The 144,179-nt window shown below is 33.2% G+C and overlaps 6 protein-coding genes across 17 annotated transcripts; 2 read left to right on the forward strand and 4 right to left on the reverse strand.

Annotated features, from left to right (window-relative positions):
* Positions 1–4,739: 4,739 nt before the first annotated feature.
* On the forward strand, positions 4,740–71,656 carry LOC126926345 (glucose dehydrogenase [FAD, quinone]-like). Its single transcript, XM_050742649.1, has 4 exons — positions 4,740–4,923; positions 5,256–5,465; positions 5,855–7,531; positions 71,045–71,656. Exons 1-3 carry the CDS (start codon positions 4,740–4,742, stop codon positions 7,348–7,350), a joined length of 1,890 nt encoding a protein of 629 aa, XP_050598606.1. The 3' UTR covers positions 7,351–7,531; positions 71,045–71,656.
* LOC126926033 (glucose dehydrogenase [FAD, quinone]-like) lies at positions 19,318–84,141 on the reverse strand. 6 transcript variants are annotated; one of them, XM_050742141.1, is made up of 8 exons: positions 25,828–25,916; positions 24,386–24,507; positions 24,239–24,308; positions 23,863–24,161; positions 23,586–23,761; positions 22,075–22,287; positions 21,398–21,568; positions 19,318–20,993 (listed from the first exon to the last, which is right to left on the reverse strand). In XM_050742141.1, exons 6-8 carry the CDS (start codon positions 22,256–22,258, stop codon positions 19,492–19,494), a joined length of 1,857 nt encoding a protein of 618 aa, XP_050598098.1. In that variant the 5' UTR covers positions 22,259–22,287; positions 23,586–23,761; positions 23,863–24,161; positions 24,239–24,308; positions 24,386–24,507; positions 25,828–25,916; the 3' UTR covers positions 19,318–19,491. The 6 variants fall into 6 exon arrangements, with proteins under 6 accessions (XP_050598098.1, XP_050598099.1, XP_050598097.1 ...); XM_050742140.1 differs by lacking the exons at positions 24,239–24,308; positions 24,386–24,507; positions 25,828–25,916 and adding exons at positions 35,305–35,374; positions 35,452–35,503 and having other exon boundaries at positions 19,344–20,993; XM_050742138.1 differs by lacking the exons at positions 24,239–24,308; positions 24,386–24,507; positions 25,828–25,916 and adding an exon at positions 84,072–84,141 and having other exon boundaries at positions 19,344–20,993.
* LOC126926032 (glucose dehydrogenase [FAD, quinone]-like) lies at positions 30,211–82,064 on the reverse strand. 3 transcript variants are annotated; one of them, XM_050742133.1, is made up of 4 exons: positions 34,651–34,797; positions 32,945–33,157; positions 32,272–32,442; positions 30,296–31,867 (listed from the first exon to the last, which is right to left on the reverse strand). In XM_050742133.1, the coding sequence occupies exons 2-4, from the start codon at positions 33,126–33,128 to the stop codon at positions 30,366–30,368; spliced, it is 1,857 nt and encodes a 618-aa protein (XP_050598090.1). In that variant the 5' UTR covers positions 33,129–33,157; positions 34,651–34,797; the 3' UTR covers positions 30,296–30,365. The 3 variants fall into 3 exon arrangements, with proteins under 3 accessions (XP_050598092.1, XP_050598090.1, XP_050598091.1); XM_050742134.1 differs by lacking the exons at positions 32,945–33,157; positions 34,651–34,797 and adding exons at positions 81,339–81,401; positions 82,038–82,064 and having other exon boundaries at positions 30,299–31,867; positions 32,272–32,379; XM_050742135.1 differs by lacking the exons at positions 32,272–32,442; positions 32,945–33,157; positions 34,651–34,797 and adding an exon at positions 81,231–81,267 and having other exon boundaries at positions 30,211–31,867.
* On the forward strand, positions 53,592–71,051 carry LOC126926034 (glucose dehydrogenase [FAD, quinone]-like). 5 transcript variants are annotated; one of them, XM_050742146.1, is made up of 5 exons: positions 53,592–53,715; positions 53,789–53,907; positions 56,042–56,212; positions 56,617–57,905; positions 70,651–71,051. In XM_050742146.1, the coding sequence occupies exons 2-5, from the start codon at positions 53,826–53,828 to the stop codon at positions 70,861–70,863; spliced, it is 1,755 nt and encodes a 584-aa protein (XP_050598103.1). In that variant the 5' UTR covers positions 53,592–53,715; positions 53,789–53,825; the 3' UTR covers positions 70,864–71,051. The 5 variants fall into 5 exon arrangements, with proteins under 5 accessions (XP_050598103.1, XP_050598100.1, XP_050598102.1 ...); XM_050742143.1 differs by lacking the exon at positions 53,592–53,715 and adding an exon at positions 55,459–55,671 and having other exon boundaries at positions 53,792–53,907; XM_050742144.1 differs by lacking the exons at positions 53,592–53,715; positions 53,789–53,907 and adding exons at positions 54,786–55,108; positions 55,459–55,671.
* Positions 79,273–82,091, reverse strand: LOC126926035 (glucose dehydrogenase [FAD, quinone]-like). The gene is made up of 3 exons (XM_050742148.1): positions 81,908–82,091; positions 81,231–81,401; positions 79,273–80,826 (listed from the first exon to the last, which is right to left on the reverse strand). The coding sequence occupies exons 1-3, from the start codon at positions 82,089–82,091 to the stop codon at positions 79,325–79,327; spliced, it is 1,857 nt and encodes a 618-aa protein (XP_050598105.1). The 3' UTR covers positions 79,273–79,324.
* Positions 84,142–89,526: 5,385 nt separating the features above from the next.
* On the reverse strand, positions 89,527–91,380 carry LOC126926378 (glucose dehydrogenase [FAD, quinone]-like). Its single transcript, XM_050742702.1, has 3 exons — positions 91,197–91,380; positions 90,215–90,367; positions 89,527–89,792 (listed from the first exon to the last, which is right to left on the reverse strand). The coding sequence occupies exons 1-3, from the start codon at positions 91,378–91,380 to the stop codon at positions 89,527–89,529; spliced, it is 603 nt and encodes a 200-aa protein (XP_050598659.1).
* Between the last annotated feature and the right edge of the window lie 52,799 nt (positions 91,381–144,179).

Raw genomic sequence — 144,179 nt, forward strand, 5'->3', positions numbered from 1 at the left:
ATTTGAGTAATACGTTTAAGATCTGCTGCACAAGAGACGCGGAAACTCTACCCGCCTCCAAACCTGGTAAGCAGGAACAAAAAAAATTTCAGAGAAGGAAGTTCAAACGATGAAGAAAGCGATTCTCAAGAAGAGCGCTACGAAAAAAACGAAACCATGAAACAAAAAAGAAGCCCCCAACCAATGGCAATCCCTATAAAAAACAGATTCCCTACAGAAAACAGAAGCCCTATAGAAAAAGCCAACCTCTTCGCCAACTACCTATCCAACGTTTTTAAACCTCATTCCTCCAATACCGCTCCGGAAATAACAGAATACCTGCATTCTCCCTTCCAAATGTCTCCCCCCATTAAACCTTTCACTTCTCTAGAGGTTACTGAATTAATCCATCGTCTGAGCCCCGGGAAAGCACCGGGACATGATCAAATAAGTAACAAAGCAATTAAGGAACTACCTGTAAAAGGGATTGCACTCATTTCTTCAATCTTCAACGCAATTCTTCGCCTTGAATACTATCCCAAAACCTGGAAAACGTCACAAATTACACTCATCCCTAAACCCGGAAAGCCAATACACGAAACTATCGTCCAAATAGTCTTCTACCCACTTTGTCAAAACTATTCGAAAAGTTGCTAACGAATCGACTCCTCCCACTCTTAGAGGATCTAAAAACCCTGCTAGATCATCAATTCGACTTTCGAAAGCAGCATTCCACAATAGAGCAAATCCACCGAATAACACACAATATCAGCCAAACCCTAGAAAAGAAAAAATACTGCTCAGCGGTATTCCTTGATATTCAACAGGCATTCGACAAAGTATGGCACGTAGGGCTCCGTTACAAACTTACAAAGTGTTACCACACACTTACTATTCCATCCTAAAGTCCTACCTAACCAATAGGCAATTCATGGTTAAATACGCAGACGCCATTACCACAACTTTCCCAATAGAAGCGGGCATACCCCAAGGCAGTGTCCTCAGACCCCTTCTATTCTCCATCTACACTGCCGACTTACCAATATCAACAGGAATAACCATAGCAACATTTGCCGACGACACAGTGCTATTAGCGTCCCACGCCAACCCGATAATAGCCTCATCCACTCTCCAGCGAGGTCTCGACTCAATGGAAAAGTGGTCCCATAAATGGGGTTTCAAAATTAATGAAAAAAAATCCACACATGTAACCTTCACGCTGCGAAAACAAACCTGCCCACAGGTCTCCATTAACAATATAACAGTTCCCAACAAAGACACAGTCAGATACCTGGGCATGACTCTGGATAGGAGATTAACCTGGAAACAACATATCCTAGACAAATCCAAACAACTCAGGGACAAACTCAAAAAATTTTATTGGCTCATTGGCCGTCGCTCCAATCTAAGCACGCAGAACAAAATTACGCTCTATAAGGCCGTAATAAAACCAGTCTGGACCTACGGAATCCAACTATGGGGAACAGCAAGTAATTCCAACATTGAAATACTCCAACGCTTCCAATCGAAAACGCTAAGATCCCTATTAAATGCACCCTGGTATGTTACCAACGAAACAATCCACCGTGACCTCAAGATACCTACAGTCAAAGATGAAATACACAAGTCCAGAAGCAGATATAACACAAGAGTCAACAACCACCACAACCCATTAGTCACCCAATTACTAGACACGACGGACCAGACCCGGAGACTAAAAAGAAAATACCCTCTAGATTAAATCCTTAGATTCTACTAGAACCAACAATATAAAGCTATTATAATCCATGTCATTGTATCACGCCAAATGAAGTTACTTCTAAGAAAATTCTCAACGAGAATTGGTTGTAAATATTCTAATAAATAAAAAAAAAAAAATAATTTCATTTTCAAACAAATTCACTTCTATTTCGTTATGTAATTATGTACTATATAGATTATTTAATCTATAATTATTTCGTTACATGATTTAGCATATTTTCTTTTTCTCTAGCTTCGTAAATTTTTTATCCCGAGATATTTCTGCCTCGTGGACAAAGGATATTCTAAGGATTAAGAGGCTGAAGTAAAAGGCGAGAGTCATTTAGGAAAAAGCAATGTGAGAGAACCGTCTGAAAATTGAGTCGAGCGTTCGAACCCTCGTGTATTCTTGCATTAAAAAATATGAAATAAGCTATCTTCTGAATCCTTATTTGTCAATAGGAGAAGGCCTACAACATAAAATGAGATAGAACCTAGAATATAATATATCAGATGCTTTGGATCTTTTGATATGTACACTTTGAAGACATAGATGATAACCGAATGCACATAGATTATAGAAAATAAAAAACGTGAAAGATTTAACTGCAGCATAAACATTTCGTGTGTCATAAACTGTTTCTGCATTAGAATATTATCGTGCGCGTGTATTGCGTCACGCGGCATATTTATTCACTTTGATGTAAATTACTTTTATTAGTATATCTCTTTGTATGAAATCGCACCTCTCGTGCAGTCGTGAGTTTTCAATTATTCGTCCTGCTTTAGTTTTTAATTGCTGTCGTAGTATTTGAATTGCGCTTCATCTGCACCCGTATCCATTCAAAAGAAACGAGGATATCACCCCGCAGAAATGTATGGCTGTGCGAGATCAGTCAGAGCATCATTCCAACACCCTTTGGAGAAAGATGAAGATGCAAATGGTGAAAACTATGAATAGCAACACTAAAAGTAACTGATATAATTACACTCGATACTTTGTCTGATATGCGGTAGAAGAAAACTCACGGGTACTTAATTCCTGATCATTCAATTGTGCTTCTTATCGACAAGAATATGGGACATACATGAAAAATGTAACATAATTCGTTTAAAATATTCTTTAATACAACAATTACGTAACAAGTTGTTTCAAATAACAATAGTTATTTTGTCGTCCACATTTATGAGCAATACATATCTTAGCATCCACTTGATTAATATATTTCCGTGAGAAATGTTTTCAAGGTATGTATAGACTACATAAGAAACACGCATATATTTGTATGCTGTATATTTCTACGTTTTTCGTTGCATATAGGCTATGTTGCAGAATAATTAATCAAGATTGAGTATTCATGAGACCGCTAGCAAAGAAGCATTCGTCTCCTTACTTTATGTTTGATCGGTGCACTCTCTTACGTTTAGCGTTCAATTCACGTACGTATTCTTAAAATTTCCGTGTTTTCGCGAGTATTCGATTTTTTCGTTATTTCTGATCTTCTACATCTTAAGACATTCACGTGTATGTTTGCCAATACCCGATAGTTTTATTTGCTATTTGTGTACATGTCAAATAGAGAATTGTTTAGAATAGGATACAACTCATCAATTTGGATGATACCGAAACATTTCATTGAACATTCTGGACAACTATTTACTGCATCTACATACACTGGTCACTCGACATTAAGTTTCAAGGTAGAAAGAAATTTATGTTTCGTACGTATTATATAGCAGTTCGCAAATGTTTCTTCTGTAAACAATTTTTCAGTGACGGTAGAATTATTTGTTACATTGTTGACCAATTGAAGATCGGTGAAAGATACAAGAGTCCATATGTCAATCAATTTATCGAGTATTACTTTATGCCAATGGTCATAAATTCAGCCGGAATTATGACCCATTTTTTGTGGTTGTATACAATTAAAAATTGCTATCTCCGCACTAGTGAGTAAAGCTTTTTTCGAAAGATTTGGCCACCTGCCCTAGGACGAATTATAATCGTAATGAAAATTTAATTGATGTCTTTTGCGATTATCTCGGAAACTAAGACCGAGCGGCGTCTATAGGTATAGGAAAAGATTGTTCAGAATGCCAACCTTGATAAAGTGTTTCAAGGTCATTCAAAGTGGTGAGGTGTACGTTTTTCTAACCAATTGACAAAGAGATATTTATTGCACTGTTATTTGTTAGAGATAAGTTGATCAAGAATGTAAAAATGATAGCTCCAAAGCTGTGCGAAGGGACAAATGAGATATCAGTAAATAAGTGAAATAAATAAATATACAAATAATTTAAAGAATAGATCTTTTGAGATAAATAGACGTAGAAAATGTAACACGAATGGTTGGAGATTTCCGTATCATTACATGAATATTTACTGAATGTTTGACATGTTGCATATCGATGCTGCTTAAAGAATTTTTTCATATACGTTCAGATTAAATGATCGTTTCTTGCACGTTGCGGTATGTTTCTACCTGACGATGTCATGATCTTTCTGTGGAAGAGATATAGTGACAGCAACAAAATTTATTGCTCTAATATTCAGTATCGTACGATACCTGTAAATGTCGATTATGTTCATACTTTTATTCAAATTAGATTGTGTAACGAAAATTGTACCATGGTTCAAAGGTACAGGTTCCCGTTTTGTTTTTTTTGTAAGCAAGAATTATAATAGTTTGGCTTGTTAAACATACATGCTTTTATTAATCTTTTGTCAAGAACAAATTTACCAGAACAAATATTTATTCATTTATTTTATTTATCAAGGACGGAATACGAACTAGATAAAATCGTAATACGCGTAAAAATTGAGTACTGTTGTGGAAATTGTCTCGAAATACTTTTCCTAAGTGTCCACGTTAATTGAAAGACGCATTAACATCACCAAATTGTGTTTATTACTTATTATTAATTGCCTGTTATTTCGTCTTATTATGCGAATGAAGATTATTAGAAAGCTATCAATACTTATTATTACAGGTCGATAAGGGAAACCGGAGAAGTACAAAATGGATGTCGTAAACAACATTCTCGGAGGATTACAATCAGGAACGACCGCATCGGTGCTTACGGCGCTCGTGAGCGTGTCGTTATATGTCGTGTACTTGATTGTTAATTACTCCGCAACGAATGTTCCCTCTAAATTATTAATGCCGTCTTACGATTTCATAGTTGTAGGTGGCGGTTCTGCGGGTATGCTTTTTTGATGCTATCGACACAAATACCATGATAAACCTAATAAAAGTGTGACAGAGACAAACATAACTGTGAGTTTGCGTGGCAGAAGAATTGATTATATCTGTTACGTGGTATAGTAATGACGTTGTGCGATCTTGTGCAAATTGGCGTACAAATTTTAACTTCCTATTGCCGACATATAATGACTTTCAAGTATATTTTGTAAACATATTTTAGGTTTATCATAAAATTCGATTTAAAGTATCGACAAATTTTGAATTTTGATCTACCAACTTTTGATATAAAAATATTTCAAGCATTTAAATAAATTAACTTTTTCTTATTAGGAATGTTGTATAATGTTCTGCCAATTTACACGATTTTAGGAGCCGTGGTAGCGAGTCGGTTGTCCGAGATAGAAGACTGGAGCGTACTCCTCTTGGAAGCAGGTGGCGATGGAAGCATAATATATGATGTTCCTATTACTGCCGCCAATCTGCAGTTCTCCGAGATCGACTGGAAATACACAACGGAACCCGGTACAAATTATTGTAGAGGTATTGATATCTAATAATACTCGTGCATGCATAACATTACATCCTAATAATTATTAATACCAAAATTATCAAATACGTTTATATAAGTGAGGAGAAATTTTCGTTTTCAATATTAATAGAAATATGCATATATCTTTAGCAAGAATAATACAGATTTTTGCTTAAATAGTTAAATCATTGTACAGATCTATTTAGTTTAACTAATATTGTTTGAATTATACTCATCTATATATGTACATTTAAGTAGTAACCCGCAAACGTTAACCGGCAAATGATCTTATCGTCGAACGCGAAGAGATAAATGCAAATTAATCACGAACCAACATTAGTAATCGATTACGAATTATTCGCATCTCTTTCATATACTTTATTGCATGTTCTGCCTGCAGGGCTGGAGGGGGGTCGCTGCTTATGGCCACGTGGCAAAGTGATCGGAGGCAGCAGCACGATAAATTACATGCTGTATGTTCGTGGTAACAAAAAAGATTACGACATCTGGGAAGAACTAGGCAATCCAGGATGGTCCTACAGGGACGTCTTAACCTATTTCAAGAAATCGGAAGACAATCGGAATCAGAACTACGCCAATACTCCGTATCATTCAAGAGGGGGTTACCTAACTGTCGAAGAATCAAAATGGCACACACCACTGGCCGATGCGTTCCTTCAAGCAGGACGCGAAATGGGTTACGAGAACAGAGACATTAATGGAAAACGGCAGACTGGCTTTATGACTCCTCAGGGGACCATTAGACAGGGAAGCCGGTGCTCCACGGGGAAGGCCTTCCTGCGGCCGGCAAGCGCGCGTAAGAATTTACACGTCGCTATGCACACACATGTTACGAAAATTTTAATAGATCCGTCGTCAAAGAGAGCTTACGGTGTAGAGTTCTTTAGAGATGGAAGGACTTTGCGCGTTCGTGCCAACAAGGAGGTGATAGTTTCCGCAGGATCTATCAACAGCCCTCAATTACTGATGTTATCTGGAATAGGACCTGGAGAACATTTAGTGGAACACGGGATACCAATGATTCGGAATTTAAGTGTAGGTCATAATCTTCAAGACCATGTATTTGTGGGGGGCATTACGTTCTCGCTTAATGAAGAAGTATCGTTGGTAGAGAGCAGGTTGTATGATATTCGACATGTGCTGGAGTATGCCATATGCGGAGCCGGTCCTTTTACCGCCTTAGGAGGTGTCGAAGGACTAGCTTTTATCAATACTAAATACGCGAATGCCTCCGACGATTTCCCAGATATGCAATTGCACTTTGGGGCATTGGGTCTGAGCTCCAGCAGCGTTTTTAGAAAAATTTGCGGTTTGAAAAGAGAATACTACGATACTGTATTTGGTGAGTTTCTTGAAAAGGACGTATGGTCCGTGCTTCCTACACTTTTAAGACCGAAAAGCAAAGGTATCATAAAGCTTCGAAGCAGCAATCCCTTCGATCATCCGTTGATTTATCCCAACTACTTCGAAAAACCAGAAGATGTGGCGACAATGGTAGAAGGAATTAAGTTTGCAATCGATATCAGTAGAACTGCCTCATTCAGACGTTATGGAAGCCGATTATTATCGAAACTATTTCCTGACTGCGTGAATATAACTATGTATACCGATCCATACTGGGAGTGCGCGATCAGATTCTATGCCACGACTATATATCATCCAGTGGGTACTTGCAAGATGGGGCCTAATTCGGATCCAACAGCTGTAGTGGACCCTCGGCTTCGAGTTTACGGAGTCACCGGACTTCGAGTCATAGACGGCTCGATTATGCCAAACATAGTCAGTGGTAATCCCAATGCCCCGATTATCATGATCGCAGAGAAGGGTTCCGATATGATAAAAGAGGAATGGTTCAAGAAACGGAGTTCACAGTGAATAATTTTTTTTAAATATTTTAAATAAGTCAGCAATTTTTACAAATTAGTTTACAGCAACTGCTATTGTTTATTACATAATAGAAACGTATAATTATGAACTGGAATTATATTTTCATCATATATTGCGAATAGCGGAATTCGAGTCAGAATGTAATCATGCTTAATTGAATGAATACCAGGTAAATTAAGTTTTAACAAATACAAATTAGTCCGGTAGGATTCTGTTTATCCGAATATATCGAGGAACAAACAGTTAATAATGTAGCGGTTCAACAATTTTTGCTGCTACGTTCCTTTCATGTTGATATACTGCATTGCAATTAAAACGTATAGTGTGAGAAAAGCATAGCGTCGATGAAGAAAAATTGTTACAGACGTTAAGTACTATATTTTGTAATTTCTTTCCTTCTTCCTGTGGATATGGTTTGTACATACATATTTGATAGAATGCGGTCAATTTTCTGCATAACGCAACAATGTGAATTTACAATATCTGTATGTATGTTTATTACATTGGTACAGACATAGAAAATCGAATGATTCTGTCTACTTTTATAAATATTAAATTACAGAATGATTTAGAATAAAGTTAGATATGTACTAGAATCGAATTATTATTTACTATAATTCTATTTGTGGTCAACTCTTACATACATTAAACTTATTGCTGATGAAAATGCTGGCAGCATTTTGTTGATCCCAGAGATTGTTGGTTCTTTTCGACATCTGCATACAGGCAGTTGGACCATAGATGTTACAAAATTTCGGCAATTCAACTAGTCGAAAATGAAGAATGAGGAAATTACATTGAAAACTTTGTTCATCAATTATTAGGGCATGTACACACTGTTGTCGATCATACGCCTGCAACCGGCAACTATTGAATCATTGCTGTATTTGAGCACTCGGTTTTGGCGAACAACGAAGCGCACTGAATCAAATGGAAACGTTGAAAGAACAGGTAATTTTTCTATGGGCCAGATATCGTTTAACATTAATATTAGTTGCTCGTTAATCAACTAGATAGACACTTCTTTACGGTAAGTGTACAGTTACACAAGTACAATTCCGCGCGATATTACTGCGACCATATGTCTGTCTTCGTTACTCTTAATTGAGAAAACAGAGAAAGACGTATGATCACAGTGATATCTCGCGGATAAAGGTTGTTCGTATACAAGGAACTCAACATAATATAGAATTAACTATACAAATCAAAAACAGAAACGATTGATTTATTGCGAGATTATGCAAACGACCGTAGGGTGTCCAAAAGACAATTAATAGATGACATAAAAAAATTAGTATGTTACAGAAATTAACGATTAAGGCAATGATATTGGCTATAATGCGTGCGATGGATTTTAAGTTAGTTAATAAAAACTTTATTACAAACAGAAATCTGAAAGCTATAATAAACAGAATAATAACAAGGTTTTGCTATAGCATATACGTACACGTATATTTATTTTTATATTAAATTATTTATTTGTAGATGTTATCGTATGAAAACTAATATTTTATTAAAAAATTTTGACGTCTCGCAGGTTGGAAAGTAGTCTCGCAGTTGGAATGCTGCGTAGTCCTGCTTAGTCATCTTAGGTTTTTATATATTCGTATCTTTCGTTTTAATTTTATGAACTAATGAAGAAATCAATTTTGAAACGTTTACGTATTTTCTCCTTTCACTGCTAAATTCAATAACTACATTTCTTTTTTTCTCTTCTAAAAAAAAATCACAAAAAGTTATTTTAGAACATTCTAATTCAGGACACCCCCTGAAGTAATCGGACGATCGTTTGAGAATTACTGTATATTATTAATCTTCCGAGCTACACAAGTTGGAATTAAAAACATTTCATACTTCGATAAACAAAACACACATTTCCTCACAAAAGTTAAAAAAACACGAGAACTGCCATGTGGTCTCGATGTTAATGTAATCAAATAGCCAAGTTAATTGAAACTCATTTCTGAATCCAATTGGACATTTGTAAGACGTCAATTATCAAGACGTTATTTTATAAAGAAAATTCAATTACTACGACAAATTATAAAATATAGTCTGAAATATCGGCTAAGTTTCGCACGTGTTTACCAAAGCTATGTAGCACAGGTGACTGTTTCCTTCACGGAAGTTGCGTCACTCATGTTGCTTCATGTCGTCATATAACGTATATCACATGTCATATAATGATATTTACTACTTTAGCAGTCTTGTTAACACATCACCATTAGATTTCACGTTTAGTAATACAAAACAGGTAAAAGTTAAAATTGACGGATTTCAAACTCCGAAATGAAATACCTCAAAAACCATAGCATTAACTTTAGTCATTTTGCATCGTAAATTAATCATTTCATCCAAAGAATTTATGCATAAAATTATTTTCTCCTAAGCTTTTTGATTTTTGAAATCTGTATGTAATATATCTATCTCTACGGGAATCGTCAAATCGATGACTTTGCCGATTTCATAAACAATCCGTATATGTTTGTTTTGTTTGTAAAAGTTTCAGTTATTGTAAACAGTCTCCGCTTACTGTAAGTATTTATAATAGCATAACTGATTTTGGGAACAATATTTTTTTATATTGATCAATCCCCTTTTTCTAGTAATCATACTAGTAAATCTGAGAGATTCAATCAGATATTGATCAAAACTGTTAACATCCATGAAGATTGTTCCAGAGATACCGCCGAAGAAGACCAGTATGATAATAAAGATGATACTAATTCATTTAAACCAAAGTGAAACTGACAGCGAAAGTTCCGGAATACACTGAATGTGGGGAAATACGCTCCTGATCAAAAAGATAGTCCAAGTGGGCTATCTTTGATTTCTCAATAACATGTGTAATGTTTCTCGTCTGTAACGTATAATAAAAAAAACCAACGTGTAGTGAAAAAAGCAAATTCTTGAACTAAAGCAGCAACAGTTATCAGTGGGAAAAAGAAAATAGACAACGTCAGTGATTCGACGACAAATGGGAGGATGAAGCGTGATGGTTTTTACCAGGATTGACAAGTGTCAAGTTCATCAATGGGAGAATGAATAGTGTTCGATATATAAATTTAATCAAAGAACAAATAAATAATCATGTAGAACGCATTTCTGGATCCTATTACATCTTTTAACAAGATAATGCATCTGTACACACATCAAAATTGTTCCAATCATATTTTAATGAAAATAATATATCTGTTTTGCCATGGCCTGCACGTTCCCGGGACCATAATATTATTGAAAATTGCTGGGCAGAACTTGTTTACGGCGTATACGCGAATGGAAAGCAGTATCACACATACAAGAATTTGAGGTGTATAGTTCGTAATAGGTACCGCTTGTGTATAAGATTTCTATCTTCATTTGGTTTGGAGAATGTTCTTCCAACCATCCGGACCACTCCCTTCTATTCCTCTAGAAATCGTGAAAACACGACTATGAATGCCGGTATTCGAACCTGCGGCTGGAATGTTCGCAAACAACTACGCTACTCATAGCGAATCAATTTTGAAACGTTTAGATATTCTCTTTTTTCTCTGCAATTTTCAAGATGGCTAAGATAAATTCGTAAATTCTGAAATACTGAAATACATTAACAACATCTTGTTTATTAATTTTTCATTTAAATATGTCACAAATGCAACATACTTGATGTCATAATTAATTATGTGAGTCTTGATTGCTAGTGTGTAAAGTAGTAAGCGAATTTAAGAAATTTAAGGAGTTAAAAAATGGCCCATTAAATGCGAGTCTTTAATTATACCTTGAAGGCGAATCAATAACATTTTTGGCAACTAAAAAATCTCTAATCTTTCGCATGTTTTTACAGTTTTAGCTGTACTATTTCTTAGCTTGATGATAATATCTGTGGCATGAGCACCAACATAAATTATATTTTACATACTAATTTTTAATATTACATTAATTGCAATTAAATTATATAAATCATATTTGAGCCCCAATATAACTTCAGAAGGGGTAAATCATTTTGATTGAAAGCATCTACTTCATGCAAATTTTTATTTTCAATCATAACAGTATCATACTAAAAAAATTACCAGCTGTTGACTGCAAAACTCTATGATATTCCATTATCAAACAATGAATTAAAATTTTGCAACTCTGAAACAATGTGCTAATGCATCTAAATATCTGTAACAGAAAATCTAAAAATGCTAGATATGCTTCAGTATACAAACAGTATCTAAACAATTTAAGATCATATTGATTGCCATTAGCAATGACGGAGTGAACTTCATCTACAACAACTTTCACGGCAAATATTCCACATAATGTTCACCATCTTTTCTATATTCATTTGATGCATTCGGCGAATGTTAGCCAACTTGTTCTGGATGATTGAACCGCCTTTTGTCCAGCCATGCCCATCCATTTTTCAGCTTCTTGGGAAACCTGTTACTTCTTCTTACTTCTTGAGAATTATGGATCACTTCTTAATCAATTTCAGGTTCGATGAAGCGACGATTTGTATCGTGTGAATATTTTTCAGGTGCATCAGTTATATGTATGTGTGTGAATTACACATGTTGAGGTTAACTGATAGAGGAACGAGTGGATTGTAATAGAAAAATGTATTGAAATAAGTATAGTATAAGTGTAAGTGCAAGTGTAAGTATAAGTACAAAAGTGATAAATGAGCGAAATGCAGTACTCAGACAACAAACACAACAAATTACAATTATTAAGTAAAAAATACGCGTTTTTACGCGTTTCTAGCTTCGACGATCGACATACCACGCAGTTGTTACATGATACATCCGTACAACCAAAGTCTAGAGTAACATCCAACCATATGATACATCCGTACGACCAAAGTCTTTCTCCCACTCCAACAAATAAAATAATATAAATATTCCTCCCGAAATCATCCGAGGGAGTCTGCAGTCTGCATATGTCTGAACTACCCTAAACTTAAAGTCTATCGTTGTGAACTGCGAACCATTTATTTCATTGTACAAGTATGTGGAAATAAAGAGTTCGATCTCCTGTTTTGAGATCGACATTTTATCAATAAGTCGTTAAATTATTACGCGATACAGTCTACGTCTAGAAACATGAATGACCTCACCACCGATTCGAAACTACTTCGATTTGGCTGCTACTTTATTTGCATCCATCTTCGAAATCACACTCGAAGATACGAAGGAACCTTTCGACGTTCCACCGTCGCATCTTTCTGACGTACTCGTGTTAGGTCTTGTTTGTTCGCCTGTTCGCACGATACTCTGTAAATCCTACGTCTGTGTTGTCTCCATCCGACGCTACCGCGGTTAATATGGGCGCTCCAATTTTCACATTCCGGTCCGCTCGCATTAAAGTTATGAGATGGATAGGACGTGATAGGTATCAAAGAAACACTCGGAAATGTTTAAACAGTATGTTTATTAACAATACTCGCTTTCGACACTTTACGTAGAGGTCCCGACTACAATTGACGATTCGCGCTTCTCGGCTACATCTCGAACGATACCGATCGAGTTAAGATAGCGACTGAGCAGAGTGCGCGCTACAAGTTAAGATGATGACTGCTCAAGGTACGTCGAGGAGTTGTGTTTTCTGTGACGATAATGCTGCGGAGGAAAACTGTGATTGGTGTATCTAAGGATACGAGATCATTGGCTTCGTTAAGGAAAGTTTTCGTTGGGAAAGTGAGGGAAATGGTCGTCGCTGTTAATTGGTTAATTTACTAAGTTAGTAAGTAAGGAAGGATGCTAACCGTCCTCGAGTAAGTTGCTAGTGTAACGTAAATCACATCAGAGACCAGGACACACACACACACCTCGGGCAGGATGGTGTCCCGGTCGGCATACTTCGAACCCGATGGACCGACGAGAGGAACACATGGCGACCTTGGCGACAATGTATATTGGCGGAGTACCTGAGGATTCATTTATGGCCTAACGGCCCTTCCACCAAATGTTCCAGAAGCGTAGCAACGGTCACGTACGCCTACAGGGTAGTGGGGATAATGAGAGAACAGATGACCGAAAGTAAAAAGATTGTAAGACTCACTCTCGTACGGTCACGGCTAGAGTTCGGAAGTGTCTTATACTTGTATAAACCAAGTGAAAATAAAGTCTTGTTCTTCCTTATAAAATTTCTCTTTATTTTTACGTGACATTTTGGCGATCCTGCCAGGATCCATCAACTTCAAGAAAACGAAATTACGCATTTCGGGCTACGGTCAACTTTGAAGATTGAGGATCAGTGGACCACTGTAACAGAGCAGACACTTTCAACGTTTCGACAAAGGAACACCGCAACGGAACCTTTCCTACGGGTTAAACGATCAAGGTGAGCAAGCCCTGGATTCTTTTGTCAAATACAGATCGAGAACAGACAGCACAATTAGTATAACAATGGCAACGCCACGAGAAGACAAAACCGAAACTGTTAGCGCCGCTTTAACTAACGGCGGAATAGACCTAACAGTTAAAGCTTTGCTTGATGCAATGCAGAAACAAATGAGTATGCTTGCACTGCGTATGGATGAAGTTGTAGCAAAAACAAAAACGGGAAATGTATCGGAGGCCAGTTCCCTAATAACCGTAGACGAAGTAACCCACACCGCTAAAGATCTATCGGTCCTTCGAGAATCTCGCCCATTACTTCAAACACCACCTCAACCATCCTGGGAAAGGACTTTTCCTGAACAATATACGCAACCAGAGCTAAAAGCTGAGAGTGCATTAAAATGCATTCCGATATTAAACGGAGAGGATGATATAGACGTGGAGGATTTTATTCATGAAATACAAGAAGTAAGAATGATGTGTAGCGAACCAACACTATTGCTAAAAATGATTAAAATAGAGAAGATTGTAGGAAAAGCCGCAATGGCAATCCGCAATATTCGTATTACCGAATTCGAATCTCTGTATGAAGCATTGAGACGTAATGTAGCTGCGCAAGTATCAGTGAGAGAACAACAGGACGAATTAAGGGGAATGAGGCAAGGATTAACCGAAAGCGTGCAAAACTATAACATCAGATTTCGAAGTGTTTTTAACAAACTCCAACACAGCATTACCAACGAGTATAGAGACGAACTAACTCGACGGGTGATGAACGAGCAACTATACATGGACTCTGTGACCGACTATGTAGGAGGCCTTCGTCCAGAAATAGGGCAGGCGCTAATGGCTAATCCCCCCCCAAACCTCATCGAAGCAGAAAGGAAAGCAATGAATATGGAAAGATACTTTCGCGAGCACAGCTCTCGCAGACAGATGACGCGACAAACAACCGCCCCGCCATTTTATCGTAACCAGGCTTCTCATCCAGCAGACAATCGCCTCGCTATTACCAGTAACACAAATAATAAAACTCCACTCACACAAAATATTCTACCAAGAACGAACAATTTTACGAAGTTTGGAAACAGACCATTAAGCGAAAGGACGCAAGCGAAATATCCCAAATGCAATCGATTGGGACACCTTCCAAATCAATGCCAAAATTTTCCGATACCGCCTCAAAGAAAAGCCCCTCCACGTTCAAGAACAATCAGAATTAACAATGCTACCTCAGGAAGATTACCCACAATACTATTACAATTACCAGGACGACCAGGATTGCGATTTCTCGTTGACTCCGGGGCAGGAATCAACTTGCTTAAACAAAGATGCTACCCAGGAAAGACAACAATACCAGACACAAAGAAATTCTCCATGGGACATTCCGAATACGAATCTAATTCCAAAGTCAAATTGAATTTGTTCGACAAAAAAATAGACTTCTCTTTAATAGATGACGATTTCCCAATTATAGAAGATGGCGTATTAGGCTTACCCGGTTTGAATCAATATCGATTCGAACTCTCCAACGAAACATTGAAATTAGATAACAACACCCTTCTGCTGCAACAAGAACCAACCCTTGCACCAGGAGAAACCATTCAAAAAATTGTATACCTCGAAGGGAAGCCAACGCCAGTGTGCTTTATCAATGGTGGTAAGTCCTCAATTCAAGTTTCTAACATTATCGAAAATACAAATACCATAGATCAAATCCAAAAATTCAAATCTTCGATTCGACTATCGCACATAGAAAAACCTCTCAGAGAACCTGTAGAAAAGATTCTTCTCTATTACATGGATGTATTTAATTAGGCAGCGAAACATTACCATGTACATCTCTTGCTAAACATTCCATTACATTGAAAGAAGATAAAATCATCAACGTAAAATCCTACCGTCCTCCCGAACACCATAAAATCGAAATAAACAAACAAATGACGGAAATGTTAGACAAAAAGATTATAGAACCCTCCGACTCTCCCTATAACTCTCCCGTCTGGGTCGTCCCAAAGAAAATCGACGCGTCGGGGAAACAAAAGTGGCGAATAGTGATTGACTTTCGGAAGTTAAACGAATTAACGGACCAAGACGCATATCCATTACCCGACATTGACGATATACTATCGCAACTAGGGAACGCAAAATATTTCTCCGCTTTAGACTTATCCTCGGGATTCCACCAAATACCCATGGATGAGAATTCGAGGAAGTACACTGCATTTAGCACACCACAAGGGCACTTCCACTATAACAGAATGCCATTCGGGCTCAAGAACGCACCCGCTACCTTTCAAAGAATGATGGACACCGCGTTAAGAAGTTTAATTAATAATCACTGTTTCGTCTATCTCGATGATATCATTATATTCGGGCAATCGATAGAGGAACATAATAAAAACCTAGCCATTATACTCCAAAGACTCAGGGAAGTAGGTCTAAAAGTACAACCGGATAAATGTGAATTCCTAAAACCCGAATTGGAATATTTAGGACACTTAGTGACAGCAAACGGAGTAAAACCTAACCCTGAAAAGATAGAAGCAGTAAAGAACTTCAAACTACCCAAAAATCCTACGGATGTAAAATCGTTCCTTGGGTTAGCCGGATACTATAGAAAATTTATTAAGAATTTCTCGAAAATTGCCAAACCGTTAACGGAACTAACTAAGAAAGACATACAATTCCACTGGACTGACAAAACACAACTTAGCTTCGATACATTAAAAGAAAGACTATGCCAAGCACCAGTACTAAAATACCCCGACTATACGAAAACATTTACGTTAACAACGGACGCCAGTAATGAAGGTCTAGGAGCCATCCTTTCACAAGACGGACACCCTTGTTGCTTCATTTCAAGGACATTAAACCCCCCTGAACGAAATTATACTACGACGGAAAAAGAATTATTGGCCATCGTTTGGGCAGTTAGAAGATTTAGGCAATATTTATTAGGCCGCAAATTCAAAATTCAAACAGACCACCAAGCCCTTAAATGGCTGCACAACTGCAAGGACCCCTCTAGTCGATTGATTCGATGGAGATTGAGATTAGAGGAATACGAATACGATATAGAGTACGTAAAAGGAAAGGAAAACGTAGCCGCTGACACCCTATCCAGAGTACACGCGATAACACAAACTGACGTTTTATTAAGACAATTCAGAGACTGGGAAAAATCAGAAGAAATACCAAAATTATTGAAACTAACATCTAACAAAGACAACTTTTTCCAATTAACAAAATCATATCTGGGCCCATATGACGAAACCGTATGGTTACAGAAAATATCAGACATACTTAAAACAAATAGAAAGATAGGAATAGGAGACAATAACTTAAACGCACAAGACAAAGCACACATAAAAAGATTTCTTTTATTTTTCAATGACCAACGCGACGACATAGAATTTGCTTACGAACCAATACAGAGTTTAAGCGAAGAGGAAATAGAACAAGTACTAAAAGAAAATCATGACTTGGTAGGACATCCCGAAATACAAAAGACGTACGACAGAATCCGAGGCAAATATGATATCCCACACCTAATAGACAGAATAAAAAGCAGAATAGGAACTTGCGCGACATGTCAAACATCAAAGACTACTCGGATAAGAGGAAAGGAGGAACCACAGATAACCGACACCCCGTTAGAATCTAACGACAAAATCGCTATGGATGTGATAGGCCCGTTGAAAAAGACCAAGATAGGAAACCAATACATTCTCTCTATACACGATGAACTAACCAAATATTTAATACTTGTGCCCCTAAAAACACAACAGACCCAATCAATCTGGAATGCTTTATTGAATCATTACATTTATATATTCTCCGCACCGAAACGTATATTAACTGACAGAGGACAAAGTTTCATTAGCGAGCTAATGCAACGATACGAAGAAGCATTTAGGATCAAACACATAAAAACCACCTCATTCCATCCACAATCCAACGGAAGCCTAGAACGAACACATGCTGTAATATCCGACATGTTAAAAGCTATACAAAACGATAATGAAACAGAATGGGATCAAAACCTAAATTTTGTGTGTCTAGCATATAACACTATGGTTCATGATGCCACTGGATATACCCCTTTCGAACTAACATTTGGACACAAGGCCAATCTCCCATCTACCATATCCCAAAATTCGCAAAGAACATACGCTGATGAGGTCAGCTTCAGGAAACGAGAATGGGATGCCAAGCTACTTAAAGCCAGGGAAACTCTAATGAAGAGTAAACAAAGATACCAAAGAGATCAAAGAAAAAAAATTATTAAACCTCAATCCATTTTTAGAGAAGGAGATTTAATATTAGTTCATAATGATCATAAAAAACACAAATTAGATACTGAATGGTTAGGGCCGTACACCATTGAAAAAGTAAAAACCCCTTATTACGAAATAATGGTGAATGACTCGATTAGGAAAATACATGGTAATCGTATTAAACCTTATTTTCCAGGACGGTCTTCACCTTCTCCATAAGTAGCTGTTATGCACTTTGTTTTTGTTTTGTCTTGTCGATTAAGACAAAGAAGAAAACACACTTTTAGCCAATTAGCCTCCATAAAACAATCCTGAAGAAACACTGAGATTTTAGAGGACCAAAATCAATCTAAGGAGGGAGGTATGTAACGTAAATCACATCAGAGACCAGGACACACACACACACCTCGGGCAGGATGGTGTCCCGGTCGGCATACTTCGAACCCGATGGACCGACGAGAGGAACACATGGCGACCTTGGCGACAATGTATATTGGCGGAGTACCTGAGGATTCATTTATGGCCTAACGGCCCTTCCACCAAATGTTCCAGAAGCGTAGCAACGGTCACGTACGCCTACAGGGTAGTGGGGATAATGAGAGAACAGATGACCGAAAGTAAAAAGATTGTAAGACTCACTCTCGTACGGTCACGGCTAGAGTTCGGAAGTGTCTTATACTTGTATAAACCAAGTGAAAATAAAGTCTTGTTCTTCCTTATAAAATTTCTCTTTATTTTTACGTGACACTAGCAAACATCACATACATAGTCAAGTTAGTCAGGAACACGTTCAAGCAACCATCGTTACGATACAAACTAATAGCAATTACTTCCAGATGTTAGCAGTACATGCACCACTGCAACACAAAATGACATTACAAAAATAGGAAGACTATTTTCAATCCTTAGGTGACATATACATTGCACGGGGAGACTTCAATGCAAATCACGCGCTATGGGGCTCAAAAATTAACATATCTTGAGGTAGAATACTAAAAATATATCTAGTAATCTCAACATATTATCCACAGGGAGACCAACATATTGGTCGACAGATCTAAACCAAATACCTGATTTGTTTGATTTTACAGTTATAAAGAGGCTAAACAATTTAAAAATAACACCCAGTCTTGAGCTTAGTTGATCATACACTGATATTAATAGAATACATAAGTAAGCCAATACTTTACAGTAATCCAGAGTCGCTTTGCAATTAAACCACCAAATGGTAAATATTTAAAGAACTAATTGAGAGCAAAGTCAACTGCAGTATTGCACTAAAAACAATAGCAACAACAGTAAAACGTAATGTCATTCGGACGAAGATGCGTAAAATACGTATAAGATACGTAAAATGCGTATTCCAACTAACAAACATCTCACCATACCAAATACAACACCACAAGATATTAGAATCATAATCGATTTTACCATTCTAATCAATGGTAAAATCTTCCCCCAAAAACAATACGTTTAATCACAATGATATTCAATACAATTTTAAGAATCCAAAAGTTCCAACTTCCTGTACTTCCTACTCACTTTGCACCGTACTTCATCAACCATTCCTCTTTTATCATATCGGAACCCTTCTCTGCAATCATGATAATCGGGGCATTGGGATTACCACTGACTATGTTTGGCATAATCGAGCCGTCTATGACTCGAAGTCCGGTGACTCCGTGAACTCGAAGTCGAGGGTCTACTACAGCTGTTGAATCCGAATTAGGCCCCATCTTGCAAGTACCCACTGGATGATATAGAGACGTGGCATAGAATCTGATAGCGCACTTCCAGTATGGATCGGTATACATAGGAATATTTTTGCAACCAGGAAATGGATCCGGTATAAATTTGCTTCCATAATGTTTAAATGATGCAGTTTTACTCATCTCGACCGCAAATTTAATTCCTTCTACCAATGTCGCCACATCTTCCGGGTTATCGAAGTAGTTGGGATAAATTAGCGGATAATGGAAGGGATTGTTGCTTTGAAGTTTGATAACACCTCTACTTTTCGGTCTCACAAGCGTAGGAAGCACGGTCCACAACTCGCTACCGACGTACTTCGCATATAGAGTTTCGAAGAATTCTGAGGACAGACCGTGAAGACTTTTAAAAATTTTGCCGCCTTCGGTGTTCTGACCCAATGACGCAAAATGCAGTTGTATGTCTGGGAAATCGTCCGAGGCATTCGCGTATTTAGTATTGATAAAAGCTAGGCCTTCGACTCCTCCTAAGAGAGTAAATGGACCGGTTCCGAATAAGGCGTATTCTATCAGATATCGAATATCATACAACTGGCTCTGTACCAACGATATTTTTTCATTCAGCAAGAATAGATTGCCACCCGCAAATACGTGATCTTGAAGATTATGACCCACACTTAAATTCTGAATCACTGGTATGTCGTGTTCCGCTAAGTGTTCTCCAGGTCCAATTCCGGACAACATCAGTAACTGAGGACTGTTGATAGATCCTGCGGAAACTATCACCTCCTTGTTGGCAAGAACGCGCTGCGCCCTTTCGTCCTTAATGAACTCTACACCGTAAGCCCTCTTTGATGACGGATCTATTAAAATTTTCGTAACATGTGCGTGCATAGCGACGTGTAAATTCTTACGCGCGCTTGCCGGACGCAGGAAGGCCATCCCCGTGGAACACCGCCTCCCCTGTCTAACGGTCCCTTGAGGAAACATAAAGCCAGTTTGCCGTTCTCCATTAACGTCTCTATTCTCGTAACCCTTTTCTCGTCCTGCTTGAAGGAACGTCTCGCCCAGTGGACTGTGCCATTGTGATTCGTCGACAGTTAGGTAACCTCCCGTCGAATGATACGGAGTATTGGAGTAGTTCTGATTCCGATTGTCTTCCGATTTTTTGAAATAGGCTAAGACGTCCTTGTAGGACCATCCTGGATTGCCTAGTTGTTCCCAGATGTCGTAATCTTTTTTGTTACCACGAACATAGAGCATGTAATTTATCACGCTACTGCCTCCGATCACTTTGCCACGTGGCCACAAGCAACGACCCTCCTCCATCGCTATAGACAGAATTTGCTATTAAGTACATGAAAGGCGATGTGAATAATTCGTAATCGATTATTAATGTTGGTTGCTGATTGATTTGCGTTTATATCCCTTCGCGTTCGACGATAAGATCATTTGTCGGTTAACGTTTGTGGATTACTACGTAAATGTACATAAACATTCTATATATACATCAGTATAATTCAAACAATATTAGTTAAACTAAATAGATCTATACAATTATTTAACTATTTAAGTAAAAATCTGTATTAATCTTGCTAACGATATATGTATGTTTCTATTAATATTGAAAACGAAAATTTCCCCTCACTCATATAGACGTATTGGGTAATTCTAGGATTAATATTTATTAGGATGCTAAGTTATGCATGCGCTAGTATCATTAGATATTAATCACCTCTACAGTACTTTGTACCGGGTTCCGTCTTGTATTTCCAGTCAATATCTGTGAGCTGCAGATTGGGGGCAGTAACAGGAATATCATATATAATGCTTCCATCGCCACCTGCTTCCAAGAGGAGTACGTTCCAGTCTTCTATTTCGGACAACCGACTCGCTACCACGGCTCCTAAAATCGTGTAAATTGGCAGAACATTATGGAACATAAGTAGGGAAACATCATTTTACTTAAATATTAGAAATACTTTTATTTCAAAAATTTGTGTTTAATATCAAATCATCGAGGAAGGAAAAATATTTAGTCCATACCACAAAATGGATTTCGTGATAAACCTAAAATATGTTGCAATAATATATAGTTTATACGATATTTATAATATAATACATATTTAAAACGTATTACAAAATAAACTTAAGTTACGTTTATATGCAACAACATAATACGTCATTAATATACTATACAAGAGATATAGCGACTAAAGGAAAGGTGCATTGGTTAGTCATTGATTAGTTATGCATTGGTTGAGATATGTGTATTATTAGATTTATGTGTTACTCTATTATATGGATACTAAAGAGCCCTTTCTCGCGCGCAAACTCACAAGTACGCGCTTTTTTCTCCTTTTTTATTTCATTTATGGTATAAGTTTCTATTGATATTATGAAAAAAGGTACCTGCAGAGCCACCGCCTATGACTATGAAATCGTAAGACGACGATAGTGATTCGGAAGAAAGATTCTCCGAGGAATAATTAACAATCGAAGATATGCAGTATATCGACATGCTTAGAAGAAAGGAAATCACCGATCTGGCTAGGTGTGATTGAATTCCTCCCAGCATATTGCAGATGACATCCATTTTATACGTCTCCGATCTTCTTTACGAAACTGTAACATTAAGATATGATAGGTTACCAATTATCTTTGATAAACTTCTCCCATTGCCCACTTGCGGCAATTTCGCGTGTATACCCACTGACACACAATAAATTCTCTTCAAATGCGTAACAATATATACTACTATGTTTGGGATAGTTCTCGCATATAATGTCATTAGTACTAGAAAGTTAGAATTTCTTAGTCTTATAAACGTATCAAGCTATAAATGCATAAAGATATAAATAATTAAAAGAGACAAAAGCATAAAGAGAAATAGAATTTTATATGTAATAAAACGTGCATGATATCTGTGCGTAACAAACAATTAGTAATATGCACATTTGGGTGATGTTAGCGCATCTTTACATTAGTATCTATAGGATATATATAAGAAAAATATATCGAGACGATTTCGATTCAACTTATATTTAGTTCTCCAAAAAATTGTTCCTGCAAAATTGATCCCCTTCCTTATAGAGAGAAATATCATGATTTTGATAAGTAGAAATGTACTATAGCTGGTAAGTTATGGAAATTAGATCTATAAATATATACAATTTAATACGAAAGCAGTGAATGCATCGAAGAAACTCGTTGGGCAGCATCCATATGGAAGCTGCTAAGCATTCGGTAATCTCGAGCATAATGATACGTAAATCTTCACCCGGGCATGATACATTTTTTACGCTAATTTAATTTGAAAGATATATTTATTAATTTATTTATTTGTTTATTATAGTTATTTACTGATATCTAGTTGTTATTTATCGGTTTACCTTTCTCCAACACATAGTAGCAGAATAAATATTCTTTTATGGTAATTATTCGGTAACAGGTACACATCACCGATTTGAATAACATTGAAACACAGCTTCAAGGTGGACATTCTGAGCAATATTTTTCTATACCTGTTGACGCCGCTTGGCCTTGGTTTCCAAGGTATTGACAAAAATAGTCAATTACATTTAAGTTATGATAATACTTCCACCTTCCTTCCAGGTGACCACATTTTCAAATAAACCGAATTAAACAGAACTCACTAGTGTGAGAGATAACTATTTTTAATATTATACGAATAAGAAAATGAAGTTGATTACTGGCTTATAGATTGGGCAGTATTAATAGCGGATGGCATAAAATAATATTCGATAAACTGATTAATGAATGGAATGCTGCACTTAATAGCGACCTTCAATTAGTCGAAAGTATCGCATATATACCTTTATTTATTGAGAAATTGTTTACAGAGTAAAAACCTGTAAAATGAATTATTAAATAAAACATATTAAACATAAATTTCTTTGTACCTTGAAAACTAATGTCGAGTGACCGGTGTATGTAGATGCAGTAAAAAGTTGTCCAGAACGTTTGTTTTGATGAAATGTTTCGGTATCATCCAAATTGATGAGTAGTATCCTATTCTAACAATTCTCTGTTTGACATGCACACAAATGGCCAATAAAACTATCAGATATTAGAAAACCTATAACATATACGTGAATGTTATATCTTACGATATAGAAGATCAGAAATAATGGAAAAATCGAATCTTAGCGAAAATGCTGAGATTTTGAGAATACGTACGTGGATTGAACCTCAAACGTAAGAGAGTACACCGACCAAAGGCAAAGCAAGGAGACAAATGCTGCTTTGCTAGCGATCCCTTGAATTCTCAATTCTAATTAACTATTCTGTTTTTATTCATCATTTATCTTACTATCATCTGTTTTATTTATAATTTATATGTAACAAAGGACATATAAATATGCATCAAATAAATATATCCATGCTTCCTATTTAGCATATAGGTACGTTAGAAGTAATTCACATGAAAATAAATCAGTCAAGTATGCGCTAAGAAATATACTGCTCACAAATATCAGCTACAAAATACAACTATTAGTTAAAATAACTCTACATAACGGTTGTATTAAAGAATGTTTTGAATAAATTATGTTACATTTTGAGGGATTCTCCGGATGTGTACTGTTTAATTTTGCTATACCTCATACTGTTGCAAATACTTGTACCTGAAAATCAGACAAAGTATGGAGTATAATTGTATCACTTGCTTTTAATGTTTCTGTCTACAGTTTTCATCACTTACTTTGAACTGTGTTCTCGAGTTCATCAGTGGAAATCGTTCGCGTTCTAGTTTCTGTCAAGTAAATACAAATTGACCGTATCGGCGGAGAGTTGTTTCCAAAATACTTTTATGATGGTAATTGCCTGTGAATACGAAATGAGCACAGCTATAACATAGCTGCCATAAATGTTATTTTTTACAAATTGGCCATGTTGAGATATTATTAGATACCGTAATAATTCTTATAATTTTAACAATCCTTCGGCAAGAGTAAGAGATTCCAAGATTAACTTAATTTTTAGGGTGCAGTACTGTATCATTTTATTTCAAATACACTTAATGAAAAAGATTAAGCGAGTGTCTTGAATTAGAATTTTCTAAAACTGCGTCCTTTTATGATTTTTTTTTTTTTTTTTTTTTAGAAGGGAAAGAAAGAAATAAAGTTATTGAATTTTGAGATATGGTTTTATATATATTTAAGGAATACAAACAAATTTTCTTCAAAGTAAAAAGATATTATAACAGATTTCTAAGCCTATTTTATAGGATGCAGTTTTCAATCGGTGGGAAAGATCCACCTCCTAATTGTTGACTGAAACAAAAAACCAAAAAAGGATTAAATTATTATATATTTTTCTTCTCGATGAACTAAAAAAGTTCGTTAAAAAGTTTATTTAAATAATTGTAATAGCTTCTTAAAGTTTATTTTTTCTTTTTATAAAACACATTTTTTCTATAACCTGCCAAAATTTATAATTTCACACTATTTTTCGCCTTTTTTGTTAGTTCATCGAGAAGAAAAATATATAATAATTTAAGCCTCCTTTGGTTTTTTGTTTTAGTCAAGACTTACGAGGTGGATCTTTCCTACCGATTGAAAACTGCAGCCCATGAAAAAGGCGTAGAAATCTGTTATATTCTTTTTAACTTTAAAAAAACCTTTTTTGTATTCGTTAAATATATACAACACCATACCTCAAAGTTCCATAACTTCATTTCTTCCTTTCCCTTTTAAAAAAAGTCACAAAAAGACACTGTTTTAGAACATACCAATTCAGGACACCCCCTGAAGTAACAGGACGATCGTTTGAGAATTAATGTATATTACTAATCTTCGGAGCTACACAAATTGGAATTAAAAATAACAGAAAGAGCTAACATTTCATGCTTCGATAAACAATCACAATATACATACACAATACGCAATATCATCGATAAACATCGATAAAAAAAACACAAGTTTCCTCACAAAACTTAAAAAACACGAGGACTGTCATGTGATCTCGATGTTAATGTAATCAAGTAGCCAAGTCAATTCAAACTCATTGCAGAATCTAAATGAACGTTTGTGAGACTATGTTAAACATCAATTATAAAGATGTTATTTTATAAAGAAAATGCAATTACTACGACAAATTAAAAAATATAGTCTGAAATGTCGGCTGAGTTTCGCACTTGTTTACCATTAATCGCATCAATGCCGCGCTGATTCCATGTAGTCGTTCCGAACGCAAAATTATATAGTACATCTGTGAAAGGCAGTAATGTGACTGTTTGCTTCACGCAAGTTGCCTCACTCAAGGTGCTTCGTGTCGTCATATGACGTATATCACCTGTCATATAATGATATTTACTACTTTAGCAGTCTTGTTAACACATCACTATTAGATTTCACGTTTAGTAATACAAAACAGGTAAAATTTAAAATTGACGGATTTCAAACTCCGAAATGAAATACCTCAAAAACCATAGCATTAACTTTAGTCATTTTGCATCGTAAATTAATCATTTCATCCAAAGAATTTATGCATAAAATTATTTTCTCCTAAGCTTTTTGATTTTTGAAATCTGTATGTAATATATCTATCTCTACGGGAATCGTCAAATTGATGACTTTGCCGATTTCATAAACAATCCGTATATGTTTGTTTTGTTTGTAAAAGTTTCAGTTATTGTAAACAGTCTCCGCTTACTGTAAGTATTTATAATAGCATAACTGAATTTGGGAACAATATTTTTTTATATTGATCAATCCCCTTTTTCTAGTAATCATACTAGTAAATCTGAGAGATTCAATCAGATATTGATCAAAACTGTTAACATCCATGAAGATTGTTCCAGAGATACCGCCGAAGAAGACCAGTATCATAATAAAGATGATACTAATTCATTTAAACCAAAGTGAAACTGACAGCGAAAGTTCCGGAATACACTGAATGTGGGGAAATACGCTCCTGATCAAAAAGATAGTCCAAGTGGGCTATCTTTGATTTCTCAATAACATGTGTAATGTTTCTCGTCTGTAACGTATAATAAAAAAAACCAACGTGTAGTGAAAAAAGCAAATTCTTGAACTAAAGCAGCAACAGTTATCAGTGGGAAAAAGAAAAGAGACAACGTCAGTAATTCGACGACAAATGGGAGGATGAAGCGTGATGGTTTTTATCAGGATTGACAAGTGTCAAGTTCATCAATGGGAGAATGAATAGTGTTCGATACATAAGTTTAATCAAAGAACAAATAAATAATCATGTAGAACGCATTTCTGGATCCGATTACATCTTTTAACAAGATAATGCATCTGTACACACATCAAAATTGTTCCAATCATATTTTAATGAAAATAATATATCTGTTTTGTCATGGCCTGCTCGTTCCCGGGACTATAATATCATTCAAAATTGCTGGGCAGAACTTGTTTACGGCGTATACGCGAATGGAAAGCAATATCACACATACAAGAATTTGAGGTGTATAGCTCGTAATAGGTACCGCTTGTGTATAAGATTTCTATCTTCATTTGGGTTGGGAGAATGTTCTTCCAACCATCCGGACCACTCCCTTCTATTCCTCTAGAAATCGTGAAAACACGACTATGAATGCCGGTATTCGAACCTGCGGCTGGAATGTTCGCAAACAACTACGCTACTCATAGCGAATCAATTTTGAAACGTTTAGATATTCTCTTTTTTCTCTGCAATTTTCAAGATGGCTAAGATAAATTCGTAAATTCTGAAATACTGAAATACATTAACAACATCTTGTTTATTAATTTTTCATTTAAATATGTCACAAATGCAACATACTTGATGTCATAATTAATTATGTGAGTCTTGATTGCTAGTGTGTAAAGTAGTAAGCGAATTTAAGAAATTTAAGGAGTTAAAAAATGGCCCATTAAATGCGAGTCTTTAATTATACCTTGAAGGCGAATCAATAACATTTTTGGCAACTAAAAAATCTCTAATCTTTCGCATGTTTTTACAGTTTTAGCTGTACTATTTCTTAGCTTGATGATAATATCTGTGGCATGAGCACCAACATAAATTATATTTTACATACTAATTTTTAATATTACATTAATTGCAATTAAATTATATAAATCATATTTGAGCCCCAATATAACTTCAGAAGGGGTAAATCATTTTGATTGAAAGCATCTACTTCATGCAAATTTTTATTTTCAATCATAACAGTATCATACTAAAAAAATTACCAGCTGTTGACTGCAAAACTCTATGATATTCCATTATCAAACAATGAATTAAAATTTTGCAACTCTGAAACAATGTGCTAATGCATCTAAATATCTGTAACAGAAAATCTAAAAATGCTAGATATGCTTCAGTATACAAACAGTATCTAAACAATTTAAGATCATATTGATTGCCATTAGCAATGACGGAGTGAACTTCATCTACAACAACTTTCACGGCAAATATTCCACATAATGTTCACCATCTTTTCTATATTCATTTGATGCATTCGGCGAATGTTAGCCAACTTGTTCTGGATGATTGAACCGCCTTTTGTCCAGCCATGCCCATCCATTTTTCAGCTTCTTGGGAAACCTGTTACTTCTTCTTACTTCTTGAGAATTATGGATCACTTCTTAATCAATTTCAGGTTCGATGAAGCGACGATTTGTATCGTGTGAATATTTTTCAGGTGCATCAGTTATATGTATGTGTGTGAATTACACATGTTGAGGTTAACTGATAGAGGAACGAGTGGATTGTAATAGAAAAATGTATTGAAATAAGTATAGTATAAGTGTAAGTGCAAGTGTAAGTATAAGTACAAAAGTGATAAATGAGCGAAATGCAGTACTCAGACAACAAACACAACAAATTACAATTATTAAGTAAAAAATACGCGTTTTTACGCGTTCCTAGCTTCGACGATCGACATACCACGCAGTTGTTACATGATACATCCGTACAACCAAAGTCTAGAGTAACATCCAACCATATGATACATCCGTACGACCAAAGTCTTTCTCCCACTCCAACAAATAAAATAATATAAATATTCCTCCCGAAATCATCCGAGGGAGTCTGCAGTCTGCATATGTCTGAACTACCCTAAACTTAAAGTCTATCGTTGTGAACTGCGAACCATTTATTTCATTGTACAAGTATGTGGAAATAAAGAGTTCGATCTCCTGTTTTGAGATCGACATTTTATCAATAAGTCGTTAAATTATTACGCGATACAGTCTACGTCTAGAAACATGAATGACCTCACCACCGATTCGAAACTACTTCGATTTGGCTGCTACATCATTTGCATTCATCTTCGAAATCACGCTCGAAGATACGAAGGAACCTTTCGACTTTCCACCGTCGCCTTTCTGACGTATTCGTGTTAGGTCTTGTTTGTCCGCCTGTTCGCACGATACTCTGTAAATCCTACGAAAACCTCATCGCATCCGTTCGTGTTGTCTCCATCCGACGCTACCGCGGTTAATATGGGCGCTCCAATTTTCACATTCCGGTCCGCTCGCATTAAAGTTATGAGATGGATAGGACGTGATAGGTATCAAAGAAACACTCAGAAATGTTTAAACAGTATGTTTATTAACAATACTCGCTTTCGACACTTTACGTAGAGGTCCCGACTAGAATTGACGATTCGCGCTTCTCGGCTACATCTCGAACGATACCGATCGAGTTAAGATAGCGACTGAGCAGAGTGCGCGCTACAAGTTAAAATGATGACTGCTCAAGGTACGTCGAGGAATTGTGTTTTCTGTGACGATAATGCTGCGGAGGAAAACTGTGATTGGTGTATCTAAGGATAGGAGATCATTGGCTTCGTTAAGGAAAGTTTTCGTTGGGAAAGTGAGGGAAATGGTCGTCGCTGTTAATTGGTTAATTTACTAGGTTAGTAAGTAAGGAAGGATGCTAACCGTCCTCGAGTAAGTTGCTAGCAAACATCACATACATAGTCAAGTTAGTCAGGAACACGTTCAAGCAGCACCATCGTTACGATACAAACTAATAGCAATTACTTCCAGATGTTAGCAGTACATGCACCACTGCAACACAAAATGACATTACAAAAATAGGAAGACTATTTTCAATCCTTAGGTGACATATACATTGCACGGGGAGACTTCAATGCAAATCACGCGCTATGGGGCTCAAAAATTAACATATCTTGAGGTAGAATACTAAAAATATATCTAGTAATCTCAACATATTATCCACAGGGAGACCAACATATTGGTCGACAGATCTAAACCAAATACCTGATTTGTTTGATTTTTCAGTTATAAAGAGGCTAAACAATTTAAAAATAACACCCAATCTTGAGCTTAGTTGATCATACACTGATATTAATAGAATACATAAGTAAGCCAATACTTTACAGTAATCCAGAGTCGCTTTGCAATTAAACCACCAAATGGTAAATATTTAAAGAACTAATTGAGAGCAAAGTCAACTGCAGTATTGCACTAAAAACAATAGCAACAACAGTAAAACGTAATGTCATTCGGACGAAGATGCGTAAAATACGTATAAGATACGTAAAATGCGTATTCCAACTAACAAACATCTCACCATACCAAATACAACACCACAAGATATTAGAATCATAATCGATTTTACCATTCTAATCAATGGTAAAATCTTCCCCCAAAAACAATACGTTTAATCACATTGATATTCAATACAATTTTAAGAATCCAAAAGTTCCAACTTCCTGTACTTCCTACTCACTTTGCACCGTACTTCATCAACCATTCTTCTTTTATCATATCGGCACCCTTCTCTGCGATCATGATTATCGGGGCATTGGTATTACCACTGACTATGTTTGGCATAATCGAGCCGTCTATGACTCGAAGTCCGGTGACTCCGTAAACTCGAAGCCGAGGGTCTACTACAGCTGTTGGATCCGAATTAGGTCCCATCTTGCAAGTACCCACTGGATGATATACAGTCGTGGCATAGAATCTGATCGCGCACTCCCAGTATGGATCCGTATACATAGGAATATTCTTGCAGCCAGGAAATGGTACCGGTAAAAATTTGCTTCCATAACGTCTAAATGATGCAGTTTTACTCATCTCGACCGCAAACTTAATTCCTTCTACCATTGTCGCCACATCTTCTGGTTTTTCGAAGTAGTTGGGATAAATCAACGGATGATCGAAGGGATTGCTGCTTCGAAGCTTTATGATACCTTTGCTTTTCGGTCTTAAAAGTGTAGGAAGCACGATCCACATGTCGTTGTCGGTTAAATTCCCATATACAGTATCAAAGAATTCTGTGGACAGACCGTGAAGAGATTTATAAATATTGTAGCGTATGGTGCTCTGAATGAATGGCACAAAATGCAGTTGTATGTCTGGGAAATCGTCCGAGGCATTCGCATATTTGGTATTGATAAAAGCTACTCCTTCGACTCCTCCTAAGAGAGTTAATGGGCCGGTTCCGAATAAGGCGTATTCTAGCATATGTCGGATATCATACAACGTGCTCCCTACCGACGATACTTTTTCATTCAGCAAGTACAGATTGCCGCCCGCGTATATGTGATCTTGAAGATTATGACCTACACTTAAATTCCGAATCACTGGTATCCTGTGTTCTGCTAAATGTGCTCCAGGTCCTATTCCAGATAACATCAGTAATTGAGGGCTGTTGATAGATCCTGCGGAAACTATCACCTCCTTGTTGGCACGAACGCGCAAAGTCCTTCCGTCTCTAAAGAACTCTACACCGTAAGCTCTCTTTGACGACGGATCTATTAAAATTTTCGTAACATGGGCGTGCATAGCGACGTGTAAATTCTTACGCCCGCTGGCCGGCCGTAGGAAGGCCTTCCCCGTGGAGCACCGGCTTCCCTGTCTAATAGTTCCCTGAGGAGTCATAAAGCCAGTCTGCCGTTCTCCATTAATGTCTCTATTCTCGTAACCCATTTCGCGTCCTGCTTGAAGGAACGCATCGGCCAGTGGACTGTGCCATCGTGATTCGTCGACAGTTAGGTAACCTCCCGCCGAATGATACGGAGTATTGGTGTAGTTCTGATTCCGATTGTCTTCCGATTTTTTAAAATAGGTTAAGACGTCCTTGTAGGACCATCCTGGATTGCCTAGTTGTTCCCAGATGTCGTAATCTTTTTTGTTACCACGAATATAGAGCATGTAATTTATCACGCTACTGCCTCCGATCGCTTTGCCACGTGGCCACAGGCAACGACCCTCCTCCATCGCTGTAGACAGAATTTGCGATTAAGTACATGAAAGGCTATGTGAATAATTCGTAATCGATTATTAATGTTGGTTGCTGATTGATTTGCGTTTATATCTCTTCGCGTTCGACGATAAGATCATTTGTCGGTTAACGTTTGTGGATTACTACGTAAATGTACATAAATATTCTATATATACATCAGTATAATTCAAACAACATTAGTTAAACTAAATAGATCTATACAATTATTTAATTATTTAAGCAAAAATCTGTATTATTCTTGCTAATGATATATGTATGTTTCTATTAATATTGAAAACGAAAATTTCCCCTCACTCATATAGACGTATTGGGTAATTCTGGTATTAACATTTATTCGGATGTAAAGTTAAGCATGCGCTAGTATCATTAGATATTAATCACCTCTACAGTACTTGGTACCGGATTCCGTCTCGTATTTCCAGTCGATCTCTGTGAGCTGCAGATTGGGGGCAGTAATCGGAATATCATATATAAAGCTTCCATCGCCACCTGCTTCCAAGAGGAGAACGTTCCAGTCTTCTATCTCGGACAACCGATTCGCTACCACGGCTCCTACGATCATGTAAATTGACAGAAAATTATAGAAGATAAGTAAGAAAACATCAATCTACTTAAATATTACAAATACTTTTATTTCAATAATTTGTGGTTTAGTATCAAATCATCGAGAAAGGAAAAATATTTAGTCCATATCACAAAACGGATTTCGTGATAATCCTAAAATATGTTGCAATAATATATAATTTATTTGATATTTATAATGTAAAAAATAATTAGAACGTATTACAAAATAAACGTTAAATTATGTTTATATGCAACAACGTACTGCGTCATTAATATACTGTACAAGAGATGGAGCAGCTAAAGGAAAGGTACATTGGTTAGTCATTGATTAGTTATGCATTTGTCGAGATATGTGTATTATTAGATTTGTGTGTTATTCTGTTATGTGGGAAATAAAGCGCTCTTTCCCGCGTGCAAACACACAAGTACGCGCTTCATTCTCATATTCTTATTTCATTTATCATTTTTCTATTGATATGAAAAAAGGTACCTGCAGAACCACCGCCTATGACTATGAAATCATAAGACGACAATAGTGATTCGGAAGGAAGATTCTTCGAGGAATAATTAACAATCGAATATATGGAGTATAGCGATATGTTTAGAAGAATGGAAATCATCGATCTGGCTACGTTTGATCGGATTCCTCTCAGAATATTGCGGCTGACATCCATTTTATACGTCTCCGATCTTCTTTACGAAACTGTAACATTAAGATATGATAGGTTACCAATTATCTTTGATAAACTTCTGCCAGTGCCCACTTGCGGCAATTTCGCGAGTTTTCTCACTGACCATAGCACACAATAAATCCTTTTCAAATGCGTAACAACATATACTGCTATGTTTGGGAAGCTGCTAAGTTCTCGCGCATAATGTTATTGGTACTAGAAAGGTTAGAATTTCTTATACTTATAAACGTAGCAAGATATAAATGTGTAAAGCTATAAATAATTAAAAGAGATAATAACATAAAAAGAAATCTGTGCGTAACAAACAATTATTATTTGGGTGATGTTTCCGCGTCTTTAATTTAATATCTACAGTATATATATATGAAAAATATATCGAGACGATTTCGATTCAGCTGATATTTAGTTCTTCAACAAATTGTTCCTACAAACTTGATCCCCTTCCTTTTAGAGAGAAACATCATGACTTTGATAAGTAGAAATGTACTATAGCTGGTAAGTCATGGAAATTAGATCTATAAATATCTGCAATTAGCTGTTACACAAATTTAATACGAAAGCAGTGAATGTATCGAAGAAACTCGTTGGGCGGCATCCATATGGAAGCTGCTAAGCATTCGGTAATCTCGAACATAATGATACGTAAATCTTCACCCGGGCATGGTACATTTTTTACGCTAATTTAATTTGAAAGATATATTTGAGGTGGTATATATTGTCCGTTATGAATGTAGTTGCCGGCTGTAGATGTCGCTGCTGGGGTGTTGTTGATTTTCCTCCTAATTTAGTTGCATAGTAGAGAAATCGGATTCCGGTCGCCGGGATCGAAGTCAGGCTCCGGACGTACGTAACCTAAGGCGCTAATCACTGCCCTGCCGTCGTCCGATACTGGTTAGAGTCGAGTGGTGGTATTTGGCTTGTCAAGTGCCGCCACATAATTATTAATTTATTTATTTGTTTATTATAGTTATTTATTGATATCTGATTGTTACACTGTCGATTTACTTTTCTCCAACAAATAGTAGCAGAATAAATATTCTTTTATAATTGAATAACATTGAAACACAGCTTCAAGGTGGACATTCTGAGCAATATTTTTCTATACCTGTTGACGCCGCTTGGCCTTGGTTTCCAAGGTATTGACAAAAATAGTCAATTACATTTAAGTTATGATAATACTTCCTCCTTCTTTCCAGGTGACCACATTTTCAAATAGACCGAATTAAACAGAACTCACTAGTGTGAGAGATAACTATTTTTAATATTATACGAATAAGAAAAAGAAGTTGATTACTGGCTTATAGATTGGGCAGTATTAATAGCGGATGGCATAAAATAATATTCGATAAACTGATTGATGAATGGAATGCTGCACTTAATAGCGACCTTCAATTAGTCGAAAGTATCGCATATATACCTTTATTTATTGAGAAATTGTTTACAGAGTAAAAACCTGTAAAATGAATTATTAAATAAAACATATTAAACATAAATTTCTTTGTACCTTGAAAACTAATGTCGAGTGACCGGTGTATGTAGATGCAGTAAAAAGTTGTCCAGAACGTTTGTTTTGATGAAATGTTTCGGTATCATCCAAATTGATGAGTAGTATCCTATTCTAAACAATTCTCTATTTGATATGCACACAAATGGCCAATAAAACTATCAGATATTAGAAAACCTATAACATATACGTGAATGTTATATCTTACGATATAGAAGATCAGAAATAATGGAAAAATCGAATCTTAGCGAAAATGCTGAGATTTTGAGAATACGTACGTGGATTGAACCTCAAACGTAAGAGAGTACACCGACCAAAGGCAAAGCAAGGAGACAAATGCTGCTTTGCTAGCGATCCCTTGAATTCTCAATTCTAATTAACTATTCTGTTTTTATTCATCATTTATCTTACTATCATCTGTTTTATTTATAATTTATATGTAACAAAGGACATATAAATATGCATCAAATAAATATATCCATGCTTCCTATTTAGCATATAGGTACGTTAGAAGTAATTCACATGAAAATAAATCAGTCAAGTATGCGCTAAGAAATATACTGCTCACAAATATCAGCTACAAAATACAACTATTAGTTAAAATAACTCTACATAACGGTTGTATTAAAGAATGTTTTGAATAAATTATGTTACATTTTGAGGGATTCTCCGGATGTGTACTGTTTAATTTTGCTATACCTCATAATGTTGCAAATACTTGGACCTGAAAATCAGACAAAGTATGGAGTATAATTGTATCACTTGCTTTTAATGTTTCTGTCTACAGTTTTCGTCACTTACTTTTAACTGTGTTCTCGAGTTCTTCAACGGAAATCGTTCGCGTTCTAGCTTCTGTCAAGTAAATACAAATTGATCTTACCGCCGGAGAGTAGTTTCCAAAATACTTTTATGATAGTAATTGCCTGTGAATACCAAATGAGCGCAGCTATAACATAGCTGCAATAAATGTTATTTTTTACAAATTGGCCATGTTGAGATATTAGATACCGTAATAATTTTTATAATTTTAACAATCTTTCGGCAAGAGTAAGAGATTTCAAGATTAACTTAATTTTTAGGTTACAGTATGGTATCTTTTTATTTCAAATACGCTTAATGACAAAGATTAAGGGGGTGTCCTGAATTAGAATTTTCAAAAACAGCGTCCTTTTATGATTTTCTTTTTAGAAGGAAAGAAGAAGCATAACCACCAACAATCTCAACTACCTCACCACATATGAACCCACATACTGGCCCACTGACACTAACAAAATCCCCGATTTACTCGACTTCTTCATAACCAAAAATATCTGGCCCAGATATGTTCAAATCAACTCCTCGACTGAACTCTCTTCCGACCACTCCCCCGTAATAGCAACAGTCGGTTCAGCAATAATCGAGAACCCACCTAATGGCCTTATTCACAACCAACTCACCAACTGGCAGCTCTTTAGAGAAATCTTTAACCGCTCAACCTCTGCCTTAATCTCACTAAAAACAAAGGCAGATATCGAAACTGCCACAGAATACTTAGACACGAGCCTAATAAACGCTATCCACTCCTCAACACCTATTAAGACTTCTATCAGTAAACACGAATATCCCCATTACATATTAAACAAAATCACAGAAAAACGAAGACTAAGAAGAGTACGGCAAACCCATAGAACACCGGACGACAAGCGCAAACTAAACAACGCAACCAGGAAGTTAACCAAAATCATTAAAAAATACAAAAATGACTGTTTCTAAAAGTACTTCGTCAATCTGTTCCCCTCTGCCGACTCCAACTACTCACTGTGGAAGGCTTCCAGGAAACTCACGCCCCCCACCGCAAAAAATCCCACCAATTCGCTGACCGCAAGGCGGATGGGCACGAAGCCCTATAGAAAAAGCCAACCTATTCGCCAACTACCTATTCAACGTTTTCAAACCCCATTCATCCAATACCGCTCCGGAAATAACAGAATACCTGCATTCTCCCTTCCTAATGACTCTCCCCATTAAACCTTTCACTTCTCTAGAGGTTACTGAATTAATCCATCGTTTGAACCCCGGGAAAGCACCGGGACATGATCAAATAAGTGACAAAGCAATTAAGGAACTACCTGTAAAAGGAATTGCACTCATTTCTTCAATCTTCAACGCAATTCTTCGCCTTGAATACTATCCCAAAACCCGGAAAACGTTTTCGGAAGCAGCATTCCACAATAGAGCAAATCCACCGAATAACACACAATATCAGCCAAACTCTCGAAAAGAAAAAATACTGCTCAGCGGTATTCCTTGATGTTCAACAGGTATTCGACAAAGTATGGCACGAAGGGCTTCTTTACAAACTTAAAAAGGCCCTACCACATACTTACTACTCCATCCTAAAGTCCTACCTAACCAATAGGCAATTCATGGTTAAATACGCAGACGCCATTACCGCAACTTTCCCAATAGAAGCGGGCATACCCCAAGGCGGTGTCCTCGGACCCTTTCTATTCTTCATCTACACTGCCGATTTACCAATATCGACAGAAATAACCATAGCAACATTTGCCGACGACACAGCGCTATTAGTGTCCCACACCAACCCGATAATAGCCTCATCCACTCTCCAGCGAGGTCTCGACTCAATGGAAAAGTGGTCCCATAAATGGGGTTTCAAAATTAATGAAAAAAAATCCACACATGTAACCTTCACGCTGTGAAAACAAACCGTCCACAGGTCTCCATTAACAATATAACAGTTCCCAACAAGGACACAGTCAGATACCTGGGCATGACTCTGGACAGGAGATTAACCTGGAAACAACATATCCTAGACAAATCCAAACAACTCAGGGACAAACTCAAAAAATTGTATTGGCTCATTGGCCGTCGGTCCAACCTAAGTACGCAGAACAAAATTACGCTCTATAAGACCGTAATAAAACCTGTCTGGACCTACCGGCATCCAACTATGGGGAACAGCAAGTAATTCCAACATTGAAATACTTCAACGCTTCCAATCGAAAACGCTATGATCCCTATTAAATGCACCCTGGTATGTTACCAACGAAACAATCCACCGTGACCTCAAGATACCTACAGTCAAAGATGAAATACACAAGTCCAGAAGCAGATATAACACAAGAGTCAACAACCACCACAACCCATTAGTCACCCAATTACTAGACACGACGGACCAGACCCGGAGACTAAAAAGAAAATACCCTCTAGATTAAATCCTTAGATTCTACTAGAACCAACAATATAAAGCTATTATAATCCATGTCATTGTATCACGCCAAATGAAGTTACTTCTAAGAAAATTCTCAACGAGAATTGATTGTAAATATTCTAATAAATAAATAAATAAATAAATAAATAAAAGCTACCCTCTCAGAAACCTAGACTACGACAGCGACCATAACGCCATAGTATTTCAGATAAAGAAGAACACATCTGACTGCCTAAAATGGTCATAAACAACTCCCTAGCCGTCTTCTGCGCAATAAATAAACTTACGTCGGACATCTGTTGGGCAATTAACGCAAGGCAACGAATAGCCGCCTGCTTAATAGACCTCGAAAAAACTTTCGACACTGTCTGGATCCCAGCGCCTATTTACAAATTGATTAAAAAAAACTTTCCAAAATACTTAATTAAAATAGTCTGGGACGTAATAACAAAAAAAAAAAAAAAAACGTTCTTAATGACCGACGGTTTACATATATCAAGTAAAGAATTCTACATAGAAAACGGTCTGCAACAAGGAACAGTAAATTCCCTACTACGTTTCAGTATCTACAATAGCGACTTGATAAACCTCTTTAATCTCAACACATCCACTCATAAACGATCCATAGCCTTCGCAGGTGACCTAATCATTTACATGACAGGCTGTAAAACCAAATCGATAAGAACAGAACTGCAAGAATCCTTTAACAAAATTAGCGATTACTATTACACATGGAAACTAAAAATCAATGGAAGCAAATGCGAAACCATACTATTTAGATCCAAGACAAGTAAAATCGTCCCAATAGAAAGGGAACACTGTAAAAAATTCCAACTAAAAGAAAAAGCAAACGAAGGGGAGCTCATACCACACAAAAATTGCGTAAAATATCTAGGAGTAAATATAGATGATAAACTAAACTACAAGTAACACATCAAAATTCAACTCTCCAAAGCCAGCAAAGCATTCTGGAATACAAAAAGATTGTTTTATTCCAGACATCTCAATAGCAAAGTAAAAATCATGTGCTACCAAACGCTAATAAGTCCCATTATAACCTACGGCTGTCCAACATGGTACAACATACCAGCTTCATTAATGGAAAAAATTCGCATATTCTAAAGAAAATGCATCAGAGCTTGCCTGAGCATTTACAGATCAGAACACAGCGGATACAAAAAATACGTAAAAAATAAAAAAATATTCGACTTAACCAACATCCACCGCATCGATTCTCACATCTTAAAACTAACAAGAAACCACTTCGCGCAAGCTGCAAAGATAAAAGAAAATAGTTTAATCTTCGGTTGCTTATTTCCAAACGATTCATATTATAAAAATACAATGATAACAGGCTACATCCCCCCCTGAAGCTTTTTTATACTTAGACGAAAGAAACTATCTCCAAGACCAAAATACTATCACAATAATATACCATATAAAAAGAAAAATAGAGATTACGACAATACTCTACGAGAAAAACGTAGATGGGCGGACTGCAGACACTAAGTGGAGATGCAACATGGCCCTTCCCCAAAAAGAAAAAGAAGACAAGCACAGAAAAAACATAAAAAAATATTGGTGGATACCGAACCCATAATAAAAAAAACAAGATAAGGAGACACAAAACGGCAACGCTCAAATCTACCACCGTGTAAAATTGTAAATATTGTAAATATTGCAAATAATTCTACGTGACACCCCTCCCTTCCCCGCCCAGTCCGCCCTTACCCATTCCTTCCCAAAATCCCACAGTCCCTCCGAAACGAAATAGACTAACGCTGTCCTGTTTTTGCGGTCAGATTTTCAGGACAGAAATGGAAAGAAAAAAAACAATATCATGCATAAACACCGCTCTACAGCAACTTAAAATTAAGTTACAAGTGTAAACGTAAAAAAAAATGTAATATTGCATGGCTATGTCGTACCATCACATATCGGTACCTTTGCCTGAACCACCTCATCGAATTCATTGTTTATAATGGAAAATACATATATGTAATACACAAATACTGGTCAATCAACACTATAAAAATTAGCAGTATCCCAGCAGCAACATCTACAGCCGGCAACTACAATCATCTCGGACAACAATATTCCACCTCAATATATTTTTCTTCTCGATGAACTAAAGAAGTTCGTCAAAAAGTTTATTTAAATAATTGTTATAGCACATTAAAGTTTATTTTTCCTTCTTATAAAACACATTTTTTCGATAACCCGCCAAAATTTTTAATTTCACGCTATTTTCTGTCTTTTTTTCTAGTTCATCGAGAAGAAAAATATATAATGATTTAAGCCCCTTTTGGTTTTTTGTTTTAGTCAAGAATTACGAGGTGGATCTTTCCCACCGATTGAAAACTGCAGCCCATGAAAAAGGCGTAGAAATCTGTTATATTCTTTTTTACTTTAAAAAAACCTTTTTTGTATTCGTTAAATATATACAAAACCATACCTCAAAGTTCAATAACTTCATTTCTTCCTTTCCCTTAAAAAAAAAGTCACAAAAAGACACTGTTTTAGAACATACCAATTCAGAACACCCCCTGAAGTAACAGGACGATCGTTTGAGAATTAATGTATATTACTAATCTTCGGAGCTACACAAATTGGAATTAAAATTAACAGAAAGAGCTAACATTTCATGTTTCGATAAACAATCACAATATACATACACAATACGCAATATGCATCGATAAACAAAACACAAGTTTCCTCACAAAACTTAAAAAACACGAGGACTGTCACGTGGTCTCGATGTTAATGTAATCAAATAGCCAAGTCAATTCAAACTCATTCCAGAATCCAATTGAACGTTTGTGAGACTATGTTAAACGTCAATTATCAAGACGTTATTTTATAAAGAAAATGCAATTACTGCGACAAATTATAAAATATAGTCTGAAATGTCGGCTGGGTTTCGCACTTGTTCACCCTTACCAAAGCTATGTAGTACAGCTGTGAATGGTCGTAATGTGACTGTTTGCTTCACACAAGTTGCGTCGCTCATGTTACTTCGTGTCGTCATATGGCGTATACCACCTGTCACATAATAATATTTGCTACTTTAGCAATCTTGTTTACATATTACCTTTGGATTTCACGTTTAGTAATACAAAGCAGGTAAAAGAAGAAGACTGCAATAAAACCTTGAAATTTACCTATGAAATCCCAGGTTTATGGGACCCACCAAATTGACGGACTTCAAACTTTGAAATGAAATACCTAAAAAATTATTAATTTTAACCATTTTGCATCGTAAATTAATCATTTCATCCAAAGAATTTATGCATAAAATTATTTTCTCCTAGGTTTTATAATTTTTAAAATTTATATATAGTATATCTATCTCTACGAGACCCTTCAAAGTGATGAGTTAGCTGATTTCAGAAATAAATTTTATTTTTTGCTTCGTAAAATCATTCCTCTAGTAATAAATATAACCGAAGCACACCGAGTTTTGCACAACCACAGTTGCTGAGTTACATAGTTTTCTAGGAATTCTATATGCTCGGGGTGCATATGAATCGAGATCATCGAAAGCCCTTTATCTATGGGGTCGACAAAATGGGGACCCGTTTTCTTCCCAAACACGATACACAGATACACAGAAATTTACAGATATTCTGAGATTCATACGCTTTGACAAAAAAAACCAACGATCCGAAAGATTACAAACAGACAAATTTACGTTGATATCCGAAATATGGAACAGGTTTATAAGAAATAGCCAGGCTTGTTATAAGCCATATGAAAATATTTCAATAGATGAGCAATTATTTCCAACAAAAGCCCGGTGTGATGACTTTGTTTTCCTCAGATTTATATAAATCAGAAAACTGCACACTTACTGTGTATAAAAGTAAACCTAACGTAAAAATCCTCCTTCTAAGCACCAAACATACAGGTGTACGAATAGGAGATAATTATAAACGTGTTCCAGAAACCATTGCTTTTTACAATAAAACAATGTTTGGTGTGGACATCGTTTACCAAATGGCACACAAATATAGTGTGAAAGCAGAGAATTTCCGATGGACCCTTCAAGTCTCTTTCAATATTTTGGATTTGATAGCGATAAACACGTGGATATTATATAAAGAGTACACCAAGTTGAAAATGTCCATAAAGGAATTCATATCTTGTTTACTCGAGGAATTAGTTGGAGAAAACAAAAATATTTGTCAAAGATTAGACGCTTCATCTCTGTCAGCTTGAACGTCAGAAGTGCGAAAAAGTTGCTAAGTGGGTTATTGCAAAAAAAAATAGAAGTAATAATTATTGTATATATTGCAAAAAGATCGTATGCGGAAGATGCACAAACAACATTTAGTATATTTGCAAGAAATGTGCTCAATAGATATGATTACCCTGTACCGTTAATGTAATTGTTATTTTTTTAGTGAAAATTAAAACAAATACTTTATATTTATTAATAATTTATTTAAATATAAAGCCTAATATTGTTCCTTTCAGACTTAATTTGAATAAATCGATTTTTTAAAGAAAAATGCATATTTTCGTTTACCCGTCAATTTGACGGGTCCCGTAGAGATAGGTATACTACGTACAGATTTCAAAAATTAGAAACCTTAGGAAAAATTATAATTTTGTGTATATATTCTTTAGATGAAATGATTCACTTACAATGCAAAATAATTAATATTGGTTTTTGAAATATTTCATTTTGAAGTTTGAAGATCGTTAAATTAATGGGTCCCATAAACCGAATGTTAATACTCCCCAATCCATAAGTCATTATTCAATTTATTTTTCTTATTCGTATAATATTAAAGATAGTTATCTCTCTCACTAGTGAGTTCTGTTTAATTGGGTATATATGAAAATGTCGTCGCCTGCTCCAGGGCGAATTGTCATCGTAACTTAAATGTAATTGAATATTATTGTCAATGCCTCGAAAACCAAGGCCAAGCGATGTCAACAGGTATAGAAAAATATTGCTCGGAATGTCCACCTTGAAACTGTGTTTCAATATTATTCAAGTCGGTGATGTGTACCTTTTACGGAATAATTATCATAAAAGAATGTTTATTCTGTTACTATGTGCAGGAGAAAAGTAAATCGACAAATAACAATTAGATATCAGTAAATAACTATAATAAACAAATAAACAAATTAATAAATATATCTTTCAAATTAAATTAGCGTAAAAAATGTACCATGCCCGGGTGAAGATTTACGTATCATTATGCTCGAGATTACCGAATGCTTAGCAGCTTCCATATGGATGGAAGTTGAGTTTCTTCGTATTAAATTTGGGTAACAGTTAATTCCAGATATTTATAGATCTAATTTCCATGACTTACCAGCTATAGTACATTACTACGTACCAAAATCATGATGTTTCTCTCTATAAGGAAGGGGATCAATTTTGCAGGAACAATTTTTTGAAGAACTAAATATAAGCTGAATTGAAATCGTCTCGATATATTTTTCTTATATATATCCTATACATACTAATGTAAAGATGCGCTCACCCAAATGTGCATATTACTAATTGTTTGTTACGCACAGATATCATGCACGTTTTATTATAAATAAAATCCCATTTCTCCTTATGCTTTTGTCTCTTTCAATTATTTATAGCTTTATACATTCATATCTTGATACATTTACAAGTCTTACAAATTCTGACCTTTCTAGTACCAATAACATTATACGTGAGAATTTAGCAGCTTCTCAAACATAGCAGTATATGTTGTAACGCATTTTTTTTATTTTTTTTTTATTTATTAGAATATTTACAATCAATTCTCGTTGAGAATTTTCAATAACTACATTTGGCGTGATACAATGACATGGCTTATAATAGTTTTATATTGTTGGTTATAGTAGAATCTAAGAATTTAATCTAGAGGGTATTTTCTTTTTAGTCTGCGGATCTGGTCCGTCGTGTCTAGTAATTGGGTGACTAATGGGTTGTGGTGGTTGTTGACTCTTGTGTTATAGCTGCTTCTGGACTTGTGCATTTCATCTTTGACTGTAGGTATCTTGAGGTCGCGGTGGATTGTTTCGTTTGTAACATACCAGGGTGCATTTACTAGGGATCTTAGCGTTTTCGATTGGAAGCGTTGGAGTATTTCAATGTTGGAATTACTTGCTGTTCCCCATAGTTGGATGCCGGTAGGTCCAGACAGGTTTTATTACGGTCTTATAGAGCGTAATTTTGTTCTGCGTACTTAGGTTGGAGCGACGGCCAATGAGCCAATACAATTTTTTGAGTTTGTCCCTGAGTTGTTTGGATTTGTCTAGGATATGTTGCTTCCAGGTTAATCTCCTGTCCAGAGTCATGCCCAGGTATCTGACTGTGTCCTTGTTGGGAACTGTTATATTGTTAATGGAGACCTGTGGACGGTTTGTTTTCGCAGCGTGAAGGTTACATGTGTGGATTTTTTTTCATTAATTTTGAAACCCCATTTATGGGACCACTTTTCCATTGAGTCGAGACCTCGCTGGAGAGTGGATGAGGCTATTATCGGGTTGGTGTGGGACACTAATAGCGCTGTGTCGTCGGCAAATGTTGCTATGGTTATTTCTGTCGATATTGGTAAATCGGCAGTGTAGATGAAGAATAGAAAGGGTCCGAGGACACCGCCTTGGGGTATGCCCGCTTCTATTGGGAAAGTTGCGGTAATGGCGTCTGCGTATTTAACCATGAATTGCCTATTGGTTAGGTAGGACTTTAGGATGGAGTAGTAAGTATGTGGTAGGGCCTTTTTAAGTTTGTAAAGAAGCCCTTCGTGCCATACTTTGTCGAATACCTGTTGAATATCAAGGAATACCGCTGAGCAGTATTTTTTCTTTTCGAGAGTTTGGCTGATATTGTGTGTTATTCGGTGGATTTGCTCTATTGTGGAATGCTGCTTCCGAAAACGTTTTCCGGGTTTTGGGATAGTATTCAAGGCGAAGAATTGCGTTGAAGATTGAAGAAATGAGTGCAATTCCTTTTACAGGTAGTTCCTTAATTGCTTTGTCACTTATTTGATCATGTCCCGGTGCTTTCCCGGGGTTCAAACGATGGATTAATTCAGTAACCTCTAGAGAAGTGAAAGGTTTAATGGGGAGAGTCATTAGGAAGGGAGAATGCAGGTATTCTGTTATTTCCGGAGCGGTATTGGATGAATGGGGTTTGAAAACGTTGAATAGGTTGTTGGCGAATAGGTTGGCTTTTTCTATAGGGCTTCGTGCCCATCCGCCTTGCGGTCAGCGAATTGGTGGGATTTTTTGCGGTGGGGGGCGTGAGTTTCCTGGAAGCCTTCCACAGTGAGTAGTTGGAGTCGGCAGAGGGGAACAGATTGATGAAGTACTTTTAGAAACAGTCATTTTTGTATTTTTTAATGATTTTGGTTAACTTCCTGGTTGCGTTGTTTAGTTTGCGCTTGTCGTCCGGTGTTCTATGGGTTTGCCGTACTCTTCTTAGTCTTCGTTTTTCTGTGATTTTGTTTAATATGTAATGGGGATATTCGTGTTTACTGATAGAAGTCTTAATAGGTGTTGAGGAGTGAATAGCGTTTATTAGGCTCGTGTCTAAGTATTCTGTGGCAGTTTCGATATCTGCCTTTGTTTTTAGTGAGATTAAGGCAGAGGTTGAGCGGTTAAAGATTTCTCTAAAGAGCTGCCAGTTGGTGAGTTGGTTGTGAATAAGGCCATTAGGTAGGTTCTCGATTATTGCTGAACCGACTGTTGCTATTACGGGGGAGTGGTCGGAAGAGAGTTCAGTCGAGGAGTTGATTTGGACATATCTGGGCGAGATATTTTTGGTTATGAAGAAGTCAAGTAAGTCGGGGATTTTGTTAGTTTCAGTGGGCCAGTATGTGGGTTCATATGCGGTGAGGTAGTTGAGATTGTTGGTGGTTATGCTTTGCAGGAGGTTTTTGCCTCTTGCTGTGACCAGTCTGCTGCCCTATTGGGTATGTTTGGCGTTATAATCTCCTCCAGCTATGAATCTATTGTCTAGGGCGTCAAAGAGGCTGTCGAAGTTCTCTTTAGCAATCGAGTGTCTGGGTGGGCAGTATATTGCTGAGGTGGTGATTGTACCATGGCGGTCTTCTATTGTTACGCTTGTGGCTTGAAGGTAGTCTTTCTGGAATGATGGAAGCTCGTAGTGCTTAATGCTTGATTTGATGATGATTCCGGTGTCGCCGTGTGCCTTTCCACTGAGGTGTTGGGTGTGGTAGAAGTTGTAGCCGTGTATTTTGAGGTAGTTTTCTTCGGTGAAGTGGGTTTCAGATATGAGCATTACGTCGATTTGCTGTTGTTTTAAGAATAGTTCTAGTTTAAATTTGTGCTGAGCTAGACCATTGGCGTTCCACAGAGCTATTCGCATTGGTTTTATTTTGCTTCTGTGCGTATGAATTTGTCCATGAAGAGTGTGAGTGGTGACAGCAAGTTGTTAATTTGCTCAGTTTGCTTCTCGATAAGTTTTTCGAGTCTGGTGAAGTTGTCTGTGTTTTGTGGGGTGGGAGCACTATTTTCTGAGTGTTCACTGTGGGTTGTCGAGTTGTTTATGTTTCCTTGTGTTGCCTGGGCATAGGACATTGATGGTGAGGTGAATTTTTGTGCTATGCCAACAACTAGCAGCTGATAGAGAACAATGGCTACAAGAAGCAAATCGTGTCGCCAACCGTCCAAAGAATCAATCTCACAACAGTATATTAGTATCCAAGCGAAATACTACCGATCCACGACCACAAACTTTTGCTCAGCTACCTAGCCGATCATTAGACGAACGCATGAAACCGAAGTGTCCAAAGTGTTTACGAACTGGACACACAGCCGAAAACTGCTACTTTCGAAATTTTCCATTCGCCAACCAAGGAAAGATTCCACCTCGAGTAAACCAAACAACGGAGAACCCAGAGGAAGCTTACCTAGAGTCAACTACACCACCACCGGAAGATTACTATCAATCGTACTGCAACGAAGAGACGGAGGAAGCGCAAGACTCCTCATTGATACCGGAGCAGGAATCAACCTCATAAAAGAAAAAGCCTCACTAAACGTCCAAACCTCTAATCCAAAGACCTTCCTAATGGGAAGTGACAAACATACCACTAACAAAATTTGCAATTTAACCATACTCAAGAAAAATCATCAATTCTACGTAGTGCCTAACAACTTTCCTCTAATCGAAGATGGAATAATCGGACTCCCATTCCTTACAAAATACCAATACAGCGTCACTAACAATAAACTAACCTTAGACGAAATTATATTACCATTGGAGAAAACCGATAGCAAGATAAGACCAGGCGAAACTTTAACTTCAACCCAATACATCGAAGGAAAGCCCACCGCAGTATGTTTCATCAACACTAGTAAGCAAATTTGTCACATTACGAACGAAATAGAGAAACCGGATAAACTAAGCCAAATTAATAAATTCCCACAAATAATACGTACCCAACATATTGATCCAGAACTTCGAGAACCCCTTGAGAAAATCCTCATCAATTATTTAGACGTTTTTAATATGGAAACAGACTCATTACCATGTACCAACTTGACCGAACATACAATCACACTCAAGACAGACACACCTATAAACATCAAATCTTATAGACCGCCCGAATGTCATAAAAAAGAAATTGAGACTCAAATTAACGACATGTTAGACAAACAAATCATAGAACCATCGGGCAGTCCGTATAACGCACCAATTTGGGTAGTTCCAAAGAAATTAGACGCATCAGGCAAACAAAAATGGAGAATCGTTATAGACTTTAGAAAATTAAACGAGCAAACAGACCAAGACGCATATCCTTTACCAAATTCGGACGAAATACTTGATCACTTAGGCAAAGCTAAATTTTTCTCAGCCCTAGACCTCTCGTCAGGATTTCACCAAATACCTATGGAGCAAAATTCCAAAAAATATACTGCATTCTCAACCCCAGAAGGTCACTTCCACTATAATCACATGCCCTTAGGCCTTAAAAACGCACCGGCGACGTTTCAACGTATGATGGATACCGCGTTACGGGGGTTAGTTAATAGGAAATAACTGTTCTGTATACCTTCTTTTTTTTTTTTTTTTTACGTGGACGAAATCCGCACGGACACCAAGCCACTTCTGGGGGGGGGGGGAGTGGCGTGGTAGTGTCGGACTCCAACCGACTAAAACCTCCACGATGACCGACTCGGCTGCGATCGAAGGAGGCCCGGGAACCGGTGCGAGCGACACACCGGGCCCCTCCCACGCACAAAATGCATCGTCTCCGGAGCCGCCGTACAAGGCAGTCCGGTTCCCCTACCGGACCGCCTGGCGGTCCCGAGGCGCTGATCTATCAGCACCTAACTTTGACCCCCACCGGGGAGAACGGCGGCTCTGGGGCGCCTTGTCCAAGCGTGCCTGCGGCGTCTGCCGCGACCCCGCCTATCGATCCTCTCGGGGTGGGAGCTCCGCACCCTCACTCTTTCCGCTGTCTTCTTCCGAAGCATAACCTGCTCACAGAAGGAGGTCACGGCCCTCCTCCCTCTCTTGCTCGCCAACAGTGCCCCGTGGATCGCCGGCGGCGAGAGGTCCCATCCGATTTCCACGATGAGATCGCGGCGCGGCCACGCTCACGCCGGACAGAACTTCAACATGTGCTGCGCCGAATCCACGCTCGCATCGCAGTGATGGCAACGAGCGGTCGCTTCCTTCCTGATTCGGTGCAAGTATTCGCCAAAGCACCCGTGCCCGTTGAGCACCTGCGTCACCCTGTAAGTCAGAGGGGGCTCGGCCCCATTCAACCAAACATCCCAGTTTGGAAAGACGGCCTCGAGAACCCTTAGCCCCGGCGCGTCCGCCATCTGTCAAGCAGGGCCCGTCGAGCCCGATCCTCAACGTCGTCGTCGTCGCCCACCGTCCCGACTCCGTCCGACAGACCCCGCGTGTGGAGGTAAATTTCGCGACACCTCAGTGCCTAGAGTTCGAGCGGGGGGAACCCGGCGAGCACCGCCGCTGCTGCCGCCGAAATGGTGCGGAAGCCCCTCACTACCCTGATGGCCACCGTCCTGTGCAACCTCCTGACCTTCAGGAGACTGCGGCGGCTGGCCATCAAGTCCTCTGCCCAGATCGGAGCTCCATAGAGGAGCCTCGATCGCACTACGCCGGCGTACAGACGGCGCACTCTCAATCATCCCCCCGCCACGGATGGTGTAGGCGATGCTTCGGTCCCAGAGAAATGCCCGGACCACACCCCGTAGATACGCGGGTGCCCGATGAAACTCGAGGGCCCGGTGTATCCTGTCCCAGGGGGTTTTGTATACCTAGATGACATTATAATATTCGGGAGCACCATCCAAAGACATAACCAAAATCTAGCTATTATACTAGACAGAGCACAAAATTTAGGCTTAAAAATACAACCGGACAAATGCGAATTTTTGAAACCAGAAGTAGAATACCTAGGGCATGTAGTAACAAAAGAGGGAGTAAAACCTAATCCCAAAAAGATTCAAGCCGTGAAAGACTTTAAAACACCAAAAACCGCGACCCACATAAAATCATTCTTAGGACTCGTTGGACACTATAGAAAATTTATACGTAATTTTTCTAAAATCACGAAACCACTGATAGATCTCACAAAAAAGGGCACTCCATTCCATTGGACCGATAAACAACAACTTGCATTTGACACACTAAAACAAAAACTCTGTGAAGCTCCTGTACTGCAATATCCGGACTTTGAAGAAACGTTCACATTAACAACAGACGCAAATAACGAAGGGTTAGGAGCAATACTCTCCCAAGACGGACATCCATGCTGTTATATATCCCGAACCTTGAACCCTCCTGAGAAAAACTGTTCCACAACCGAGTAAGAGTTATTAGCAATAGTATGGTCAATCAAAAGACTAAGACAATATCTACTTGGTAGAAAATTTAAAATTCAGAGCGATCATCAAGCCTTGAAATAGTTAAAGAATGTTAAAGATCCCTCATCGAGACTCATGCGATGGCGTTTGAGACTCGAGGAGTATGACTATGAAATTGAATACAAAAAAGGAAAAGAAAATACAGTTGCAGACGCTCTATCCCGACTCGGCAACTCAAATTATTATTGCGTTATAGAAGCAAACGCGGATTGCTCAATGTCATAGGCTCAGTATCCAAAACTTTATTCAGAACTCTCGACGAAAGGGATCTAGATAACTCATTAATAAAACCCTCGATACATTACAAACACAAATCAGTACCCTGCAATTTGAGCGACACATAAATTCACTGAAGGAATATGACATATCCACATTACAAATATTAGGAATCGTAGCCCTAGGACTAGGAACAATATATGTAATGAACAAATGTAAACTTTTCAGATGTCTACGCCGATCACTTTCTAAAAATGTATGTATCAAAATACAACTGTTCTAAAGCTCGCATAAGGAGGATCGATCAAGCATCAACAGGACCAAGGACGGTCACCTTCCAAAATATCACCGAAGACGAAGATGGGGGGATCATTGAACTTAAAAGTCCCACCACAGCTTTACGCTTTAGCGGAGCAAAGCAAACAAAGCTAAGGAGGAGGGAATGTCACGGTGGTCTTGGGAACTCAGCGATAGGATAATCATATCTCACATACATTACTCAACGAAACAATGACTAAGCAGTAACAGGACATCGATGTGACCGGCATCCAGCGATAACCCCTCCACAGGATCCGAATTCTTGATATAAAAACCCACCCAAGTCAGTACTCGACATTCTATTCTGTTCTGTTATAACATTCTGTATCGTTACTCTGTCAGTTTCTAATAAATCTTGTAATAACGATAATTGAAATACAAATCTCTCACCTCTCGTGCGGAACGTGAAATAATTTCGAATCGACGTGACAAGAGCAATGCGATAATTTGCATAACAAAGACTATCGGTTGAGTGAAGCGTAACCTGACATATACGTACTTTACTTCATGATCTCTTTTTTATAATATTAGTCAGAAGTGAGTAAAAGCGGGAGTTGGTGAAGAATGTAGAGTGACTGACTAGATTACAATTTCGACGATTTTTGGACATCTTATAGAAAGCAACATTTTGAACGACCTTCTGCTATAAATGTAACAGTTAGTCAGCCAGAAATTCCGTCCAAATCATTGTCCTCGTTCCGGCAAGTTTAAGTTTAGGTTAATTTGGGACTAGGATTCGGCAACCAATTCCATCGCGTACGCTATTACGGACGCTATTAATTAATATTATTATTAACGGTGCTTTGGCTGAAAGCGCTTGAATGTTTGGCACATGACTTTAAGTGATCAAGTTATCTGTTTTAGATAATATGACTGTTTGAAGGGATGCATGAGGTAGTTTACGGGTGACAAGAAATGTAGTATCGCATTATCACAAAATAGAAATTTTGTCTCATGGATCCAAACATGGAATGGTAAAAAGATTAATGTCCCTTTGGTAAGCGGACTATGAAAGACAGCACGATACTTACTCCAGATAGTTGGAAGCAAAAAGTATCAACAAAATTGCATTTTTAACATGTACAGAAAAATGTTGCTTATAATGTTGCGCCTTATCACTGGAATCCGAGAAGACGTTTCATTTCTACAATTTTTCATCAAAAATACGTAGAGAATAATAAATATAATTTGGTATGTATAAAATGGTCTCACGTACGACATATAATACATATATTTACGATGTATCATAAATGCAATTACGACATGTAACTTCGACATTATTATAAAAGTGCAGATAGTGTAAGCTATCTGCCTTTTCATTTTCAAACAAATTCACTTCTTTTTCGTTATGTAATTATGTACTATATAGATTATTTAATCTATAATTATTTCGTTACATGATTTAGCATATTTTCTTTTTCTCTAGCTTCGTAAATTTTTTATCCCGAGATATTTCTGCCTCGTGGACAAAGGATATTCTAAGGATTAAGAGGCTGAAGTAAAAGGCGAGAGTCATTTAGGAAAAAGCAATGTGAGAGAACCGTCTGAAAATTGAGTCGAGCGTTCGAACCCTCGTGTATTCTTGCATTAAAAAATATGAAATAAGCTATCTTCTGAATTCTTATTTGTCAATAGGAGAACGCCTACAACATAAAATGAGATAGAACCTAGAATATAATATATCAGATGCTTTGGATCTTTTGATATGTACACTTTGAAGACATAGATGATAACCGAATGCACATAGAAGATAGAAAATATAAAACGTGAAAGATTTAACAGCAGCATAACGTAAACATTTCGAGTGTCATAAGCTGTTTCTGCATTACAATATTATCGTGCGCGTGTATTGCGTCACGCGGCATATTTATTCACTTTGATGTAAATTACTTTTATTAGTAAATCTCTTTGTATGAAATCGCACCTCTCGTGATGAGTTTTCTATTATTCGTCCTGCTTTATTTTTTAATTGCTGTCGTAGTATTTGAATTGCGCTTCATCTGCACCCGTATCCATTCAAAAGAAACGAGGATATCACCCCGCAGAAATGTATGGCTGTGCGAGATCAGTCAGAGCATCATTCCAACACTCTTTGGAGAAACATGAAGATGCAAATGGCGAAAATTATGAATAACAACACTAAAAGTAACTGATATAATTACACTCGATACTTTGTCTGATTTGCGGTACAAGAAGAACTCACGGGCACTTAATTCCTGATCATTCAATTGTGTTTCTTATCGACAAGAATATGGGACATACACGAAAAATGTAACATAATTCATTTAAAATATTTGTCGGGTTGGCGTTAAGATTTGAGTTAGGGTTGAGGGCGTGAAACGAATCCCTATTGGCGCTAGACGTGATCATTATGCAATAAAGGAGATATTTACTAGTGCAAATATGACTATGATGGAATTGGACAAGTAATCGGATAATTAGGTACTCGAGAAGCTAATGACAATGATCCTAGGCTCACTAACGAATCCGCGGTCAAGGGGATGACGAACTCTACTTTTCTTCAGCGTCTAAGTTGTACTCAATGTTAATGCACGAGGTAATCACTACGTATCTGAGAGTTACTTGAATCGTCTTTGAGATCGTACCGGAGAGTCGTTCTCCATCACGGTAACGCTGTCGAGGAAAACTATGATGGGTGTGCCCAAGGGCACGAAATCATCGGATTCGTGGAGAAAAGCCTTCATTCGGAAAGTGAGGGAAATTGGCGTTACTGTTAATTGGTCAATTTCCATGTTGGTGGTTAGGGAAGGGTGCTAGCCGCCCTTAAGAGAAAGTTCGAGAAGAGGAAGCGTCGTTGGTGAGAAAAATAGATTTCTCCTATTTTCTCGTAGTTGGGACGAGGACTGTTTGTCGGTTTGAAGGACTTTAGTTAAACAGACCTTAAGATTTATAGCGGGTCCTCGGGCTAGCTGAACATGTACTGTGGAGACGCGTCGACATCTGGTAATCATCTTACTCAAAGAATAGAGTCTGCGTGTGGCGAGCCACGGGACAGAAATCGTTGAAATGCTTACCGTTGTGCCCCGTCCTAAGTATTTCTTTTAAGGAGAGCTATAGGGTTACTTCATGCCTTTGTTAGACAAAACGTTCATCCCTTGACCGCGACTACGTTCGGCGACTGGTTGTCGCCTCGAGCCCGAGCTCACTATCATAAATCTCAAATAAGTACAGTCGAATCGAATGACAACAGTTTCTTAATTCGGCTATGGTGAAATCTAAATTACAATACTAGGGGTCTTCCCAAAGTTCCGAAGGGAAGGTTCCAGTATTCTTTCATCTCCGACATATTCTTTAATACAACAATTACGTAACGAGTCATTTCAAACAACAATTGTTATTTTGTCGTCCACATTTATGAGCAATACATATCTTAGCATCCACTTGATTAATTTATTTCCGTGAGAAATGTTTTCAAGGTATGTATAGACTACATAAGAAACACGCATATATTTGTATGCTGTATATTTCTACGTTTTTCGTTGCATATAGGCTATGCTGTAGAATAATTAATCAAGATTGAGTATTTATGAGACCGCTAGCAAAGAAGCATTCGTCTCCTTACTTTATGTTTGATCGGTGCACTCTCTTACGTTTGGCGTTCAATTCACGTACGTATTCTTAAAATTTCCGTGTTTTCGCGAGTATTCGATTTTTTCGTTATTTCTGATCTTCTACATCTTAAGACATTCACGTGTATGTTTGCCAATACCCGATAGTTTTATTCGCTATTTGTATACATGTCAAATAGAGAATTGTTTAGAATAGGATACAACTCATCAATTTGGATGATACCGAAACATTTCATCGAAACAAACATTCTGGACAACTATTTACTGCATCTACATACACTGGTCACTCGACATTAATTTTCAAGGTAGAAAGAAATTTATGTTTCGTACGTATTATATAGCAGTTCGCAAATGTTTCTTCTGTAAACAATTTTTCAGTGACGGTAGAATTATTTGTTACATTGTTGACCAATTGAAGATCGGTGAAAGATACAAGAGTCCATATGTCAAACAATTTATCGAGTATTACTTTATGCCAATGGTCATAAATTCAGCCGGAATTATGACCCATTTTTTGTGGTTGTATACAATTAAAAATTGCTATCTCCGCACTAGTGAGTAAAGCTTTTTTCGAAAGATTTGGCCACCTGCCCTAGGATGAATTATAATCGTAATGAAAATTTAATTGAAGTCTTTTGCGACTATCTCGGAAACTACAACCGAGCGACGTCTATAGGTATAGGAAGGGATTCTTCAGAATGTCAACCTTGATAAAGTGTTTCAAGGTCATCCAAATTGGTGAGGTGTACGTTTTTCTAATTAATTGCCAAAGAGATATTTATTGCACTGTTATTTGTTAGAGATAAGTTGATCAAGAATGTAACAATGAAAACTCCAAAGTTGTCCGAAGGGACAAATGAGGTATCAGTAAATAAGTAAAATAAATATACAAATAATTTAAAGAATAGATCTTTTGAGATAAATAGACGTAGAAAATGTAACACGAATGGTTGGAGATTTCCGTATCATTACATGAATATTTACTGAATGTTTGACATGTTCCATATCGATGCTGTTTAAAGAATTTTTTCAGATACGTTCAGATTTAATGGTCGTTTCTTGCACGTTGCGGTATGTTTCTACCTGACGATATCATGATCTCTCTGTGGAAGGGATATAGTGACAGCAACAAAATTTATTGCTCTAATATTCAGCATCGTACGATACCTGTAAATGTCGATTATGTTCAAACTTTTATTCAAATTAGACTGTGTAAGGAAAATTGTACCATGGTTTCAAGGTACAGGTTCCCGTTTTGTTTTTTTGTAAGAAAGAATTATAATAGCTTCGCTTGTAAAACATGCGTGCTTTTATTAATTTTTTGTCAAGAACAAATTTACAAGAACAAATATTTATTCATTTATTTTATTTATCAAGGACGAAATACGAACCGGATAAAATCATAATACGCGTAAAAATTGAGTACTGGTGTGGAAATTGTCTCGAAATACTTTTCCTAAGTGTGCACATTAATTGAAAGAGGCATTTACATCACCAAATTGTGTTTATTACTTATTATTAATTGCCTGTTATTTCGTCTTATCATGCGAATGAAGATTATTAGTAAGCTATCAATACTTATTATTACAGGTCGATAAGGGAAACCGGAGAAGTACAAAATGGATGTTGTAAACAACATTCTCGGAGGATTGCAATTAGGAACGACCGCATCGGTGCTTACGGCGCTCGTGAGCGTGTCGTTATATGTCGTGTACTTGTTTGTTAATTACTCCGCGAAGAATGTTCCCTCTAAATTATTAATGCCGTCTTACGATTTCATAGTTGTAGGTGGCGGTTCTGCGGGTATGCTTTTTTGATGCTATCGACACAAATTCCATGATAAACCTAATAAAAGTGTGACAGAGACAAACATAACTGTGAGTTTGCGTGGCAGAGAAAATGATTATATCTGTTACGTAGTATAGTAATGACGTTGTGCGTTCTTGTGCAAATTGGCGTACAAATTTTAACTTCCTATTGCCTACATATAATGACTTTCAAGTATATTTTGTAAACATATTTTAGATTTATCATGAAATCCGATTTGAAGTATCGACAAATTTTGAATTTGAACTACCAACTTTTGATATAAAAATATTTCACGCATTTAAAAAAATTAACTTTTTCTTATTAGGAATGTTGTATAATGCTCTACCAATTTACGTGATTACAGGAGCTGTCTTGGCGAGTCGTTTGTCCGAGATAGAAGACTGGAACGTACTCCTCTTGGAAGCAGGTGGCGATGGAAGCATTATATATGATATTCCTGTTACTGCCCCCAATCTGCAGCGCACAGATATTGACTGGAAATACAAGACGGAACCCGGTACAAAGTACTGTAGAGGTGATTAATATCTAATGATACTAGCGCATGCATAACTTTGCATCCTAATAAATATTAATACCAGAATTACCCAATACGTCTATATGAGTGAGGGGAAATTTTCGTTTTCAATATTAATAGAAACATACATATATCGTTAGCAAGATTAATACAGATTTTTACTTAAATAGTTAAATAATTGTATAGATCTATTTAGTTTAACTAATATTGTTTGAATTATACTGATGTATATATAGAATGTTTATGTACATTTACGTAGTAATCCACAAACGTTAACCGACAAATGATCTTATCGTCGAACGCGAAGGGATATAAACGCAAATCAATCAGCAACCAACATTAATAATCGATTACGAATTATTCACATCGCCTTTCATGTACTTAATAGCAAATTCTGTCTATAGCGATGGAGGAGGGTCGTTGCTTGTGGCCACGTGGCAAAGTGATCGGAGGCAGTAGCGTGATAAATTACATGCTCTATATTCGTGGTAACAAAAAAGATTACGACATCTGGGAACAACTAGGCAATCCAGGATGGTCCTACAAGGACGTCTTAGCCTATTTCAAAAAATCGGAAGACAATCGGAATCAGAACTACTCCAATACTCCGTATCATTCGACGGGAGGTTACCTAACTGTCGACGAATCACAATGGCACAGTCCACTGGGCGAGACGTTCCTTCAAGCAGGACGAGAAATGGGTTACGAGAATAGAGACGTTAATGGAGAACGGCAAACTGGCTTTATGTTTCCTCAAGGGACCGTTAGACAGGGGAGGCGGTGTTCCACGGGGATGGCCTTCCTGCGTCCGGCAAGCGCGCGTAAGAATTTACACGTCGCTATGCACGCACATGTTACGAAAATTTTAATAGATCCGTCATCAAAGAGGGCTTACGGTGTAGAGTTCATTAAGGACGAAAGGGCGCAGCGCGTTCTTGCCAACAAGGAGGTGATAGTTTCCGCAGGATCTATCAACAGTCCTCAGTTACTGATGTTGTCCGGAATTGGACCTGGAGAACACTTAGCGGAACACGACATACCAGTGATTCAGAATTTAAGTGTGGGTCATAATCTTCAAGATCACGTATTTGCGGGTGGCAATCTATTCTTGCTGAATGAAAAAATATCGTTGGTACAGAGCCAGTTGTATGATATTCGATATCTGATAGAATACGCCTTATTCGGAACCGGTCCATTTACTCTCTTAGGAGGAGTCGAAGGCCTAGCTTTTATCAATACTAAATACGCGAATGCCTCGGACGATTTCCCAGACATACAACTGCATTTTGCGTCATTGGGTCAGAACACCGAAGGCGGCAAAATTTTTAAAAGTCTTCACGGTCTGTCCTCAGAATTCTTCGAAACTCTATATGCGAAGTACGTCGGTAGCGAGTTGTGGACCGTGCTTCCTACGCTTGTGAGACCGAAAAGTAGAGGTGTTATCAAACTTCAAAGCAACAATCCCTTCCATTATCCGCTAATTTATCCCAACTACTTCGATAACCCGGAAGATGTGGCGACATTGGTAGAAGGAATTAAATTTGCGGTCGAGATGAGTAAAACTGCATCATTTAAACATTATGGAAGCAAATTTATACCGGATCCATTTCCTGGTTGCAAAAATATTCCTATGTATACCGATCCATACTGGAAGTGCGCTATCAGATTCTATGCCACGTCTCTATATCATCCAGTGGGTACTTGCAAGATGGGGCCTAATTCGGATTCAACAGCTGTAGTAGACCCTCGACTTCGAGTTCACGGAGTCACCGGACTTCGAGTCATAGACGGCTCGATTATGCCAAACATAGTCAGTGGTAATCCCAATGCCCCGATTATCATGATTGCAGAGAAGGGTTCCGATATGATAAAAGAGGAATGGTTGATGAAAAAGGATACAGAGTGAGTAGCTGTTCTTGTAAATTAACTTAAAGCTGCTGCTACTGATTATTACATAGTGGACACTTGTAATTATAAATTTAATATAAATTCCCATTCTATATTGCGTTACGAACTTATCAAAGAACAAACACTTCAGGAAGTAGGAGTTGTACGACTTTGCCTGTTACATACTTTTATGTCTTCTGGTTCATTTCTTACATTGTCGTTGGAATTCTGAACCTAAGTGTAGTATCATGGACAGATTGCCTATGAAATATCGTTGAACGGTAAACCATGTTGCGGGAAAGCTTAAGTGCCGACAGGTCAAAAGGGTCTGGAAACTTCAATGGGCCGAGCGGCCTATCAATGCGTCGTTGATCCTTCAATCGACTAGTTACGCGAAAGAAAGGCTTATGTAACCATGGATGCGGACGGTTGCGGAACATGTACGTGGTGGAGCTATGAGGAAAGACAAAGGGATGCTTAAGGGAGAAAGAGGAATTAACAGGCAGTCGCTAGTTGAGAAGGAGTGTTGTCAGGATTGTCGAAGAGGATGGTCCGCGCGTAAGAGAATGCAAGAGAAACATGCGAGATTCGCAGCAGCATCGTGACAAATACTATCAAAAAGCACATGTTGGTTCAATATTTAGTTTTCAGGACGTCGAGGACGCATTAAAAGCATTTAGTGGTGACAAAAGTCGATCGATGATTCGAGTCGTTCGAAGAAATTGCAAACACGTGCATGTGGCCAGAAGCACAGAAGGCAATTTCTGCGAGAAAACTATTGAAAGGATCAGCAAGAATATTTTCGAGTTTCGACTGCCATCCTAGGACTTGGCATGAGTTGAAGCGAGGACTAATAAAAGTGTAGCGGCACATGAGTCATCCCTCGACGGTACTCCCCCGACCAGTATAAATAAACGAAATACGCTCTCTAGTAGAATCAATAATCGGTATTCAGTAGTGAGTATTCAGTAATCAGTATACAGTAGCGAGTATTTAGTAATCAGTATTCAATAGTGAGTATTCATCATTACATAGTATCCGTATATCAAGTAGCATTGAGCGAACGACGACCAACTCTGTATTCAATACTTATGACGATTTTAAATACATCTGACCATATCAAGTATTAACTCGTTTCATCGTTTGAAACAACACGTTTAATATCCACCATCAAAGAATTCTCAAAGAAAATTAATAGTTGGCAAGTACACCAGAGACTCGAGAAAACAAACAAGAGAAACGATGAAGCATACCTGGTTTACATGTACCGCATGCTCGAAATAGCTAGTCATGCGGTAGAATATATCATAAACTAATAATAAATAATAATAGACAAATAGAGTAACAAGTCTATACTATACGGCACTACGTCAGTCAAGGGGCTAAGGAAAAGATTAGTTATTTACAATGAACAAAAGTCGACTGCGAAGCCGGTCAAAACCGGAAACAACAAGAAGTACAGACCATCTGAAAATGTAGTGAAGGATAAAAGGTGTTATAATTGCGGTGATAAAGAGTGCAGATTGTTTTTAATTTGTATTTTACAATTTGCCAAACTGGACATTTGGTAAATTTTTCTAACTTAATTACTAAATAACATGTGGTTGGCTATCCCCAGCGGGATACCATCTTCGAGTTTGACTATTTTATTTCTTTAGCGAGGTTAGTGGGATGTTTTCTCTTTAGTTTTCTTTTTTTGAGAATTTCAATTTGGATGTGTTGCCGTTCTTTCCTTGTATTTTTCTCTGTACCTGCCGATTTCATTTTTGACTATTGTTCTCAGTATCATCGATTGTAACGACTCTAGTTTATTTATGTGGCTCATTGCTGCTGTCCTCCATAGCGGTATTCCGTACGTCCGTATTGATTTTATTATAGTTTTGTAGATTTTTAGTTTATATTTTATGCTCTGTTTATTTTCCAGTTTCGACTAGTCGGCCAGTACATCTGTTCTCTTCTTATCCGTATTTTGTCTATAATCGATTTAGTATGTTGTTTCCATGTCAGTTGTGTGTTTAAGTGGAGTCCTAGGTATATAACTTGCCTTAGTGTAAATGTAATATGGTTGCATTTATTGAGGTTTGCTTTTATTTGTTTATCTTGTAGCCATTTTTCTATTTTTGTGATATGCCCTTGTAGTAATGTTACTGCTGTTTTTAGATTGGTATGCCTGACTAGTACAGCCATGTCGTCCGCGAATGTTACTATTTTGCTGTTGGTATGTCGGCCGTGCATAGTGTGTATAATATTGGTCCTAAAACGCTTCCTTGCGGTACTCCTGCCTTGATATCTTTTACTTGAGAATATACATCCTTTGTTTTTACTACAAAGGTTCTGTTGCTTAGGTATGATTTGAGTAAGTGATGGATTTGTTCCGGGAAGAGTTTTTTGATTGTTTATAACTTTCATGGTTCACTTTGTCAAATGCTTTCTCAATGTCCATGAAGTGCAATCTCAATGTCCTGTACAGTATTGTTCCTTTTCTATTGCTAGTAAAATTTCGTTGACGAGTCTCTGCATTGCTCTATCGTGGAGTGTTTGTTTCTGAATCCAAATTGGTAATCTGGCATTGATTCTTCTTTCTTTATTGTTATAATAATATAATAATATATTTTTTTATTGTTGGTTTTTGGCGATCGTATATTATTTTCTCTAGAATTTTGGAAAACATAGGAAATAGTGATATTGGTCTGTAAGATGCAGTTTGGTGTAGGCCTTTGCCTAGCATAGGTAACATTATGATCTGTGCCAGCTTCCATAGAATAGTGAAGTATTGGGTGATTAAAATTGTATTGAATATTATTGTGATTAAACATATTGTTTTTGGGGGAAGATTTTACCATTGATTAGAATGGTAAAATCGATTATGATTCTAATTTCTTGTGGTGTTGTATTAGGTATGGTGTAATGTTTGTTAGTTGGAGTACTAGTATTTTACGCATCTTCGTCTGAATCACATTACGTTTTACTGTTGTTGCTATTGTTTTTAGTGCAATACTGCAGTTGACTTTGCTCTCAATTAATTCTTTAAATATTTACCATTTGGTGGTTTAATTGCAAAGCGACTCTGGATTACTGTAAAGTATTGGCTTACTTATGTATTCTATTAATATCAGTGTATGATCAACTAAGCTCAAGACTGGGTGTTATTTTTAAATTGTTTAGCCTCTTTATAACTGAAAAATCAAACAAATCAGGTATTTGGTTTAGATCTGTCGACCAATATGTTGGTCTCCCTGTGGATAATATGTTGAGATTACTAGATATATTTTTAGTATTCTACCTCAAGATATGTTAATTTTTGAGCCCCATAGCGCGTGATTTGCATTGAAGTCTCCCCGTGCAATGTATATGTCACCTAAGGATTGAAAATAGTCTTCCTATTTTTGTAATGTCATTTTGTGTTGCAGTGGTGCATGTACTGCTAACATCTGGAAGTAATTGCTATTAGTTTGTATCGTAACGATGGTGCTGCTTGAACGTGTTCCTGACTAACTTGACTATGTATGTGATGTTTGCTAGCAACTTACTCGAGGACGGTTAGCATCCTTCCTTACTTACTAACCTAGTATTTATCCCATTAACAGCGACGACCATTTCCCTCACTTTCCGAACGAAAACTTTCTGTAACGAATCCTGCGATCTCGTATCCTCAGATACACCAATCACAGTTTTCCTCCGCAGCATCATCGTCAGAGAAAACACAATTTCTCGACGTACCTTGAGCAGTCATTATCTTAACTTATAGCGCGCACTCTGCTCAGTCGCTATCTTAACTCGATCGGTATCGTTCGAGATGTAGCCGAGAAGCGCGAATCGTCAATTGTAGTCGGGACCTCTACGTAGAGTGTCGAAAGCGAGCATTGTATATAAACTGTTTAAACATTTCCGAGTGTTTCTTTGGTACCTATCACTTCCTATCCATCTCATAACTTTAATGCGAGCGGACCGGAATGTGAAAATTGGAGCGCCCATATTAACCGCGGTAGCGTCGGATGGAGACAACACGAACGGATGCGATGAGGTTTTCGTAGGATTTACAGAGTATCGTGCGAACAGGCGGACAAACAAGACCTAACACGAATACGTCAGAAAGGCGACGGTGGAACGTCGAAAGGTTCCTTCGTATCTTCGAGCGTGATTTCGAAGATGAATGCAAATGATGTAGCAGCCAAATCGAAGTAGTTTTGAATCGCTGAAGAGCTCATTCAAGCTTGTAGACGTAGACTGCGTGGTATGTCGATCGTCGAAGCTACGAACGCGTTCAGAACATGTTCGGCACCCGTAGAATTGCAGATAGCTAGAGAACCGACTTTCGTTTTAGAGCTAGGTAACACGTGGGGAGATATTCTTGTATACTTATACAAGATACTTTACATATTTTATATACTTTCCTCACGATATTATTGTCATACAGAAATGTTTTAGTTTCGAGGGTCTGTTGCTCTATATCATTGCAGTTCTAAGCTGCTACCTTCAGCGTGTCCATTTCTATTTTTTACTTAACATGTTTGTAAGTAGTTGTAGCATAATTGTAATTTGTTGTAGTTGTTGTCTGAGTACTGCGTTTCGCTCATTTATCATTTTTGTACTTATACTTACACTTACCATATACTATACTTATATCAATACATCTTTCTATTACAATCCACTGGTTTCTCTATCAGTTAACCTCACCATGTGTAATTCAATATATACACATACATATGACTGATGCACCTGAAAAATATTCATGCAATACTTCAATTCGCTTACTACTTTACACACTAGCCATCAAGACTCACATAATTAATTATGACATCAAGTATGTTGCATTTGTGACATATTTAAATGAAAAATTAATAAACAAGATGTTGTTAATGTATTTCAGTATTTCAGAATTTACGAATTTATCTTAGCCATCTTGAAGATTCAGAGAAAAAAGAGAATATCTAAACGTTTCAAAATTGATTCGCTATGAGTAGCGTAGTTGTTTGCGAACATTCCAGCCCCAGGTTCGAATACCGGCATTCATAGTCGTGTTTTCACGATTTCTAGAGGAATAGAAGGGAGTGGTCCGGATGGTTGGAAGAACATTCTCCCAACCCAAATGAAGATAGAAATCTTATACACAAGCGGTACCTATTACGAGCTATACACCTCAAATTCTTGTATGTGTGATACTGCTTTCCATTCGCGTATACGCCGTAAACAAGTTCTGCCCAGCAATTTTGAATGATATTATAGTCCCGGGAACGAGCAGGCCATGACAAAACAGATATATTATTTTCATTAAAATATGATTGGAACAATTTTGATGTGTGTACAGATGCATTATCTTGTTAAAAGATGTAATCGGATCCAGAAATGCGTACTACATGATTATTTATTTGTTCTTTGATTAAACTTATGTATCGAACACTATTCATTCTCCCATTGATGAACTTGACACTTGTCAATCCTGATAAAAACCATCACGCTTCATCCTCCCATTTGTCGTCGAATTACTGACGTTGTCTATTTTCTTTTTCCCACTGATAACTGTTGCTGCTTTAGTTCAAGAATTTGCTTTTTTCACTACACGTTGGTTTTTTTTATTATACGTTACAGACGAGAAACATTACACATGTTATTGAGAAATCAAAGATAGCCCACTTGGACTATCTTTTTGATCAGGAGCGTATTTGCCCACATTCAGTGTATTCCGGAACTTTCGCTGTCAGTTTCACTTTGGTTTAAATGAATTAGTATCATCTTTATTATCATACTGGTCTTCTTCGGCGGTATCTCTGGAACAATCTTCATGGATGTTAACAGTTTTGATCAATATCTGATTGAATCTCTCAGATTTACTAGTATGATTACTAGAAAAAGGGGATTGATCAATATAAAAAAATATTGTTCCCAAATTCAGTTATGCTATTATAAATACTTACAGTAAGCGGAGACTGTTTACAATAACTGAAACTTTTACAAACAAAACAAACATATACGGATTGTTTATGAAATCGGCAAAGTCATCAATTTGACGATTCCCATAGAGATAGATATATTACATACAGATTTCAAAAATCAAAAAGCTTAGGAGAAAATAATTTTATGCATAAATTCTTTGGATGAAATGATTAATTTACGATGCAAAATGACTAAAGTTAATGCTATGGTTTTTGAGGTATTTCATTTCGGAGTTTGAAATCCGTCAATTTTAAATTTTACCTGTTTTGTATTACTAAACGTGAAATCCAATGGTGATGTGTTAACAAGACTGCTAAAGTAGTAAATATCATTATATGACATGTGATATACGTCATATGACGACACGAAGCACCTTGAGTGAGGCAACTTGCGTGAAGCAAACAGTCACATTACTGCCTTTCACAGATGTACTATATAATTTTGCGTTCGGAACGACTACATGCAATCAGCGCGGCATTGATGCGATTAATGGTAAACAAGTGCGAAACTCAGCCGACATTTCAGACTATATTTTTTAATTTGTCGTAGTAATTGCATTTTCTTTATAAAATAACATCTTTATAATTGATGTTTAACATAGTCTCACAAACGTTCATTTAGATTCTGCAATGAGTTTGAATTGACTTGGCTACTTGATTACATTAACATCGAGATCACATGACAGTCCTCGTGTTTTTTAAGTTTTGTGAGGAAACTTGTGTTTTTTTTATCGATGTTTATCGATGATATTGCGTATTGTGTATGTATATTGTGATTGTTTATCGAAGCATGAAATGTTAGCTCTTTCTGTTATTTTTAATTCCAATTTGTGTAGCTCCGAAGATTAGTAATATACATTAATTCTCAAACGATCGTCCTGTTACTTCAGGGGGTGTCCTGAATTGGTATGTTCTAAAACAGTGTCTTTTTGTGACTTTTTTTAAAAGGGAAAGGAAGAAATGAAGTTATTGAACTTTGAGGTATGGTTTTGTATATATTTAACGAATACAAAAAAGGTTTTTTTAAAGTTAAAAAGAATATAACAGATTTCTACGCCTTTTTCATGGGCTGCAGTTTTCAATCGGTAGGAAAGATCCACCTCGTAAGTCTTGACTAAAACAAAAAACCAAAGGAGGCTTAAATTATTATATATTTTTCTTCTCGATGAACTAACAAAAAAGGCGAAAAATAGTGTGAAATTATAAATTTTGGCAGGTTATAGAAAAAATGTGTTTTATAAAAAGAAAAAATAAACTTTAAGAAGCTATTACAATTATTTAAATAAACTTTTTAACGAACTTTTTTAGTTCATCGAGTAGAAAAATATATAATAATTTAATCCTTTTTTGGTTTTTTGTTTCAGTCAACAATTAGGAGGTGGATCTTTCCCACCGATTGAAAACTGCATCCTATAAAATAGGCTTAGAAATCTGTTATAATATCTTTTTACTTTGAAGAAAATTTGTTTGTATTTCTTAAATATATATAAAACCATATCTCAAAATTCAATAACTTTATTTCTTTCTTTCCCTTCTAAAAAAAAAAAAAAAAAAAAAAAAAAATCATAAAAGGACGCAGTTTTAGAAAATTCTAATTCAAGACACTCGCTTAATCTTTTTCATTAAGTGTATTTGAAATAAAATGATACAGTACTGCACCCTAAAAATTAAGTTAATCTTGGAATCTCTTACTCTTGCCGAAGGATTGTTAAAATTATAAGAATTATTACGGTATCTAATAATATCTCAACATGGCCAATTTGTAAAAAATAACATTTATGGCAGCTATGTTATAGCTGTGCTCATTTCGTATTCACAGGCAATTACCATCATAAAAGTATTTTGGAAACAACTCTCCGCCGATACGGTCAATTTGTATTTACTTGACAGAAACTAGAACGCGAACGATTTCCACTGATGAACTCGAGAACACAGTTCAAAGTAAGTGATGAAAACTGTAGACAGAAACATTAAAAGCAAGTGATACAATTATACTCCATACTTTGTCTGATTTTCAGGTACAAGTATTTGCAACAGTATGAGGTATAGCAAAATTAAACAGTACACATCCGGAGAATCCCTCAAAATGTAACATAATTTATTCAAAACATTCTTTAATACAACCGTTATGTAGAGTTATTTTAACTAATAGTTGTATTTTGTAGCTGATATTTGTGAGCAGTATATTTCTTAGCGCATACTTGACTGATTTATTTTCATGTGAATTACTTCTAACGTACCTATATGCTAAATAGGAAGCATGGATATATTTATTTGATGCATATTTATATGTCCTTTGTTACATATAAATTATAAATAAAACAGATGATAGTAAGATAAATGATGAATAAAAACAGAATAGTTAATTAGAATTGAGAATTCAAGGGATCGCTAGCAAAGCAGCATTTGTCTCCTTGCTTTGCCTTTGGTCGGTGTACTCTCTTACGTTTGAGGTTCAATCCACGTACGTATTCTCAAAATCTCAGCATTTTCGCTAAGATTCGATTTTTCCATTATTTCTGATCTTCTATATCGTAAGATATAACATTCACGTATATGTTATAGGTTTTCTAATATCTGATAGTTTTATTGGCCATTTGTGTGCATATCAAATAGAGAATTGTTTAGAATAGGATACTACTCATCAATTTGGATGATACCGAAACATTTCATCAAAACAAACGTTCTGGACAACTTTTTACTGCATCTACATACACCGGTCACTCGACATTAGTTTTCAAGGTACAAAGAAATTTATGTTTAATATGTTTTATTTAATAATTCATTTTACAGGCTTTTACTCTGTAAACAATTTCTCAATAAATAAAGGTATATATACGATACTTTCGACTAACTGAAGGTCGCTATTAAGTGCAGCATTCCATTCATCAATCAGTTTATCGAATATTATTTTATGCCATCCGCTATTAATACTGCCCAATCTATAAGCCAGTAATCAACTTCTTTTTCTTATTCGTATAATATTAAAAATAGTTATCTCTCACACTAGTGAGTTCTGTTTAATTCGGTTTATTTGAAAATGTGGTCACCTGGAAGGAAGGTGGAAGTATTATCATAACTTAAATGTAATTGACTATTTTTGTCAATACCTTGGAAACCAAGGCCAAGCGGCGTCAACAGGTATAGAAAAATATTGCTCAGAATGTCCACCTTGAAGCTGTGTTTCAATGTTATTCAAATCGGTGATGTGTACCTGTTACCGAATAATTACCATAAAAGAATATTTATTCTGCTACTATGTGTTGGAGAAAGGTAAACCGATAAATAACAACTAGATATCAGTAAATAACTATAATAAACAAATAAATAAATTAATAAATATATCTTTCAAATTAAATTAGCGTAAAAAATGTATCATGCCCGGGTGAAGATTTACGTATCATTATGCTCGAGATTACCGAATGCTTAGCAGCTTCCATATGGATGCTGCCCAACGAGTTTCTTCGATGCATTCACTGCTTTCGTATTAAATTGTATATATTTATAGATCTAATTTCCATAACTTACCAGCTATAGTACATTTCTACTTATCAAAATCATGATATTTCTCTCTATAAGGAAGGGGATCAATTTTGCAGGAACAATTTTTTGGAGAACTAAATATAAGTTGAATCGAAATCGTCTCGATATATTTTTCTTATATATATCCTATAGATACTAATGTAAAGATGCGCTAACATCACCCAAATGTGCATATTACTAATTGTTTGTTACGCACAGATATCATGCACGTTTTATTACATATAAAATTCTATTTCTCTTTATGCTTTTGTCTCTTTTAATTATTTATATCTTTATGCATTTATAGCTTGATACGTTTATAAGACTAAGAAATTCTAACTTTCTAGTACTAATGACATTATATGCGAGAACTATCCCAAACATAGTAGTATATATTGTTACGCATTTGAAGAGAATTTATTGTGTGTCAGTGGGTATACACGCGAAATTGCCGCAAGTGGGCAATGGGAGAAGTTTATCAAAGATAATTGGTAACCTATCATATCTTAATGTTACAGTTTCGTAAAGAAGATCGGAGACGTATAAAATGGATGTCATCTGCAATATGCTGGGAGGAATTCAATCACACCTAGCCAGATCGGTGATTTCCTTTCTTCTAAGCATGTCGATATACTGCATATCTTCGATTGTTAATTATTCCTCGGAGAATCTTTCTTCCGAATCACTATCGTCGTCTTACGATTTCATAGTCATAGGCGGTGGCTCTGCAGGTACCTTTTTTCATAATATCAATAGAAACTTATACCATAAATGAAATAAAAAAGGAGAAAAAAGCGCGTACTTGTGAGTTTGCGCGCGAGAAAGGGCTCTTTAGTATCCATATAATAGAGTAACACATAAATCTAATAATACACATATCTCAACCAATGCATAACTAATCAATGACTAACCAATGCACCTTTCCTTTAGTCGCTATATCTCTTGTATAGTATATTAATGACGTATTATGTTGTTGCATATAAACGTAATTTAAGTTTATTTTGTAATACGTTTTAAATATGTATTATATTATAAATATCGTATAAACTATATATTATTGCAACATATTTTAGGTTTATCACGAAATCCATTTTGTGGTATGGACTAAATATTTTTCCTTCCTCGATGATTTGATATTAAACACAAATTTTTGAAATAAAAGTATTTCTAATATTTAAGTAAAATGATGTTTCCCTACTTATGTTCCATAATGTTCTGCCAATTTACACGATTTTAGGAGCCGTGGTAGCGAGTCGGTTGTCCGAAATAGAAGACTGGAACGTACTCCTCTTGGAAGCAGGTGGCGATGGAAGCATTATATATGATATTCCTGTTACTGCCCCCAATCTGCAGCTCACAGATATTGACTGGAAATACAAGACGGAACCCGGTACAAAGGTACTGTAGAGGTGATTAGTATCTAATGATACTAGCGCATGCTTAACTTTACATCCTAATAAAAATTAATACCAGAATTACCCAATACGTCTATATAAGTGAGGAGAAATTTTCGTTTTCAATATTAATAGAAACATACATATATCATTACCAAGAATAATACAGATTTTTGCTTAAATATTTAAATAATTGTCTAGATCTATTTAGTTTAACTAATGTTGTTTGAATTATACTGATGTATATATAGAATATTTATGTACATTTACGTAGTAATCCACAAACGTTAACCGACAAATGATCTTATCGTCGAACGCGAAGAGATATAAACCCAAATCAATCAGCAACCAACATTAATAATCGATTACGAATTATTCACATAGCCTTTCATGTACTTAATCGCAAATTCTGTCTATAGCGATGGAGGAGGGTCGTTGCCTGTGGCCACGTGGCAAAGCGATCGGAGGCAGTAGCGTGATAAATTACATGCTCTATATTCGTGGTAACAAAAAAGATTACGACATCTGGGAACAACTAGGCAATCCAGGATGGTCCTACAAGGACGTCTTAACCTATTTCAAAAAATCGGAAGACAATCGGAATCAGAACTACACCAATACTCCGTATCATTCGACGGGAGGTTATCTAACTGTCGACGAATCACAATGGCACACACCATTGGCCGTTGCGTTCCTTCAAGCAGGACGCGAAATGGGTTACGAGAATAGAGACATTAATGGAGAACGGCAGACTGGCTTTATGACTCCTCAGGGAACTATTAGACAGGGAAGCCGGTGCTCCACGGGGAAGGCCTTCCTGCGGCCGGCTAGCGCGCGTACGAATTTACACGTAGCTATGCAAGCACATGTTACGAAAATTTTAATCAATCCGTTGTCAAAGAGAGCTTGCGGTGTAGAGTTCTTTAGAAACGGAAGGATGCTGCGCATTCGTGCAAACAAGGAGGTGATAGTTTCCGCAGGAACTATCAACAGTCCTCAGTTACTGATGTTGTCCGGAATAGGACCTGGAGAACACTTAGCGGAATACGGCATACCAGTGGTACAGAATTTAAGTGTAGGTCATAATCTTCAAGACCATGTGATTATGGGTGGCATTACGTTCTCGATTAATAAAGAAGTATCATTGGTAGAGAGCAGCTTGTATCATATTCGACATGTGCTGGAATACGCCATATTTGGAGCCGGTCCTTTGACCGTGCTGGGAGGTGTCGATGGACTAGCTTTTATCAATACTAAATACGCGAATGCCTCCGACGATTTCCCAGACATGCAACTGCATTTTGCGCCATGGGGTCTGAGCACTAACGGCACTTTTAGAAAGATTTACGGTCTGAAAAGAGAATACTACGATGCTGTATTTGGTGAGGTTCTTAATAAGGACTCATGGACTGTGTTTCCTACACTTTTAAGACCAAAAAGCAAAGGTATCATAAAGCTTCGAAGCAGCAATCCCTTCGATCATCCGTTGATTTATCCCAACTACTTCGAAAACCCAGAAGATGTGGCGACAATGGTAGAAGGAATTAAATTTGCAATCGACATGAGTAGAACTGCATCATTCAGACGTTATGGAAGCAAATTATTACGAAAACCATTTCCTGACTGCGTGAATATTCCTATGTATACCGATCCATACTGGGAGTGCATCATCAGATTCTTTGCCACGACTCTATATCATCAGGTGGGTACTTGCAAGATGGGGCCTAATTCGGATCCAACAGCTGTAGTGGACCCTCGGCTTCGAGTTCACGGAGTCACTGGACTTCGAGTCATAGACGGCTCGATTATGCCAAACATAGTCAGTGGTAATCCCAATGCCCCGATTATCATGATCGCGGAGAAGGGTTCTGATATGATAAAAGAGGAATGGCTTAAGAAACGGAGCTCACAGTGAATAATTTTTTTTAAATATTTTAAATAAGTGGGCAGTTTTTACAAATTAGTTTACAGCGACTGGTATTGTTTATCACATAATAGAAATGTATAATTATGAACTCGGAATATATTTTCATGATATATTGCAAATAGCGGAATTCGAGTCAAAATGTAATCATGCTTAATCGAATGAATACCAGGTAAATTATGTTTTAACAAATACAAATTAGTCCGGCAGAATTCTGTTTATCCGAACATATCGAGGAACAAACAGTTAGTAATGTAGCGGTTTAGCAATTTTTGCTGCTACATTCCTTTCATGTTGATATATTGCATTGCAATTGAAACGTATAGTGTGAGAAAAGCATAGCGTCGATGAAGAAAAATTGTTACAGACGTTAAGTACTATATTTTGTAATTTCTTTCCTTCTTCCTGTGGATATGGTTTGTACATACATATTTGATAGAATGCTGTCAATTTTCTGCATAACGCAACAATGTGAATTTACAATATCTGTATGTATGTTTATTACATTGGTACAGACATAGAAAATCGAATGATTCTGTCTACTTTTATAAATATTAAATTACAGAATGATTTAGCATAAAGTTAGATATGTACTAGAATCGAATTATTATTTACTATAATTCTATTTGTGGTCAACTCTTACATACATTAAACTTATTGCTGATGAAAATGCTGGCAGCATTTTGTTGATCCCAGAGATTGTTGGTTCTTTTCGACATCTGCATACAGGCAGTTGGACCATAGATGTTACAAAATTTCGGCAATTCAACTAGTCGAAAATGAAGAATGAGGAAATTACATTGAAAACTTTGTTCATCAATTATTAGGGCATGTACTCACTGTTGTCGATCATACGCCTGCAACCGGCAACTATTGAATCATTGCTGTATTTGAGCACTCGGTTTTGGCGAACAACGAAGCGCACTGAATCAAATGGAAACGTTGAAAGAACAGGTAATTTTTCTATGGACCAGATATCGTTTAACATTAATATTAGTTGCTCGTTAATCAACGAGATAGACATTTCTTTACGGTAAGTGTACAGTTACATAAGTACAATTCCGCGCGATATTACTGCGACCATATGTCTGTCTTCGTTACTCTTAATTGAGAAAACAGAGAAAGACGTATGATCACAGTGATATCGCGCGGATAAAGGTTGTTCGTATACAAGGAACTCAACATAATATAGAATTAACTATACAAATCAAAAACAGAAACGATTGATTTATTGCGAGATTATGCAAACGACCGTAGGGTGTCCAAAAGACAATTAATAGATGACATAAAAAAATTAGTATGTTACAGAAATTAACGATTATGGCAATGATATTGGCTATAATGCGTGCGATGGATTTTAAGTTAGTTAATAAAAACTTTATTACAAACAGAAAACTGAAAGCTATAATAAACAGAATAATAACAAGGTTTTGCTATAGCATATACGTACACGTATATTTATTTTTATATTAAATTATTTATTTGTAGATGTTATCGTATGAAAACTAATATTTTATTAAAAAATTTTGGCGTCTCGCAGGTTGGAAAGTAATGTTATGCTGCGTAGTCCTGCTTAGTCATCTTAGGTTATTATATGTTCGTATCTTTCGTTTTAATTTTATGAACTAATGAAGAAATCAATTTTGGAAGAAGAAATCAATATTTTCTCTTTTCACTGCTAAATTCAATAACTACATTTCTTTTTTTCTCTTCTAAAAAAAATCACAAAAAGTTATTTTAGAACATTCTAATTCAGGACACCCCCTGAAGTAATCGGACGATCGTTTGAGAATTACTGTATATTATTAATCTTCCGAGCTACACAAGTTGGAATTAAAAATAGCAATAAGAGCTAACATTTCATAGTTCGATAAACAAAACACACATTTCCTCACAAAAGTTAAAAAAACACGAGGACTGCCATGTGGTCTCGATGTTAATGTAATCAAATAGCCAAGTTAATTGAAACTCATTTCTGAATCCAATTGAACATTTGTGAGACGTCAATTATCAAGACGTTATTTTATAAAGAAAATTCAATTACTACGACAAATTATAAAATATAGTCTGAAATATCGGCTAAGTTTCGCACGTGTTTACCCTTACCAAAGCTGTGTAGCACAGGTGACTGTTTCCTTCACGGAAGTTGCGTCACTCATGTTGCTTCATGTCGTCATATAACGTATATCACATGTCATATAATGATATTTACTACTTTAGCAGTCTTGTTAACACATCACCATTAGATTTCACGTTTAGTAATACAAAACAGGTAAAATTTAAAATTGACGGATTTCAAACTCCGAAATGAAATACCTCAAAAACCATAGCATTAACTTTAGTCATTTTGCATCGTAAATTAATCATTTCATCCAAAGAATTTATGCATAAAATTATTTTCTCCTAAGCTTTTTGATTTTTGAAATCTGTATGTAATATATCTATCTCTATGGGAATCGTCAAATTGATGACTTTGCCGATTTCATAAACAATCCGTATATGTTTGTTTTGTTTGTAAAAGTTTCAGTTATTGTAAACAGTCTCCGCTTACTGTAAGTATTTATAATAGCATAACTGAATTTGGGAACAATATTTTTTTATATTGATCAATCCCCTTTTTTTAGTAATCATACTAGTAAATCTGAGAGATTCAATCAGATATTGATCAAAACTGTTAACATCCATGAAGATTGTTCCAGAGATACCGCCGAAGAAGACCAGTATGATAATAAAGATGATACTAATTCATTTAAACCAAAGTGAAACTGACAGCGAAAGTTCCGGAATACACTGAATGTGGGGAAATACGCTCCTGATCAAAAAGATAGTCCAAGTGGGCTATCTTTGATTTCTCAATAACATGTGTAATGTTTCTCGTCTGTAACGTATAATAAAAAAAACCAACGTGTAGTGAAAAAAGCAAATTCTTGAACTAAAGCAGCAACAGTTATCAGTGGGAAAAAGAAAAGAGACAACGTCAGTAATTCGACGACAAATGGGAGGATGAAGCGTGATGGTTTTTATCAGGATTGACAAGTGTCAAGTTCATCAATGGGAGAATGAATAGTGTTCGATACATAAGTTTAATCAAAGAACAAATAAATAATCATGTAGAACGCATTTCTGGATCCGATTACATCTTTTAACAAGATAATGCATCTGTACACACATCAAAATTGTTCCAATCATATTTTAATGAAAATAATATATCTGTTTTGTCATGGCCTGCTCGTTCCCGGGACTATAATATCATTCAAAATTGCTGGGCAGAACTTGTTTACGGCGTATACGCGAATGGAAAGCAATATCACACATACAAGAATTTGAGGTGTATAGCTCGTAATAGGTACCGCTTGTGTATAAGATTTCTATCTTCATTTGGGTTGGGAGAATGTTCTTCCAACCATCCGGACCACACCCTTCTATTCCTCTAGAAATCGTGAAAACACGACTATGAATGCCGGTATTCGAACCTGCGGCTGGAATGTTCGCAAACAACTACGCTACTCATAGCGAATCAATTTTGAAACGTTTAGATATTCTCTTTTTTCTCTGAATCTTCAAGATGGCTAAGATAAATTCGTAAATTCTGAAATACTGAAATACATTAACAACATCTTGTTTATTAATTTTTCATTTAAATATGTCACAAATGCAACATACTTGATGTCATAATTAATTATGTGAGTCTTGATGGCTAGTGTGTAAAGTAGTAAGCGAATTGAAGTATTGCATGAATATTTTTCAGGTGCATCAGTCATATGTATGTGTATATATTGAATTACACATGGTGAGGTTAACTGATAGAGAAACCAGTGGATTGTAATAGAAAGATGTATTGATATAAGTATAGTATATGGTAAGTGTAAGTATAAGTACAAAAATGATAAATGAGCGAAACGCAGTACTCAGACAACAACTACAACAAATTACAATTATGCTACAACTACTTACAAACATGTTAAGTAAAAAATAGAAATGGACACGCTGAAGGTAGCAGCTTAGAACTGCAATGATATAGAGCAACAGACCCTCGAAACTAAAACATTTCTGTATGACAATAATATCGTGAGGAAAGTATATAAAATATGTAAAGTATCTTGTATAAGTATACAAGAATATCTCCCCACGTGTTACCTAGCTCTAAAACGAAAGTCGGTTCTCTAGCTATCTGCAATTCTACGGGTGCCGAACATGTTCTGAACGCGTTCGTAGCTTCGACGATCGACATACCACGCAGTCTACGTCTACAAGCTTGAATGAGCTCTTCAGCGATTCAAAACTACTTCGATTTGGCTGCTACATCATTTGCATTCATCTTCGAAATCACGCTCGAAGATACGAAGGAACCTTTCGACGTTCCACCGTCGCCTTTCTGACGTATTCGTGTTAGGTCTTGTTTGTCCGCCTGTTCGCACGATACTCTGTAAATCCTACGAAAACCTCATCGCATCCGTTCGTGTTGTCTCCATCCGACGCTACCGCGGTTAATATGGGCGCTCCAATTTTCACATTCCGGTCCGCTCGCATTAAAGTTATGAGATGGATAGGAAGTGATAGGTACCAAAGAAACACTCGGAAATGTTTAAACAGTATGTTTATATACAATGCTCGCTTTCGACACTCTACGTAGAGGTCCCGACTACAATTGACGATTCGCGCTTCTCGGCTACATCTCGAACGATACCGATCGAGTTAAGATAGCGACTGAGCAGAGTGCGCGCTATAAGTTAAGATAATGACTGCTCAAGGTACGTCGAGAAATTGTGTTTTCTCTGACGATGATGCTGCGGAGGAAAACTGTGATTGGTGTATCTGAGGATACGAGATCGCAGGATTCGTTACAGAAAGTTTTCGTTCGGAAAGTGAGGGAAATGGTCGTCGCTGTTAATGGGATAAATACTAGGTTAGTAAGTAAGGAAGGATGCTAACCGTCCTCGAGTAAGTTGCTAGCAAACATCACATACATAGTCAAGTTAGTCAGGAACACGTTCAAGCAGCACCATCGTTACGATACAAACTAATAGCAATTACTTCCAGATGTTAGCAGTACATGCACCACTGCAACACAAAATGACATTACAAAAATAGGAAGACTATTTTCAATCCTTAGGTGACATATACATTGCACGGGGAGACTTCAATGCAAATCACGCGCTATGGGGCTCAAAAATTAACATATCTTGAGGTAGAATACTAAAAATATATCTAGTAATCTCAACATATTATCCACAGGGAGACCAACATATTGGTCGACAGATCTAAACCAAATACCTGATTTGTTTGATTTTTCAGTTATAAAGAGGCTAAACAATTTAAAAATAACACCCAGTCTTGAGCTTAGTTGATCATACACTGATATTAATAGAATACATAAGTAAGCCAATACTTTACAGTAATCCAGAGTCGCTTTGCAATTAAACCACCAAATGGTAAATATTTAAAGAATTAATTGAGAGCAAAGTCAACTGCAGTATTGCACTAAAAACAATAGCAACAACAGTAAAACGTAATGTGATTCAGACGAAGATGCGTAAAATACTAGTACTCCAACTAACAAACATTACACCATACCTAATACAACACCACAAGAAATTAGAATCATAATCGATTTTACCATTCTAATCAATGGTAAAATCTTCCCCCAAAAACAATATGTTTAATCACAATAATATTCAATACAATTTTAATCACCCAATACTTCACTATTCTATGGAAGCTGGCACAGATCATAATGTTACCTATGCTAGGCAAAGGCCTACACCAAACTGCATCTTACAGACCAATATCACTATTTCCTATGTTTTCCAAAATTCTAGAGAAAATAATATACGATCGCCAAAAACCAACAATAAAAAAATATATTATTATATTATTATAACAATAAAGAAAGAAGAATCAATGCCAGATTACCAATTTGGATTCAGAAACAAACACTCCACGATAGAGCAATGCAGAGACTCGTCAACGAAATTTTACTAGCAATAGAAAAGGAACAATACTGTACAGGACATTGAGATTGCACTTCATGGACATTGAGAAAGCATTTGACAAAGTGAACCATGAAAGTTATAAACAATCAAAAAACTCTTCCCGGAACAAATCCATCACTTACTCAAATCATACCTAAGCAACAGAACCTTTGTAGTAAAAACAAAGGATGTATATTCTCAAGTAAAAGATATCAAGGCAGGAGTACCGCAAGGAAGCGTTTTAGGACCAATATTATACACACTATGCACGGCCGACATACCAACAGCAAAATAGTAACATTCGCGGACGACATGGCTGTACTAGTCAGGCATACCAATCTAAAAACAGCAGTAACATTACTACAAGGGCATATCACAAAAATAGAAAAATGGCTACAAGATAAACAAATAAAAGCAAACCTCAATAAATGCAACCATATTACATTTACACTAAGGCAAGTTATATACCTAGGACTCCACTTAAACACACAACTGACATGGAAACAACATACTAAATCGATTATAGACAAAATACGGATAAGAAGAGAACAGATGTACTGGCCGACTAGTCGAAACTGGAAAATAAACAGAGCATAAAATATAAACTAAAAATCTACAAAACTATAATAAAATCAATACGGACGTACGGAATACCGCTATGGAGGACAGCAGCAATGAGCCACATAAATAAACTAGAGTCGTTACAATCGATGATACTGAGAACAATAGTCAAAAATGAAATCGGCAGGTACAGAGAAAAATACAAGGAAAGAACGGCAACACATCCAAATTGAAATTCTCAAAAAAAGAAAACTAAAGAGAAAACATCCCACTAACCTCGCTAAAGAAATAAAATAGTCAAACTCGAAGATGGTATCCCGCTGGGGATAGCCAACCACATGTTATTTAGTAATTAAGTTAGAAAAATTTACCAAATGTCCAGTTTGGCAAATTGTAAAATACAAATTAAAAACAATCTGCACTCTTTATCACCGCAATTATAACACCTTTTATCCTTCACTACATTTTCAGATGGTCTGTACTTCTTGTTGTTTCCGGTTTTGACCGGCTTCGCAGTCGACTTTTGTTCATTGTAAATAACTAATCTTTTCCTTAGCCCCTTGACTGACGTAGTGCCGTATAGTATAGACTTGTTACTCTATTTGTCTATTATTATTTATTATTAGTTTATGATATATTCTACCGCATGACTAGCTATTTCGAGCATGCGGTACATGTAAACCAGGTATGCTTCATCGTTTCTCTTGTTTGTTTTCTCGAGTCTCTGGTGTACTTGCCAACTATTAATTTTCTTTGAGAATTCTTTGATGGTGGATATTAAACGTGTTGTTTCAAACGATGAAACGAGTTAATACTTGATATGGTCAGATGTATTTAAAATCGTCATAAGTATTGAATACAGAGTTGGTCGTCGTTCGCTCAATGCTACTTGATATACGGATACTATGTAATGATGAATACTCACTATTGAATACTGATTACTAAATACTCGCTACTGTATACTGATTACTGAATACTCACTACTGAATACCGATTATTGATTCTACTAGAGAGCGTATTTCGTTTATTTATACTGGTCGGGGGAGTACCGTCGAGGGATGACTCATGTGCCGCTACACTTTTATTAGTCCTCGCTTCAACTCATGCCAAGTCCTAGGATGGCAGTCGAAACTCGAAAATATTCTTGCTGATCCTTTCAATAGTTTTCTCGCAGAAATTGCCTTCTGTGCTTCTGGCCACATGCACGTGTTTGCAATTTCTTCGAACGACTCGAATCATCGATCGACTTTTGTCACCACTAAATGCTTTTAATGCGTCCTCGACGTCCTGAAAACTAAATATTGAACCAACATGTGCTTTTTGATAGTATTTGTCACGATGCTGCTGCGAATCTCGCATGTTTCTCTTGCATTCTCTTACGCGCGGACCATCCTCTTCGACAATCCTGACAACACTCCTTCTCAACTAGCGACTGCCTGTTAATTCCTCTTTCTCCCTTAAGCATCCCTTTGTCTTTCCTCATAGCTCCACCACGTACATGTTCCGCAACCGTCCGCATCCATGGTTACATAAGCCTTTCTTTCGCGTAACTAGTCGATTGAAGGATCAACGACGCATTGATAGGCCGCTCGGCCCATTGAAGTTTCCAGACCCTTTTGACCTGTCGGCACTTAAGCTTTCCCGCAACATGGTTTACCGTTCAACGATATTTCATAGGCAATCTGTCCATGATACTACACTTAGGTTCAGAATTCCAACGACAATGTAAGAAATGAACCAGAAGACATAAAAGTATGTAACAGGCAAAGTCGTACAACTCCTACTTCCTGAAGTGTTTGTTCTTTGATAAGTTCGTAACGCAATATAGAATGGGAATTTATATTAAATTTATAATTACAAGTGTCCACTATGTAATAATCAGTAGCAGCAGCTTTAAGTTAATTTACAAGAACAGCTACTCACTCTGTATCCTTTTTCATCAACCATTCCTCTTTTATCATATCGGAACCCTTCTCTGCAATCATGATAATCGGGGCATTGGGATTACCACTGACTATGTTTGGCATAATCGAGCCGTCTATGACTCGAAGTCCGGTGACTCCGTGAACTCGAAGTCGAGGGTCTACTACAGCTGTTGAATCCGAATTAGGCCCCATCTTGCAAGTACCCACTGGATGATATAGAGACGTGGCATAGAATCTGATAGCGCACTTCCAGTATGGATCGGTATACATAGGAATATTTTTGCAACCAGGAAATGGATCCGGTATAAATTTGCTTCCATAATGTTTAAATGATGCAGTTTTACTCATCTCGACCGCAAATTTAATTCCTTCTACCAATGTCGCCACATCTTCCGGGTTATCGAAGTAGTTGGGATAAATTAGCGGATAATGGAAGGGATTGTTGCTTTGAAGTTTGATAACACCTCTACTTTTCGGTCTCACAAGCGTAGGAAGCACGGTCCACAACTCGCTACCGACGTACTTCGCATATAGAGTTTCGAAGAATTCTGAGGACAGACCGTGAAGACTTTTAAAAATTTTGCCGCCTTCGGTGTTCTGACCCAATGACGCAAAATGCAGTTGTATGTCTGGGAAATCGTCCGAGGCATTCGCGTATTTAGTATTGATAAAAGCTAGGCCTTCGACTCCTCCTAAGAGAGTAAATGGACCGGTTCCGAATAAGGCGTATTCTATCAGATATCGAATATCATACAACTGGCTCTGTACCAACGATATTTTTTCATTCAGCAAGAATAGATTGCCACCCGCAAATACGTGATCTTGAAGATTATGACCCACACTTAAATTCTGAATCACTGGTATGTCGTGTTCCGCTAAGTGTTCTCCAGGTCCAATTCCGGACAACATCAGTAACTGAGGACTGTTGATAGATCCTGCGGAAACTATCACCTCCTTGTTGGCAAGAACGCGCTGCGCCCTTTCGTCCTTAATGAACTCTACACCGTAAGCCCTCTTTGATGACGGATCTATTAAAATTTTCGTAACATGTGCGTGCATAGCGACGTGTAAATTCTTACGCGCGCTTGCCGGACGCAGGAAGGCCATCCCCGTGGAACACCGCCTCCCCTGTCTAACGGTCCCTTGAGGAAACATAAAGCCAGTTTGCCGTTCTCCATTAACGTCTCTATTCTCGTAACCCATTTCTCGTCCTGCTTGAAGGAACGTCTCGCCCAGTGGACTGTGCCATTGTGATTCGTCGACAGTTAGGTAACCTCCCGTCGAATGATACGGAGTATTGGAGTAGTTCTGATTCCGATTGTCTTCCGATTTTTTGAAATAGGCTAAGACGTCCTTGTAGGACCATCCTGGATTGCCTAGTTGTTCCCAGATGTCGTAATCTTTTTTGTTACCACGAATATAGAGCATGTAATTTATCACGCTACTGCCTCCGATCACTTTGCCACGTGGCCACAAGCAACGACCCTCCTCCATCGCTATAGACAGAATTTGCTATTAAGTACATGAAAGGCGATGTGAATAATTCGTAATCGATTATTAATGTTGGTTGCTGATTGATTTGCGTTTATATCCCTTCGCGTTCGACGATAAGATCATTTGTCGGTTAACGTTTGTGGATTACTACGTAAATGTACATAAACATTCTATATATACATCAGTATAATTCAAACAATATTAGTTAAACTAAATAGATCTATACAATTATTTAACTATTTAAGTAAAAATCTGTATTAATCTTGCTAACGATATATGTATGTTTCTATTAATATTGAAAACGAAAATTTCCCCTCACTCATATAGACGTATTGGGTAATTCTAGGATTAATATTTATTAGGATGCTAAGTTATGCATGCGCTAGTATCATTAGATATTAATCACCTCTACAGTACTTTGTACCGGGTTCCGTCTTGTATTTCCAGTCAATATCTGTGAGCTGCAGATTGGGGGCAGTAACAGGAATATCATATATAATGCTTCCATCGCCACCTGCTTCCAAGAGGAGTACGTTCCAGTCTTCTATTTCGGACAACCGACTCGCTACCACGGCTCCTAAAATCGTGTAAATTGGCAGAACATTATGGAACATAAGTAGGGAAACATCATTTTACTTAAATATTAGAAATACTTTTATTTCGAAAATTTGTGTTTAATATCAAATCATCGAGGAAGGAAAAATATTTAGTCCATACCACAAAATGGATTTCGTGATAAACCTAAAATATGTTGCAATAATATATAGTTTATACGATATTTATAATATAATACATATTTAAAACGTATTACAAAATAAACTTAAATTACGTTTATATGCAACAACATAATACGTCATTAATATACTATACAAGAGATATAGCGACTAAAGGAAAGGTGCATTGGTTAGTCATTGATTAGTTATGCATTGGTTGAGATATGTGTATTATTAGATTTATGTGTTACTCTATTATATGGATACTAAAGAGCCCTTTCTCGCGCGCAAACTCACAAGTACGCGCTTTTTTCTCCTTTTTTATTTCATTTATGGTATAAGTTTCTATTGATATTATGAAAAAAGGTACCTGCAGAGCCACCGCCTATGACTATGAAATCGTAAGACGACGATAGTGATTCGGAAGAAAGATTCTCCGAGGAATAATTAACAATCGAAGATATGCAGTATATCGACATGCTTAGAAGAAAGGAAATCACCGATCTGGCTAGGTGTGATTGAATTCCTCCCAGCATATTGCAGATGACATCCATTTTATACGTCTCCGATCTTCTTTACGAAACTGTAACATTAAGATATGATAGGTTACCAATTATCTTTGATAAACTTCTCCCATTGCCCACTTGCGGCAATTTCGCGTGTATACCCACTGACACACAATAAATTCTCTTCAAATGCGTAACAATATATACTACTATGTTTGGGATAGTTCTCGCATATAATGTCATTAGTACTAGAAAGTTAGAATTTCTTAGTCTTATAAACGTATCAAGCTATAAATGCATAAAGATATAAATAATTAAAAGAGACAAAAGCATAAAGAGAAATAGAATTTTATATGTAATAAAACGTGCATGATATCTGTGCGTAACAAACAATTAGTAATATGCACATTTGGGTGATGTTAGCGCATCTTTACATTAGTATCTATAGGATATATATAAGAAAAATATATCGAGACGATTTCGATTCAACTTATATTTAGTTCTCCAAAAAATTGTTCCTGCAAAATTGATCCCCTTCCTTATAGAGAGAAATATCATGATTTTGATAAGTAGAAATGTACTATAGCTGGTAAGTTATGGAAATTAGATCTATAAATATATACAATTTAATACGAAAGCAGTGAATGCATCGAAGAAACTCGTTGGGCAGCATCCATATGGAAGCTGCTAAGCATTCGGTAATCTCGAGCATAATGATACGTAAATCTTCACCCGGGCATGATACATTTTTTACGCTAATTTAATTTGAAAGATATATTTATTAATTTATTTATTTGTTTATTATAGTTATTTACTGATATCTAGTTGTTATTTATCGGTTTACCTTTCTCCAACACATAGTAGCAGAATAAATATTCTTTTATGGTAATTATTCGGTAACAGGTACACATCACCGATTTGAATAACATTGAAACACAGCTTCAAGGTGGACATTCTGAGCAATATTTTTCTATACCTGTTGACGCCGCTTGGCCTTGGTTTCCAAGGTATTGACAAAAATAGTCAATTACATTTAAGTTATGATAATACTTCCACCTTCCTTCCAGGTGACCACATTTTCAAATAAACCGAATTAAACAGAACTCACTAGTGTGAGAGATAACTATTTTTAATATTATACGAATAAGAAAATGAAGTTGATTACTGGCTTATAGATTGGGCAGTATTAATAGCGGATGGCATAAAATAATATTCGATAAACTGATTAATGAATGGAATGCTGCACTTAATAGCGACCTTCAATTAGTCGAAAGTATCGCATATATACCTTTATTTATTGAGAAATTGTTTACAGAGTAAAAACCTGTAAAATGAATTATTAAATAAAACATATTAAACATAAATTTCTTTGTACCTTGAAAACTAATGTCGAGTGACCGGTGTATGTAGATGCAGTAAAAAGTTGTCCACAACGTTTGTTTTGATGAAATGTTTCGGTATCATCCAAATTGATGAGTAGTATCCTATTCTAACAATTCTCTGTTTGACATGCACACAAATGGCCAATAAAACTATCAGATATTAGAAAACCTATAACATATACGTGAATGTTATATCTTACGATATAGAAGATCAGAAATAATGGAAAAATCGAATCTTAGCGAAAATGCTGAGATTTTGAGAATACGTACGTGGATTGAACCTCAAACGTAAGAGAGTACACCGACCAAAGGCAAAGCAAGGAGACAAATGCTGCTTTGCTAGCGATCCCTTGAATTCTCAATTCTAATTAACTATTCTGTTTTTATTCATCATTTATCTTACTATCATCTGTTTTATTTATAATTTATATGTAACAAAGGACATATAAATATGCATCAAATAAATATATCCATGCTTCCTATTTAGCATATAGGTACGTTAGAAGTAATTCACATGAAAATAAATCAGTCAAGTATGCGCTAAGAAATATACTGCTCACAAATATCAGCTACAAAATACAACTATTAGTTAAAATAACTCTACATAACGGTTGTATTAAAGAATGTTTTGAATAAATTATGTTACATTTTGAGGGATTCTCCGGATGTGTACTATTTAATTTTGCTATACCTCATACTGTTGCAAATACTTGTACCTGAAAATCAGACAAAGTATGGAGTATAATTGTATCACTTGCTTTTAATGTTTCCGTCTACAGTTTTCATCACTTACTTTGAACTGTGTTCTCGAGTTCATCAGTGGAAATCGTTCGCGTTCTAGTTTCTGTCAAGTAAATACAAATTGACCGTATCGGCGGAGAGTTGTTTCCAAAATACTTTTATGATGGTAATTGCCTGTGAATACGAAATGAGCACAGCTATAACATAGCTGCCATAAATGTTATTTTTTACAAATTGGCCATGTTGAGATATTATTAGATACCGTAATAATTCTTATAATTTTAACAATCCTTCTGCAAGAGTAAGAGATTCCAAGATTAACTTAATTTTTAGGGTGCAGTACTGTATCATTTTATTTCAAATACACTTAATGAAAAAGATTAAGCGAGTGTCTTGAATTAGAATTTTCTAAAACTGCGTCCTTTTATGATTTTTTTTTTTTTTTTTTAGAAGGAAAAGAAAGAAATAAAGTTATTGAATTTTGAGATATGGTTTTATATATATTTAAGGAATACAAACAAATTTTCTTCAAAGTAAAAAGATATTATAACAGATTTCTAAGCCTATTTTATAGGATGCAGTTTTCAATCGGTGGGAAAGATCCACCTCCTAATTGTTGACTGAAACAAAAAACCAAAAAAGGATTAAATTATTATATATTTTTCTACTCGATGAACTAAAAAAGTTCGTTAAAAAGTTTATTTAAATAATTGTAATAGCTTCTTAAAGTTTATTTTTTCTTTTTATAAAACACATTTTTTCTATAACCTGCCAAAATTTATAATTTCACACTATTTTTCGCCTTTTTTGTTAGTTCATCGAGAAGAAAAATATATAATAATTTAAGCCTCCTTTGGTTTTTGTTTTAGTCAAGACTTACGAGGTGGATCTTTCCTACCGATTGAAAACTGCAGCCCATGAAAAAGGCGTAGAAATCTGTTATATTCTTTTTAACTTTAAAAAAACCTTTTTTGTATTCGTTAAATATATACAAAACCATACCTCAAAGTTCAATAACTTCATTTCTTCCTTTCCCTTTTAAAAAAAGTCACAAAAAGACACTGTTTTAGAACATACCAATTCAGGACACCCCCTGAAGTAACAGGACGATCGTTTGAGAATTAATGTATATTACTAATCTTCGGAGCTACACAAATTGGAATTAAAAATAACAGAAAGAGCTAACATTTCATGCTTCGATAAACAATCACAATATACATACACAATACGCAATATCATCGATAAACATCGATAAACAAAACACAAGTTTCCTCACAAAACTTAAAAAACACGAGGACTGTCATGTGATCTCGATGTTAATGTAATCAAGTAGCCAAGTCAATTCAAACTCATTCCAGAATCTAATTGAACGTTTGTGAGACTATGTTAAACATCAATTATAAAGATGTTATTTTATAAAGAAAATGCAATTACTACGACAAATTAAAAAATATAGTCTGAAATGTCGGCTGAGTTTCGCACTTGTTTACCATTAATCGCATCAATGCCGCGCTGATTCCATGTAGTCGTTCCGAACGCAAAATTATGTAGTACATCTGTGAAAGGCAGTAATGTGACTGTTTGCTTCACGCAAGTTGCCTCACTCAAGGTGCTTCGTGTCGTCATATGACGTATATCACCTGTCATATAATGATATTTACTACTTTAGCAGTCTTGTTAACACATCACTATTAGATTTCACGTTTAGTAATACAAAACAGGTAAAATTTAAAATTGACGGATTTCAAACTCCGAAATGAAATACCTAAAAAACCATAGCATTAATTTTAGTCATTTTGCATCGTAAATTAATCATTTCATCCAAAGATTTTATGCATAAAATTACATTCTCCTAAGCTTTCCGATTTTTGAAATCTGTATGTAGTATATCTATCTCTACGGAAACCGTCAAATTAATGACTTTGCCGATTTCATAAACAATCCGTATATGTTTGTTTTGTTTGTAAAAGTTTCAGTTATTGTAAACAGTCTCCGCTTACTGTAAGTATTTATAATAGCATAACTGAATTTGGGAACAATATTTTTTTATATTGATCAATCCCCTTTTTCTAGTAATCATACTAGTAAATCTGAGAGATTCAATCACATATTGATCAAAACTGTTAACATCCATGAAGATTGTTCCAGAGATACCGCCGAAGAAGACCAGTATGATAATAAAGATGATACTAATTCATTTAAACCAAGGTGAAACTGACAGCGAAAGTTCCGGAATACACTGAATGTGGGGAAATACGCTCCTGATCAAAAAGATAGTCCAAGTGGGCTATCTTTGATTTCTCAATAACATGTGTAATGTTTCTCGTCTGTAACGTATAATAAAAAAAACCAACGTGTAGTGAAAAAAGCAAATTCTTGAACTAAAGCAGCAACAGTTATCAGTGGGAAAAAGAAAAGAGACAACGTCAGTAATTCGACGACAAATGGGAGGATGAAGCGTGATGGTTTTTATCAGGATTGACAAGTGTCAAGTTCATCAATGGGAGAATGAATAGTGTTCGATACATAAGTTTAATCAAAGAACAAATAAATAATCATGTAGAACGCATTTCTGGATCCGATTACATCTTTTAACAAGATAATGCATCTGTACACACATCAAAATTGTTCCAATCATATTTTAATGAAAATAATATATCTGTTTTGTCATGGCCTGCTCGTTCCCGGGACTATAATATCATTCAAAATTGCTGGGCAGAACTTGTTTACGGCGTATACGCGAATGGAAAGCAATATCACACATACAAGAATTTGAGGTGTATAGCTCGTAATAGGTACCGCTTGTGTATAAGATTTCTATCTTCATTTGGGTTGGGAGAATGTTCTTCCAACCATCCGGACCACACCCTTCTATTCCTCTAGAAATCGTGAAAACACGACTATGAATGCCGGTATTCGAACCTGCGGCTGGAATGTTCGCAAACAACTACGCTACTCATAGCGAATCAATTTTGAAACGTTTAGATATTCTCTTTTTTCTCTGAATCTTCAAGATGGCTAAGATAAATTCGTAAATTCTGAAATACTGAAATACATTAACAACATCTTGTTTATTAATTTTTCATTTAAATATGTCACAAATGCAACATACTTGATGTCATAATTAATTATGTGAGTCTTGATGGCTAGTGTGTAAAGTAGTAAGCGAATTGAAGTATTGCATGAATATTTTTCAGGTGCATCAGTCATATGTATGTGTATATATTGAATTACACATGGTGAGGTTAACTGATAGAGAAACCAGTGGATTGTAATAGAAAGATGTATTGATATAAGTATAGTATATGGTAAGTGTAAGTATAAGTACAAAAATGATAAATGAGCGAAACGCAGTACTCAGACAACAACTACAACAAATTACAATTATGCTACAACTACTTACAAACATGTTAAGTAAAAAATAGAAATGGACACGCTGAAGGTAGCAGCTTAGAACTGCAATGATATAGAGCAACAGACCCTCGAAACTAAAACATTTCTGTATGACAATAATATCGTGAGGAAAGTATATAAAATATGTAAAGTATCTTGTATAAGTATACAAGAATATCTCCCCACGTGTTACCTAGCTCTAAAACGAAAGTCGGTTCTCTAGCTATCTGCAATTCTACGGGTGCCGAACATGTTCTGAACGCGTTCGTAGCTTCGACGATCGACATACCACGCAGTCTACGTCTACAAGCTTGAATGAGCTCTTCAGCGATTCAAAACTACTTCGATTTGGCTGCTACATCATTTGCATTCATCTTCGAAATCACGCTCGAAGATACGAAGGAACCTTTCGACGTTCCACCGTCGCCTTTCTGACGTATTCGTGTTAGGTCTTGTTTGTCCGCCTGTTCGCACGATACTCTGTAAATCCTACGAAAACCTCATCGCATCCGTTCGTGTTGTCTCCATCCGACGCTACCGCGGTTAATATGGGCGCTCCAATTTTCACATTCCGGTCCGCTCGCATTAAAGTTATGAGATGGATAGGAAGTGATAGGTACCAAAGAAACACTCGGAAATGTTTAAACAGTATGTTTATATACAATGCTCGCTTTCGACACTCTACGTAGAGGTCCCGACTACAATTGACGATTCGCGCTTCTCGGCTACATCTCGAACGATACCGATCGAGTTAAGATAGCGACTGAGCAGAGTGCGCGCTATAAGTTAAGATAATGACTGCTCAAGGTACGTCGAGAAATTGTGTTTTCTCTGACGATGATGCTGCGGAGGAAAACTGTGATTGGTGTATCTGAGGATACGAGATCGCAGGATTCGTTACAGAAAGTTTTCGTTCGGAAAGTGAGGGAAATGGTCGTCGCTGTTAATGGGATAAATACTAGGTTGGTACGTAAGGAAGGATGCTAACTGCCCTGGAGTAAGTTACTAGCAAACATCACATACATAGTCAAATTAGTCAGGAACACGTTCAAGCAGCACCATCGTTACGATACAAACTAATAGCAATTACTTCCAGATGTCAGCAGTACATGCACCACTGCAACACAAAATGACATTACAAAAATAGGAAGACTATTTTCAATCCTTAGGTGACATATACATTGCACGGGGAGACTTCAATGCAAATCACGCGCTATGGGGCTCAAAAATTAACATATCTTGAGGTAGAATACTAAAAATATATCTAGTAATCTCAACATATTATCCACAGGGAGACCAACATATTGGTCGACAGATCTAAACCAAATACCTGATTTGTTTGATTTTTCAGTTATAAAGAGGCTAAACAATTTAAAAATAACACCCAGTCTTGAGCTTAGTTGATCATACACTGATATTAATAGAATACATAAGTAAGCCAATACTTTACAGTAATCCAGAGTCGCTTTGCAATTAAACCACCAAATGGTAAATATTTAAAGAACTAATTGAGAGCAAAGTCAACTGCAGTATTGCACTAAAAACAATAGCAACAACAGTAAAACGTAATGTGATTCAGACGAAGATGCGTAAAATACTAGTACTCCAACTAACAAACATTACACCATACCTAATACAATACCACAAGAAATTAGAATCATAATCGATTTTACCATTCTAATCAATGGTAAGATCTTCCCTTAAAAACAATACGTTTAATCACAATAATATTCAATACAATTGTAAGAATGCAGAAGTTCCAACTTCCTCTACTCCCTACTCACTCTGTATCCTATTTCATCAACCATTCCTCTTTTATGATATCGGAACCCTTCTCCGCGATCATGATAATCGGGGCATTGGGATTACCACTGACTATGTCTGGCATAATCGAGCCGTGTATGATTCGTAGTCCGGTGACTCCGTAAACTCGAAGCCGAGGGTCTACTACAGCTGTCGGATCCGAATTAGGCCCCATCTTGCCATTGTGATTCGTCGACAGTTAGGTAACCTCCCGTCGAATGATACGGAGTATTGGAGTAGTTCTGATTCCGATTGTCTTCCGATTTTTTGAAATAGGCTAAGACGTCCTTGTAGGACCATCCTGGATTGCCTAGTTGTTCCCAGATGTCGTAATCTTTTTTGTTACCACGAATATATAGCATGTGATTTATTACGCTACTGCCTCCGATCGCTTTGCTACGTGGCCATAGGCAACGACCCTCCTCTATCGCTGTATATAGAGTTTGCGATAAAGTACATGGAAGACGATGCGAATAATTCCTAATCGATTATTAATGTTGGATGGTGATCGATCTAAGTTTATATCTCTTTGCATTCGATGATGAGATCATTTGCCGGTTAACGTCCGTGAGTTACTACGTAAATTTACATAAATACTCTATATATTGATCAGTATAATTCAAACAATATTAGTTAATCTAAATAGGTCTGTACAATTATTTAACTATTTAAGCAAAAATCTGTATTAATCTTGCTAACGATATATGTATGTTTCTATTAATATTGAAAACGAAAATTTCTCCTCACTCATATAGACGTATTGGGTAATTCTGGTATTAATATTTATTAGGATGTAAAGTTATGCGAGCGCTAGAATCATTAGATATTAATCATCTCTACAGTACTATGTACCGGGTTCCGTCTTGTATTTCCAGTCAATATCTGTGAGCTGCAGATTGGCGGCAGTAACAGGAATATCATATATAATGCTTCCATCGCCTCCTGCTTCCAGGAAGAGTACATTCCAGTCTTCTATCTCGGATAACCGGCTCGCTACCATGGCTCCTATGATCATGTAAATTGACAGGAAATTATAGAACATAAGTAAGAATATGTGAATCCACTTAAATGTTAGAAATCCTTTTATTTCAAAAATTTGTGGTTTAGTATCAAATCATTGAGAAAGGAAAAATATTTAGTCCATACTAAAAAACGGATTTCGTGATAAACCTAAAATATGTTGCAATAATATATAATTTATACGATATTTATAATGTAAAGCATATTTAGAACTTCTTACAAAATAATCGTTAAATTATGTTTATATGCAACAACGTACTACGTCATTAATATACTGTACAAGAGATGGAGTAGTTAAAGGAAAGGTACATTGGATAGTCATTGAATAGTTATGCATTGGTCGAGAGATGTGTATTATTAGATTTCTGTGTTACTCTGTTATATGGATAATAAAGCGCTCCTTCTCGCGTGGTAATTGTCACGTAAAAAATAACTCTCGTGGTGATATATGTATAAAAACTTTATTTCTCAAGAGTTGAAGGCCCTTGAGTACCAATATTACAATGCTTCAGTATCGGCTTATGATTCAGACTGGCTCCGCCGTCATTATTCGGAGTCTAAATACTAAGCAGGAACAATGAAAATGATGGAGCGGATATTGTTCTTGGAAGTTCCTTATCAGGGTGGCGAGGTGTTAACTGACCGGAAGATATCTAGAGGTGTCAACTGTCCGGAGAATATTTAGAGATGGTCGCCTAAGGTGACGTCAGGGTAAAAGAATTTGGGGTTATATAATACACAAGTACGCCCTTCTTTCTCATATTTTCATTCCGTTTATGACGTAATTCTCTATCAACATCATGACAAATGGTACCTGCAGAACCACCGTCTACGACTATGAAATCGTAAGACGATAATAGTGATTCGGAAGGAAGATTCTTCGAGGAATAACTAACAACCGAATATATGGAGTATAGCGATATGTTTAGAAGAATGGAAATCATCGATCTGGCTACGTTTGATCGGATTCCTCTCAGAATATTGCGGCTGACATCCATTTTATACGTCTCCGATTTTCTTTACGAAACTGTAACATTAAGATATAATAGGTTACCAATTATCTTTGATAAACTTCTGCCAGTGCCCACTTGCGGCAATTTCGCGAGTTTTCCCACTGACCATAGCACACAATAAATCCTTTTCAAATGCGTAACAACATATACTGTTGCAAATACTTGTATCTGAAAATCAGACAAAGTATGGAGTATAATTGTATCACTTACTTTTAATGTTTCTGTCTACAGTTTTCGCTACTTGCTTTTACTGTGTTCTCGAGTTCATCAGTGGAAATCGTTCGCGTTCTAGCTTCTGTCAAGTAAATACAAATTGACCGTATCGGCGGAGAGTTGTTTCCAAAATACTTTTATGATGGTAATTGCCTGTGAATACGAAATGAGCACAGCTATAACATAGCTGCCATAAATGTTATTTTTTACAAATTGGCCATGTTGAGATATTATTAGATACCGTAATAATTCTTATAATTTTAACAATCTTTCGGCAAGAGTAAGAGATATCAAGATTAACTTAATTTTTAGGGTGCAGTACTGTATCATTTTATTTCAAATACACTTAATGAAAAAGATTAAGGAAGTGTCCTGAATTAGAATTTTCTAAAACTGCGTCCTTTGGTTTTTTGTTTTAGACAAGACTTACGAGGTGGATCTTTCCCAGTGATTAAAAACTGCGGCCCATGAAAGAGGCTTAGGAATCTGTTATAATATCTTTTTACTTTGAAGAAAATTTGTTTGTATTCCTTAAATATATACAAAATCATACCTCAAAATTCAATAACCATTTCTTTCTTTCCCTTCTAAAAAAAATCACAAAAAGACGCTGTTTTAGAACATTCTAATCGAGGACACCCCCTCAAGTAATAGGACGGTCGTTTGAGAATTACTGTATATTACTAATCTTCCGAGCTACACAAATTGGAATTAAAAATAACAGAAAGAGCTAACATTTCATGCTTCGATAAAGAATCACAATATACATACACAATACGCAATATGCATCGATAAACAGAACACAAGTTTCCTCACAAAACTTAAAAAACACGAGGACTATCATGTGGTCTTGATGTTAATGCAATCAAATAGCCAAGTCAATTCAAACTCATTCCAGAATCCGATTGAACGTTTATGAGATTATGTTAAACGTCAATTATAAAGATGTTATTTTATCAAGAAAATGCAATTACTACGACAAATTAAAAAATATAGTCTGAAATGTCGGCTGAGTTTCGCACTTGTTTACCATTAATCGCATCAATGACGCGCTGATTCCATGTAGTCGTTCCGAACGAAAAGTTATGTAGTACAGTTGTGAAAATCAGTAATGTAACTGTTTGTTGCACGCCAGTTGCCTCACTCAAGGTGCTTCGTGCCGCCATATAATGTACATCACGTGTTACACATTAATATTTGCTACTTTAGCGGTCTTGTTTCTATATCACCACTTCATTTCTAGTTCAAACATGAAAGTAAAGCAGGTTACAGAAGAAGACTGCAATGAAACCTTCAAATTAACACTAGGATTACGGGATCCGCCAAATTGTCGGATTACTAACTTCAAAATGAAATGCCTCAAAACCCAATAATTTTAACCATGTTGCATCATAAATTAATCATTTCATCAAACGAATTTATACACACAATTATTTTTTCGTAAGGTTTTTAATTTTTCAAATTTGTATGTAGTACATCTACCTCTACGGGAACCGTCAAATTGATGACTTTGCTGATTTCATAAACAATCCTTATATGAGAATAATATATAACGCTATATACTAGTACGACATAACGTATAACGATATAAAGTATTACGATATAACGTATAACGTTATGTAGTATACCTTTACAACATATAACGTTATATACTATTACGATATAACGTATAACAAAATATAGCATTTCGATATAACGTATAATGTTATATAATATTATGATATAACGTATAACGTTATATAATATTACGATATAATGTATAACGTTGTATACTATTACGATATAACGTATAACGTTGTATACTATTACGATAAAACGTATACCTTTGTATAGTACTACGATATAACATATAACGATCTATAGTATTACGATATAACCTATAACGTTATATACTGTTACGATATAACGTATAACGTCATATAGCAATACGACATAACGTATAACGTTATATACTATTAGGATATAACGAATAACGATATATAGTACTACGATATAACGTATAACGTTATATACTATTACGATATAAGGTATAACGTTATATACTATTACAAAATAACGTATAACGTTATATACTAGAACGATATAACGTATAACGTTGTACACTATTACGATATAACGTATAACGTTATGTAGTATACCGTTACAACGTATAACATTATATACTATTAGGATATAACGTATAACGTTGTATACTATTACGTTGTAACGTATAACGTTATTTAGAACACCGTTACAACGTATAACATTATATACTATTAGGATATAACGTATAACGTTGTATAGTATTACGATACAACGTATAACGTTATATACTATTACGATATAAGGTATAACGTTATATACTATTACAAAATAACGTATAACGTTATATACTATTACAATATAACGTACAGCGTTATGTAGCATACCGTTACAACGTATAACGTTATATACTATTACGATATAACGTATAAAGTTATGTAGTATAGCGTTACAACGTATAACGTTATATACTATTATGATGTAACGTATAAAGTTATGTAGTATACCGTTACAACGTATAACGTTATATACTATTACGACATAACGTATAACGTTACATACTATTAGGATATAACGTATAACTATATATAGTATTACGATATAACGTATAACGTCATATAGCATTACGATATAACGTATAACGTTATGTAGTATACCGTTACAACGTATAACGTTATATAGCATTACGATATAACGTATAACGTTATATACTATAAGGATATAACGTATAACGTTGTATAGTATTACGATATAACGTATAACGTTATATACTAGAACGATATAACGTATAACGTTGTACACTATTACGATATAACGTATAACGTTGTATAGTATTACGATATATCGTATAACGTTATATACTATAACGATATAACGTATAACGTTATATACTATTACAAAATAACTTATAACGTTATATAGTATTGCGATATAACGTATAACGTTATACAGTATTACGATATAACGTATAACGTTACGTAGTATACCGCTACAATGTATAACGTTATATACTATTTCGATATAACGGATAACGTTATGTAGTATACCGTTACAACGTAGAACGTTATATACTATTACGAAATAACGTATAACGTTAGATCCTATTGCTATATAACGTATAACGTTGTATACTATTACGATATATCGTATAACGTTGTATACTATTATCATATAACGTATAACGCTATGTAGTATACCGTTACAACGTATAACGCTATATACTATTACGATATAATGTATAACGTTATGTGCTATATCGACATAACGTATAACGTTATATACTATTACAAAATAACGTATAACGTTATATACTATTACGATATAACGTATAACGTTATATACTATATCGACATAACGTATAACGTTATATACTATTACAAAATAACGTATAACGTTATATAGCATTACGATATAACGTATAACGTTGTATAGTATTACGATATAACGTATAACGTTGTATAGCATTACGATATAACGTATAACGTTGTATACTGTTATCATATAACGTATAACGCTATGTAACATACCGTCACAACGTATAACGTTATGTAGTACACCGTTACAACGTATAACGTTATATACCATAACGATATAACGTATAACGTTATGTAGTACACCGTTACAACGTATCACGTTATGTAGTACACCGTTACAACGTATAACGTTATATACCATAACGATATAACGTATAACGTTATATACTATAACGATATAACGTATAACGTTATATACTATAACGATATAACGTATAACGTTATATACCATTACGATATATCGTATAACAATATATACTATTACACAATAACGTATAACGTTATATACTATTTCAAATTAACGTATATCGTTATATACTATTACAAAATAACGTATAACGTTATATAGCATTACGATATAACGTATAACGCTATGTACTATTACAAAATAACGTATAACGTTATATACTATTACGATATAACGTATAACGTTGTATGGTATGACGATATAACCTATAACGTTATATACTATTACAAAATAACGTATAACGTTATATACTATTACAAAATATCGTATAACGTTATATACTACTACAAAATAACGTATAACGTTATACAGCATTACGATATAACTTATAACGTTGTATACTATTACCATATAACGTATAACGTTATGTTGTACACCGTTACAACGTATAACATTATGTAGTACTCCGTTACAACATACAACGTTATATACTATAACGATATAACGTATAACGTTATATACCATTACGATATATCGTATAACGTTATATACTATTACACAATAACGTATAACGTTATATACTATTACGATATAACGTATAACGTTAGATCCTATTGCTATATAACGTATAAGGTTGTATATTATTACGATATAACGTATAACGTTATGTACCATAACGATATAACGTATAACGTTATATACTATAACGATGTAATGTATAACGTTACATACTATTACCAAATAACGTATAACGTTATATACTATTACGATATAACGTATAACGTTAGATCCTATTGCTATATAACGTAGAAGGTTGTATATTATTACGATATAACGTATAACGTTATGTACCATAACGATATAACGTATAACGTTATATACTATAACGATGTAATGTATAACGTTACATACTATTACCAAATAACGTATAACGTTATATACTATTACGATATAACGTATAACGTTAGATCCTATTGCTATATAACGTAGAAGGTTGTATATTATTACCATATAACGTATAACGTTATATACCATAACGATATAACGTATAACGTTATATACTATAACGATATAATGTATAACGTTATATATCTTAACGATATAACGTATAACGTTATATACTATAACGATATACCGTATAACGTTATATACTATTACGAGGTAACGTATAACGTTATATGCTATTACAAAATAACGTATAACGTTGTATAGCATTACGATATAACGTATAACGTTGTATACTATTACCATAAAACGTATAGCGTTTTGTAGTATACCGTTACAACGTATAACGTTATATACTATTACGATATAACGTATAACGTTAGATCCTATTGCTATATATCGTATAACGTTATATACTATTACACAATAACGTATAACGTTATATACTATTACGATATAACGTATAACGTTAGATCCTATTGCTATATAACGTATAAGGTTGTATATTATTACGATATAACGTATAACGTTATGTACCATAACGATATAACGTATAACGTTATGTAGTATACCGTTAAAACGTATAACGTTATATACTATTACGATATAACGTATAACGTTAGATCCTATTGCTATATAACGTATAACGTTGTATACAATTACGATATAACGTATAACGTTATATACTATAACGATATAACGTATAACGTTACTTAGTATACCGCTACAATGTATAACGTTATATACTATTACGATATAACGTATAACGTTATGTAGTATACCGTTACAACGTAGAACGTTATATACTATTACGATATAACGTATAACGTTAGATCCTATTGCTATATAACGTATAACGTGGTATACAATTACGATATAACGTATAACGTTATGTAATATACCGTTACAATGTATAACGTTATGTAGTACACCGTTACAACGTATAACGTCATATACCATAACGATATAACGTATAACGTTATGTAGTACACCGTTACAACGTATTACGTTATGTAGTACAGCGTTACAACGTATAACGTTGTATGCCATAACGATATAACGTATAACGTTATATACTATAACGATATAACGTATAACGTTATATACCATTACGATATATCGCATAACGTTATATACTATTACACAATAACGTATAACGTTATATACTATTACAAAATAACGTATACCGTTATATAGCATTACGATATAACTTATAACGATGTATACTATTACCATATAACGTATAACGTTATGTAGTATACCGTTATATGGTATAACGTTATATACTATTACGATATAACGTATAGCGTTATATACTACTACGATATAACAAATAACGTTGTACACTATTACAAAGTAACGTATAACGTTATATACCATTACGATATATCGTATAACGTTATATACTATTACAAAATAACGTATAACGTTATATACTATTACGATATAACGTATATCGTTGTATGGTATGACGATATAACCTATAACGTTATATACTATTACAAAATAACGTATAACGTTATATACTATTACAAAATATCGTATAACGTTATATACTACTACAAAATAACGTATAACGTTATACAGCATTACGATATAACTTATAACGTTGTATACTATTACCATATAACGTATAACGTTATGTTGTACACCGTTACAACGTATAACATTATGTAGTACTCCGTTACAACATACAACGTTATATACTATAACGATATAACGTATAACGTTATATACTATAACGATATAACGTATAACGTTAGATCCTAATGCTCTATAATGTATAACGTCTTATATCATTACGATATAACGTATAACGTTATATACCATAACGATATAACGTATAACGTTATATACTATAACGATATAACGTATAACGTTATATACTACTACAAAATAACGTATAACGTTATATAGCATTACGATATAACGTATAAGGATGGATAGTATTACGATATAACGTATAACGTTATATACTATTACAAAATAACGTATAACGTTATATACTATTACAAAATAACGTATAACGTTGTATAGCATTACGATATAACGTATAACGTTGTATAGCATTACGATATAACGTATAAAGCTGTATACTATTACCATATAACTTATAACGTTATGTAGTATACCGTTACAACGTATAACGTTATGTAGTACACCGTTACAACGTATAACGTTATATACCATAACGATATAACGTATAACGTTATATACTATAACGATATAACGTATAACGTTAGATCCTAATGCTCTATAACGTATAACGTCTTATATCATTACGACATAACGTATAACGTTATATACCATAACGATATAACGTATAACGTTATATACTATAACGATATAACGTATAACGTTATATACTACTACAAAATAACGTATAACGTTATATAGCATTACGATATAACGTATAAGGATGGATAGTATTACGATATAACGTATAACGTTATATACTATTACAAAATAACGTATAACGTTAGATACTATTGCTATATAACGTATAACGTTGTATACTATTACGATATAACGTATAACGTTATATACAATAACGATATAACGTATAACGTTACGTAGTATCCCGTTACAACGTATAACGTTATATACTATTACGATATAACGTATAACCTTATTTAGTATACCGTTACAACGTATAACGTTATATACTATTACGATATAACGTACAACGTTAGATCCTATTGCTATATAACGTATAACGTTGTATACTCTTACGATATAACGTATAACGTTGTATACTATTATCATATAACGTATAACGCTATGTAATATACCGTTACAACGTATAACGTTATATTCTATTACGATATAACGCATAACGTTATATAGCATTACGATATAACGTATAACGTTGTATACTATTATCATATAACGTATAACGCTATGTAGTATTCCGTTACAACCTATAACGTTATATACTATTACGATATAACGTATAACGTTAGATCCTATTGCTATATAACGTATAACGTTGTATACTATTACGATATTACGTATAACGTCGTATACTATTACGATATAACGTATAACGTTGTATACTATTATCATATAACGTATAACGCTATGTAGAATACCGTTACAACGTCTAACGTTATATACTACTACGATATAACGTATAACGTTATATGCTATATCGACATAACGTATAACGTTATATCCTATTACAAAATAACGTATAAAGTTACGTAGTATACCGTTACAACGTATAACGTTATATAGTATTACGATATAACGTATAACCTTATGTAGTATACCGTTACAACGTATAACGTTATATACTATTAGGATATAACGCATAACGTTAGATCCTATTGCTATATAACGTATAACGTTGTATACTATTACGATATAACGTATAACGTTGTATCCTATTATCATATAACGTATAACGCTATGTAATATAGCGTTACAACGTATAACGTTATATTCTATTACGATATAACGTATAACGTTATATAGCATTACGATATAACGTATAACGCTATGTAGTATACCGTTACAACGTATAACGTTATATACTATTACGATATAACGTATAACGTTATGTAGTATACCGTTACAACCTATAACGTTATATACTATTACGATATAACGTATATCGTTAGATCCTATTGCTATATAACGTATAACGTTGTATACTATTACGTTATAACGTATAACGTTGTATACTATTATCATATAACGTATAACGCTATGTAGTATACCGTTACAACGTATAACGTTTTATACTATTACGATATAACGTATAACGTTAGATCCTATTGCTATATAACGTATAACGTTGTATACTATTACGATATAACGTATAACGTTGTATACTATTATCATATAACGTATAACGCTATGTAGTATACCGTTACAACGTATAACGTTATATACTATTACGATATAACGTATAACGTTATATGCTATATCGACGTAACGTATAACGTTATATACTATTACAAAATAACGTATAACGTTGTATAGTATTACGATATAACGTATAACGTTGTGTAGCATTACGATATAACGTATAAAGTTGTATACTATTACCATATAAGGTATATCGTTATGTTGTATACCGTTACAACGTATAACGTTATATACTATTACGATATAACGTATAACGTTATATAGCATTACGATATAACGTATAACGTTGTATACTGTTATCATATAACGTATAACGCTATGTAACATACCGTTACAACGTATAACGTTATATACTATTACGATATAACGTATAACGTTATATACTATATCGACATAACGTATAACGTTATATACTATTACAAAATAACGTATAACGTTATATAGCATTACGATATTTTTTATAACGTTGTATTCTATTACCATATAACGTATAGCGTTATGTACTATACCGTTACAACGTATAGCGTTATATACTATTACGATATAACGTATAACGTTAGATCCTATTGCTATATAACGTATAACGTTGTATACTATTACGATATAACTTATAACGTTGTATACTATTATCATATAACGTATAACGCTATGTAGTATACCGTTACAACGTATAACGTTATATACTATTACGATATAACGTATAACGTTATATGCTATATCGACGTAACGTATAACGTTATATACTATTACAAAATAACGTATAACGTTGTATAGTATTACGATATAACGTATAACGTTGTGTAGCATTACGATATAACGTATAAAGTTGTATACTATTACCATATAAGGTATATCGTTATGTTGTATACCGTTACAACGTATAACGTTATATACTATTACGATATAACGTATAACGTTATATAGCATTACGATATAACGTATAACGTTGTATACTGTTATCATATAACGTATAACGCTATGTAACATACCGTTACAACGTATAACGTTATATACTATTACGATATAACGTATAACGTTATATACTATATCGACATAACGTATAACGTTATATACCATTACAAAATAACGTATAGCGTTATATAGCATTACGATATAACGTATAAAGTTGTATACTATTACCATATAACGTATAACGTTATGTAGTATACCGTTACAACGTATAACGTTATATACTATTACGATATAACGTATAACGTTATGTAGTATACCGTTACAACCTATAACGTTATATACTATTACGATATAACGTATATCGTTAGATCCTATTGCTATATAACGTATAACGTTGTATACTATTACGTTATAACGTATAACGTTGTATACTATTATCATATAACGTATAACGCTATGTAGTATACCGTTACAACGTATAACGTTATATACTATTACGATATAACGTATAAAGTTAGATCCTATTGCTATATAACGTATAACGTTGTATACTATTACGATATAACGTATAACGTTGTATACTATTATCATATAACGTATAACGCTATGTAGTATACCGTTACAACGTATAACGTTATATACTATTACGATATAACGTATAACGTTATATGCTATATCGACGTAACGTATAACGTTATATACTATTACAAAATAACGTATAACGTTGTATAGTATTACGATATAACGTATAACGTTGTGTAGCATTACGATATAACGTATAAAGTTGTATACTATTACCATATAAGGTATATCGTTATGTTGTATACCGTTACAACGTATAACGTTATATACTATTACGATATAACGTATAACGTTATATAGCATTACGATATAACGTATAACGTTGTATACTGTTATCATATAACGTATAACGCTATGTAACATACCGTTACAACGTATAACGTTATATACTATTACGATATAACGTATAACGTTATATACTATATCGACATAACGTATAACGTTATATACTATTACAAAATAACGTATAACGTTATATAGCATTACGATATTTTTTATAACGTTGTATTCTATTACCATATAACGTATAGCGTTATGTACTATACCGTTACAACGTATAGCGTTATATACTATTACGATATAACGTATAACGTTAGATCCTATTGCTATATAACGTATAACGTTGTATACTATTACGATATAACTTATAACGTTGTATACTATTATCATATGACGTATAACGCTATGTAGTATACCGTTACAACGTATAACGTTATATACTATTACGATATAACGTATAACGTTATATGCTATATCGACGTAACGTATAACGTTATATACTATTACAAAATAACGTATAACGTTGTATAGTATTACGATATAACGTATAACGTTGTGTAGCATTACGATATAACGTATAAAGTTGTATACTATTACCATATAAGGTATATCGTTATGTTGTATACCGTTACAACGTATAACGTTATATACTATTACGATATAACGTATAACGTTATATAGCATTACGATATAACGTATAACGTTGTATAGTGTTATCATATAACGTATAACGCTATGTAACATACCGTTACAACGTATAACGTTATATACTATTACGATATAACGTATAACGTTATATACTATATCGACATAACGTATAACGTTATATACCATTACAAAATAACGTATAGCGTTATATAGCATTACGATATAACGTATAAAGTTGTATACTATTACCATATAACGTATAACGTTATGTAGTATACCGTTACAACGTATAACGTTATATACTATTACGATATAACGTATAACGTTATGTAGTATACCGTTACAACCTATAACGTTATATACTATTACGATATAACGTATATCGTTAGATCCTATTGCTATATAACGTATAACGTTGTATACTATTACGTTATAACGTATAACGTTGTATACTATTATCATATAACGTATAACGCTATGTAGTATACCGTTACAACGTATAACGTTATATACTATTACGATATAACGTATAACGTTAGATCCTATTGCTATATAACGTATAACGTTGTATACTATTACGATATAACGTATAACGTTATATACCATTACAAAATAACGTATAGCGTTATATAGCATTACGATATAACGTATAAAGTTGTATACTATTACCATATAACGTATAACGTTATGTAGTATACCGTTACAACGTATAACGTTATATACTATTACGATATAGCGTATAACGTTATATGCTATATCGACATAACGTATAACGTTGTATACTATTACAAAATGACGTATAACGTTGTATAGTATTACGATATAACGTATAACGTTGTATAGCATTACGATATAACGTATAAAGTTGTATACTATTACCATATAACGTATATCGTTATGTTGTATACCGTTACAACGTATAACGTTATATACTATTACGATATAATGTATAACGTTGTAAGGTATGACGATATAACGTATAACGTTATGTACTATTACAAAATAACGTATAACGTTATATACTATTACAAAATAACGTATAACGTTATATAGCATTACGATATATTTTATAACGTTGTATTCTATCACCATATAACGTATAGCGTTATGTACTATACCGTTACAACGTATAGCGTTATATACTATTACGATATAACGTATAACGTTAGATCCTATTGCTATATAACGTATAACGTTGTATATTATTGCGATATAACGTATAACGTTATATACCATAACGATATAACGTATAACGTTATATACTATTACGAGGTAACGTATAACGTTATATACTATTACAAAATAACGTGTAACGTTGTATACTATTACGAGGTAACGTATAACGTTATATACTATTACAAAATAACGTATGACGTTATATAGCATTACGATATATTTTATAACGTTGTATTCTATTACCATATAAAGTATAGCGTTATGTACTATACCGTTACAACGTATAACGTTATATACTATTACGATATAACGTATAACGTTAGAACCTATTGCTATATAACGTATAACGTTGTATATTATTGCGATATAACGTATAACGTTATATACCATAACGATATAACGTATAACGTTATACACTATTACGAGGTAACGTATAACGTTATATACTATTACAAAATAACGTATAACGTTGTATACTATTACGAGGTAACGTATAACGTTATATACTATTACGAGGTAACGTATAACGTTATATACTATTACAAAATAACGTATAACGATGTATAGCATTACGATATAACGTATAACGTTGTATACTATTACCATATAACGTATAGCGTTATGTAGTATACCGTTACAACGTATAACGTTATATACTATTACGATATAACGTATAACGTTAGATCCTATTGCTATATAACGTATAACGTTGTATATTATTACGATATAACGTATAACGTTATATACCATAACGATATAATGTATAACGTTATATACTATAACGATATAAGGTATAACGTTATATACCTTAACGATATAACGTATAACGTTATATACTATAACGATGTACCGTATAACGTTATATACTATAACGATATACCGTATAACGTTATATACTATAACGATATAACGTATAACGTTATATACTACTACAAAATAACGTATAACGTTATATAGCATTACGATATAACGTATAAGGATGGATAGTATTACGATATAACGTATAACCTTATATACTATTACAAAATAACGTATAATGTTAGATACTATTGCTATATAACGTATAACGTTGTATACTATTACGATATAACGTATAACGTTATATACAATAACGATATAACGTATAACGCTACGTAGTATCCCGTTACAACGTATAACGTTATATACTATTACGATATAACGTATAACGTTGTATACTATTATCATATAACGTATAACGCTATGTAGTATACAGTTACAACGTATAACGTTATATACTATTACGATATAACGTATAACGTTATGTAGTATACCGTTACAACGTATAACGTTATATACTATTACGATATAACGTATAACGTTAGATCCTATTGCTATATAACGTATAACGTTGTATACTATTACGATATAACGTATAACGTTGTATACTATTATCATATAACGTATAACGCTATGTAGTATACCGTTACAACGTATAACGTTATATACTATTACGATATAACGTATAACGTTATATGCTATATCGACATAACGTATAACGTTATATACTATTACAAAATGACGTATAACGTTGTATAGTATTACGATATAACGTATAACGTTGTATAGCATTACGATATAACGTATAAAGTTGTATACTATTACCATATAACGTATATCGTTATGTTGTATACCGTCACAACGTATAACGTTATATACTATTACGATATAATGTATAACATTGTAAGGTATGACGATATAACGTATAACGTTATATACTATTACAAAATAACGTATAACGTTATACACTATTTCAAAATAACGTATAACGTTATATAGCATTACGATATATTTTATAACGTTGTATTCTATTACCATATAACGTATAGCGTTATGTACTATACCGTTACAACGTATAACGTTATACACTATTACGATATAACGTATAACGTTAGATCCTGTTGCTATATAACGTATAACGTTGTATATTATTGCGATATAAGGTATAACGTTATATACCTTAACGATATAACGTATAACGTTATATACTATAACGATATACCGTATAACGTTATATACTATAACGATATACCGTATAACGTTATATACTATAACGATATAATGTATAACGTTACATACTATTACCAAATAACGTATAACGTTCTATAGCATTACGATATAACGTATAACGTTGTATAGTATTACGATATAACGTATAACGTTATATACTATTACGAGATAACGTATAACGTTATATACTATTACTAAACAACGTATAACGTTGTATAGCATTACGATATAACGTATAAAGTTGTATACTATTACCATATAACGTATATCGTTATGTTGTATACCGTTACAACGTATAACGTTATATACTATTACGATATAATGTATAACGTTGTAAGGTATGACGATATAACGTATAACGTTATGTACTATTACAAAATAACGTATAACGTTATATACTATTACAAAATAACGTATAACGTTATATAGCATTACGATATATTTTATAACGTTGTATTCTATCACCATATAACGTATAGCGTTATGTACTATACCGTTACAACGTATAGCGTTATATACTATTACGATATAACGTATAACGTTAGATCCTATTGCTATATAACGTATAACGTTGTATATTATTGCGATATAACGTATAACGTTATATACCATAACGATATAACGTATAACGTTATATACTATTACGAGGTAACGTATAACGTTATATACTATTACAAAATAACGTGTAACGTTGTATACTATTACGAGGTAACGTATAACGTTATATACTATTACAAAATAACGTATGACGTTATATAGCATTACGATATATTTTATAACGTTGTATTCTATTACCATATAACGTATAGCGTTATGTACTATACCGTTACAACGTATAACGTTATATACTATTACGATATAACGTATAACGTTAGAACCTATTGCTATATAACGTATAACGTTGTATATTATTGCGATATAACGTATAACGTTATATACCATAACGATATAACGTATAACGTTATACACTATTACGAGGTAACGTATAACGTTATATACTATTACAAAATAACGTATAACGTTGTATACTATTACGAGGTAACGTATAACGTTATATACTATTACGAGGTAACGTATAACGTTATATACTATTACAAAATAACGTATAACGATGTATAGCATTACGATATAACGTATAACGTTGTATACTATTACCATATAACGTATAGCGTTATGTAGTATACCGTTACAACGTATAACGTTATATACTATTACGATATAACGTATAACGTTAGATCCTATTGCTATATAACGTATAACGTTGTATATTATTACGATATAACGTATAACGTTATATACCATAACGATATAATGTATAACGTTATATACTATAACGATATAAGGTATAACGTTATATACCTTAACGATATAACGTATAACGTTATATACTATAACGATGTACCGTATAACGTTATATACTATAACGATATACCGTATAACGTTATATACTATAACGATATAACGTATAACGTTATATACTACTACAAAATAACGTATAACGTTATATAGCATTACGATATAACGTATAAGGATGGATAGTATTACGATATAACGTATAACCTTATATACTATTACAAAATAACGTATAATGTTAGATACTATTGCTATATAACGTATAACGTTGTATACTATTACGATATAACGTATAACGTTATATACAATAACGATATAACGTATAACGCTACGTAGTATCCCGTTACAACGTATAACGTTATATACTATTACGATATAACGTATAACGTTGTATACTATTATCATATAACGTATAACGCTATGTAGTATACAGTTACAACGTATAACGTTATATACTATTACGATATAACGTATAACGTTATGTAGTATACCGTTACAACGTATAACGTTATATACTATTACGATATAACGTATAACGTTAGATCCTATTGCTATATAACGTATAACGTTGTATACTATTACGATATAACGTATAACGTTGTATACTATTATCATATAACGTATAACGCTATGTAGTATACCGTTACAACGTATAACGTTATATACTATTACGATATAACGTATAACGTTATATGCTATATCGACATAACGTATAACGTTATATACTATTACAAAATGACGTATAACGTTGTATAGTATTACGATATAACGTATAACGTTGTATAGCATTACGATATAACGTATAAAGTTGTATACTATTACCATATAACGTATATCGTTATGTTGTATACCGTCACAACGTATAACGTTATATACTATTACGATATAATGTATAACATTGTAAGGTATGACGATATAACGTATAACGTTATATACTATTACAAAATAACGTATAACGTTATACACTATTTCAAAATAACGTATAACGTTATATAGCATTACGATATATTTTATAACGTTGTATTCTATTACCATATAACGTATAGCGTTATGTACTATACCGTTACAACGTATAACGTTATACACTATTACGATATAACGTATAACGTTAGATCCTGTTGCTATATAACGTATAACGTTGTATATTATTGCGATATAACGTATAACGTTATATACCATAACGATATAACGTATAACGTCATATACTATTACGAGGTAACGTATAACGTTATATACTATTACAAAATAACGTATAACGTTGTATACTATTACGAGGTAACGTATAACGTTATATACTATTACGAGGTAACGTGTAGCGTTATATACTATTACAAAATAACGTATAACGATGTATAGCATTACGATATAACGTATAACGTTGTATACTATTACCATATAACGTATAGCGTTATGTAGTATACCGTTACAACGTATAACGTTATATACTATTACGATATAACGTATAACGTTAGATCCTATTGCTATATAACGTATAACGTTGTATATTATTACGATATAACGTATAACGTTATATACCATAACGATATAACGTATAACGTTATATACTATAACGATATAAGGTATAACGTTATATACCTTAACGATATAACGTATAACGTTATATACTATAACGATATACCGTATAACGTTATATACTATAACGATATACCGTATAACGTTATATACTATAACGATATAATGTATAACGTTACATACTATTACCAAATAACGTATAACGTTCTATAGCATTACGATATAACGTATAACGTTGTATAGTATTACGATATAACGTATAACGTTATATACTATTACGAGATAACGTATAACGTTATATACTATTACTAAACAACGTATAACGTTGTATAGCATTACGATATAACGTATAACGTTGTATACTATTACCATATAACGTATAGCGTTATGTAGTATACCGTTACAACGTATGACGTTATATACTATTACGATATAACGTATAACGTTAGATCCTATTGCTATATAACGTATAACGTTGTATATTATTACGATATAACGAATAACGTTATTTACCATAACGATATAACGTATAACGTTATATACTATAACGATATAATGTATAACGTTACATACTATTACCAAATAACGTATAACGTTCTATAGCATTACGATATAACGTATAACGTTGTATAGTAATCCGATATAACGTATAACGTTATATACCATTACCAGGTAACGTATAACGTTATATACTACTACAAAATAACGTATAACGTTGTATAGCATTACGATATAACGTATAACGTTCCATACTATTACCATATAACGTATAGCGTTATGTAGTATACAGTTACAACGTATAACGTTATATACTATTACAAAATAACGTATAACGTTCTATAGCATTACGATATAACGTATAACGTTGTATAGTATTACGATATAACGTATAACGTTATATACTATTACGAGATATCGTATAACGTTATATACTATTACTAAACAACGTATAACGTTTTATAGCATTACGATATAACGTATAACGTTGTATACTATTACCATATAACGTATAGCGTTATGTAGTATACCGTTACAACGTATGACGTTATATACTATTACGATATAACGTATAACGTTAGATCCTATTGCTATATAACGTATAACGTTGTATACTCTTACGATATAACGTATAACGTTGTATACTATTATCATATAACGTATAACGCTATGTAATATACCGTTACAACGTATAACGTTATATTCTATTACGATATACCGTATAACGTTATATAGCATTACGATATAACGTATAACGTTGTATACTATTATCATATAACGTATAACGCTATGTAGTATTCCGTTACAACGTATAACGTTATATACTATTACGATATAACGTATAACGTTAGATCCTATTGCTATATAACGTATAACGTTGTATACTATTACGATATTACGTATAACGTCGTATACTATTACGATATAACGTATAACGTTGTATACTATTATCATATAACGTATAACGCTATGTAGTATACCGTTACAACGTCTAACGTTATATACTACTACGATATAACGTATAACGTTATATGCTATATCGACATAACGTATAACGTTTTATCCTATTACAAAATAACGTATAAAGTTACGTAGTATACCGTTACAACGTATAACGTTGTATACTATTACCATATAACGTATAGCGTTATGTAGTATACCGTTACAACGTATGACGTTATATACTATTACGATATAACGTATAACGTTAGATCCTATTGCTATATAACGTATAACGTTGTATACTCTTACGATATAACGTATAACGTTGTATACTATTATCATATAACGTATAACGCTATGTAATATACCGTTACAACGTATAACGTTATATTCTATTACGATATACCGTATAACGTTATATAGCATTACGATATAACGTATAACGTTGTATACTATTATCATATAACGTATAACGCTATGTAGTATTCCGTTACAACGTATAACGTTATATACTATTACGATATAACGTATAACGTTAGATCCTATTGCTATATAACGTATAACGTTGTATACTATTACGATATTACGTATAACGTCGTATACTATTACGATATAACGTATAACGTTGTATACTATTATCATATAACGTATAACGCTATGTAGTATACCGTTACAACGTCTAACGTTATATACTACTACGATATAACGTATAACGTTATATGCTATATCGACATAACGTATAACGTTTTATCCTATTACAAAATAACGTATAAAGTTACGTAGTATACCGTTACAACGTATAACGTTATATAGTATTACGATATAACGTATAACCTTATGTAGTATACCGTTACAACGTATAACGTTATATACTATTACGATATAACGCATAACGTTAGATCCTATTGCTATATAACGTATAACGTTGTATACTATTACGATATAACGTATAACGTTGTATCCTATTATCATATAACGTATAACGCTATGTAATATAGCGTTACAACGTATAACGTTATATTCTATTACGATATAACGTATAACGTTATATAGCATTACGATATAACGTATAACGTTCTATACTATTATCATATAACGTATAACGCTATGTAGTATACCGTTACAACGTATAACGTTATATACTATTACGATATAACGTATAACGTTATGTAGTATACCGTTACAACGTATAACGTTATATACTATTACGATATAACGTCTAACGTTATATCCTATTGCTATATAACGTATAACGTTGTATACTATTACGATATAACGTATAACGTTGTATACTATTATCATATAACGTATAACGCTATGTAGTATACCGTTACAACGTATAACGTTATATACTATTACGATATAACGTATAACATTATATGCTATATCGACATAACGTATAACGTTATATACTATTACAAAATAACGTATAACGTTGTATAGTATTACGATATAACGTATAACGTTGTATAGCATTACGATATAACGCATAAAGTTGTATACTATTACCATATAACGTATATCGTTATGTTGTGTACCGTTACAACGTATAACGTTATATACTATTACGATATAACGTATAACGTTATATAGCATTACGATATAACGTATAAAGTTCTATACTATTACCATATAACGTATAGCGTTATGTTGTATACCGTTACAACTTATAACGTTATATACTATTACGATATAACGTATAACGTTATATAGCATTACGATATAACGTACAAAGTTGTATACTATTACCATATAACGTATAACGTTATGTATTATACCGTTACAACGTATAACGTTATGTAGTACACCGTTACAACGTATAACGTTATATACTATTACGATATAACGTATAATGTTATATATTATGTCGACATAACGTATAACGTTATATACTATTACAAAATAACGTACAACGTTATATAGCATTACGATATAACGTATAACGTTGTATAGTATTACGATATAACGTATAACGTTATATACCATAACGATATAACGTATAACGTTATATACTATAACGATATAACGTATAACTTTATATACTACTACAAAATAACGTATAACGTTAGATACTATTGCTATATAACGTATAACGTTGTATACTATTACGATATAACGTATAACGTTATATACTATAACGATATAACGTATAACGTTACGTAGTGTACCGTTACAACGTATAACGTTATATACTATTACGATATAACGTATAACGTTATATGCTATATCGACATAACGTATAACGTTATATACTATTACAAAATAACGTATAACGTTACGTAGTATACCGTTACAACGTATAACGTTATATACTATTACGATATAACGTCTAACGTTAGATCCTATTGCTACATAACGTATAACGTTGTATACTATTACGATATAACGTATAACGTTGTATACTATTATCATATAACGTATAACGCTATGTAGTATACCGTTACAACGTATAACGTTATATACTATTACGATATAACGTATAACGTTATATGCTATATCGACATAACGTATAACGTTATATACTATTACAAAATGACGTACAACGTTGTATAGTATTACGATATAATGTATAACGTTGTATAGCATTACGATATAACGTATAATGTTATGTCGTATACCGTTACAACGTATAACGTTATGTAGTACACCGTTACAACGTATAACGTTATATATTATTACGATATAACGTATAATGTTGTAAGGTATGACGATATAACGTATAACGTTATATACTAGTACAAAATAGCGTATAACATTATATACTATTACAAAATAACGTATAACGTTATATAGCATTACGATATAACTTATAACGTTGTATACTATTACCATATAACGTATAACGTTATGTAGTATACCGCTACATCGTACAACGTTATATACTATTGCTACATAACGTATAACGTTATATACTATTACGATATAGCAAATAACGTTGTATATTATTACATAATAACGTATAACGTTGTATAGTATTACGATATAACGTATAACGTTGTATAGCATTACGATATAACGGATAACGTTATGTTGCACACCGTTACAACGTATAACATTATGTAGTACACCGTTACAACGTATAACGTTATATACTATAACGATATAACGTATAACGTTATATACCATAACGATATATCGTATAACGTTATATACTATTACACAATAACGTATAACGTTCTATAGCATTACGATATAACGTATAACGTTGTATAGCATTACGATATAACGTATAACGTTGTATAGTATTACGATATAACGTATAATGTTATATACTATTACAAAATAGCGTATAACGTTTTATTCTATTACAAAATAACGTATAACGGCATATACTATTACAAAATAACGTATAACGTTAGATACTATTGCTATATAACGTATAACGTTGTATACTATTACCATATAACGTATAATGTTATGTCGTATACCGTTACAACGTATAACGTTATGTAGTACACCGTTACAACGTATAACGTTATATATTATTACGATATAACGTATAACGTTATATACTATTACAAAATAACGTATAACGTTAGATACTATTGCTATATAACGTATAACGTTGTATAGCATTACGATATAACGTATAACGTTATATACCATAACGATATAACGTATAACGTTATATACTATTACGAGGTAACGTATAACGTTAGATACTATTGCTATATAACGTATAACGTTGTATACTATTACCATATAACGTATAATGTTATGTCGTATACCGTTACAACGTATAACGTTATGTAGTACACCGTTACAACGTATAACGTTATATATTATTACCATATAACGTATAACGTAATATACTATTACGCTAAAACGTATAACGTTGTATATTATTACATAATAACGTATAACGTTGTATAGTATTACGATATAACGTATAACGTTTTGTAGTATACCGTTACAACGTATAGCGTTATATACTATTACAAAATAACGTATAACGTTATATAGCATTACGATATAACGTATAACGTTATATACCATTACGATATATCGTATAACGTTATATACTATTACAAAATAACGTATAACGTTATATAGCATTACGATATAACGTATAACGTTATATACCATTACGATATATCGTATAACGTTATATACTATTACAAAATAACGTATAACGTTATATACTATTACGATATAACGTATAACGTTGTATAGCATTACGATATAACGTATAAAGTTGTATACTATTACCATATAACGTATAATGTTATGTAGTATACCGTTACAACGTATAACGTTATGTAGTACACCGTTGCAACGTATAACGTTATATACTTTAACGATATAACGTATAACGTTATATACCATTACGATATATCGTATAACGTTATATACTATTACAAAATAACGTATAACGTTATATACTATTACGATATAACGTATAACGTTGTATGGTATGACGATATAACGTATAACGTAAATAGTATATAACGTTATACGTTATATCGTTATGGTAAATAACGTTATACGTTGTAACGGTGTACTACATAACGTTATACGTTATATCGTTTAAGTATATAACGTTATACGTTATATCGTTATGGTATATAACGTTATACGTTATATCGTTATGGTATATAACGTTATACGTTGTAACGGTGTACTACATAACGTTATACGTTGTAACGGTATAGTACATAACGTTATGCGTTATATCGTACTAGTATACAACGTTATTCGTTATATCGTAATAGGATATAACGTTATACGTTATATTGTAATAGTATATAACGTTATACGTTATGTCGATATAGCATATAACGTCATACGTTATATCGTAATAGTGTATAACGTTATACGTTGTAACGGTATACTATATAGCGTTATACGTTATATGATAATAGTATACAACGTTATACGTTATATCGTAATAGTATACAATGTTATACGTTATATAGCAATAGGATCTAACGTTATACGTTATATCGTTATAGTATATAACGTTATGCGTTATATCGTAATAGTATACAACGTTATACGTTATATATCAATAGTATCTAACGTTATACGTTATTTTGTAATAGTATATAACGTTATACGTTATATCGTAATATTATATAACGTTATACGTTGTAACGGTATACTACATTGCGTTATCCGTTATATGATAATAGTATACAACGTTATACGCTATATCGTAGTGCTATATAACGTTATTCGTTATTTTGTAATATTATATAACGTTATACGTTATATTGTAATAGTATATAACGTTATACGTTATATCGTAGTATTATACAAAGTTATACGTTACTATGTAATAGTAAATAACGTTATACGTTATATCGTAATAGTATATAACGTTATACGTTGTAACGTTATACTACATAACGTTATACGATATATAGTAATAGAATACAACGTTATACGTTATATCGTAATAGTATATAACGTTATACGTTGTAACGGTATAGTACATAACGTTATACGTTATATCGTAATGCTATATAACGTTATACGTTATTTTGTAATAGTATATAACGTTATACGTTATTTTGTAATAGTATATAACGTTATACGTTATTTTGTAGTAGTATATAACGTTATACGTTATATCGTAATAGTATACAACGTTATACGTTATATCGTAATAGTATATAACGTTATACGTCGTAACGTTATACTACATAACGTTATACGATATATCGTAATAGAATACAACGTTATACGTTATATCGTAATAGTATATAACGTTATACGTTGTAACGGTATAGTACATAACGTTATACGGTATATGGTAATAGTATACAACCTCATACGTTATATCGTAATGCTTTACGACGTTATACGTTATATCGTAATACTATACAACGTTATACGGTATATCGTAATGCTATATAACGTTATACGTTATTTTGTAATAGTATATTACGTTATACGTTATTTTGTAATACTATATAACGTTATACGTTATTTTGTAATAGTATATAACGCTATACGTTATATCGTACTATTATACAAAGTTATACGTTATTATGTAATAGTATATAACGTTATACGTTATATCGTAATGCCATACAACGTTATACGTTATATCGTAATAGTGTACAACGTTATACGTTATATCGTAATGCTATACAACGGTATACGTTATATCGTAATACTATACAACGTTATACGTTATATCGTTATGCTATATAGCGTTATACGTTATATCGTAAAAGTATATAACGTTATACCTTTTAACGGTATACTACATAGCGTTATACGTTATATGATAATAGTATACAACGTTATACGTTATATCGTAATGCTATATAACGTTATACGTTATTTTGTAATAGTATATAACGTTATACGTTATATCGTAATAGTATATAACGTTATACGTTGTAACGGTATACTACATAACGTTATACGTTATGTCGTAATGCTATATAAAGTTATACGTTATTTTGTAATATTATATAACTTTATACGTTATTTTGTAATAGTATATAATGTTATACGTTATATCGTATTAGTATACAACGTTATACGTTATATAGCAATAGGATGTAACGTTATACGTTATATCGTAATAGTATATAACGTTATACGTTCTAACGGTATACTACATAACGTTATACGTTATATCGTAATAGAATATAACGTTATACGTTATATCGTAATGCTATATAACGTTATACGTTATTTTGTAATACTATATAACGTTATACGTTATTTTGTGATAGTATATAACGTTATACGTTATATCGTAGTATTATACAAAGTTATACGTTATTATGTAATAGTATATAACGTTATACGTTATTTTGTAATACTATATAACGTTATACGTTATTTTGTAATAGTATATAACGTTATACGTTATATCGTAGTATTATACAAAGTTATACGCTACTATGTAATAGTAAATAACGTTATACGTTATATCGTAATAGTATATAACGTTATACGTTGTAACGGTATACTACATAACGTTATACGTTATATCGTAATAGAATACAACGTTATACGTTATATCGTAATAGTATATAACGTTATACGTTGTAACGGTATAGTACATAACGTTATACGTTATATCGTAATGCTATATAACGTTATACGTTATTTTGTAATAGCATATAACGTTATACGTTATTTTGTAATAGTATATAACGTTATACGTTATTTTGTAGTAGTATATAACGTTATACGTTATATCGTAATAGTATACAACGTTATACGTTATATCGTAATAGTATATAACGTTATACGTCGTAACGTTATACTACATAACGTTATACGATATATCGTAATAGAATACAACGTAATACGTTATATCGTAATAGTATATAACGTTATACGTTGTAACGGTATAGTACATAACGTTATACGTTATATGGTAATAGTATACAACCTCATACGTTATATCGTAATGCTTTACAACGTTATACGTTATATCGTAATACTATACAACGTTATACGGTATATCGTAATGCTATATAACGTTATACGTTATTTTGTAATAGTATATTACGTTATACGTTATTTTGTAATACTATATAACGTTATACGTTATTTTGTAATAGTATATAACGCTATACGTTATATCGTACTATTATACAATGTTATACGTTATTATGTAATAGTATATAACGTTATACGTTATATCGTAATGCCATACAACGTTATACGTTATATCGTAATAGTGTACAACGTTATACGTTATATCGTTATGCTATATAGCGTTATACGTTATATCGTAAAAGTATATAACGTTATACCTTTTAACGGTATACTACATAGCGTTATACGTTATATCGTAAAAGTATATAACGTTATACCTTTTAACGGTATACTACATAGCGTTATACGTTATATGATAATAGTATACAACGTTATACGTTATATCGTAATGCTATATAACGTTATACGTTATTTTGTAATAGTATATAACGTTATACGTTATATCGTAATAGTATATAACGTTATACGTTGTAACGGTATACTACATAAAGTTATACGTTATATCGTTATAGTATATAACGTTATACGTTGTAACGTTGTACTACATAACGTTATACATTGTAACGGTGTACTACATAACGTTATACGCTTTATCGTAATACTGTACAACGTTATACGTTATATCGTAATGGTATATAACTTTATACGTTATATCGTTATAGTATATAACGTTATACGTTATTTTGTAATACTATATAACGTTATACGTTATTTTGTAATAGTATATAACGTTATACGTTATATCGTAGTATTATACAAAGTTATACGTTACAATGTAATAGTAAATAACGTTATACGTTATATCGTAATACCATACAACGTTATACGTTATATCGTAATAGTATATAACGTTATACGTTCTAACGGTATACTACACAACGTTATACGTTATATCGTAATAGAATATAACGTTATACGTTATATCGTAATGCTATATAACGTTATACGTTATTTTGTAATACTATATAACGTTATACGTTATTTTGTGATAGTATATAACGTTATACGTTATATCGTAGTATTATACAAAGTTATACGTTATTATGTAATAGTATATAACGTTATACGTTATTTTGTAATACTATATAACGTTATACGTTATTTTGTAATAGTATATAACGTTATACGTTATATCGTAGTATTATACAAAGTTATACGCTACTATGTAATAGTAAATAACGTTATACGTTATATCGTAATAGTATATAACGTTATACGTTGTAACGGTATACTACATAACGTTATACGTTATATCGTAATAGAATACAACGTTATACGTTATATCGTAATAGTATATAACGTTATACGTTGTAACGGTATAGTACATAACGTTATACGTTATATCGTAATGCTATATAACGTTATACGTTATTTTGTAATAGTATATAACGTTATACGTTATTTTGTAATAGTATATAACGTTATACGTTATTTTGTAGTAGTATATAACGTTATACGTTATATCGTAATAGTATACAACGTTATACGTTATATCGTAATAGTATATAACGTTATACGTCGTAACGTTATACTACATAACGTTATACGATATATCGTAATAGAATACAACGTTATACGTTATATCGTAATAGTATATAACGTTATACGTAGTAACGGTATAGTACATAACGTTATACGTTATATGGTAATAGTATACAACCTCATACGTTATATCGTAATGCTTTACAACGTTATACGTTATATCGTAATACTATACAACGTTATACGGTATATCGTAATGCTATATAACGTTATACGTTATTTTGTAATAGTATATTACGTTATACGTTATTTTGTAATACTATATAACGTTATACGTTATTTTGTAATAGTATATAACGCTATACGTTATATCGTACTATTATACAATGTTATACGTTATTATGTAATAGTATATAACGTTATACGTTATATCGTAATGCCATACAACGTTATACGTTATATCGTAATAGTGTACAACGTTATACGTTATATCGTTATGCTATATAGCGTTATACGTTATATCGTAAAAGTATATAACGTTATACCTTTTAACGGTATACTACATAGCGTTATACGTTATATGATAATAGTATACAACGTTATACGTTATATCGTAATGCTATATAACGTTATACGTTATTTTGAAATAGTATATAACGTTATACGTTATATCGTAATAGTATATAACGTTATACGTTGTAACGGTATACTACATAACGTTATACATTATGTCGTAATGCTATATAAAGTTATACGTTATTTTGTAATATTATATAACTTTATACGTTATTTTGTAATAGTATATAATGTTATACGTTATATCGTAATAGTATACAACGTTATACGTTATATAGCAATAGGATGTAACGTTACACGTTATATCGTAATAGTATATAACGTTATACGTTGTAACGGTATACTACATAAAGTTATACGTTATATCGTTATAGTATAAAACGTTATACGTTGTAACGTTGTACTACATAACGTTATACATTGTAACGGTGTACTACATAACGTTATACGCTTTATCGTAATACTGTACAACGTTATACGTTATATCGTAATGGTATATAACTTTATACGTTATATCGTTATAGTATATAACGTTATACGTTATTTTGTAATACTATATAACGTTATACGTTATTTTGTAATAGTATATAACGTTATACGTTATATCGTAGTATTATACAAAGTTATACGTTACAATGTAATAGTAAATAACGTTATACGTTATATCGTAATACCATACAACGTTATACGTTATATCGTAATAGTATATAACGTTATACGTTCTAACGGTATACTACATAACGTTATACGTTATATCGTAATGCTATATAACGTTATACGCAATTTTGTAATAGTATATAACGTCATACGTTATTTTATAACAGTATATAACGTTATACGTTATATCGTAATGGTATATAACGTTATACGTTGTATCGTTATAGTATATAACGTTATACGTTGTAACGTTGTACTACATAACGTTATACGTTGTAACGGTGTACTACATAACGTTATACGTTATATCGTAATAGTATACAGCGTTATACGTTATATCGTAATGGTATATAACGTTATTCGTTATATCGTTATAGTATATAACGTTATACGTTGTAACGGTATACTACATAGCGTTATACGTTATATGATAAGAGTATACAACGTTATATACGTTATATCGTAATGCTATATAACGTTATACGTTATTGTGTAATAGTATATAACGTTATACGTTATTTTTTAATACTATATAACGTTATACGTTATTTTGTAATAGTATATAACGTTATACGTTATATTGTAGTATTATACAAAGTTATACGTTATTATGTAATAATATATAACGTTATACGTTGTAACGGTATACTACATAACGTTATACGTTATATCGTAATAGAATACAACGTTATGCGTTATATCGTAATGCTATATAACGTTATACGTTATTTTGTAATACTATATAACGTTATACGTTATTTTGTAATAGTATATAACGTTATACGTTATATCGTAATACTATACAACGTTATACGTTATATCGGAATGGTATATAACGTTATACGTTATATCGTTATAGTATATAACGTTATACGTTATTTTGTAATAGTATATAACGTTATACATTATATCGTTATAGTATATAACGTTATACGTTATATCGTTATGGTATATAACGATATACGTTATATGGTAATAGTATACAACGTTATACGTTATATACCAATAGGATCTAACGTTATACGTTATACCCTAATAGTATATAACGTTATACGTTATAACGGTATACTACATAACGCTATACGTTATATGGTAATACTATACAACGTTATACGTTATATCGTAATGGTATATAACGTTATACGTTATATCGTTATAGTATATAACGTTATACGTTATTTTGTAATAGTATATAACGTTATACGTTATATCTTAATGGTATATAACGTTATACGTTATATCGTTATAGTATATAACGTTATACGTTGTAACGTTGTACTACATAACGTTATACGTTGTTACGGTGTACTACATAACGTTATACGTTATATCGTAATAGTGTACCACGTTATTCGTTATATCGTAATAGTATATAACGATATACGTTATATCGTAATAGTATATAACGTTATACGCTGTAACGGTGTACTACATAACGTTATACGTTATATCGTAATACTACACAACGTTATACGTTATATCGCAATGGTATATAACGTTATACGTTATATCGTTATTGTATATAACGTTATGCGTTATATCGTTATAGTATATAACGTTATACGTTGTAACGGTATACTACTTAACGTTATACGTTATATCGTAATGATATATAACATTATACGTTATTTTGTAACAGTATATAACGTTATACGTTATTTTGTAATAGTATATAACGTTATACGTTATATCTTAATGGTATATAACGTTATACGTTATATCGTTATAGTATATAACGTTATACGTTGTAACGTTGTACTACATAACGTTATACATTGTAACGGTGTACTACATAACGTTATACATTGTAACGGTGTACTACATAACGTTATACGTTATATCGTAATACTATACAACCTTATACGTTATATCGTAATACTATACAACCTTATACGTTATATCGTAATGGCATATAACGTTATACGTTATATCGTTATAGTATATAACGTAATACGTTATATCGTTATGGTATATAACGATATACGTTATATGGTAATAGTATACAACGTTATACGTTATATACCAATAGGATCTAACGTTATACGTTATACCCTTATAGTATATAACGTTATACGTTATAACGGTATACTACATAACGCTATACGTTATATGGTAATACTATACAACGTTATACGTTATATCGTAATGGTATATAACGTTATACGTTATATCGTTATAGTATATAACGTTATACGTTATTTTGTAATAGTATATAACGTTATACGTTATATCTTAATGGTATATAACGTTATACGTTATATCGTTATAGTATATAACGTTATACGTTGTAACGTTGTACTACATAACGTTATACGTTGTTACGGTGTACTACATAACGTTATACGTTATATCGTAATAGTGTACAACGTTATTCGTTATATCGTAATAGTATATAACGTTATACGCTGTAACAGTATACTACGTAACGTTATACGTTATATCGTTATAGTATATAACGTTATACGTTATTTTGTAATAGTATATAACGTTATACGTTATATCGTAATAGTATATAACGTTATACGTTGTAACGGTATACTACATAACGTTATACGTTATATCGTAATGCTATATAACGTTATACGTTATTTTGTAATAGTATATAACGTTATACGTTATGACGATATAGCATATAACGTTATACGTTATATCGTAATAGTATATAACGTTATACGTTGTAACGGTATACTACATAACGTTATACGTTATATCGTAATAGTACATAACGTTATACGCTGTAACAGTATACTACGTAACGTTATACGTTATATCGTTATAGTATATAACGTTATACGTTATATTATAATAGTATACAACGTTATACGTTATATATCAATAGTATCTAACGTTACACGTTATTTTGTAATAGTATATAACGTTATACGTTATATCGTAATAGTATATAACGTTATACGTTGTAACGGTATACTACATTGCGTTATCCGTTATATGATAATAGTATACAACGTTATACGTTATATCGTATTGCTATATAACGTTATTCGTTATTTTGTAATAGTATATAACGTTATACGTTATATTGTAATAGTATATAACGTTATACGTTATATCGTAATAGTATATAACGTTATACGTTGTAACGGTATACTACATAACGTTATACGTTATATCGTAATAGTACATAACGTTATACGCTGTAACAGTATACTACGTAACGTTATACGTTATATCGTTATAGTATATAACGTTATACGTTATATTATAATAGTATACAACGTTATACGTTATATATCAATAGTATCTAACGTTACACGTTATTTTGTAATAGTATATAACGTTATACGTTATATCGTAATAGTATATAACGTTATACGTTGTAACGGTATACTACATTGCGTTATCCGTTATATGATAATAGTATACAACGTTATACGTTATATCGTATTGCTATATAACGTTATTCGTTATTTTGTAATAGTATATAACGTTATACGTTATATTGTAATAGTATATAACGTTATACGTTGTAACGGTATACTACATAACGTTATACGTTATATCGTAATGGTATATAACGTTATACGCAATATTGTAATAGTATATAACGTTATACGTTATTTTGTAACAGTATATAACGTTATACGTTATATCGTAATGGTATATAACGTTATACGTTATATCGTTATAGTATATAACGTTATACGTTGTAACGTTATACTACATAACGTTATACGTTATATCGTAATAGTACATAACGTTATACGCTGTAACAGTATACTACGTAACGTTATACGTTATATCGTTATAGTATATAACGTTATACGTTATATTGTAATAGTATACAACGTTATACGTTATATATCAATAGTATCTAACGTTATACGTTATTTTGTAATAGTATATAACGTTATACGTTATATCGTAATAGTATATAACGTTATACGTTATATCGTTATGGTATATAACGTTATACGATATATCGTTATAATATATAACGTTATACGTTGTAACGGTATACTACATAACGTTATACGTTATATCGTAATGCTATATAACGTTATACGTTATTTTGTAATAGTATATAACGTTATACGTTATTTTGTAATAGTATATAACGTTATACGTTATATCTTAATGGTATATAACGTTATACGTTGTAACGGTATACTACATAACGTTATACGTTATATCGTAATAGTACATAACGTTATAGGCTGTAACAGTATACTACGTAACGTTATACGTTATATCGTTATAGTATATAACGTTATACGTTATATCGTAATGGCATATAACGTTATACGTTATATCGTTATAGTATATAACGTCATACGTTATTTTTTAATAGTATATAACGTTATACATTATATCGTTATAGTATATAACGTTATACGTTATATCGTTGTGGTATATAACGTTATACGATATATCGTTATAGTATATAACGTTATACGTTGTAACGGTATACTACATAACGTTATACGTTATATCGTAATGCTATATAACGTTATACGTTATTTTGTAATAGTATATAACGTTATACGTTATTTTGTAATAGTATATAACGTTATACGTTATATCTGAATGGTATATAACGTTATACGTTATATCGTTATAGTATATAACGTTATACGTTGTAACGTTGTACTACATAACGTTATACATTGTAACGGTGTACTACATAACGTTATACGTTATATCGTAATACTATACAACCTTACACGTTATATCGTAATGGCATATAACGTTATACGTTATATCGTTATAGTATATAACGTCATACGTTATTTTGTAATAGTATATAACGTTATACATTATATCGTTATAGTATATAACGTTATACGTTATATCGTAATAGTGTATAACGTTATACGTTATATCGTAATAGTGTACAACGTTATTCGTTAAATCGTAATAGTATATAACGATATACGTTATATCGTAATAGTATATAACGTTATACGTTGTAACGGTGTACTACATAACGTTATACGTTATATCGTAATACTAAACAACGTTATACGTTATATCGCAATGGTATATAACGTTATACGTTATATCGTTATTGTATATAACGTTATACGTTATATCGTTATAGTATATAACGTTATACGTTGTAACGGTATACTACATAACGTTATACGTTATATCGTAATGCTATATAACGTTATACGTTATTTTGTAATAGTATATAACGTTATACGTGATTTTGTAATAGTATATAACGTTATACGTTATTTTGTAATAGTATATAACGTTATACGTTATATCTTAATTGTATATAACGTTATACGTTGTAACGTTGTACTACATAACGTTATACATTGTAACGGTGTACTACATAACGTTATACGTTATATCGTAATAGTACATAACGTTATACGCTGTAACAGTATACTACGTAACGTTATACGTTATATCGTTATAGTATATAACGTTATACGTTATATCGTTATAGTATATAACGTTATACGTTATATCGTTATAGTATATAACGTTATACGTTATATCTTAATGGTATATAACGTTATACGTTATATCGTTATAGTATATAACGTTATACGTTGTAACGGTATACTACATAACGTTATACGTTATATCGTAATACTATACAACCTTATACGTTATATCGTAATACTATACAACCTTATACGTTATATCGTAATGGCATATAACGTTATACGTTATATCGTTATAGTATATAACGTAATACGTTATATCGTTATGGTATATAACGTTATACGTTATATGGTAATAGTATACAACGTTATACGTTATATAGCAATAGGATCTAACGTTATTCGTTATACCGTAATAGTATATAACGTTATACGTTGTGACGGTATACTACATAACGCTATAGGTTATATGGTAATAGTATACAACGTTATACGTTATATCGTAATGCTATACAACGTTATACGTTATTTTGTAATAGTATATAACGTTATACGTTATATCGTTATAGTATATAACGTTATACGTTATATCGTTATGGCATATAACGTTATACATTGTAAAGTTGTACTACATAACGTTATACATTGTAACGGTGTACTACATAACGTTATACATTGTAACGGTGTACTACATAACGTTATACGTTATATCGTAATACTATACAACGTTATACGTTATATCGTAATGCTATAGAACGTTATACGTTATTTTGTAATAGTATATAACGTTATACGTTATATCGTAATAGTATATAACGTTATACGTTGTAACGGTATACAACATAACGTTATACGTTATATGGTAATAGTATACAACTCTATACGTTACCTCGTAATTATATATAACGTTATACGTTATATCGTAATACTATACAACGTTATACGTTATATAGTAGTGCTATAGAACGTTATACGTTATTTTGTAATAGTATATAACGTTATACGTTATATCGTAATAGTATATAACGTTATACGTTGTAACGGTATACTACATTGCGTTATCCGTTATATGATAATAGTATACAACGTTATACGTTATATCGTATTGCTATATAACGTTATTCGTTATTTTGTAATAGTATATAACGTTATACGTTATATTGTAATAGTATATAACGTTATACGTTATATCGTAATAGTATATAACGTTATACGTTGTAACGGTATACTACATAACGTTATACGTTATATCGTAATAGTACATAACGTTATACGCTGTAACAGTATACTACGTAACGTTATACGTTATATCGTTATAGTATATAACGTTATACGTTATATTATAATAGTATACAACGTTATACGTTATATATCAATAGTATCTAACGTTACACGTTATTTTGTAATAGTATATAACGTTATACGTTATATCGTAATAGTATATAACGTTATACGTTGTAACGGTATACTACATTGCGTTATCCGTTATATGATAATAGTATACAACGTTATACGTTATATCGTATTGCTATATAACGTTATTCGTTATTTTGTAATAGTATATAACGTTATACGTTATATTGTAATAGTATATAACGTTATACGTTGTAACGGTATACTACATAACGTTATACGTTATATCGTAATGGTATATAACGTTATACGCAATATTGTAATAGTATATAACGTTATACGTTATTTTGTAACAGTATATAACGTTATACGTTATATCGTAATGGTATATAACGTTATACGTTATATCGTTATAGTATATAACGTTATACGTTGTAACGTTATACTACATAACGTTATACGTTATATCGTAATAGTACATAACGTTATACGCTGTAACAGTATACTACGTAACGTTATACGTTATATCGTTATAGTATATAACGTTATACGTTATATTGTAATAGTATACAACGTTATACGTTATATATCAATAGTATCTAACGTTATACGTTATTTTGTAATAGTATATAACGTTATACGTTATATCGTAATAGTATATAACGTTATACGTTATATCGTTATGGTATATAACGTTATACGATATATCGTTATAATATATAACGTTATACGTTGTAACGGTATACTACATAACGTTATACGTTATATCGTAATGCTATATAACGTTATACGTTATTTTGTAATAGTATATAACGTTATACGTTATTTTGTAATAGTATATAACGTTATACGTTATATCTTAATGGTATATAACGTTATACGTTGTAACGGTATACTACATAACGTTATACGTTATATCGTAATAGTACATAACGTTATAGGCTGTAACAGTATACTACGTAACGTTATACGTTATATCGTTATAGTATATAACGTTATACGTTATATCGTAATGGCATATAACGTTATACGTTATATCGTTATAGTATATAACGTCATACGTTATTTTTTAATAGTATATAACGTTATACATTATATCGTTATAGTATATAACGTTATACGTTATATCGTTGTGGTATATAACGTTATACGATATATCGTTATAGTATATAACGTTATACGTTGTAACGGTATACTACATAACGTTATACGTTATATCGTAATGCTATATAACGTTATACGTTATTTTGTAATAGTATATAACGTTATACGTTATTTTGTAATAGTATATAACGTTATACGTTATATCTGAATGGTATATAACGTTATACGTTATATCGTTATAGTATATAACGTTATACGTTGTAACGTTGTACTACATAACGTTATACATTGTAACGGTGTACTACATAACGTTATACGTTATATCGTAATACTATACAACCTTACACGTTATATCGTAATGGCATATAACGTTATACGTTATATCGTTATAGTATATAACGTCATACGTTATTTTGTAATAGTATATAACGTTATACATTATATCGTTATAGTATATAACGTTATACGTTATATCGTAATAGTGTATAACGTTATACGTTATATCGTAATAGTGTACAACGTTATTCGTTAAATCGTAATAGTATATAACGATATACGTTATATCGTAATAGTATATAACGTTATACGTTGTAACGGTGTACTACATAACGTTATACGTTATATCGTAATACTAAACAACGTTATACGTTATATCGCAATGGTATATAACGTTATACGTTATATCGTTATTGTATATAACGTTATACGTTATATCGTTATAGTATATAACGTTATACGTTGTAACGGTATACTACATAACGTTATACGTTATATCGTAATGCTATATAACGTTATACGTTATTTTGTAATAGTATATAACGTTATACGTGATTTTGTAATAGTATATAACGTTATACGTTATTTTGTAATAGTATATAACGTTATACGTTATATCTTAATTGTATATAACGTTATACGTTGTAACGTTGTACTACATAACGTTATACATTGTAACGGTGTACTACATAACGTTATACGTTATATCGTAATAGTACATAACGTTATACGCTGTAACAGTATACTACGTAACGTTATACGTTATATCGTTATAGTATATAACGTTATACGTTATATCGTTATAGTATATAACGTTATACGTTATATCGTTATAGTATATAACGTTATACGTTATATCTTAATGGTATATAACGTTATACGTTATATCGTTATAGTATATAACGTTATACGTTGTAACGGTATACTACATAACGTTATACGTTATATCGTAATACTATACAACCTTATACGTTATATCGTAATACTATACAACCTTATACGTTATATCGTAATGGCATATAACGTTATACGTTATATCGTTATAGTATATAACGTAATACGTTATATCGTTATGGTATATAACGTTATACGTTATATGGTAATAGTATACAACGTTATACGTTATATAGCAATAGGATCTAACGTTATTCGTTATACCGTAATAGTATATAACGTTATACGTTGTGACGGTATACTACATAACGCTATAGGTTATATGGTAATAGTATACAACGTTATACGTTATATCGTAATGCTATACAACGTTATACGTTATTTTGTAATAGTATATAACGTTATACGTTATATCGTTATAGTATATAACGTTATACGTTATATCGTTATGGCATATAACGTTATACATTGTAAAGTTGTACTACATAACGTTATACATTGTAACGGTGTACTACATAACGTTATACATTGTAACGGTGTACTACATAACGTTATACGTTATATCGTAATACTATACAACGTTATACGTTATATCGTAATGCTATAGAACGTTATACGTTATTTTGTAATAGTATATAACGTTATACGTTATATCGTAATAGTATATAACGTTATACGTTGTAACGGTATACAACATAACGTTATACGTTATATGGTAATAGTATACAACTCTATACGTTACCTCGTAATTATATATAACGTTATACGTTATATCGTAATACTATACAACGTTATACGTTATATAGTAGTGCTATAGAACGTTATACGTTATTTTGTAATAGTATATAATGTTATACGTTATATCGTTATAGTATATAACGTTATGCGTTATATCGTTATAGTATCTAACGTTATACGTTATATCGTTGAGGTATATAACGTCATACGTTGTATCCTAATAGTATATAACGTTATACGTTGTAACGGTGTACTACATAGCGTTATACGTTGTAACGGTGTACTACATAACGTTATACGTTATATCGCAATGGTATATGACGTTATAAGTTATATCGTTATTGTATATAACGTTATACGTTATATCGTTATAGTATATAACGTTATACGTTGTAACGGTGTACTACATAACGTTATACGTTGTAACGGTGTACTACATAACGTTATGCGTTATATCGTAATAGTGTACAACGTTATTCGTTATATCGTAATAGTATATAACGTTATACGTTATATCGTAATAGTATATAACGTTATACGTTGTAACGGTATACTACATAACGTTATACGTTATATCGTAATGCTATATAACGTTATACGTTATTTTGTAATAGTATATAACGCTATACGTTATTTTGTAATAGTATATAACGTTAAACGTTATATCTTAATGGTATATAACGTTATACGTTATATCGTTATAGTATATAACGTTATACGTTATATCTTAATGGTATATAACGTTATACGTTATATCGTTATAGTATATAACGTTATACGTTGTAACGGTGTACTACATAACGTTATACGTTATATCGCAATGGTATATGACGTTATAAGTTATATCGTTATTGTATATAACGTTATACGTTGTATCGTTATAGTATATAACGTTATACGTTGTAACGTTGTACTACATAACGTTATACATTGTAACGGTGTACTACATAACGTTATACGTTATATCGTAATACTATACAACGTTATACGTTATATCGTAATGGTATATAACGTTATACGTTATATCGTTATAGTATATAACGTTATACGTTATTATGTAATAATATATAACGTTATACGTTATATCGTAATACCATACAACGTTATACGTTATATCGTAATACCATACAACGTTATACGTTATATCGTAATAGTATACAACGTTATACGTTATATCGTAATGCTATACAACGTTATACGCTATATCGTAATACTATACAATGTTATACGTTATATCGTAATGCTATATAACGTTATACGTTATTTTGTAATAGTATATAACGTTATACGTTATATCGTAGTATTATACAAAGTCATACGTTATTATGTAATAGTATATAACGTTATACGTTATATCGTAATACCATACAACGTTATACGTGATATCGTAATAGTATATAACGTTATACGTTATTGTGTAATAGTATATAACGTTATACGATATATCGTAATGGTATAAAACGTTATACGTTATATCGTTTTAGTATATAACGTTATACGTTGTAACGGTGTACTACATAATGTTATACGTTGTAACGGTGTACAATATAGCGTTATACGTTATATGATAATAGTATACAACGTTATATACGTTATATCGAAATGCTATATAACCTTATACGTTATTTTGTAATAGTATATAACGTTATACGATATTTTGTAATACTATATAACGTTATACGTTATCTTGTAATAGTATATAACGTTATACGTTATATCGTTATAGTATATAACGTTATACGTTGTAACCGTATACTACATAGCGTTATACGTTATATGATAAGAGTATACAACGTTATATACGTTATATCGAAATGCTATATAACGTTTTACGTTATTTTGTAATAGTATATAACGTTATACGTTATTTTGTAATACTATATAACGTTATACGTTATTTTGTAATAGTATATAACGTTATGCGTTATATTGTCGTATTATACAAAGTTATACGTTATTATGTAATAATATATAACGTTATACGTTGTAACGGTATACTACATAACGCTATACGTTATATGGTAATACTATACAACGTTATACGTTATATCGTAATGGTATATAACGTTATACGTTATTTTGTAATTGTATATAACGTTATACGTTATTTTGTAATAGTATATAACGTTATACGTTATATCTTAATAGTATATAACGTTATACGTTATATCGTTATAGTATATAACGTTATACGTTGTAACGTTGTACTACATAACGTTATACGTTGTAACGGTATACTACATAACGTTATACGTTATATCGTAATACTATCCAAACTTATACGTTAGATCGTAATGCTATATAACGTTATTCGTTATTTTGTAATAGGATATAGCGTTATACATTATATCGTTATAGCATATAACGTTATACGTTATATCGTTATGGTATATAACGTTATACGTTATATCGTAATAATATACAACGTTATACGTTATATAGCAATAGGATCAAACGTTATACGTTATATCGTAATAGTATATAACGTTATACGTTGTAACGGTATACTACATAACGCTATACGTTTTATGGTAATAGTATACAACGTTATACGTGATATCGTAATGCTATACAACGTTATACGTTATTTTGTAATAGTATATAACGTTATACGTTACCTCGAAATAGTATATAACGTAATACGTTATATCGTAATACTATACAGCGTTATACGTTATATCGTAATGCTATAGAACGTTATACGTTATTTTGTAATAGTATATAACGTTATACGTTATATGATAATAGTATACAACGTTATACGTTATATCGTAATGCTATATAACGTTATACGTTATTCTGTAATAGTATATAACGTTATACGTTGTAACGGTATTCTACATAACGTTATACGTTATATCGTTATGGTATATAACGTTATACGTTGTAACGGTGTACTACATAACGTTATACGTTATATCGTTATAGTATATAACGTTATACGTTATATCGTTATGGTATATAACGTTATACGTTGTAACGGTGTACTACATAACGTTATATGTTGTAACGGTATACTACATAACGTTATACGTTATATCGTAATACTATACAACGTTATACGTTATATCGTAATGCTATAGAACGTTATACGTTATTTTGTAATAGGATATAACGTTATACATTATATCGTTATAGTATACAACGTTATACGTTATATCGTTATGGTATATAACGTTATACGTTATTTTGTAATAGTATATAACGTTATTCATTATATCGTTATAGTATATAACGTCATACCATGTAACGTTGTACTACATAACGTCATACGTTGTAACGGTGCACTACATAACGTTATACGTTATATCGTAATACTATACAACGTTATACGTTATATCGTAATGGTATACAACGTTATACGTTATATCGTTATAGTATATAACGTTATACGTTATATCGTTATGGTATACAACGTTATACGTTGTAACGGTATACTACATAACGTTATACGTTATATCGTAATAGTATATAAGGTTATACGTTGTAACGTTGTACTACATAACGTTATACGTTGTAACGGTGTACTACATATCGTTATACGTTATATCGTAAAACTATACAACGTTATACGTTATATCGTTATGGTATATAACGTTATACGTTATATGGTAATAGTATACAACGTTATACGTTATATAGCAATAGAATCTAACGTTATACGTTATTTTGTAATAGTATATAACGTTATACGTTATATCGTAATACTATACAATCTTATGCGTTATATCGTAATGCTATATAACGTTATACGTTATTTTGTAATAGTATATAACGTTATTCATTATATCGTTATAGTATATAACGTCATACCATGTAACGTTGTACTACATAACGTCATACGTTGTAACGGTGCACTACATAACGTTATACGTTATATCGTAATACTATACAACGTTATACGTTATATCGTAATGGTATACAACGTTATACGTTATATCGTTATAGTATATAACGTTATACGTTATATCGTTATGGTATACAACGTTATACGTTGTAACGGTATACTACATAACGTTATACGTTATATCGTAATAGTATATAAGGTTATACGTTGTAACGGTATACTACATAGCGTTATACGTTGTAACGGTGTACTACATAACGTTATACGTTATATCGTAATAGTATACAACATTATCCGTTATATCGTAATAGTATATAACGTTATACGTTATATCGTAATAGTATATAACGTTATACGTTGTAACGGTATACTACATAGCGTTTTACGTTGTAACGGTGTACTACATAACGTTATACGTTATATCGTAATACTATACAACGTTATACGTTATATCGTAATGGTATACATCGTTATTCGTTATATCGTAATAGTATATACCGTTATACGTTATATCGTAATAGTATATAACGTTATACGTTGTAACGGTATACTACATAACGTTATACGCTATATCGTAATGCTATATAACGTTATACGTTATATCGTAATAGTATATAGCTTTATACGTTGTAACGGTATACAACATAACGTTATACGTTATATGATAATAGTATACAACGTTATACGTTATATCGTAATGCTATATAACGGTATACGTTAGTTTGTAATAGTATATAACGTTATACGTTATTTTGTAATAGTATATAACGTTATACGTTATATCTTAATGTTATATAACGTTATACGTTATATCGTTATAGTATATAACGTTATACGTTATTTTGTAATAGTATGTAACGTTATACGTTATATCGTTATAGTATATAACGTTATACGTTGTAACGTTGTACTACATAACGTTATTCGTTGTAACGGTGTACTACATAACGTTATACGTTTTATCGTAATACTATAAAACGTTATACGTTATATCGTAATGGTATATAACGTTATACGTTATATAGCAATAGGATCTAATGTTATACGTTATATCGTAATAGTATATAACGTGATACGTTGTAACGGTATACTACAAAACGCTATACGTTATATGGTAATAGTATACAACGTTATACGTTATATCATAATGCTATACAACGTTATACGTTATTTTGTAATAGTATATAACGTTATACGTTACCTAGTAATAGTATATAACGTTATACGTTATATCGCAATACTATACGTTATACGTTATATCGTAATGCTATAGAACGTTATACGTTATATTGTAATAGGATATAACGTTATACATTATATCGTTATAGTATATAACGTTATACGTTATATCGTTATGGTATATAACGTTATACGTTATATCGTAATAATATACAACGTTATACGTTATATAGCAATAGGATCTAACGTTATACGTTATATCGTAATAGTATATAACGTTATACGTTGTAACGGTATACTACATAACGTTATACGTTATATCGTAATAGTATATAAGGTTATACGTTGTAACGGTATACTACATAGCGTTATACGTTGTAACGGTGTACTACATAACGATATACGTTATATCGTAGTAGTATACAACATTATTCGTTATATCGTAATAGTATATAACGTTATACGTTATATCGTAATAGTATATAACGTTATACGTTGTAACGGTATACTACATAACGTTATACGTTATATCGTAATGCAATATTACGTTATACGTTATTTTGTAATAGTATATAACGTTATACGTTATATCGTAATGGTGTATAACATTATACGTTATATCGTAATGGTATACAACGTTATACGTTATATCGTTATAGTATACAACGTTATACGTTATTTTGTAATAGTATATAACGTTATACGTTATATCGTAGTGTTATACAAAGTGATACGTTATTATGTAATAGTATACAACGTTATACGTTATATCGTAATACCATACAACGTTATACGTTATATCGTAATAGTATATAACGTTATACGTTGTAACAGTATACTACATAACGTTATACGTTATATCGTAATAGAATACAACGTTATACGTTATATCGTAATGCTATATAACGTTATACGTTATTTTGTAATAGTATATAACGTTATACATTATATCGTTATAGTATATAACGTTATACGTTATATCGTTATGGTATATAACGTTATACGTTATATCGTTATGGTATATAACGTTATACGTTATATCGTTATGGTATATATCGTTAAACGTTGTAACGGTGTACTACATAACGTTATACGTTATATCGTTATAGTATATAACGTTATACGTTATATCGTAATATTATATGACGTTATACGTTGTAACGGTATACTACATAACGTTATACATTGTAACGGTGTACTACATGTCGTTATACGTTATATCGTAAAACTATACAACGTTATACGTTATATCGTTATGGTATATAACGTTATACGTTATATCGTAATAGCATATAACGTTATACGTTGTAACGTTGTACTACATAACGTTATACATTGTAACGGTGTACTACATGTCGTTATACGTTATATCGTAAAACTATACAACGTTATACGTTATATCGTAATGCTATATAACGTTATACGTTATTTTGTAATAGTATATAGCGTTATACGTTATGTCGATATAGCATATAACGTTATACGTTATATCGTAATAGTATATGACGTTATACGTGGTAACGGTATACTACATAACGTTATAAGTTATATCGTAATGCTATATAACGTTATACGTTATATCGTAATGGTATACAACGTTATTCGTTATATCGTAATAGTATATAACGTTATACGTTATATCGTAATAGCATATAACGTTATACGTTGTAACGTTGTACTACATAACGTTATACATTGTAACGGTGTACTACATGTCGTTATACGTTATATCGTAAAACTATACAACGTTATACGTTATATCGTTATGGTATATAACGTTATACGTTATATGGTAATAGTATACAACGTTATACGTTATATAGCAATAGAATCTAACGTTATACGTTATTTTGTAATAGTATATAACGTTATACGTTATATCGTAATACTATACAATCTTATGCGTTATATCGTAATGCTATATAACGTTATACGTTATTTTGTAATAGTATATAACGTTATTCATTATATCGTTATAGTATATAACGTTATACGTTATATCGTTATGGTATATAACGTTATACGTTATATCGTAATAATATACAACGTTATACGTTATATAGCAATAGGATCTAACGTTATACGTTATATCGTAATAGTATATAACGTTATACGTTGTAACGGTATACTACATAACGCTATACGTTTTATGGTAATAGTATACAACGTTATACGTGATATCGTAATGCTATACAACGTTATACGTTATTTTGTAATAGTATATAACGTTATACGTTATATCGTAGTGTTATACAAAGTGATACGTTATTATGTAATAGTATACAACGTTATACGTTATATCGTAATACCATACAACGTTATACGTTATATCGTAATAGTATATAACGTTATACGTTGTAACAGTATACTACATAACGTTATACGTTATATCGTAATAGAATACAACGTTATACGTTATATCGTAATGCTATATAACGTTATACGTTATTTTGTAATAGTATATAACGTTATACATTATATCGTTATAGTATATAACGTTATACGTTATATCGTTATGGTATATAACGTTATACGTTATATCGTTATGGTATATAACGTTATACGTTATATCGTTATGGTATATATCGTTAAACGTTGTAACGGTGTACTACATAACGTTATACGTTATATCGTTATAGTATATAACGTTATACGTTATATCGTAATATTATATGACGTTATACGTTGTAACGGTATACTACATAACGTTATACATTGTAACGGTGTACTACATGTCGTTATACGTTATATCGTAAAACTATACAACGTTATACGTTATATCGTTATGGTATATAACGTTATACGTTATATCGTAATAGCATATAACGTTATACGTTGTAACGTTGTACTACATAACGTTATACATTGTAACGGTGTACTACATGTCGTTATACGTTATATCGTAAAACTATACAACGTTATACGTTATATCGTAATGCTATATAACGTTATACGTTATTTTGTAATAGTATATAGCGTTATACGTTATGTCGATATAGCATATAACGTTATACGTTATATCGTAATAGTATATGACGTTATACGTGGTAACGGTATACTACATAACGTTATACGTTATATCGTAATGCTATATAACGTTATACGTTATATCGTAATGGTATACAACGTTATTCGTTATATCGTAATAGTATATAACGTTATACGTTATATCGTAATAGCATATAACGTTATACGTTGTAACGTTGTACTACATAACGTTATACATTGTAACGGTGTACTACATGTCGTTATACGTTATATCGTAAAACTATACAACGTTATACGTTATATCGTTATGGTATATAACGTTATACGTTATATGGTAATAGTATACAACGTTATACGTTATATAGCAATAGAATCTAACGTTATACGTTATTTTGTAATAGTATATAACGTTATACGTTATATCGTAATACTATACAATCTTATGCGTTATATCGTAATGCTATATAACGTTATACGTTATTTTGTAATAGTATATAACGTTATACGTTATATGATAATAGTATACAACGTTATACGTTATATCGTAATGCTATATAACGTTATACGTTATTCTGTAATAGTATATAACGTTATACGTTGTAACGGTATTCTACATAACGTTATACGTTATATCGTTATGGTATATAACGTTATACGTTGTAACGGTGTACTACATAACGTTATACGTTATATCGTTATAGTATATAACGTTATACGTTATATCGTTATGGCATATAACGTTATACGTTGTAACGGTGTACTACATAACGTTATATGTTGTAACGGTATACTACATAACGTTATACGTTATATCGTAATACTATACAACGTTATACGTTATATCGTAATGCTATAGAACGTTATACGTTATTTTGTAATAGGATATAACGTTATACATTATATCGTTATAGTATACAACGTTATACGTTATATCGTTATGGTATATAACGTTATACGTTATATCGTAATAATATACAACGTTATACGTTATATAGCAATAGGATCTAACGTTATACGTTATATCGTAATAGTATATAACGTTATACGTTGTAACGGTATACTACATAACGTTATACGTTATATCGTAATAGTATATAAGGTTATACGTTGTAACGTTGTACTACATAACGTTATACGTTGTAACGGTGTACTACATATCGTTATACGTTATATCGTAAAACTATACAACGTTATACGTTATATCGTTATGGTATATAACGTTATACGTTATATGGTAATAGTATACAACGTTATACGTTATATAGCAATAGAATCTAACGTTATACGTTATTTTGTAATAGTATATAACGTTATACGTTATATCGTAATACTATACAATCTTATGCGTTATATCGTAATGCTATATAACGTTATACGTTATTTTGTAATAGTATATAACGTTATTCATTATATCGTTATAGTATATAACGTCATACCATGTAACGTTGTACTACATAACGTCATACGTTGTAACGGTGCACTACATAACGTTATACGTTATATCGTAATACTATACAACGTTATACGTTATATCGTAATGGTATACAACGTTATACGTTATATCGTTATAGTATATAACGTTATACGTTATATCGTTATGGTATACAACGTTATACGTTGTAACGGTATACTACATAACGTTATACGTTATATCGTAATAGTATATAAGGTTATACGTTGTAACGGTATACTACATAGCGTTATACGTTGTAACGGTGTACTACATAACGTTATACGTTATATCGTAATAGTATACAACATTATCCGTTATATCGTAATAGTATATAACGTTATACGTTATATCGTAATAGTATATAACGTTATACGTTGTAACGGTATACTACATAGCGTTATACGTTGTAACGGTGTACTACATAACGTTATACGTTATATCGTAATACTATACAACGTTATACGTTATATCGTAATTGTATACATCGTTATTCGTTATATCGTAATAGTATATAACGTTATACGTTATATCGTAATAGTATATAACGTTATACGTTGTAACGGTATACTACATAACGTTATACGCTATATCGTAATGCTATATAACGTTATACGTTATATCGTAATAGTATATAACTTTATACGTTGTAACGGTATACAACATAACGTTATACGTTATATGATAATAGTATACAACGTTATACGTTATATCGTAATGCTATATAACGGTATACGTTAGTTTGTAATAGTATATAACGTTATACGTTATTTTGTAATAGTATATAACGTTATACGTTATATCTTAATGTTATATAACGTTATACGTTATATCGTTATAGTATATAACGTTATACGTTGTAACGTTGTACTACATAACGTTATACATTGTAACGGTGTACTACATAACGTTATACGTTATATCGTAATACTATACAACGTTATACGTTATATCGTCACGGTATATAACGTTATACGTTATATCGTTATAGTATATAACGTTATACGTTATTTTGTAATAGTATGTAACGTTATACGTTATATCGTTATAGTATATAACGTTATACGTTGTAACGTTGTACTACATAACGTTATTCGTTGTAACGGTGTACTACATAACGTTATACGTTTTATCGTAATACTATAAAACGTTATACGTTATATCGTAATGGTATATAACGTTATACGTTATATAGCAATAGGATCTAATGTTATACGTTATATCGTAATAGTATATAACGTGATACGTTGTAACGGTATACTACAAAACGCTATACGTTATATGGTAATAGTATACAACGTTATACGTTATATCATAATGCTATACAACGTTATACGTTATTTTGTAATAGTATATAACGTTATACGTTACCTAGTAATAGTATATAACGTTATACGTTATATCGCAATACTATACGTTATACGTTATATCGTAATGCTATAGAACGTTATACGTTATATTGTAATAGCATATAACGTTATACATTATATCGTTATAGTATATAACGTTATACGTTATATCGTTATGGTATATAACGTTATACGTTATATCGTAATAATATACAACGTTATACGTTATATAGCAATAGGATCTAACGTTATACGTTATATCGTAATAGTATATAACGTTATACGTTGTAACGGTATACTACATAACGTTATACGTTATATCGTAATAGTATATAAGGTTATACGTTGTAACGGTATACTACATAGCGTTATACGTTGTAACGGTGTACTACATAACGATATACGTTATATCGTAGTAGTATACAACATTATTCGTTATATCGTAATAGTATATAACGTTATACGTTATATCGTAATAGTATATAACGTTATACGTTGTAACGGTATACTACATAACGTTATACGTTATATCGTAATGCAATATTACGTTATACGTTATTTTGTAATAGTATATAACGTTATACGTTATATCGTAATGGTGTATAACGTTATACGTTATATCGTAATGGTATACAACGTTATACGTTATATCGTTATAGTATATAACGTTATACGTTATTTTGTAATAGTATATAACGTTATACGTTATATCGTAGTGTTATACAAAGTGATACGTTATTATGTAATAGTATACAACGTTATACGTTATATCGTAATACCATACAACGTTATACGTTATATCGTAATAGTATATAACGTTATACGTTGTAACAGTATACTACATAACGTTATACGTTATATCGTAATAGAATACAACGTTATACGTTATATCGTAATGCTATATAACGTTATACGTTATTTTGTAATAGTATATAACGTTATACATTATATCGTTATAGTATATAACGTTATACGTTATATCGTTATGGTATATAACGTTATACGTTATATCGTTATGGTATATAACGTTATACGTTATATCGTTATGGTATATATCGTTAAACGTTGTAACGGTGTACTACATAACGTTATACGTTATATCGTTATAGTATATAACGTTATACGTTATATCGTAATGCTATATAACGTTATACGTTATATCGTAATGGTATACAACGTTATTCGTTATATCGTAATAGTATATAACGTTATACGTTATATCGTAATAGTATATGACGTTATACGTTGTAACGGTATACTACATAACGTTATACGTTATATCGTAATGCTATATAACGTTATACGTTATATCGTAATGGTATACAACGTTATTCGTTATATCGTAATAGTATATAACGTTATACGTTATATCGTAATAGCATATAACGTTATACGTTGTAACGTTGTACTACATAACGTTATACATTGTAACGGTGTACTACATGTCGTTATACGTTATATCGTAAAACTATACAACGTTATACGTTATATCGTTATGGTATATAACGTTATACGTTATATGGTAATAGTATACAACGTTATACGTTATATAGCAATAGAATCTAACGTTATACGTTATTTTGTAATAGTATATAACGTTATACGTTATATCGTAATACTATACAATCTTATGCGTTATATCGTAATGCTATATAACGTTATACGTTATTTTGTAATAGTATATAACGTTATTCATTATATCGTTATAGTATATAACGTTATACGTTATATCGTTATGGTATATAACGTTATACGTTATATCGTAATAATATACAACGTTATACGTTATATAGCAATAGGATCTAACGCCATACGTTATATCGTAATAGTATATAACGTTATACGTTGTAACGGTATACTACATAACGCTATACGTTTTATGGTTATAGTATACAACGTTATACGTGATATCGTAATGCTATACAACGTTATACGTTATTTTGTAATAGTATATAACGTTATACGTTACCTCGAAATAGTATATAACGTTATACGTTATATCGTAATACTATACAGCGTTATACGTTATATCGTAATGCTATAGAACGTTATACGTTATTTTGTAATAGTATATAACGTTATACGTTATATGATAACAGTATACAACGTTATACGTTATATCGTAATGCTATATAACGTTATACGTTATTTTGTAATAGTATATAACGTTATACGTTGTAACGGTATTCTACATAACGTTATACGTTATATCGTTATGGTATATAACGTTATACGTTGTAACGGTGTACTACATAACGTTATACGTTATATCGTTATAGTATATAACGTTATACGTTATATCGTTATGGCATATAACGTTATACGTTGTAACGGTGTACTACATAACGTTATACGCTGTAACGGTATACTACATAACGTTATACGTTATATCGTAATACTATACAACGTTATACGTTATATCGTAATGCTATAGAACGTTATACGTTATTTTGTAATAGGATATAACGTTATACATTATATCGTTATAGTATATAACGTTATACGTTATATCGTTATGGTATATAACGTTATACGTTATATCGTAATAATATACAACGTTATACGTTATATAGCAATAGGATCTAACGTTATACGTTATATCGTAATAGTATATAACGTTATACGTTGTAACGGTATACTACATAACGTTATACGTTATATCGTAATAGTATATAAGGTTATACGTTGTAACGTTGTACTACATAACGTTATACGTTGTAACGGTGTACTACATATCGTTATACGTTATATCGTAAAACTATACAACGTTATACGTTATATCGTTATGGTATATAACGTTATACGTTATATGGTAATAGTATACAACGTTATACGTTATATAGCAATAGAATCTAACGTTATACGTTATTTTGTAATAGTATATAACGTTATACGTTATATCGTAATACTATACAATCTTATGCGTTATATCGTAATGCTATATAACGTTATACGTTATTTTGTAATAGTATATAATGTTATTCATTATATCGTTATAGTATATAACGTTATACGTTATATCGTTATGGTACATAACGTTATACGTTATATCGTAATAATATACAACGTTATACGTTATATAGCAATAGGTTCTAACGTTATACGTTATATCGTAATAGTATATAACGTTATACGTTGTAACGGTATACTACATAACGCTATACGTTTTACGGTAATAGTATACATCGTTATACGTGATATCGTAATGCTATATAACGTTATACGTTATTTTGTAATAGTATATAACGTTATACGTTACCTCGAAATAGTATATACCGTTATACGTTATATCGTAATACTATACAGCGTTATACGTTATATCGTAATGCTATAGAACG

This window comes from Bombus affinis, chromosome 17 (assembly GCF_024516045.1).
Source record: "Bombus affinis isolate iyBomAffi1 chromosome 17, iyBomAffi1.2, whole genome shotgun sequence".
NCBI lineage: Eukaryota > Metazoa > Arthropoda > Insecta > Hymenoptera > Apidae > Bombus > Bombus affinis.

Bases quoted from the DNA above. Each gene is read 5' to 3' on its own strand.
- LOC126926345 (XM_050742649.1), top strand. From the start codon at position 4,740: ATGGATGTCGTAAACAACATTCTCGGAGGATTACAATCAGGAACGACC. The intron at 4,924-5,255 runs GTATGCTTTTTT...TTTTCTTATTAG, and splicing joins TGTAGGTGGCGGTTCTGCGG to GAATGTTGTATAATGTTCTG. The intron at 5,466-5,854 runs GTATTGATATCT...TTCTGCCTGCAG, and splicing joins CGGTACAAATTATTGTAGAG to GGCTGGAGGGGGGTCGCTGC.
- LOC126926033 (XM_050742141.1), bottom strand. From the start codon at position 22,258: ATGGATGTCATCTGCAATATGCTGGGAGGAATTCAATCACACCTAGCC. The intron at 21,569-22,074 runs GTACCTTTTTTC...ACACGATTTTAG, and splicing joins CATAGGCGGTGGCTCTGCAG to GAGCCGTGGTAGCGAGTCGG. The intron at 20,994-21,397 runs GTGATTAATATC...TTCTGTCTATAG, and splicing joins CGGTACAAAGTACTGTAGAG to CGATGGAGGAGGGTCGTTGC.
- LOC126926032 (XM_050742133.1), bottom strand. From the start codon at position 33,128: ATGGATGTCAGCCGCAATATTCTGAGAGGAATCCGATCAAACGTAGCC. The intron at 32,443-32,944 runs GTACCTTTTTTC...ACATGATCGTAG, and splicing joins CATAGGCGGTGGTTCTGCAG to GAGCCGTGGTAGCGAATCGG. The intron at 31,868-32,271 runs GTGATTAATATC...TTCTGTCTACAG, and splicing joins CGGTACCAAGTACTGTAGAG to CGATGGAGGAGGGTCGTTGC.
- LOC126926034 (XM_050742143.1), top strand. From the start codon at position 55,488: ATGGATGTTGTAAACAACATTCTCGGAGGATTGCAATTAGGAACGACC. The intron at 56,213-56,616 runs GTGATTAATATC...TTCTGTCTATAG, and splicing joins CGGTACAAAGTACTGTAGAG to CGATGGAGGAGGGTCGTTGC. The intron at 57,906-70,650 runs GTGGGTACTTGC...CTATATCATCAG, and splicing joins CCACGTCTCTATATCATCCA to GTGGGTACTTGCAAGATGGG.
- LOC126926035 (XM_050742148.1), bottom strand. From the start codon at position 82,091: ATGGATGTCATCTGCAATATGCTGGGAGGAATTCAATCACACCTAGCC. The intron at 81,402-81,907 runs GTACCTTTTTTC...ACACGATTTTAG, and splicing joins CATAGGCGGTGGCTCTGCAG to GAGCCGTGGTAGCGAGTCGG. The intron at 80,827-81,230 runs GTGATTAATATC...TTCTGTCTATAG, and splicing joins CGGTACAAAGTACTGTAGAG to CGATGGAGGAGGGTCGTTGC.
- LOC126926378 (XM_050742702.1), bottom strand. From the start codon at position 91,380: ATGGATGTCAGCCGCAATATTCTGAGAGGAATCCGATCAAACGTAGCC. The intron at 90,368-91,196 runs GTACCATTTGTC...ACATGATCATAG, and splicing joins CGTAGACGGTGGTTCTGCAG to GAGCCATGGTAGCGAGCCGG. The intron at 89,793-90,214 runs GTACATAGTACT...CTCTATATACAG, and splicing joins GAAATACAAGACGGAACCCG to CGATAGAGGAGGGTCGTTGC.